Source organism: Cyprinus carpio, chromosome B19, assembly GCF_018340385.1.
Source record: "Cyprinus carpio isolate SPL01 chromosome B19, ASM1834038v1, whole genome shotgun sequence".
NCBI classification, from domain to species: Eukaryota; Metazoa; Chordata; class Actinopteri; order Cypriniformes; family Cyprinidae; genus Cyprinus; species Cyprinus carpio.
The window spans coordinates 17913315-18057493 of NC_056615.1; the positions used below are offsets into that span (position 1 = coordinate 17913315).

The following is a 144179-nucleotide window of genomic DNA, read 5'->3' on the forward strand; positions in this document are numbered from 1 at the left end:
CAAGATGGAACACGAGAAAAAAAAAGATGGCTAGATAACATTTAACATGCCACGAGTTGCACTAATTTAATGAGCATGAAGTCTAATGCCTGCACCGATTTGTTGATTTCTTCTTGAATAATACAAGAACAAATCGTTTACAAATTGTTAAATCAGGTTACATATATACATATGTGTTATGTTGTTGTTTTTAATTGTTGGTCAATGTAAACATCCCTTCTGTCTAGCAAAACAGTTTATACCCCTTGAGAGAGAAAAAAATTTTTTTGGAGAAAGAACAAATTCTTAGGATGTAGGCTGAGCAAGGAACTAACACTGTTTTTTTATGTTGACGTTTAGGGCTTTGTTTTTTTTTTTCTCTCTCTCATGTTGCCTTTTGACAGGAAAAAAAAAAGAGAAAAGTTTTTCAGTAGAAAAAAAAATTGATATTTTCTCTCACTGTGATTTTTTTTTTTTTTATTAGTACTTAGGCTCAGGAAAAATTCAACACATTTTTTCCACCCTGAATTTTCCCTTCACAATGTGGTTCTGGGCTTCCATGGAAAATAGCAACTTGCATTTGTTTTCTTTCTTTTTTTTTTTTTTTTGCCTTTTCATAAATTACCCCATTTTGTCCAAGGAACCAATAACAACGTCAGATCTAAACAATTCTAAAATGTATTATTCTTAGTGAAAGTATTAATCTAACATTAAAAAACACAAAAAGCACCTTGTTAATAATAATAGTTATCAAGTTGTTTGTTTGCCCTGAATGTTTACAGGCTCCATCATTTCAGTGAATGCATGTGTATGAATATGAATGTGCTGTTTGACAAAATATAAAACATAAAACTTGGCACCATAACACATCTGACATCAATGTTTGTGTCTGTAATATCAAATTAACAGTTTCTTGACTTGTTTTCCCTTTATACTCCTGTTGCACAACAATTCTACTTCATCTCACCATTTATCATCTACTAACCTTTATTGTGCTGCTGTGTGCTTTTGTTTCTGTTTTTAACCTGCCTCCCAATTTATGTCTTGTTCATCCACAAGACTCTCACTCATTACCAATCAGTGTCACGGTCAACTCGCATGTGTGATAAATTTGCCATTTGTTTAGTTGTACATCAGTCAGTGTTGAAGCTTGCACTGATGTTAAGGTGTGTAGGCCGTGCCCAGGTGAGGGCTGGATGAGCCGGACAGCACTCCCGGAAGGGAACGCGTGCTAATGGGGCTGTAGCTGGGTTCGGAGCTGCGTCTGGGGCAGAGCTGGGACAGAGGCCTCCCCTGTACAGATCTGCCAGGAGGCCGGCGCATCACGGGGGACTTTTTAGGGGATTTGGGGAGCTTGTAGAGAAAGACGTTGTAGTGCAGTGGGGGGCTTGTCTCGGGGAGCATTTTTGCCTCTTTGGGGAGAAGCAACTCTAAGTCGATGGTCACACCACCCTGGACACATACACACATACAAAGGCACAGGTACAAGTACACAAGCATAACAACACAAACAGGAATAAAAAAAAAATCACATATAACACAATTACACAGACAAACACATGGTAAACCCATACATAAAGAAAAAGCATAAAGAATTTAACAAATAAAATGCATAAATTGATAACAACACCCTCACAGCACTAAAAATTATTTAAAGTAAAAATGAATAGAGGAAACTATTAGGCCATTGTTTTGTGAGCATTATCGAGTGATTTGAGTGTTGAGACACACTCTGAGCGGCGAATGAAGTGGGCATGAGCGAGTAATCAGCTTGCAGGAATTGATCTCGTATTATCAAGCTGAATTAAACAAAGGATTGTACTTCACTTGTGCCCTGTATTAAGCAGAGGGGCGCTTAATCTTTCCAAACCTTTGTAATACCTTATTTTGTGGCTCATTTCCAACTGTCAAATTTTCTAGACTGGGTGCGAGGTAGTTTCTATCTAGTCTGCATATAATTGCTATGCAAAAATCTGGCATTAGTCACCAAATTCAATTTTAATGTCTAATTGTTGTATCAGAGATTAAGTTCTTAGATTAGATTCAAAAGCCCAGCTTTTCAAACCTCAGGTGTGATGTATATGTGGGAAACTTTGGTACTAGCCTGATCTTTTTTTTTTTGCAATTTATGGACAGTTCTTTTGAAAGTCTCTTATGCTCACCAAGGCTGCATTTCTTAGATCAAAAATACAGTACAAAGGGTAATATTGTGAAATATTAGTACGATTTAAAATAACTGATTTTCCATTTTAATACATTTTGAAAATAAATTTAGCTGAATTTTCTTAAGTGTCACAAGATCTTTCAAAAATAATACTAATATGTGGATTTGATGAACTTAAAACAGTTGTGTTGCATCCAGTATAGTGGAAACCATTACACATTTTCAGCCCTCTTTTATGAATGGCAAGTTCAAAAGAACAGTATGTATTTGAAATACAATGTGTAAAATCTTTTCAATTTAATGCATTCTTGCTGAATATTCTTTTTTTTTTTTTCAAATAAATCTTACAGACCCCAATTTTTTTTTTTTTAACAGTATTGCTTTTTTTTTAATGAAAAAATAATTTCGTAAAATATAATCAATTATAAAAATATAAATACAATTAATTTTAACGAGAGGAAAATCGTCACATAAGAACAGTGACATGTTTTACATTTAGTTATGTTATGTAGATTTTTTAAGCCATATTTTTTAAACTTTCTTTGCCAACTCTCAGCCAGACTGGACAGCAAATGTTAAATATCATGAAAAGTATTCACGTTTTGTTATACAAACCCACATATGTAAAGTCAGGACAGTCTTACAATTAAGCATTGACATGAAGGTGAAATGTCCAGTATGATTAGCAGTACCTGAGGAATGCTAAAGCCATGCACAGATGCAAAGCAAGAGTGAGGAGGAGCAGTGAAAGTGAAAAGGAGTCAAAACAGGAGTGGTGGAGTTCAGGAATACACTGGCACTCAATTTGGTACTGGTAAAATGTTTTATTCCAAACAAACTGGCTTTATTTATTTTCATTTGCTTTCTCAAAAAAAAAAAAAAAAAAAAAAATACACAATTAGAAATGAATTAGTTTCAAGACACAATGAGCATTAAAACTGTATGATACTGAATATAAATATTAAACCAAGCAGTATTTGTATATATATTCAGATATACGCACTGAATAAGTCAACAAACTGACAAATCTCAGAATATTTTTTTTTTACACCGTTTAAATAGCTATGTTATTTCCCACTGAAGGTTTTTTTTTTTTTTTTTTTTTTTTTTACTACAGAACACCAATGCATGCTGACTGAGTAAGGCAGGACAGACAGGAGTTCAGCAGGCGACAGCGGTGAAGACTGAAGGTCAAAGGTTGAAAACCTGGCGGCTAAACCTTTGGGTTGTGGGGTGAAGTGTTTCATAGCGTAGCGTGACTTAGCGGAACACAGTATAACAAAGCTTGACATAACACGATGCAGCGTGACATCAGCAGGGACAGCAAGCAAGGACAAGGTAAATGTGGCAACGCCGATGTGCTGGTAAGGTTCTCAAGCGGCAGGAACTCCACCGTGTGATGACAGAGTACAAACATAAGTTAGCATGCTAATTCAGTGCTTTGTTTGTGTTTTGAAGCCCACATTGAGCCATCTTGAGGTGAATGCAAGGAAGAGTGCCATGTCAATGTTTAGTCCACTACTTAGGGTATTTTAGTAATTTCAAGGTGTCAAATGTGGGTCTTGCTATAGTCATAGCGCCAGCTTGTGGCAAAAGGGTATTACTACACGTTGTTCATGTTCTGCATTAAGTTTACCTCCTCCGCATTTTCTTCTGTGGCGGCCTTTTCGTTTTCCAGTTTTGGCGTGAGCGAGTTCTGGTTGTTCAAAGACTCGTTTTCTTTAGAGGGACATTTGCATGGATCTTCTTTGCAAGTGCAATCCTGCGGAGCAACACACATACACACAAGATGACAATGAGGGGAAAAAAATAACAAAATGTTTCACTCCACCCTTTTACACCTGGCATTAACATCTCAAATGTGTCTCCGGTGACCACTTCCAATGCAATCACACACATAAAGCTATCAATGCATAACAGACATATGGATTATTTCTTATAGCTATGGTTCATTTTGGAGCTTGACAGCCCCCTAATGACTGAATGGAACAGAATGAGGGTGAGTAAATTATAAAATATTTAGGTGAGCCTTTATTTTTAGTGCAATTATGCATTATGCCAGTCTGTGACTTAAACTGTCTGTTTGGAAATTTTGAAGAAAAAAAAAATTATAATCAATTATGAAAAGTCAAACTATCTCAGTTTTGACTGTCAGTTTTGACTTTTGAGCTCATAATAAAGTCTTGGTATCTCATAATTCACTTGGTATGTCTTGACATTTGGCAAAATTTTGACTTCATTATTGACAAAGACAATAATGAGATCAAAACTCTAAATTGACATACTATCTCAAGATTGATTTAATAAGTCAGTTTTGACTTTTCAATTCATAATACTGACCTGGTCAATTATGAAAGATTCAGAATTATGCCAAATGTCAAGACTGACATACCAAATGAATTATGAGATCAAAAGTCAAAATTGACATTCAAAGTCAATTATGAGATAGTATGTCAGTTTTATCTTTAGACACATTTGACATCATAATTCTCTTGTAATGACATCATTGTTATGAGATCAAAGGCCAAAAGTAAATTCTGAAATATTTTTCCTGTCATAACTTAAATGGGATGTTATATATGAATATTGAGTGCATTTCCAAGATGCACTGAATGCGGTTTACACCTCAAGCTGCTTGTTGGATCACCGGATGTTAATACCAGATGTAAACAAGGCACCATAAACAAAACTGTTCATGAAGTGAGTGCATGGATCTGGATTCAGTTTTTACTTCAAAGCTGAGTGGAGTAAAAGGTAAACTTCAGAGCATAAACTGATCCACAATCAGGAATTTCAAGGGATATCGGTGGTTTTTACTATTTCGCAAGAGTCATCAACACACTATAAGCATAATGGTTACATAAACATCTCACATTTACATCTCACATTTCACTGCTGGTTATATATGCTCTATATAATTGTGTATGTGACAAATAAAAATCTTGAATCTTGAATCTTGAATAAACTATAATATGGGACTAACAGTAAACCTTGCTTATTCAGAAGGCATTAAGCAGTGCTTGTTAAAATGGTGTTTTCAACAGAATGTTCACTGCTGTGAACTAATGCTTGTCATTACAACAAGTTGCTTAAAAGCAAAGCTTTTTTTTGTACAACTTGCTACCTGTGATATCCCTTTTTGGAACCACAAAGGCAATGATTGTACATGCCATGGGGAGGAATAAAAAGAAGACTATTCATGCTGCTGAAATCAGACGTGTAAATACTCATTCTCAAGAGAGAGAAGATGAAAAATGTCAAATAAATTCTCCCCGGAGGCAGTAAGACAAGTAAACAACTCACAAGTAAACAAAGTCACCTAGGGATATTTTCATAGCTCTTTCGTCTATGTTCTGTCATCAATCATCTCTCATTTCTTGCCTCATCTCAGTCAAGCTGTCATACTGTTTTAATCATAAAAGAGTCTCTTCCACTATGAGCTCACTGGGGGAATGGACCGGCGGAGTTGAACGAGGTGAAGAAATTTCATTTCTGGAGGCAATACGACCCCCACACAATCAAAAGATCATCAGAAACTAGGTTTGAGTTTCACCTCAGAATAAACAAATGGCCTAAATCAAAGTGCAGGAGAACATGATCTGACAAGTTCAAGGTAACAGGTGAATATAGCAGTAAGACCACTGTTAAGACCTCTTTTAAAGATCAGATGTTACATGCACAACTGAAGGAATAGGTTGGAGTCTGTCTGAATGGAACATTAATTCATGATAATCTACTCTGAAAGATGACCCCCAGATGGGAGCACAGAGAAACTATCTTTTTTTATACAAAGTTTAAATGTTTATCTCTTTTTTTTCATCCATCTGTTCATATGCTGTCAATGTCATGATATCAAAAGGCAGTTATTTTTGTAAATCACTATTGAGATTGATTAGGGATGCTTCAATATTAAGTTTCATTTAGTAACACGTAAGTATAGGGACCAATTCTCACTTTTAACTAGTTGCTTATTAGCATGCCCATCATAACATATTGGCTGTTTACTAGTACTTACAATGCATATATTCTGCATGACCATATTCTACATCTCTAATCCTACCCAAAACTTAACAACTACTTTACTAACTATTAATAAACAGCAAATTAGGAGTTTGAGGCAAAAGTAGTTAATGGTTTGTTAATAGCAACAATTAGACCTTAAAATACAGTGACCTTAAATTTCAATAAGCTGTTATCCAGCTTTTAATTCCAGTCACTTTAATATTTATTCTAAATAAAATTTAAAATAGCATACTACATACTCATTTTAAATCATTTTAAAAACTACACATGAATTCAGGCATCACAAAGGATTTATTTAATAATTTCAAATTATATATATGTGTGTGTGTGTGTGTGTGTGTGTATACACACACATACATGTATATGTATATATGTTATATCGTGCATCAGTGTCTCATATGATATATATGATCATTTTGAATATTTATCTCAAAATGTACAGTATAAAAAAGGGAGATATTATAGATTAGAGACTTTTTAAAGGTTATATTTACCAATTCATATTATTAAAATATTTGTGTTTTTAAACGTTAACTTTATTAAGATTAACTGGGTTTAGATGATGGCAAAGTTAATCTACATGTAACAGAGGAAATGCACAATTAGATATTTGATATCAGACAATGCAAATAAATAATATATTACTCAATAATAAAAATACTACCACCAATAAATTATATAGTATCAATATTTCATCTATCCTTAGAATTATAAATAGAATATGTTAAACATAATTTCTACAAGGTCACTGTGTTGTTAGTGCTTTGAATGATGGGAGGAGATTAACATCTGACAGTGACACACTACGTTCACTAGCAGGATGTTAAATTGCATGAATCACACTAATAAGTCACAATAGAAACTATGGTGAGGAAGCGTCCATTTTAATCCGCTAAATCTATTTTTGCTTGTCTATGTCATTTCATAGGAAGTAACGGCTCAAGATGTGTTTTAACCATGATAGCGGACTTTTAAGGTGAGTAATAATGAAGCTACAGGATTAAAGTGTTTTATTTGAATCAGCAGGGTATCAAAGCTCACTGGGAGGAGGTCAGATTGAGTCCTCTTACCTCGCTGCAGGGATCTTCTTTAGGTTTATATTCCCACGTGTATCTGCTCATGGTTTTCTAAGGAGCGGGGTGGCGAGAGAGGATTACTCTACTGACACACTTCTTGTATATCGTTATATCATGCCCTCTTAATTAACTGACACATCAGCAGATATTGATTATATTCTTTGTACCTTGTAAAATTAGGACTGAAACCATTGGAAAATCATTGCACTGACTGCCCAACCACTCTACACAACTGCTAATATGATCAGTAGGTTTGGAAAATCCAGTTTCTCCAACGCTTCATGCAGCCTGTAGTACTTCACATGACCTTAGGTGGCACATGCGAGTCAATGACAGACATTAAAGGAAAGAGTGAGGGATGAAGAGGGTGGTGTTTCTATTTCTCATCTTAATGATAAAAAAAGAGTGGAAAAGAGAGAATTCCAAGACAATAAGCATACCGCCTAAACCGAAAGAGAAAGGGAGCACTTTATACCTTCAGTACTCATGCACAGGAAAACAGAGGGGAAGAGAGGAGAGGAAAAGTTACCTGACACATAATGTTATCATAGTAAGCCAAAGCACGGGCATGGGGGAGGTTAGTCGGGGTGTCACACAGTTTCCTTACATTTGCCTGAGAGCCCTCTGCGACGGTGGACAGCGAGAAGTTATCGATGTGCTGCTCCGACTTTGGGCGGAACTTACTGAAAGACAGAGAGAGACCAACAGAAAATCATTTCAATAAAACAGAATAATGAAAAAACATCATCTGAATTTGAAAAATTATAAGTTTTCTTGTCACTAATAATAAACATTATTTAGAGAAAACAGTTTGAATATGAATTGCACATATTCGTACTTATTAGACATCTACGATTATTATTGTCGATGATTAGACAATAATAAAAGTGAAATCACACCATAAATTCAGTGTCTTGCCTGCACTAAAGACAGTGATGTGTGAGCACTACTGACTCGGTCTTCACTCCTATTGGTTGCTGCTTCCGAAAGTTGATATACATAGTCTACATTAAAGGGATAGTTCACCCAAAAATCAAAATTATGTCATTAATGACTCACCCTCATGTCGTTCCAAACCCGTGAGACCTCCGTTCATCTTCGGAACACAGTTTAAGATATTTTAGATTTAGTCCGAGAGCTTTCTGTCCCTCCATTGAGAATGTATGTACGGTATACATCCGGTTCGCGGACGAATCACTCGATGTAACCGGATCTTCTTGAACCAGTTCACCAAATCGAACTGAATCGTTTGAAACGGTTCGCGTCAACAATAAGCATTAATCCACAAATGACTTAAGCTGTTAACTTTTTTAACATGGCTGACACTCCCTCTGAGTTCAAATAAATCAATATCCCGGAGTAATTCATTTACTCAAACAGTACACTGACTGAACTGATGACCGAGCCAGATAACGAACGAAACATTGACTCGTTCTCGAGTCAAGAACCGGATTGCATCGGTTTTCGGATCACCGGTAGTGATGGGAAGTTCTGTTCTTCTCCGCGAACCGGTTCTTTCGGACAGTTTGATTCAATAAACCGGTTGCCGAAAACGGTTCACCAGTTCCTTTTGCGCTCGACGTAATGACTTCATTGGCGATGATTGCCCTTGATTCAAGCCTTCGGTTTACCCGCGCTCATAACATTAGCACAGAATCAGTTCAGAATCAATCACCAAAAGAACCAGTTCAGTTCAGACGCGCTGTGAGTCAGTCTGCCTCACGCATGCGCAGTATCATCAGCTCCTCGGTTCTCGAATCGGACGCGTCCGACAGAAACGGTTCTTGACTCGAGAACGAGTCAATGTTTCGTTCATTATCTGGCTCGGTTCAGTCAGTGTACTGTTTGAGTAAATGAATTACTCCGGGATATTGGTTTATTTGAACTCAGAGGGAGTGTCAGCCCATGTTAAAAAAGTTAACAGCTTAAGTCATTTGTGGATTAATGCTTATTGTTGACGCGAACCGTTTCAAACGATTCAGTTCGATTTGGTGAACTGGTTCAAGAAGATCCGGTTACATCGAGTGATTCGTTCGCGAACCGGATGTGCTGTGAACGCGCTCATAACAGACCCGGGAGAGAAGTCAATGCTGAATAAAGTCGTAGTTTTTGATATTTTTGGACCAAAATGTATTTTCGATGCTTCAAAAAATTCTAACGGACCTTCTGATGTCACATGGACTACTTTGAAGATGTTTTTATTAACTTTCTGGACGTGGACAGTATACCGTACATACATTCTCAATGTAGGGACAGAAAGCTCTCGGACTAAATCTAAAATATCTTATACTGTGTTCCGAAGATGAACGGAGGTCTCACGGGTTTGGAACGACATGAGGGTGAGTCATTAATGACATAATTTTGATTTTTGGGTGAACTATCCCTTTAAGTCTACAGAAAGCTCTCTTGCATAAAGTTAAAAATCTGCTGCACTGGACATGCCCACATCTTGTCACCATTGGTCATCTGGCCGGAAATCGCCAACTCACTTTGTCACTTTGTCACTGCATGTCGCTGACAGTGTGAAGGAGGCTTTGTGCTCACCAAAACTGCATTTATTTGATCAAAAACAATAAAAATACAGGGAAATTGTGAAATATGACAACAATTAAAGAAAAGTTTTCTATCTTAATATATTTTAAAATATAATTTATTCATGTGATAGGAAAGCTCAACATTGTCACATGATCTTTCAGAAAAATATCATTGAAATAGAAAGTGGCTTGGACATTATTACTCTATTTGATGTAGCGGATTAAAAGCTCAAGTTGTTTCTGTTACAAGCACACATGCACACAGTTACCTGCAGCAGATGGCCCTGATGGGCAGTTAAAACTCAACCTTAATCACTTTACACTGTTGCATCTTGTCTTCATTACTATGCTCGGCCCCACTTTATATTAGGTGGCTTTAACTACTATGTACTTACATTTAAATTAATTATTTGATACAATGCATTTATTGTGTACATACATGTTTTACACTGTACTTATATTTTAAAAAAATACCTGCATGAAATTTCATCTGTAATTAATTTCTGTAATTACATTTATAATTACACTGTTGACCTATCCCTTACACCTTAAACCTACCCATACCACCAGACCTATCCCTAACATTTTGCAATTCAATATGAACATAATAAGTACATTGTACTTATTTTTTAATGTAAGTACAGAGTAGTTAAGGCCACCTGATATAAAGTGGGACCCTATGCTCCTTTCATATTCTCCTTTTTCTTCCACTCCTCTGCTCTCCATCTCAGCCCTCTCTTGGACTGTGTTTAAATGCCTTTGGCTGCACGGTATATAGGTCAATCTCTCGTGTAGCACTGTCAGATTGGCCTACTTTTAGCAAAGAAGGGTGACATCATTGTGTTCAAAGCCCATTTTAACACTGTCCATTTTATTGTACTCCAGTGTGTATGTGCAACAGTGCATTCAACTGATATTTAAACCATCAGATCTTAAACTAAGACTCTAAGAAGTGTGTTTACATGCAAATGTTACCTGTTCTTGGAAAGTCGTCTGTTTTCAGTCTTAAGCACGTGCATCCTCTTGGAGAAAAAGACAACAATCATGAAGAGGAGGAGCAACATGATGGCAGCTCCGCCCACTGCTATACACATCACTTGGAAATCTGAAATGACCGACTCGCACCTGGAGCCTTTGTTCCAGATATACTCTTGAATGTTACACCTACAAACAACAAAGAGAGGGGTGTTAGAAAAGAGGCAGTTGAGCAACATTCAAAACTGGAATAAATAATAATTCACTTCTGTGATCATTCAATGACAGATGTTGTATAAGCAGGATTTGGGACAATGCAGTCTATATGAACACAGAAGGCAATCTTTCGGAAATAACCAAAGAACTTTCAAATGCAAAAGAAATTGAATGGAAATGCAAAACATTAGGTACTAGACTGGTTTAGATAATTTTATTATACAAAACTTGATTTTTCATTGATCAGGAGACATAAGTACTATTATGGCTTACAGATTTCTCCTAAAATTCATTAGAAAAAGTCACCTAGGTGTATATAGCAAATTTCCTATTAAAATCTTGGGTTTAAGTTAAATTTAAAAATCTTGAATTAGTTTGGAATAAAATCTGAGATTAGTTTGTAACTATAGAGAGAAATCTCATTTAATATTTTTTTCCTACCTGTAAGGGAAACTATTGGCAACAGAACAATTAATGTAGAAAAAATAAGTCTAAAGGGGAGTTTGTGTGTTAATGCAAATGACAATTAAGATGCGGTTTTACGGTATGTGATATTTTACAGACATTGATACAAACTAGCCATTACAAACACATCTGTGTGAAGATGAAAGAAAGTGAGAAACACTATAGTGTGTTGTTCAGTTTAAGTGTTTTGTGTGGCCTGTTGACCCATTTATCATTACTATGATTCTACTGCAAGGTTACAGCAGAGCTTACAGCTGCATGGCTGGACAGATGGCCCTGTCAAGGACGTGCATGTGCTACTCTATTAGTGTCGGTCCCACAGAGAACAAAGCACCCGAGCTGTGCTCAGTTCACAACTTCTAAAAATAGATTTACAAATTCTCTCATTTACCAGTGAGGTACTCGATATCTCATTGAAGATGCTGGATCTATTATTTTTCAATTTTGTAATGTATTTTAGCCCATATGGTTTGTTAAATTACAGCTGTGCTGATATTGCTTTTATACAACAGTTTAATAAACAAGAAGTTACTACTAAGTTACTTATATTTTAGACAAAATGTTGCAAGTTACATTTTTGTTGGCGGAGCAAAAACAATAGTTTCAAATGAAGCCAAAGCAAATCCCATTAATCTAACAGACATGCCATATGATGCTGGGCAAGCACAAACCATAAATATATACTTACACTCTGCAGCCTATGGGTACATTTTGTAGTGAGTGAAAGGCCAATCAATAGTGCACATGCAGGAAATCATTGCTCACTGTGCATGTAGGCCAAGTTTACTATTCAGCCTAAAAAGATCAATCTGAAACATAGTTTTATGCTCTATTACTAACTACCCATCCATTTAGAGTAAAACATTGGATGCGCTACACAGAAACGCATTCACTATCAGAAAATGTACCCATTGCCCCCCCCCCCCACCCCCACCACAAACCTTACGTTCATCTAATAGTTCACTCTTTACATGCCCTACAAATGGAAATCTTGACTTTTCTAATAGCATTGACCCGTTAATGTAGACAACACCCTGTCATGCCTTCTCTCAGCGATCGACAAGTTAGCCCTGCGGTGTGTGCCACACACCAAAATCCAGTGCCTGACTGAAAGTTACTTTTACATTCTGTAATGGAGCTGGACTGAATGGGGTTTTGCTTTTTTATTAAAAAAAATAAAAAAATAAAAAATAAAAATATCACTAAAAAGGACAAAAATAAAATAAAATAGATAAGTAAATGTTAAAATAAATACAAATATTTGACTATAGCAAGATTACAAAGTCAAACTATTCTTTTCTGTGGGATAATGAGCACTGATCAATTATAATAAGGCAGGAAAGAAATAGTCCATGCTGATTTCATTCTGACTTTAAAGCTGTGGATAAGAGTGTCAGTATCGAGTGTAGAGCGAGTAATCATCTGCTCAGATAGACAGCTTAACACATCACATCATCTAGCCTTGAGGCTTCACTGCACACAAATAAGATTCTCAGAACCCCACTATTATGGTCCAAAGCACCACCTTGAGGCAGGGTCTTTAGCTCTTAAACTGAAACACACACATTCACATATCTGGGCCCTAACCCAAATCCCTTTGAGCAAATGTTTAATAAAGTTCTGCACTGGCCTCTGAGCAGAGTTGTGACAGTAGTGGATGCTGGTTTAGTAGTGATGATGCCAAGCCATGATGACAGGCTTGGAGTGTGGAACTGAAATTACAGCAGTTGTTTGTGAGACAAATGCTAAACATTCTAAACATGCACACAGGAATTCAACCCATCATCTATTAAAGCAATCTTCTGATTATTACCATGTGTCAAACTGAATAAATTTCTTAAAAAAAAAAAAAAACAATGTGTATGTCAATCTCCATTACTGAAATTAGTTACAAATGTGCAAAATGCATTTACAGTTCTTTGGTGTTTTGTAAAAGCATTTGTAATTAATAATGGTTTATGTACAGTATATAGCCTCATATTTCTTACATTTTATATTCTAAAGCTGCTTCGCAAATAGTTAAATAGTTTAACATTTAAACAATGTTAAAAACTGTTCATGGTTCTGGCATTGCACACTGGATAACTATTAGGAACTTAAAAATCTGCCTAATAGTAATAAGGTATGGCATTTTTTTTTTAAAACCTTGTAGCTATAAAATTGCTTTTTGAAACTGGCTTTTGAAGGCACCAGGCAAGTGTTACTGAAGGACACTGATGGAAAAAACTGGGTCATTCTGTTCTACCCAACTGCACAACACACACTGGATTAAGCATATTGAAGGCAACAGCTAATGATCATTGATATTTCTAGCAGATGGAGGGAAAATAATAAATTGAGTAAGTGCACTGTTGGCATAGTTTTGTCACCAAACATTTCTACAGCAAGATGTCTTCATGTTCTTGTAGCAGCAACTAACACAATGGCTGAAGAACTGAAACGGTCCCACTTTATATTAGGTGGCCTTAATTACAATGTAATTACATTTTAATTAATCATTTACAATGCACTTATTGTGTACATACATGTTTTTACATTGTAATTATATTTTTTAAAAATACCTGCATGTAATTACATCTATAATTAGTTTCTGTAATTACATTTATAGTTACACTGTTGACCCATCCCTTACATTTTAACCAATCCTTAAACCTACCCATACCACCAAACCTGTCCCTAACCTTACCCCATCCCACCTCAAAGCAGCAAAAGTGTTTTGCAATATAATATAAACTAAGTAAGTACATTGTACTTATATTTTGATATAAGTACATAGCAGTTAAGGCCATCTAATATAAAGTGGGACCACTTAAACAATAATTTATATATTATATAATTATTTGTTTTATATATGGTAGAGAGTTTTTTTACATTAGCCATTTAAATAAAGTCCAAAAAGCTTTCCTATAAACCCAATGGCAACTGCTGCACAGTGTAAAATTGTGTGTGTGACCTGGTTAGCATGAGGTTGGCCCAGTTTCAAGATCATTGAGGGTAGGCCGTTTACTACTATTCCCAAGAGATGTCTTCAATTTAGACTCAATCCCTCTTCAATCCCAACATTTGATGTAAATCATAATCCGGCACCATGAACAGATGCAAGAACATGACTGAAGGATTGAGTTACATCTTCAAACTCATTATTTACGTTTGATCAGATGCCACTGATGCTTTTCGCATTCCTTACACATTATAAAAAACAGCTCATCAGCCAATCAGATTCCATCCGACATTCAAGAGTTCAAGTATTTAAAGCTGCAGATGACATAATTACGGTGCATGCTTATAAAAACAGAACACTGTTTTGCATTGTTGAGGATGCTTATATACTTATCATTACAGTTATCATTTTTGGTGTGAATGGGCCTTAACAAATGTATGTGTGCATCTTACCGGCAAAAAGCTCCAATACCGTCAACCACATAGCACTGTCCTCCATTGAAGCAGTAACTGGGGAAGATGTCGCATGACGAGATACATGTGCCATTATAACGCACAAATCCATAGATACAACCAGAGTTGAGCACATCTGATGCTCCAGGTGAAGCTTCTCCAGATCCATCAACAGAGGTAATAACTCTAGTGTTGGAGGGAACTGCGCTGGCTACGAGAGGAACATTTTCATCTTCCATGTCAGGTGGCGTTGGTTGGCTTTCCTCTAGGTAAACTTCAGTGGGCGAATAGTCAGGTGACAGATAATCATAAAAATCAGAAAGGGTCCAGGAAGTTGGATCTCCACCCTGGAGCTCCTGAACCCAAGCAGGAGGATCAAGAACATGCTGTTGGTGAGAAGGATTGTAAAAATTCACCGTGATAACTTCTTCTGGTTGGGAAGAGGTGGACTCAGGAGGAGGACTCGTGACAGGATCTAACAACGTCCCATCTGCTTGTAGTCTCTCGCTCTTCCAGCGCGGGGCGCTGTCCTTGATTCTCTCCTCGCTAAAATCCAGCTGGGACAGGCCACGTGTCTGGGGTTCAGCCAGTGTGGGCAGCCAGGCAGCCATGCCATCTATCGTCAGATCAATGAGACGTTCCTTTTCGGCTGAATCAACAGTACTGGTTGAGGTTTCTCCACTGCTCCCTGACTCTTCTCCAGCTCGTGGTTTTCGAGAGTGAACTTGGGCCTGCGCAATAGGTGTGGCTTCACCAGGAAGTGCAGGCTTAAGCCCCACCCCATTCAGTTCTGAGGAATTAGTGCCAGTAGAATTGGAGATAAATGAACTGCCTGGAAAACAAACAAATATTAATAAAAGTTAGTCACAAACTCTTTTTTTTATTTATTTCTCTGTATAAGAACACCTTCACAAGCACTCACTGCTATACTGCACGAAGCTAGTTGACTTCATCACAAAAAAAGTCTTTCTCTTTATTCCTTCTCTTTCTAGCTTGTACTTATTTGAACAATGTCTAAAACTTGGTATTACAAGCACTCCCTGTGTCTGTTTGCCTCTTTACGTCGAATCGCTTTATGTATCCCCCAATTGTAAATTGCTTTGGATAAAAGTGTCTGCAAAATGACTAAATGTAAATGTAAATGTACTAAAAACTCAGCAACTCATGCAGAGAGAGAACAAAAGACATAATTTGTAGCCTACTCTGTATCACACAAACCCAGACAAATCTGCTTAATTTTACACTGCTGTGCGCGAGGCCCCAGATTTCTTTCCAAAGCGGCTTGTGGTAGCTGGATTAGCAGCTCTGATTTACTAATGTATCCCCCCCGAGCCCGGGCTTGGATTGGGATTCAGATTAGGATTAAGGGCTGTAGGTTGAGACTTGCATTGGTCAGTCTGGATGGGTAAGCTTTAATGTACAAAGATAAACACACAATGGGGAATTCCTCTTTAGCTCTGGAAAATCTCACTGACCTAATTGATTATCATTTACTGATACTGTAAACCTATCTAATGCAATCTACCTCAAATATGAACACATGTGGAAATAACTTTTTATTTCAGTCCCTGATTGTCTAATATTATTTCATGAAGTATATACACTACTGCTCAAAACGTTAGGTCAGTATTTAATAAGATTTAAAAGAAGTCTCTAAAAGAAGTCTACATTTATTTGATCAGAAATAAAGTAAAAATAGTAATATTGTAAATAGTATTAATATTAAAATAAAACTGCCTTCCATTTTAATATATTTATTCTGAACGGTATTGCATTTAAAACAGAAACACAAAAATAGTATATGTATATATAAAAAGTGTTTGTGCCCAACTGGCAAATAAAGCCCACTTTGATTCTGCTCGAGCATTTAAATTAAAACGGTATAAGCAGATCTGAGGAACATTTACAGTCAATTGTTACAGATTGTCTTTTAGCAATCTACTTGCAGTCAAAAGTATTTGACTGACAGTGTGAAATTCTGTTTCCATGGGCATTCTTGGTTTAATTCCTCTTTATTGTAAATTAATTCCAAGTCACACATCAACCCCTAACACACACTCACTCACGCACGCACACACACACACACACACACACAGTTGCCAAGAAGCAATGTAAAGGGGCTGCCATTTTGGAACATCTCAAAAGCCATGTAAAACAGAGACCCTTCTGTCCTCTCCACTTGATTCACTTCCTCTCTTTCTCCCATTCATTTATTCACACAATCCCCCCTGAGAGGGTAACAGAGATGGCAGTGGGTGCATAAATTATTTCTCACATACTTCATGTGATGATCTAGTTTTCCAGCACTAAAGTTTAATTTCAAACTAACAGTTGGCTCCTTTTACTTTTATTTTGAAATTTTTAAAAGCTAAATGCTACACTGGACTGATGAGAATAAAACACAGTCACCCCTCAAAGACAGAGCAAGAGAGAGGCTACAAGAGGAAAATAGTTGTTTTGATTTGCATAACTCCTTGCGAAGGGGTCAACTGACAGAAAAAAAAGGTTGGGGGAAAGTCTCGTTGAAAGAAAAATAACACAAAACACATGCTATAATGGAGTGAAGATGAGAAAATGTGACAGTGAGAGTGTGTTTCTCCTTCCGCCTATTTGAAGACCAGTGCCAAAGTCTTTGAGAAGGGTTTCTGTCACCTATTTAGTAAGCAAGTCAAGACTGCAAGACAGAGGGGGATAGTGAGAAAAAAGGGGGGGTAAGACGATCAAGAGTGAGAAAGAAATAGGGAAGAGAATTATTTTCTCATGACCTCACCAGTGAGACATGCAAATTTGTAAGAGTTTGTGAAAGTATGCTGTCTTCATTCTCTCACTGTGCTCATGGCCTCTATTTACAATCAATACTACATAAAATATGAATCAAATCAGAATACAAATAAATGATGGTCAAGGAAGACCAATCTAAACATCAAACTTCAGTGCTTTAGTACTGTAAAGCAACACTGTACTGTGGAATATCTTAATATTCTCTCTTCACCTTCATTAAAAAAACAGCACACACTCTTCCTCTGTCTCTGGTTGACATTATTTGCTTATGTAACACTCTTGAGGGGAGAAAAAAGACTTGTTGCAGAGCATGGAAAATAGCAAATTTCAACTCATCCTCTCTTCTCTCATCCCTTGTACTATCTTTCTCTCCCTCAATCTCTGATGACCCAAACAGACCTGTAATCTGAGGGACTATTTGAGGTTACATGTCAAGATGCTCCATAAAAATATCCATGTACATGGAAAATGCATTAACAATAGAATTACAATGGCAGAAAGGGTTATATGGAATTATGAATAGAGAACAAAAATAAATATTTAGAAGAATGTTTGTCAATAAAACACAAATCCAAAACAAGACTGGATCCCACTGCCTTTCTTTGAGTGCATAAAAGGCATTTTAAAATATATTCTTTTGTGTTTAACAGAAGATTTCTAGGTGAACAAATCCTTTCCACTTAATCTTCAAAATGTGTTAAACAGAGCTGATTAGTCCATTCTTATTGGTAGTTGAAACCGTAATTAAATTAGCCAAAGTATTTAAAATCAGCACAAAAAGACAAATCATCGATTTTCAAAATGCATTTTATTGATCTTTGTATGAACAATTTATCCATCACAGTTTCAATTTACTGTTTTTTTTTTTTTTACCTCATAACTTTTAATGTCTGATGTCACATGGACTATTTTAAAAATGTCCTTTCTACCTTTCTGGGCCTTGAACTTGGTAGTTGTGTTGCTATCTATGCAGGGTCAGAAAGCTCTTGGATTTCATCAATAATATCTTAATTAGTGTTCTGAAGATGAATGAAGGTATTACAGGTTTGGAACGACATGAGGATGAGTAATTAATGACAGAATTTTCGTTTTTGGGTGAACTAACCCTTTAAACTTTTCTTACAATTGGCTGCAAGCTTGAAATCAGATCTGCCTCCATCCAATCAACAACCAATGGATAAAAATCCTGATCTATATTTTTGATAATCCATTTTGGATGTACATCACCATACAGAAAAAAGGATCTGTCACTTTTTTCCATTTCATTGCAATTTTAAAATGCATGGGGCAGAGACTGCGCAGAACTTTGTGAATGACGGGCGTTTCCAATTTCTGTATGCGCAGATGCCATGTAGGCCTGCCAATTTCTTCTACTATGCAGCCAATGCTCTTTATGTAAGAGACAACTTAACACTGAACTCACCTCACCTTAATTTCAAATCTGATGACTTGGTATCCTAAAGGCAAGTGTCATTCTAAGCTCTGCTGAATAAAATCCACACTGGCACCCATGTGTTTAGTTATAAATAGTACTGTGATGCTGCTTGGCAGGGGAGCTGGCAAGGACATCCTTGGCATCAGGGATGGGGTGTAGCTTCACAGCAGTATCAGTGCAAAGCCGAACAGACATATAGAGATGCCAGACCTGGTGGATTAACACTGCCAACTCCATGCCCCACCCCAACCCATGCTTCTGTTGTACAGCATGACCCATTAATAGTTATGCCACCTAAATTAAATATTCGGGCCAAAAACTGCACTCAATGTGTTGAGAATGTATCAAATAAATGAAATGTTACTTCGGGCACATGCATGAGCCAATACTGAGCGTTTGAGCAGATTACAGATAAAAACAAAACAATTCCAGTTCACTCTAATCTCGATTTAAGAGGGAAAGCCAATTGTTCGTTTCACCAATCATAAACAATATGGCTTTAAGGTTTATTGTAGCATTTTTTTTTTATTAATGATATTCAAAGAATGAAAAAGTTAAAGTATGATAACTAGAACTATAAAGTTTTCTTTTTTTTCTTTTTTTTTTTAATCTATGAGCCCACACCACAACTACAATAACAACAACGTTGAAAACACTTTCAGAGCCAGTCAGAATCCACCTGACTTTAAAGAGCTTGAGCATTTAGAGCATCAGATAACATATGCAGCACACGTTTATAATAAACAGAACGTTATCATCCATTGGTGTGGATGCCAATTTCATACTGATCATTTTTTACACCTGTTTTAATAGCTTTTAATAAATAATAATTTTAGCTATTCACATTAACACACACATTAATAGTTTACATGTAAAATATAGAACAAATATATAATCACTTTCATGTGGACATGCACATTTTAATGACTGACTTTCAAATAATGGCTGCAAAGACAAAAACATTCTGATTAATACTGGTGTATGCATGTTGTCATATGTGGATTTCTCGAATTATAATTTTGTCTTAATCAGGTTAATGCTTTTGCATTACTGGTTTATAATCAGAATGTCCAAATTCCAGTTGATGCAAATATATTTTAGTTCATGTACACATGGTCAATGTGGTCAATTGGTCTCCTTGTGTGTCTAGAAACATCACTGAGTTTAACAAGTACAAAACTGGATCAACAGCAATATGATTCATTTAACTGTAATGTTTTATTGCACAGACGCTGAAAGCCAGCAAGTATCCAACAGGTTGTGTAGTTCCATAAGTTTCCAACAGTGTAGGCAGCTCTAGTGTCAGCGTCTGGCAGGATAAATACTGTTGGCCCTCACTGGGAGCTCCATACGGGCAGGCTAGGCGAGCGCTAACACTAGCTCGTTGATGCTAATGCTCATTGACAGTCTCTGCTGTTATGAGACTGCAGTGGCAGATGGCTCTCTTGTGCCATGCATGGAAAGGATCTAAGCAAGTTTAGTGAGAAAGTGCCCGAAAGAAATGATCTAAGGCTGGTTTTAGACGTTTTAAAATAAACATCAAGACAGACATGGTTCAAAGAATCTGTGCACATTTTTGTGAATGCATCCTGTTTGTTGCTTTTTATTTCTCTCTCTCGCTCTCCTAAGGTTGGGGATGTGAGTGCCAGGTCTTGGCAAAAACAACAAAGAAGAGTAACAGCATGCCCACAAATTTCAGCCAGGCACAAGCAATGCATGTTCAGTTATGGTAACGATTGTCCTTAGTTTAAGATAACAACAAAAGAAACACCAAATATAAATAAAAGAGGGAATAATAGCAACTGGCAACAATACACAACACATTTTTTATTAATGTTTTAAATACTTTATTTGTGAGAAGTACTGTAATAGGATTACAGAATCAAGCTGAAAGAAATAAATCTGTAAAATAAACAGATTTACACTTAAGCAAGTTTAAATTTGTTTCATATTCATCAATTTTACAATTAATTATTTTATTATTAAATATGCAGTGTCTTTGCAGCATGTTATTTAAATGCAATCGTGTAATATCATACTTATCGGCCACCTCAATATCGGCATCAACCATCAAAAAAAAAAAAAAATAAATAAAAAAAATAAATCCATATCAGTCGACCACTACTTTAACCCTGTAAGGCCCACTGTTGTAATATTACAACATCAGTTTTAGCTTGACTAAAATATGTATGCTCATGTTTTTTTCTTTCTCTAAGACCACATTTACACAACTAATGGGTCCTATTCTTCAGCCTTGCAATGCTATTGGATGCTAGATTTTAAAAATAGGCCTATTTACCTGGCCATAACACAATCTGCGAACTTCACTTGAAGCACATCACCTTGTTTTACTGGACTGGATAAATCTACATTCAAGTAAGTAAAATGCCTAAAATGTTTTTTTTCTCTGTGATTATTAAAATGTGTAGATCATGTAGATATTAAGGTATTGTTGAATGCATTGATCATTTTAGATTTTGAGCTTATGTCATGTCAGTGCTGTTATTTAGCAACATTTGGTTAAAGGGGTACCACCTGTACACCTTGCATCTGTTCCATGTGAAAAAAAAAACTAATAGAAACATACCATTTTTGATCTTTCACAAGTTTTACATGTCTTTTCTGTCACCATTTTGAGATTCAATCAATATTTTATGATTATTAATTGATAAGATCAAGTTGAAGAATAAATTATCCCTTAAACGTCCTGTGTTGATGAAAGATGCATGTCACTGAAGAGTCAGTAATGCAATAACACATAGACTTTGGGAAGTCTGTCAAGAGGTCAGATGTTCAGCTAAGTGCAAACGTTTAAAGCTTCTAATGCAAATGATAATTTCCTGCTTTACTCAAATTAGTTAGGCCAAGGCAACAGCAGTGTGATGCAGGTCAACCACGCAGACGTGACAGTTTGGTACTCGCAGCAAAGCCAGTTGACCTAGACTTCAGCTTCAGGTTTATATGTAAATATGCAAATAAGGTGAAGAAAATAAGGCTGTGTGTAAAACATTTTCTCTCATTTTTAAAACTTCAATACTTCTGAAATTGAAACGACTCGAGCTTCCTCAAGTAATTGTGCTAACGATTTAGTACATAAAGTTCATTCACATGTAAACACCTGTTTTTATACAGTCTATGGTAAACACCCATTTATCGCTAGATCCAATAGTGAATATATTAAGTTTTATTACATTGTTGTATCAAATTTGCACAATTTATAGCCTACCCTAAAAAGCTCCAACAGGTCACAGAAAAAAAAACTACGAAGGTCTCTGTTAAATGCAGGAAAGGCAGGCATTTAGAAAGATTGTATAATAATACTCACCACCATTCACACAGAAAGGAGCGATGTGAAGAAGCAGGACGCTGGACAACACCACTGACTCCCAGCCTGCTGGAAACAACGTGCGCATGGAGCTCATCATGACACAAACTGTCTTCCAAATCACTTCAAATGAACCAGGTGGATCTTCTATTTAAGATATAGTCATACGGAAGAAATCTGAGAGAATCCGAGCAATAATCCTGGACATAAATCTCTTAGATTGAATGCGTTACGAAGCGCAATGCTTCATGCCAACTTCGGATGTTGGTTGAGATTCAGGCCACCCTTTAGTGTCGCTAGGGACCCGTCATCTCTTGTCCAACTCCAACAAGATGCCAAGACAGTTAAATGTGTCTCATTAGTAATGAGAGCCGGTATCAGGCGTCCACTGAGGAAGCGGAGAGATTCGGTGCCACAGACTACAGTCCGCCAGCGCGAGTTTTTATAAGCCAGTCGAACTCACGGTTGATGTGAAGTCGTCTGCGCATGCGCCTCGTTATCGACACTGAAGAAGTCAATCAGCTCAGGGGTAAATATTTAACATTTACGGTCCCTTAATACACTTAAATTCACTTAAATATAAAATATTGACATAGAAATGGTTTCACTGTAAAAATGTAACTGTGCTCTTTGAATTAAGGTACAAAACTGATGCAGGCGGCTCCCCCGAACAAAGCGTCTGAAATTGGGTCACCAATAGACTCCAGTCCAAACATAAGCAACCACTGTGTAGAGGGGAGTGACACTTCATAGTTTCTTGTAAAAACAGTGCGATCTGTGGAAATTATCCTTGGTCTAAGAGGAAATTAGTATTTTTTAACCAGTGTTATTTAGAATTATAACTTGTATTTATGAATATGTAGGATTTATTTTAATATTTATAGTTTGCATATTAAGTTTTATTAATTCTGTAATTTTCTTTTAGTTTTATTATAGTATAAGTAAAATTATAGCATTAATAAATATTGTAAAATAGCTTTTAATTTATGTTTTCAGTTGTGATTTTAGGTTTTAGTAATTTTGTGCTGATGGAAAATGACTTTATCATCTGTTCTAGAAGCTTCTTCTGTGTCTATATTCATGCTCATGTTGATACGAAGTGTCAAAACAAGTGTCAGACAAGAAATGTTTTTTCTGTTAGGCAGGGGTCCCATAAAAGGGAATGCAAGCAATATGCATCACAATTGGTTAATAAGAGAACATCGTGGTATAGTTTAGAATATAAAAGATAGGGACTAAGGGTTATTCTGTCACACACTCTGCAGATGCTCTGTGTGACTGTTTGACCTTCTCGTAAGAATAACTTGTTTCTTTGATACAGTTGCTTTCAGAGCCCTTATTCCTCACCATATACGTTTTTTAATTTTTTTTCTCATTTCCCCTTTTTTTTTTAAAATATAGCTTTAATTTTGTTTCAGTTTTAGTCATTTTAGTACTTTCACAAACCTACTTCAGTGAGTTGCCAGGGTACCATTTCTATAACAATTCAGCCTAAAACTATAATTATTTATTCACCTTTATTTTGCTGCAAACTTGTGACTCTTTCTTAAGTCGAACACATAGGACACTATTTAAAAATCTTGCTGCTTCTTTCCATACAATAAGTGTTTTTGCTGAAAATCTTCCCCTGCAGTCTGTATAGCCCGCAAATCTCATTTATGAGCTCCACAGCTCCCTTCTCCATTTACTCTCACGTATGGAAAAGAGCTTTTCCCAAACCTTGTGCACTAGAGTGACCTGTGATCTAAGAGTTACTTTCAAAAATTAAAGCTGTTAACAATACATCTGGAACAGATCAAGTAATGGCGCAGCCCAGTTTTCTTCATAGTTAAGAACAGTTGACCGCTGAAATACCCCACATATCAAATGAAATGCATCAGAGAATAAGCTACTAAATTAAAAATACAAAAGTAATAGAAAACCTTCTAAAGTAAACTCTTCAATAGATGAGCTCACTCAAGAAGTTATAACTTCATATAAAAGATTTATTCTTACTAAAACAAATGTTTTAGTACTTGGTGGCAATACAAAAACAGATGTACAAACATTAAGTACAGACAGATATGGCAACGAAAAGCCTCAAATCTGAACCTTATATGCCAGCATCAATGTTTAAAAATATTAAATATACACAGAAGAAGTGCTATTGTAAAGGTGAATGTGGATAATGATGTGACCATGTCCTTCATGTCATCTAACTGAGTTTGGGTCTTAAGTCGTTGAAGACGTTACATGGGTGCGGCCCCATCGCCTGTGAGGACAGTGGAGTTTGGTCTGAGTTGGAAAAAAAATAAAAAGCAGCCGGATTCAAAAGGTTTTGAACACTGCACCGGAGTTGATCAGCATTTGAGTTGAGGCATGTGTTACTCACACATGCCATTGGGAGCTCCAGAGTGCCGAGCACCCACGATCTGTCCAGGACCAGCACTGCCCACCGAATGACCTAAGGAGGACACAGAAACCAGTGTTATTAAGACTAATATGAGTGTGCATGAGACAAAAGCACTGACTGTGATTTACAGGAGAGTGTACCGTGGTGAAGAGGGTTGTATGCTGTACTACTGCTGCTCTGTGTAGCTCCTGTTGGTTGCTGCTGTTCTACATTCTGCCGTGCCTTCATCTCGGCATATTTCACCTGCTCCAGGTGGAAGTTCTGCCTCTCCGACAATAACTGCTGCCTCTGCTGCTCCAGCTACAACAGACAGATATCAAATGAAGTTCAAACACCCTGAAATCTTCATTTTAAAAAAGCAGTCAGCAGGATCTTTCTTGGTGTAAATAAAAAGACAAAATGAAACCATAGAGGTTTGGAACACCATGAGGGTGAGATAATGATAACACTTAAATTTTTTGGTGAACTATCCCTTTAAGAGATTACGCAAAACTCTATTAATTTCCAGAAATAAATCGATGGCAATTAAGATGCATGTCGACAAACACTCTTGCACTGAAAAATAATTTAGTGTGCTCTCAAAAGTTTCTTGGAGTGATGCCAGGTCTTGTTTGAACAAGGCACTCTAACTCACGGCCTCTTTTTCTCGATCCATAATGGTCTCCAGCTCTTCAAAGTGTCTCAGTTTGATCTCCAACTTTTTCATCTGAGTCTCAACCAGCAGAGCCACCAGAGATTTGATTTTCCTCTCTTCTACTGCAGCCAAGTGCTAGAGGGACATAAGAGGAAGAAGTGGAGTGAGTTCAGATGAATCACTATTTTTGTCACTATTAATGGTCACAGGAGCGGCTGCAAGGAAAGAGGTTTGACATCCACCTTTGCTTTGGTAGCTGCAGAGGCCAGTGCTGCAGCAGCAGCTGTGGAGATGTTTCCCTCCACCAGCTCAAGCTCCACCCTCCTCTTCATCACCTCCCCGTCCCCTTGGGTGAGGCCCATGTCAAAACTCTCCTCTGGAAAGATGAAGAAATACAGTAGGGATTGCATGACTATTTTTTTTCCTTGTTGTATAGAAAATAGTATACTTTGTGAGAAACAAAAATTATATAAGCATATAAACTACTGTTCAAAATATTTGGGGACAGTAATAAAAAAATAAAAAATTAGCATTACAGTTGTTTTCAACAATGTTAATATGAAATGTTTCTTGAGCACCAAATCCAAATATTAGAATTCTGAAGGATCATGCGACACTGAAGGCTGGAGTAAAGGCTGCTTAAAATTCATCATGAATACATTATGTTTGAAAAAATATCTAAAAATAGAAAAGTCATTTTAAATTGTAATAATAATTCACAATATTACTGTTTTACTGTAATATTTCTTAAATGCCGCCTTGGTGAGAATAAGAGACTTTTTGTTGCTAAAGTCACTGTCATAAATGATTTAGTTCACTTATAACATGCTTGGTGAAAGGTAAGTGCTACGGCCGGGTTAAACTTTTTGTAATCACATATATAGGTTTTTATACAAAAGCTAAAGGCACGGTGCATGGAGAAAATGCTAGGTAATCTGGGCATCACATGCATACAGAAAATGTGCACATTATGCATAACAAATTCCTTTCAAACATAGTCTGAATAGTACAGTAGTATACTATTTTGCCCACAGCTTTGGTTTACCTGAGCTGTCACACCAAGTGAAACTAACAATAAATATTTCACAATATAGCAGCACTGTGTTAAATCAATGTGAATCAATGCAGAAGATTTAATATGCAGAGAATCTGATCCTCTGACCTGCTGTGCTCTCTTCTCCCCTCTCTCCTTCACTCTCTTCTTTCTCCTCGTTCTTCACACGCTCTGCCAAGATGCTGTCACTCTCAAGCTACAACAGAAAGTACAGACTCAGTGGCAATCACACTTTGCTTGTTAAGATATGTGAATGAAGGTCATAAAATATCACAATGGATGATTATGTGTGTCTGAAGAAGGTTCTCATACCTTTTCATGCTGCTCATATTCAGTGTTCATCGTTTCTATACCACTCCCATCTAAAAAAAGAACTATGTGTTAATCATAATCCCAATATTTATCATAAACGTTATTATATAAAATTAGGTGTACAAAGGCCATATAAGACATTGATTAAATGACATTCAACATTATGAAACTTTTCTTTCACTAACTGCCCTCCTCTGGATGTTTCAAGTATGACCATTCAAATTATTCTTCAATGAATCTTAATACAGTGTTAACACACATGCCTATACAACAGTTTGGGTCAGTAAGCCTTTTTTAATGTTTATGAAAAAAATCATTGCATGCTAACCAAGGCTGTATTTATTGGGTTGAAAAATACAGTAAAAAACAGGAATATTGTGAAATATTACGAAAATGTACAATAAATTATCTCCTTTAATATATTTTACATGATCCTTAAAAAAAAAATCAATCTAATATGCTGATTTTGGTTGTCTGGTGAATATGCTTGTGGAAAGTGTGATTAGTATAATTTTTTTTCAGGATTCTTGATATATAGGAAGTTCAAAAGAACAGCATTTATTTGGAATAGAAATCTCTTGTAACATTTATACATGTCTTTATAATGAATCAACTTACTATAATGACTCAACTTACTGTATTAATTTCTTTGAAAAACAAAAAACTAATGTCAGGTAATTTGTTAAGCTAGGGGTTTTGTTTGTTAAGCTACTTTTTGTGCGCAAAAAAAAAAAAAATGCCGTTGTGAAGATTAAGTTTGAACCACTGGTGTCACATGGACTATTTTAATGATGACTTTGCAGCGTTTCTGTGCCTTGATCATGGTAAAACCCTTGCTGTCTATGGAGGGTCAGAGAGCTCTTGGATTTCATCAAGAATTTCTTAATTTGCATTCTGAAGAGGTCTTACAGGTTTGGAACGACATGAGGGTGAGTAATTAATGACAATTTTCATTTTTGGGTGAACTATCCCTTTAACATGCATTTAAAAAGTGAATTCAAAGGGAAAGTTTTTTTTTTTTTTTATCTTGCGACTACATAAATCCATTCAAAAAACATCACATATACAAAAAAGTGAGATGAGTACCAGTATTTTCTGAATGGTCAGGATCAAGTTCCGCAATGCTGCCCGTTTGGAGTGTGAAGGCCGGATCTAAATTATGCCGGAGTCGCTGTGTTTTGTGAAAGCTGGCACTGAATATCTCTGGTGGGGCCTCTTCTCTTGCTCTTGAGAATTCCTCTGAAAGACAGTTCAAACATTACATACATATTTTCTCATACTACACAAATCTTCAAATCAGCACACATACACTAACTCTTACCTAAAGCTGCCTTGGCGGCTGCAGAGGCCACTCGGGGGTCGACCACAGATGCAAGAAAAGCAACAGTGCTCATTACAGGGTTCCCTGACTGGCTGAAAGGGACAGGCTGATAGGCCAGAGGACCCATTGAGGCTTCAGAGTTCTCTAGGTATGGGTCCTCTATGGGCAACCGTAAGAAGTGAAGAATACAGTCGTCCTGTGTGCGACTGCCCACATGCTCTGACACCTTATTCCAGTCATCTTTATACATCTCCAAAGCCTGAAAAGAGAGACATGGAATACAAAAACAACAAATAATCATACCTACTTTCAGGCCAAGAACCCTTAGGGATAGAGAGATGGAGCAGGTACTCCATATTGCATACTGTATAAAATTAGGTGCTGCATTTTAAACCATTTTAAATCATTATTGCATAAAATGTACATCATTATTGTGATATACGTACAGAACCATATACTTTTCATTTTCTACACTATGTTTTATATTTACTATTTTTACATTTTCATCTAAAAATTCAATTCAAATACAAATTACAATACAAAATACATTTTAATGTAGGCTAGACAATTTAAAAAAATTAAAATGTAAAAAATGTAGCTGGATTCTCAACATTTATTTTGAGGCAAAAAAGTGTCATCATTATTGTTTGCTTGAGATAAATAAAAAAATAATAACTGCCAACCCCTGCAGTACCACTGCTGAAGGCTCCTGAGTACTAAAGCTTTCAAAATCTTGTTGACTGTTTGATTGGCTTACCTCCAAAAGTAAGAGTGTTTCCTGTTCTGTCCATTCTCTCCCTGCACTAGCGCCTTTACTCTAAAAGATAAAAGAAAGAAAGAAAAAAAAAAATCCAAGCACACAGTTTTCAGGTAGTTGATCTCAACATACAAATAGATTCTAAAATGTTTTGGTAAAACACTGCTCAAATGATGAATGCGTCAAACACTGTTTGTGGTTTTTACCTTTGGATGTTTCTTAGCATAAATATCAGTCCGCAGACCAAAGTTCTGCAGGTCAGATGGTTTTTCTCTCAATTTTTCTGGGAAATGCAACATATGCTGAGAAGCTGAAACTTCAAACACACACAAAAAAATCAAATTAATTAAAATATTTTATAATGATCGCTGAAATGTATAATTTTTCCAGGCAACTGACTGTTTTCAACTCAAATCAATATTTTATGTACCTTTATTTGACACTGTAAATAGGCAAGAAATGAAAGAGAAAAGGCCCAGTCTTCTGACATGAACAGCTGACTGTAATCTAATAACTGATCATTTAAAGCACGATTTGGTGTTTGGCAATGTAATGTCAACGCACTTCTGCATTACCTGTAAGGGTCTGTGCTGTAGTGGGACGAGTCCAGACGGTGTGTCTGTAAGAACATTAAAGTGTGGTGTTGGGGGTGGTCCCATGGGGAGGGGTCGACTTTCTGCATCTACCTGGTAGTTGATCAACCCCCACTGCTCCAAAAATGAATGAACCCTAAAATGCACATAAGCCGGTTTATAAATGACTTACAAATTATTTATGAACCGGTGTCAAATTAAGTGGGTACAAGTGAATATACACACCTTATAAGTGCACACACATCTCCTGTCAGGTTTCGTCTACAGGAGGTTGAGCTCAAATACTCCTGAGGGTTCAGCCGGTATGTATCAATCATAAAGTTGCGGTATGCAAGATATCTACAAACAAGATATGAACATGTTTATGTAGAGTTCAAGGATGATGAACCTGATACAAATAGTATTTTCATAAGCAACTAATTACACCCATTGAAGAACTCAGGCAGAGCTCGTCTCTCAATCTGATGAATACTAATGCACAAAACAAAAAAGCACTATTATTCCTCATAAAAATGATGAGTAAGAATAGTAAATGCCCACTTATGTTCAGAATGCCATCTGATGAAACTAATGAACCATACAAAACAAGACACTTAAACCACCAATTCCTCATAAAAATGATGAGTAAGAATAGTAAATGCCCACTTATGTTCAGACCACTATGCCTCAATTCTGACATCTATGTACCACAAAGCTGAGAATGTGAGTTGGCGTAATCTGGACACTTAAACCCTCACCAGTTGTAGTCGAACCAGGAGGCATAGGTGGGCACAATGATGTGATGCGTTTGCTCTGTGGCACTCTCCTCCCCCTCCATCCCACGGCCGAACTCCCTCTGCTCCTCCTCATCCTACACACACAATGGGTCAGAACTTAAATATTTAAAGCACATGGTAGATATTGTGAGCTGAGTTCCTTTAAACTAGGACTTGACTATAACTGGGTTCTGGATGTAGATTTTGTATTAGCTGGACAGAAGAAACCATGACAGAAAGGGATGAAACTTTTTTTGTTCACTATAAGAATAGAATTTAGAACAATGTTGCAGTATTCTGTCCTTTTGCTCTTTTCTGAAGGCATTCTTGGAAGGTTTTGGTCATGCACTTGGTATAAAGGTTTTGGGATGTAAAACATAAATTTTTGTTTAGCTAGACTGACTTACTCGGACACCAGAAAGCAGGTCTTCTTCCTGGTCATCTGAGAAAAACACATAGATATTCAAGATTATTACTGAAATACAAACAGATCATGATTCACTGAATAGTAACACAAACAAACTTACCTAAATCAGTCATAATCCCTCCTTTGACTGGAGTGTTTTCACTGTCTTTTTTCAGGTTCACTGTAGCCAATGATAATAAAAATAAATAATGTGTAACACTCCCAACATAAGCACTTAACACAGAAGAAAAAAAAAGAAACTTACCATTTTTAGGTAGAATGACCTCTTCCATGTTAGGGACAGGTGTGGGATCTTCCATGTCTTTAGTGAGGTCCTCCTCTGGCTCCGCTTCCTCTGGTTGACCACGCCTCTTATACACACCTAAGCTATTGGATTACACAAAATGAAATACATTAACAAGAAGCAAATGCAATTTTGTCTCAATCTACAAAGAATTTGATACACTCTTTCAGAGAAAAAAGCTACAGTGATTTCCAACATTAACCTTTCCTGCACTGGTAACAAAAAATGTCACATAACAGTGACCAAAAAAGTAGATTTAACCTTTTCTTTCCTCCTTTCTTCTTAGGCTCAGAAGAAGGTGGAGATGGGGAGCGTCGCCGCTTCTTTCCAGGTTTCTGTTCTTGTGAAAGAGAGAAAAATACAAAAAAAAATAAAAACAAAACTCCCTATCAACAGCAAATACAAACACATTTTTATGAACTGTTTTTTCAAAAATGCATGAAATTAGATAAACATACCTCTGTGCTTTGGTAGATACGCCGCCTGAAACTCATACTATTCCCATTCTCATCAATCTCATAATCTTCCTCATTCATCCACTCATTATATGTGTCTGTGTCAAGAACCCATTTAGCATTAACCTGAGAAAAGAAACATTTAAGTAGATATTCTTACTTTATATCACTTCAAATAAAAGCTCATCTCAATATTTAAAATTTCTAATCATTGGAACCCAACACAACAGATAAAACAACATGGAAAGATGTGTGTGGAACTCAGTGTATCAATACTAAAATGATTTTTTCACCTTCCGGCACCTGTCTGGATTGGGAGGTTCCTCTACTTCTCCAGCTACATCACTTGCTGATATAAGTGAGTCATAACTGAAAAAATAAAGTATAAAATCATATATTGTATACAGAGCGAAATGTAGCATTTACTAATCCAAACATTTAGAGCACATGTGCAAATGTGGGTGTGATGTATTCTCTACCTGTCTGGACACATGCCCCAATGCACCATCACTTGTCGATCCAATCGCATTACTGGTCTAAGCCACTCTTGGAAAAGACCAAACAGTGAACATTTAACACACAGATGTGAACTTTTCCACAAATATACAAGAGGAGCGGACTGAAAAGATACACAAAATTAAAACACACCTTCATCTGCTGTGGAGGGGGATGGGTATATTTGGTGGGAGGCTTGGGACTTCTCCTCTGTCACTGTGCCCTGAAAATGCAAGCAAAAAAGTTCTGTATATACAAATCGATAATGCATATATAGGGATGTAGACAAGCAATCAACTAGGTTTTATTTTCCACTAATTAATTTTACTTTACAGAAAGCCCGATTATTAACAGGTTTTCACAATAAATATGGAGGAAAAGGGTTTTCAGTTTTTTTAATTGTGTTTTTATTAATGCATATACTTTATTTATTCTAAATATTTATGCTAAATAAAAAGCATTGGATGAAATTAGCTCAGAAAGACTTTTTAATGTGTTTGAGTACTTGACTACAAAATTCCTCTAAATGCCCATCTGAAGTGTCTAGTGTGTATTGGATACATTTCCCCATTTCTTTGGTTCTTTTATTATGCCACTGACCTGGTGTCGCACAACAATGTCTTTGAGTTTAAGAGCTTGCTTCTGCTCAAGATCAGGAGACAGGTACACCACAGGTCTGCTTAATAAGTTATTCTAGCACAAACAAAACACAGGTCAGATACTGCATCACTCATACACATGCTCAAGATCTTTGTCTTCACAAAAGATCTAAGCGCAAATACCTGTGTCAGAGCTTTCTCCACAGATAAGAACATTTCCACATTGCGATCCATTCTGGATGGGTTCTGAAGATCAAAGCGTCTCCTTTAATTAAAAATAAAAAAATCACAGAGTTTCACATTTACTCTAAGCGGCAGGCAGTATGATGACCAAAATCTTACATCATGGTATAAGCAACTTTAATATCATTAGATTGTATTTAAAATCATTCATATATACACTACCGTTTAAAAGCTTGAGGTCAGTAAGGTTTTTTTTTAATTCAGCAATGATGCATTAAAGGGGTCATATGATGCGATTTCAAATTTTCCTTTCTCTTTGGAGTGTTACAAGCTCTTGGTGAATAAAGAAGATCTTTGAAGTTGCAAAGACTAAAGTCTCAAATCCAAAGAGATATTCTTTATAAAAGTTAACACTCGTCCACGTCCCCCTGAAACGGCTCGTTCTAACATGCCCCCACATCTCTACGTCAGTATGTGGGAAGATTTGCATAATGCGGCCAGATGTTCACGCAAAGAAAGAAGGCGTAACTTTTATTCTCATTGAAGTATTGTTGTTGCTGCTGCCGCCATGTCGTATAGACGCTGTGTGTTTCACTGTGAAAGTGAAACTACTTTGTTTGGCCTTCCAAAAGAGGACGAGATCCGCTTCATCATGCCTGGAGCTGATCCGTGCTGGTCGCTGAGGAAATACATCAACTTTGCACTGTGGATCGCTGAATCGGCTTTCACTGGGGACGAAGCAGCGTCCAGCCCCTGCTCACTCAAGGCCGCGGTGTGTGACGCTGTTTCGTTGAGAAAGTGAAACTACTTTGTTTTTGCCTTCCAAAAGAAAACACGACTAGAAATCATGCTTATATCACATTTATAATGGGTTTTATGTTTATGTCTCATCGCTCCGGCCTGACAAGTCATCACAATATGTTAAGAGGCGTAACATTTCCGTCACACGCTTGAGGCATTCGGCCAAACACAATGCGCTGGACAGCTGGCCAATCACAGCACACCTCGCTTTTCAGAGAGATGAGCCTTGTAAAAATCGTCACGTTTCAGAAGGCGGGGCATAGAGGAGAAACAATAATGTACATTATGTAGAAAACGTTGTTTTTTTTACCTTAAACCGCATAAACACATTTCATTACACCAAATACACCAAATAATGTTTTTTTTAGCAGCATCATATGACCCCTTTAAATTGATCAAAAGTGGCAGCAAAGACATTTACAATGCTACAAAAGATTTGCTGTTCTTTAGAAATTTAATTTCCACAAAAATATTGAGCAGCAAATCTCTTTTCAACATTGATAATAAGAAATGTTTCTTGAGCAAAAAAAAAAATCGGCATATTAGAATGATTTCTGAAGAATCATGTGACACTGAAAACTGGAGTGATGACTGCTGAAAATTCAGCTTTGTCATCACAGGATAAAATATAACACCACTAGAAAAAGTTATTTGAAATTATAATTATATTGTAGTAATATTTAACAATATTACCATTCTTACTGAATTTTTGATCAAATAAACACAGCCTTAGTGACTTTCAAAGCCATAGCAAAAATCTTTTGACCTGCAAGTTTACATTCACTTTAGACACGACTGGTATCCGATATGCATTTACATTAATTCCTGCCCATCAGTGATCACTTTACTATGCACATGGTAAGCCCTTAGGTTTTGAATGGCCATGCTATTAAAATTATTTATACAATTCACATCAAGAAGACATTATTAAGTCATGGACAACATAACTTTGAATGGTAAAGTATATATAAATTTGATAGACATAAACTCAAAACTTACACAACCAATTAATGATAGGTAAACAAAAAATGGCATGTAGCATTATTTAGCATTAATACTAACCAGCCCTGTTCTGTCTTGAACTTGTACACTGATCCCAGAATATGGCAGAGAGCACCGCCTGGCCTTAGGTCCTGAAAACACTTTGCCTGTGGACAAAGAAACAAGGATCAAACGACTGATGACTCATAATTCTGCAAAACTAGGTTTCATGCTACGACTGATCTGGGTGTTGTGGGGTTAACTATCTCCTTGACTCCATCAAAAAGGCAAGAAATGGAAAGATATGTACTTAAATCTACAGGAATAGAGAGAGGTGATCATGCATGGTTTGCCAGAGAAAGAAGTGGAAAAGCAGCTACTCACTGGGAGTTTTGTAAAGCTTGGGTTATTTGCTCGACGGCCAAATGAATCTTCCTGAAACTGCAGCAGTTGGATGACCAGCCCAGACAGAGACTTGCTGGAGGGAGCATCAGTCTGTACATACTTAAGGGGAAGAAAAAAAAATTATTTTTAAAGTTGCACAACAAATTGCAAAGAGGCCTATACCCTTAGAGTGTTTAATAGCTTTCGCTACAATAGATTTAGCTATATACTGTACTGGTACTATTGAATGGTTTTCTCATTCAAACAGTTTAAGACTTTAAATGCACCAATGTTTATGTTACCTACACAGTGGGTAGTGAACAGGGATGGCATGGCACTGAGAAGGGGGTGTGTCAGTCAGGTCGTGTAAACAAACACCTTTGACCACAAACCTGTTTCTGCAAACTTACAGCTGCTAGCATGCTGCTAACATAAACAATTACTTACACCGCCTCGTATGGAAACTACAAATACTGACTCAAAAAGTGGAGTTGTGTGGTTAAAGTTATGTTTATATCAAACGTTACCGCTAAAATGAACACAGAATGAAGGTTGTCACTTCTGTCCTGTCATTTAGGTTGAGACCGTGTTCTGTGGAGTTAGCTGTTCATTTCTATATTATACGAGGCGAGGCAAACAGACCAAATACTACCACATAAAAGAGATTTTTGCAGTTTGATACGATAATAAGAATCACACAATCACAAAAATATCAAGTCAACCAGAGCTGACTGTAAAGAAATTTAAAAGAAGCTTCCAGGAACCACATCATATGTGGGGTCCCCGGCTATTTAGCTCGCGAACCTTTTTATAATGCTTTCCAATCCAGATGCGAACCGTCTCCAACTGAGAGATTATTTCCGGGCTTTCCCAGAATTTACAGCACGGTCCACCGTCCATTCTTCGGCTCAATGAAGCGCTACAACCGGCTTGACTCGTCGTACATCCAGCAGCGGAGCCCAGCGCTTGTGTAGCCATTGTTACATGCTAATTAGCCTTCGCTACCCCAGAATGACTGCAGACTCCACAGCGCCTCTAGCGGTGAAGCCAAAAAAGGCGCCAACGGCATACTACACACAGTACATACTGCATACTGCATACTGACCATTATTTTGTCAGATTAGTACATAAAGTAGAAGAAAACAATAAACCAAAAATCTGTTGGATATTTAAGTTTAGGATGGCAAAACATTAGTTCAGCAGTCATACTCAACTTTCAACATCGCCACTAAATTTTAACGCTGAAATTAAACGATATGAATTAATCATATGGCCATAGGGGCTGGGAGGTGAATCAATTAAATATATATATATATATATATATATATATATATATATATATATATATATATATATATACACACAATATTTTTATTCATATTTCTTTTTAATTGCTTAATTACTGTTTTCTTCATAATTTTGTATGTTTGCTTCATAATTGCTTTAAAAAGGTCCATAATAGAACAAATCATGTTTTTTTTGTCCTCGTTGTTAAGAATGTCGAAATGCAGTTGCCCTTGAACACTAATTTTTCATCCCAGACTTTCAGACAAGTGCTGTGTCCTTAACTCAAATGCTAAACGGATTAAGAGCGTTATATCTTTAAATCTATCGTTATTTTCAATACCACGCGCAATTAAGCTCAACCCAGGGCATGTGACAAACGAAAAATGTGAATTAGTTTTTGAAATACCCCTAATTCTTTATCGAAGGTTGGGCCAGTGAATGGCGCATGCTCAGTGCGAACAGGGAGTGTTGGAGACAGCCAACAGTGCAGGGAAAGGCAAGACGGGTGAAAAGAGAAGCCCGTCTTCCTTTCGAAAAGGAAAAAAATACGTTACCGGAGCTTCGTTGTATGTCCTCGTTTCACACCCGGCCATGCCAACGACACAGCGATGTATTATTACTGCAATCGGAATAAAATGAGCGCTAGTGCAGCCGGGCCTGGAGTGGAGAGTTGCGGGGCCGGGTGTCCGCATAGCGCCAGCCGCTGCTGCGGGGGAGGAGGCTGCGGTGAGCCCGTCAGCGGTGACGGAAGCTCGGCCGCTGCGGCTACAGCCACCAGCGCTGCCCCAGTGCGGAGCTCAGACAGGGAGAGCAGCGTAGCCGAGGCCCAGGCGTTCCGCGAATGGGACGATGCCTCCTCCGGCGATGCGGATCTGGCCCAGAAAATGAACGAGGGGGGATTTTTTACGAACGGCGCTGCCGATATCACACGGGAGGGAGACGAATGCGCGGATTCGGGGGAATACGGCGGAGGACGCGGGCGTTTCTGTAGACAAAGCACTGGAGCGGGCGAGGACAACACCATTAATATTGATCACGAAGGAGCTGGTTTGCTGCATTTCACGAGCGCTACGACAAGAAGGCACGAGCGCAGAGCGAGCGCGAAACTGCCGCCGGTGCGCACCGCGAGAGTCCGACGCGGACACACAGCGCACGCCGAGACCGAGATGATGACAGCCGTTGCAAGGTGTGGCCACGGGAATCCCGAGCCCGCGGTCATCAAGCGCCGGGGATGCAGTTTCACCCGAGCCACCAAGAAGGTGTGTTTCTTGGACGCCGCGGCCCGCGTTGGTTCCAATGGTGAAGCTCACGGGAAGGGCTCCGCGAGCACTGCCGAGACTTTCAGGCGCACTTCCTTACGGCGTATCCACAGTGCAAACACGACCGGGGCCCAAAAAATGAATTTCGCAGCGTGCCCGCCTGATGAAAGTGCCCAGCTGCCACCATGCAGGACACCGAAGGGGCGCGTCAGACTTTACAGGGTGCGCTCCTTTCTTTCCAGCTCTGCCAACCATAACAACGGGGTCAGCAGAAACGGGCCCCCTCACAATAACCTCCCACCGCAACCATCCTTCCAAGACGAGCCTGACTTTCGTGATTGCGTAAAAAAGCCCCTGTGTGCCCTCTCCATCACTTCTTCTCAGTCTGAGAGTGGGCCTCCTGACAGGACAGAGCCAGAGCCACATAAGTGTGACCGTACAGGTGTGGGCATTGATGAACAGGGGACTGAGGGCCCCAGCACGGAGCAAATAGAGGCGGTGAGGGGTGAAGCCAAACGCAGGCAGGCAGAGCTGGAGGGTCGGACCGACCACCTCTGGAGGCGCCTGCAGGCCGTACAAGTGAAGCAGGTGGAGAGGCATGTCACGCAGCAGCTGCATGGCCTATACAGGAGCCTGGGGTTGAGCTGCACCAGAAGGCCCAGTGCTGCATCCAGAAACTCGGCCGAGCTGAGCAGGCTGGCGTGCAGCTGCAGCGAGATCCTCCGGTCTGCAGAGAGCACCCTGGACTCGGACCACACAGCCAGCAGCTCTGGCGGTGACAGCGACAGTGAGGAAGATGAGGGATTGGAGAGAGGGGGTCGTCGCTTTAGACCGCTGCCAATAAAATCAATGTAAGCTTTTCACACTATATGCTTAACCCCAGGTTAAGATCTCTTAACCCTGAGTTAAGGAATGTTTTTCTCCTTAATGAGATGCCAAAGATAAAAAAAAAAAAGCCCAGGTACAAGATGGAACAAGATAACCGAGGGTTGAAGGGATAGTTCAGCCAAAAAATGAACATTGTGCTCATTTACTCACCCTCATGTCCTTCCAAACCTGTATGACTTACTTTCTTCTGTGACGAAAGAATATATTTTAAAGAATGTTTATACCCAAACAGGTTTGGTTCCCATTGGCTTCTACTGTATAGAACAAAATACTCAAAGTCAATGGGAACTGAAACTGTATGGTTCTAAACATTCTTCAAAATAAATTCTTTTTTGTTCACAGAAAAAATAAATGCATACAGAAACACGATGAGAGTGAGTAAATTGTCAAATTTCATTGGGGGTGGGGGAATATTGCTTTAAAAATGACCCTTTTATAGCAGTTTAAAATGTTAAGTGCTCAGCCTGCTGAAGCTTCATTCTCAATTCTTTTAGGACCTTTAAATCGGTCCACTAGGGTTGAATAAACCATATACTTTTTCTCTTAAAAATAAAGGTTCTTTATTGGCATTTATGGTTCCATGAAGATACTTTAACTTCCATGGAAACTTACCAATGCACAAAAGATTCTTTATAGTGTAAAGGGTTCTTAGGATTATTAATTGATCTTCATAATAAGGAGAAGCGTGGATATTTTAAGAACTAGTCACTGAAAGGTTCTTTGGGGAGCCTGAAATGGTTCTGTGGCACCACATCAGAAACACCCTTTTAGAACTTTTTTTTTTTAAGAGTCATGAATGCATGTTGAATTGGACAAAAATGTCATTAATGTAATATGTGAAAAAAAAAAAAAATCTTTATATTTACATCACATTGTTTTATGCATATACTCAGTATTTAGTTTCTTCTCTTTCAGTGTCACTGGGAAAGAATGGCAGTGGGCGGAGAGCAGGGCGTGGCTTGGCAGCAGGTGGGTGTGGCTGCAGACTCAAGTATCGGAGCTTGAGTATCGGATCCGTGCGCTCACAGAGCTTTACACACATCTTCGACAGGGAAAGGTATTCTGCGTGTCCATGTGTGTATTTTCAGGGTATTATGGGTGGATGGTTTCATCTGTATCTTTTATGTTTCGTCCAGGTGCAGTCCACTTACTCTGTCCCTGACACGCCCCTCAGAGCATCAAACCCCTCCCCCGCATCACACAACTGCAAGTAAGTGGATGATTTAGCTTGCATGCAAACACAAACTGGTCAATTTTTGGATTTGACATTTAATGTACTATTGCACTACCCCCTAGGATGTCCTCTGCTGGTGATCTTAACAGGAAGTGGCAGACAGAAGACACCACCGCTCCGCAAACAGTGCCCTGTCCACCTTCTTCTGCCGCACGGGTTCGACCGCTACTTCGGCAGCGGCATCACAGACTCGTTCACCTGGAAGATTGCACAGTGCTGGGGTCAAAGGTGAAAGTCTCAGAGTTGACCTTGCTGCTTCTTTTCTGTAATGCAGAGTAACTTTTTTATTATTATTGGCTGCTCTTCATGTTTAATTATGCCTTGAAGGGAGGATTAAATAAAAATCAGGAATCACAATAATGAGTTTGTGAATTTATGTGTCCCTCTCAGGCGGTTTCGTTACAGTGCTGGTGTGAGCCACCAGCTGTGTGTGTGTTATGTGGTGGTGCTCCTCCTCGCTCCCCGTCAGAGAAGGAGAAAGGTCTGTGGATGCGTCAGACCTGGCTCGATATGTCCGTTCACCCTTTCCTCTCAATGCCATCAGGTGAGATTTGTATATTCTCTCTGTATAATCTCAAGATTATTTGTTTTCTTTGTAAGCACATAATTGTGTATATTTAGCTTGTATTTCAACAGTACAAACTGTACAAGGCTGTTTAAATGTTCCTTTTATGTTGATGTCCTTGAAAGTAACCTTGAAAGTTATCCCCCTGTGTGGCTTTCACATTACAATGGTGCGGAAATTTGTCAAATTATTTTTTTTAATTTATATATTGAATATAATACATTTATTGAGTATGTTTATTTATTCAAAAATGCATTTATTTGTATTATAAATATATAATATAAAAACAATGCAAAATAATAAATATATATATATATATATATATATATATATATATATATATAAGTAAATATATAACTATAATTTTACTTTAATATAATTATATAATTAGATTATATATATATATATATATATATATATATATATATATATATATATAAATATAAATGTGGCTTTGTAAGTGTCCTTATACTTTTTGGGGCCACTGTGGATGAAATGTGTGGAAAATATTCATTACAGTCACATTTACTTTTTACCTTAATGCTTTGAATTTCCTCTACTGCAGATTCACCCCTTGCACTGCATTGTGGGATACGCCCGCTGGCCGGGCACCATTCTCATAATTCACTACAGTGGACAGACATGTCATCGGCGTCCTCTTGGCCGGGGAGGCGGGGCCAGGGACGAGTTGGGAGAGTGAGGAGGAGACTAGTTTGTCCTCGTCCTCCCAATACACTGCCTCCTTTATTTAACACACCTGGTGGGTGAAATATATATTGTCTATTATATTAGCACACACACATAAACAGAGTATATACTGTATTACACAACCATTTAAATATTTGGGGTTAGTAAGATATTTTTTAATTGTTTTAAAAAAGTAAATACTTTCATTCAGAGTAAAGACATTTATAGTGTTACAATTATGAATGCTGTTCTTCTGAACTTCCTGTTCATCCGAGAATCATCCAAGAATTTGTCGAAACAGCCTTGTTGAGCATGAGAGACACTTCAAAAAGATAATTATTTTTACCATTTTCAAAAATGTAAAAAAATTGCTTTTGTAGGTGGTTCTGGGTGCAGAAGCCAGAGGGGTGTGATTATTCCCAGTTATCTTCATCCACGAGCTCCAGATTTGCCAATTCTTCCGGCAACACCCCTAACAACAGACACACCCACTCAGGTACATCTGGTTAAAAAAAGCAGAATGTCAGCAGCTCACAATTCTATATGTTGTGGATTCCTCTTAAATCTCTCTCTTGTTCCTCAGCCTTTGAGAAGGAGAAGAGCAGAAAGCTCATTTGACATCGACAACCTGGTGATGCCTTTGGGCCTGGCTGGACTAGGAGCACGAGTACAAAGACTACAATACAAGGAAATTATCACACCAAGGTACGAATAATGCACCCTGACCCCCAAAACCACTACACCGAATATGCACTCACTCATAAATATTACAAGAAGAATGAGCGAACATAACGAACATTTAGCTTTGATGAGTCGGACTTCCTGTGGTCCTTCTGTCAGATTGGTTTCAGCTTTGGTTTCAAGTAATTTCCCATTAATTATTCAAACACAGTGCCAAGTATCCACTGTTTCCTTGTGTCCCATCGTTTATAAAGTACTACAGGTACATTCCAAACTGGAGCCAGTCTGGCAACATCAACATACAGTGTATTTACATTATATTATAAGGAAGCTTAAAAAGTGACAACAGTGTACTAGCACACTGCTATGGGTTTCCTGTAGTGATACTGATAACTTGAGAGCAGGATCACTGATGGCTTTATATATAAGAATACCAGATGTACACAACTGCTGAGAGCAAATTACTAAATTAACTATTATTGTACACTGCATACTTAAAATTCAGTAATACATTTTAAAACATTTTTTTGTTCTTTGTTGACGTGGCATTTAGAAGATTTGGTACGTGTGAGAATGAGAAACTGTCATGTCTGTTAATTGGCCAAGCCAGCAGGTTTTTGGCTGATGCTGATAGTCTTAAACTGTTGGCTGATATATTAGTCTAGCATGTCATTGTGTGTCCTATGCCATTTGTTTAGTTGGAGGGAGCTGGACTCTCTCTCGGGGGTCTCTAGAAACCAGGAAGGGGCATATGCCCTGTCGTTCAATTACAATAACATACAGCACCAGCCCAATGGGGAAGGACTGGACATTGAGGAGGAGGAGGTGTGTATACCTTTTTTTTTTTTTTTTTTTATTAAGACACATGGTATTTTGTCTATTGATTTTCTCGACCATTCAATGCATAGGTGGAGGATCTCTCTGACGCTGTGTTTCTGAGCCGCCATGCAGTGTGTGAGAGCAGAGAGAGGAGTCGGTGGGGGAGCTGGGCTCGCAGACATCGCCGGGGCAGGTGAGAGAAATCTGTGTGTGAAATAGTGGCATATGTGATGGAGAACATTTAAACGGGTGTCAGAATAATGTTTTTCAACAACAGGGATCGATTTGTAATTAAAAATTTCCAAATGCTGCTTATTTGTAACATATGTGTTAGAGCTGGCTTAGCTTTTAGGGCACATTTCCCAACATATTAAGCCATAAGGGCTTATAAGGATGATAAAAATTCAGAAAATAAATAAAATATAAAATGACATAAAAGAAAACAACAAAGAATACAAAATAAAATATAAAAATAACATTTAAATAAATGAATATTTAAATAGAATTAATGCATTTTATTCAACAAAGATGCATTAAATTGATTTGGCAGTAAAGATGTATAATATTACAAAATAATTTTATTTTAAATAAATGCTGTTCTTTTGAACTTTCTATTCAAAGAATCCTTAAAAATTAAGGAGGCTGCTGAAATTCAGCTTTGCCATCACATGAATACATTATATTTTAAAATATATCAAAACAGAAAATGGTTATTTTAAAAATAAACAATAATATTTCATAATATTACTGTTTTACTGTATTTTTGATCAAATACATGCAGCCTTGGTGTGCAATCTTTCAGGTACCATAATAAAATCTTACAGACCCCAAATTTCTGCATTAGAAGTTAGTAGTAGATTGTATTTATGGTTAATATCACATCACGACTTTTACATAAAATAACATGTTGACAAATAACTTATACATGTACTTTTTTCAACATGTAGGTTAAAATTGACATGTATAAAGGATAGCTTGGTACTGAAGCTTACACATACGCACCTATTTCATGCACTCTCTCGATTAATATGTGGCCATAAAACAGTGGGTAGTTTTAAAATAGTTTTAGTGAAGTATAGCATGTCAAACTGCAGGACGCTGCTTGAAATTTCATTCTCTGCTTGACTTCCTCTCTCAGATCTTCTTCCTCCTTCCATGGGGATGGGAAGAGCTCCAGGGGATTGGAGCAGACACCTGGCTCTCCAGATTCCAGGCAAAGTCATTTTGCAGAAGGAGACGGCTCGCCACGCAGCCCCTTCTGTACTGGAGCAGACGATCCCTTCAGCCAGGCTGAGGATGAACAGCAGGTGTGTGTGTGAGAGGAAGAGGACTTCACATTCTGTTCAACTTCATTATTGCTGTAACCATGGCAATTATTTAGTTGGAAGAACATCCTGTAGTTCAAAAAGTCTGCAGTTTTCTATTTCTCCATGAATCATTAAATCTTGAGTCTTCTTTTGGGGGTTGTTTGTAAATCCTGAAAGATATATATACTTAATATTCTTTACATTGTGAGAGAATAGGAACGCATATAATAAACCCCGGTGTTTTAGAGTTTAATAACTTCAGTGAATCATCATCTTCTACATTTGCAGGCTGTGCTGCCATGGGAACGCCGGTCGTTCCCCTTGCAGGAGTCAGAACTTAAGTGGCTGCAGGAGGAGGAAGAGGCGGAGCCCGACGAGGACCCGTGCACCTCCAGCGGCCGCAGCCAAAGCACGGACTCGGGCATCTCTGTGGGCAGCCTGGAACTCTCCCCGAGGACCCCTCAACCCCCTCAGCAGCACTCAGGCACAGAGCGAGCCACCCCTCACACACTGTCCTGCACACCAGCCACCCCGACAACAGTCTCTACAGCTCAGGATTCTCCCAAACTTCCTCTTTCCTTATACTCATCCTCTCCGTTATCATAGCGCATCATTTGTCCAGCCGTTTTTCTGCTCTAATACAAAAACAAAACCACATGTCCCAATGCCACTGACCCTGTCAACCTATTTATCTAACCATGAGCACCTTGTGTCCTCGTTCCCTGAACCCTCTGGAGCCTTACATAAACACAGAGCCTATTATTTATAATCATTTGCCCAATAACAAGTGCATCTCCACTAACAGCCCAGTTTCCCCAGTGAGCATCTCTGGTCCTTCCTTATACATCCTTTCAACTCTTCTTCATCAGCCTGCCCCCGATACAGCTGCCGTTCAATCTGACGCTACTGTAATGAACAGATGGTGTCTGTTTTTCCGTTGTTTATTCATTTTTTGGACCTGTCTAAAGCTTTTTCTCCAGCTATGTCAGTCAGTCATTTTGCTTTTTAGTTAAATTATTGTGTTTAAAGCTCTATGCTGTTTTCACAGATCAAGATGTTACGCCAACAAAGGGCGAGCCCAAATTAAAAGCTCTTGGTTATTGATCTCCATACAAAGGCACTACATATTACCCTTATTTTCTGTGATTTAGTTACCTTATTCATGTGTTGTATTGTATGTATTCCGCAGAGATGTATGCATACTGCCGAAGAATCATAGCATTTAAAGTCTGTTACATGCTCTCTGGACGCTACCTGTGTCTTTCCTCCTTCCTTTTGAACACAAGAAGTATATTTTGATTTCCATATTACATGCTATGTGTGTGCGTGTTTGTGTATATTATGTTAAAGGAAGAGTGGTAGTTCTTGTGTTGATCAGAGAGTATGTATGTGTGTGTGATTTAGACAGGTCTGCTGTACTGCTGCATTAGGGGGTAGCGTTGGTGAATAAAAACATCATTTTGTAGAAACACAACAAAACATGAGAAGATAGAAGTAAATGGAAGTTCTATTTGAAGCGCACATGATGCTCTCAAAGCAATGACGTAATAAAAGGAATAAACACATAAATGAGAACTACTTTTGCTTGATGCTTATTTACTTTACTCATTTATTATTTATGTCGCTGTATCAAAGCACATTTCAGCCACATAACACAAAAATCATGCTTTGGTAAATCATAATTATGAGATAAAAAGTTGACGTAAGTTTTTCATTTTTTCATGCTTAAATTTTAGTGATAATTTAATACTTTTTATGTCAGTTTTGACTTTTATCTCAGTTATGATTTAGTAGCCTATGCATAATTATGATTGATCAAAAAGCTTTTTTTCCTTACCTGTCGAAAATGTACTTTCATATTCCTGCCTAATTTGTCCTAAAGGGATAGTATTATTTCATCATTCCTCTGTAATACGCAAAGACCTTGGCGCCTTCATAGATTGAAAGAGGTTGTTGATTTTAAACGGCAAGTCACAAAAGTAACGTTAAAGTATACTTTTATTCATATAAGTAGTGGACAAAGCATTTAAAGGAATGTTTTACTTGTCAGAGGATCTTTTTTAATCCTACCCCAACATATTAAATTCCTGTATAAACTTTATAAACTGGTTTGTTATCCTTTCATACATTATAAGGGTTAAGCAATTACAAATAAAAGCTCTTTACAGTGTTAATAGAGCCACAGAGGCAGTTTTGATATTACACAGAGGGACAAGAGCGCCCTCTCAGCGGCGGTCATTGAGAATATCCATTGCAATAGCTGGAGCTGAAGCACTAAAACAGTCTGTCACGCCCAAACAACGAATCACGAGGTGGACCCAGAGGAAGAGGAAGCAAATATACCGCTTATAACATACTGGTGAGTAAGTAAGAGATGTTTGTTTAAAATTAACTACTGGAAAAACAAACCACAACAACAAAAACCCTCATGTGCTATTTAGATATTACACTGGTGCTTGTTTTATAAAATAGACAGCACTGTAACTGTTTATGTATAACTTGTGCAGACAGACACTGCCTCTTATGCAGCCACTCCGAAATATATAGACAGATAAATATCTGAATATCTCTGAACACATCAAGTGAAAGCGTATCCATTAAAAATAAATACAATATTGGCGTGAACCTCTCCAAACGTACTGAAAGCATATTATTTGACAAGGTTAAGCATGTTACAAAAACATATGGTAATTGTTGCAAAGCGTTAATTTTTCAAAAGTTACTTGCAGTGAATTAGAGACAAAAAATTACTTGATAATGGGTTGAAACTTAAAATGTCTTAAGTACATCATAACCAAAAATAAATAGTTTTACAATGTAAATGCACATTTATTGACATCCAGATCGTTAGTATACACTGTATTTTTATGAAATTATCTCAAAATAACAACCATCAATAAATTAAAAAAACCACCTTTTTTCATTATAGAGTCGTGTGAAAAAGAAAGGATACTCCATTGAGTTTCTGTATCAGCAGGACATAAAAAATCATCTGGTTCTTGGCAGGTCTTAGAATTTGGAAAATAAAACCTCAGATGAACAACAACACATGGCATATCACACTCTGTCATTATTTATTTAACAAAAATAAAGCCAATATGGAAAAGCCATGGGTGACAAACTAAGGACACCCTATGATTCAGTTGCTTGTAGATCCACTTTTAGCAGCAATAACTTGAAGTAATCATTTTTTATATGACTTTATCAGTCTCTCACATTCACATTCTCACGTTCTGGAAGAGTTTTGGCCCACTCTTCTTTGCAACGTTGCTCCAGTTTATTGAGGTTTGTGGATATTTTTTTATGCACAGCTCTCGCCACAGCATTTCAGTCTGGGTGAGGTCTGGACTTTGACTGGGCTATTGCAACACATTGATTCTTTTCTTTTTCAGCTGTTTTGTTATAGAATTGCTGGTGTGCTTGGGATCATTGTCCGGTTGCATGACCCAGTTTTGGCAATAGGTTTATATCTGATTTCATAGTCGACCCAATGACTGTGAGGTGCCCAGGTCCTGTGGCTACAATACAAGCCCAAAATCATCAGGCCTCCACCAGCATGTGTAACTTTTGGTATGAGGTGTTTATGCTGAAATGCTCTTCCGGCCAAACATCTGCACTTTGGTCTCGTCTATTCAAGGGACAGTGTTCTAGAAGTCTTATGGTTTGCTCAGATGCAAGACCAGCAAACTGCCAAAACTCTTATAGAGGTGCTCACACTTGCTGATGATCAGTTAATCAAAGGTATTTGATCAGCAGTGCCGGACCTTACCCTCTTTATTCTTATGCATTCTGGCCTAGTTTTTGTTAAATAAATGAAACGGTGTGATATGTCATGTGTAGTTGTCCATTCTGAGGTTTTCTTTTCCAAATTTTAAGACCAGATTATTTTTATTATGTCCTGATACAGAAAACCATGGAATTCAATAGGGTGTTCTTTCTTTTTCATATGACTGTATATATATTTTTTATAATAGACCAAATTCAGGTAAATATGTCTACATTCTGCAATATTAGGGACTGTAGGCCAAAGGACACATTACCAGACATTAGCTGAAGTAGGTCACATGTAATCAAGTGATAAAATAGTAATGTTCATGCAGACTATGCCAAAATATCTGAATCCATATGCCAGAAATTTGTATTCCGGTCTCTATCAGATCCTGTCAGAAGGTATTTGTTTTGTCTGATACCCAAAACCAGTTACTAAAAATGTATTGTTTGCGTGGTACACAAAACTGTAGCTACTAACTAAATGTCTTCTGTCAGCCTGAGAGGGAAGCAGAAAACGAAGTAATGATTATAAAAATTGAGCAGGGTCTGGTGAATCTTGGGTTACATATGTTTCAATGCTTAGACTTTGTCTGGACTTCATCTGACCAGCACGAAGTTTTAAATCATTGGAAAATTACTGCTTTACAACATAATCATGTGGCATTAAAAACCTTGAAATGGAAACATTCTCTCATCTCTAACTGTTGAAGACAAATGTCCCTTAAAACCACATAATCATCAGACTAAACAACAATGAAAACACTAAAAGAGCAGGGAAAATAATCTTTAGAATCTTTAGATCCTTCAGTATGGGGCGGAATGCATCAAAATTCATTTTATTGGTTCATTAAATTTTTAGCAAAAACAAGCAATAACATTTGCTGTTTTCCTTGCAGCATTTCTGTGGCATCATGGGGGTTAACGGACTTACAAGTTTTGTGGAAGGAAATCGTCAGTTCTTCACAGATATGAGACTGCGAGACTGCCGCCTTGTGATTGATGGGTGTAGTTTGTATTTTCAATTATATTTCAACTCTGGGTTGGATCAAGCACGGGGTGGAGACTACGAGACGTTTGTGGTAAGGGTTCAACAGTTTTTTGCAGCACTTTCAGAATGTGCTGTGCAGCCGTTTGTTGTGCTAGATGGCGGTATGGACCAGACCGACAAGAAGTTCAAGACACTACAGGAAAGAGCCCAAAGCAAAATCCGAAAGGCTCACGCTCTTTCCCGAGGTTCTAACGGTTCTGTTCTCCCTCTGCTTGCACGTGAAGTCTTCATACAGGTCCTTTCAGAGCTTGGCGTACTTTTAGTTCAATGTATTTCCGAAGCTGATTTTGAAATTGCCTCTCTTGCGAAACACTGGGGTTGTCCAGTTCTGACCAACGACAGTGACTTCTACATCTTCGACCTCAAAGGTGGCTACTTACCTTTTTCATTCTTCCAATGGAATAACATCCGCGGTAAGGCCATGGAACGCTACATCCCTGCACGCAATTTCACCGTGGACCGCTTCTGCTCGCATCTCAATGGCATGAACAAGCAGCTCCTCCCTCTATTTGCTGTTGTCATCGGGAACGACTACACACCTGCTAAACTAACTGAGATTTTCTTCAGCCGTGTGGAGCTTGAAAGAGTACCATCTGGTCGGATGTATGGATGTAGTTCCAGTCCTCGAATCGAGGGCTTTTTGCTCTGGCTGTCTCAGTTTACCAGCCCAGCAGATGCTCTGGAGGAAGTCCTGGAGATTTTGGGTGAACAACGGAAAGGAAACTTACGTACGCAGCTCTCCGCAGGAATGCAGGACTACCAGCTTCCTCAGAGAAGCAGTTTGGCTCAATACTTCTCAAGTCCCCAACCAGCACTTCCAGATGCCCATGGGCTCCCAGCAGCACTGGTTTCTCAACCCGAATGGCTTTTAAGGATGGTTGCATCAGGTAAGCTGTCGTCCTTTGTCTTGGATGTGCTTGTACACCAGAAGGTTCTGTTAGTTGCTCAGGTGGAGAATAGTAACCTGCCTAGCAGTCATACAACCTCATTGAGCATCCGAAAAACTATCTACAGCCTTCTGCTTGTAAAGGCAAGTCAGGATAGTCAGACACCACAGGGAGTCAACCAGAGAGGAAGATCTCAGGGTAAAGGAGGACAACAGTCTGGCATCCCATGTGTTGATGAATATGACAGACAAGAATTGAATCTCAAGAAAAACACAGTGGAGGCTCACCGACCCAGCTGTGTGCCACAGCTTGATCTCGCAGCAATTGACAAGGTGAGAAACGATTCCTGCATGTAAATATTGTCTACATATATATTCCTCCAATTACCACTTGTTTTTTTTTTATTTAAGGCACCTACACAAATTAGGCTGCAAGTGTTGTTGGGAACACTTGGTGTGATGGACCATGTTTTACAGCCATTACCTCCTCACCTTTGCCTTCCAGTGTGTGTGACGTATTTCTGGATGAATAACTGTAAACCAAAGCCCAGTCAGCCTCTAATGCAGGCCATATTGTTGGGACTGGTGTACGGAGAACTCAACTGGAGAAGGGCCCATCTTAATGGTATCTCTGACCCCTTTTTTACTCATCATCTGTTGCAGGTGTTTGGTTTGCCACACAGAAAAAAATCAATTGAGAAACTGACCTAAATTTTAGAAAAAACTATTATGATATGAATGAACTTCACTTGCTTAACTTGACGTCTTCAGTTTTCAGAGCTTTAATCACCTTCAGTCATATTGTTTTGCTTTCTCTGTCATACAGACCCAGTATTTCGCAGCAAACCTTCTGCTTCTGTATGTCAGCGATTATCTCATCTGAGGGTCAATCCAGGACAAAGGAGGGGCCTAGATCTGGATGTGGCCCATTTGCTCAGCCAATGGCAGTCCTGTATGTGGGCAGCGATGTTCCTGAACCAGTTGCTGTGTTTCCCGTTACCTGAACCTCAATGTGCCGGGTAGGGTATGGCCATAAAATGATTCCAGTGAAATATTTCGTAGTTCTCATCTTATTCTCATCTCATTCTCTGCTTTGAACAAATTATCACCTCCTTCATTTATCACAGTATATGGGGGGGAAATACAGTAAAAATCATATTTTTATGTAATATCTTTAGCAAAATCAACCATATATATCTCAACTATATATATATATATATACTATATATAGATATATATATATATATATATAGATAATATATATATATATATATATATATATATAATATATATTATTCCGGAAACGTGCATGTCACATTCTTTAACGATTCTCTCTTGGCCATTTTAAAAGCGGCCAAGTTCCCAGACCTTCTGCCATCAGTCTGAAGGTCGGGCTACACGAGACTAATATATATATATATATATATATATATATATATATATATATATATATATATATATATATATATATATATATATATTTGATTATATATAATATATTTATTAGATTATATGAGCATCCGCTTTATATATCTGATTTAACTTGATCAGCACCCTCTTTGTTTATCAGGTTTACTAGGACTGCACAGAATTGATATGTGTTTTAAGTATATTATGTATATTTGTTATATCATATTATATTGCTCTCTGTGTTTCTCAAAGGGTTTTCAGTGGTACTCTGCTGCATGGTCTTGAGGCTGCAATAAGAGGGGGTCACCAGTGTGAGGCTCTGCTTGCAGGGGACGCTGTTGCTTGGCAGCTCTACTCCATCCTGCTAGAGGCATTGACAGGTCCTGCAGTATCAGCAACAGCAAGCAGGGGTCGAGCAGGGGGGCAGAGACAGGCTCAGCAAAGAGGGAGGGGCCAGGGGGGGAGAGGACGGGGCAATGAAAGGAGAGGGAGGGGCAATAGGGGAGGAAGGAGGGGCAACAGTAGCAGAGGAACGACGTCTTCAGACATTGCTGTTCACAACAGGTTTGCACTGTTGACCTCTGATGACTCTCAGCAGTGGTGGCCTTGAAATGGCAGCAGGAAATGATAGATTAGATTTGAAAGGTTAGTTCAGGAGAGGAGAATTAAGAATTTCAGAGATAGTTATGATTTTAACTATGTTCTTATGTGGCCTTTCACTTTATAATGTGGCTGTGGATGTGTCACTTCTCAGATGAGAGTAGCTTTTACCGACTTCATTTCAGGAAACACAAATTGTTTTATTTACTATGAAAATGTTTTACTATGAGAGCTGTTGTATATGCACTAGGTTAATATGCAATGAATCTGTTTTGCAGCTACATCATGAAAATGGTCTGTTTAATGTAGACTTTTATACTATTTAATTGAATGAACTTTTATGAAAAAGAATGTAGAATTTGTATATTATCTTGGGACCAATATTTTGTTGCCCCACTCCCTTTTTATAAAATATTTAATTGTGTGTAGTGTAATTTGCTAATATCATTTTTTAATAGGATCTGATTCCTTTTTTCTAATTAGGTAAAGCTTGATTATTGTGCCAAAGAGATGACAGCCAATGGTGTAGTCGTGACTGAATACAAAACTTCAGTGATATTCTGTTTCAAAACAGCATATAATCTGGGTTCCCCGCTGTTGCTCTCTGGAATTAACTGCAGACTGAAATTAAGTGGCAAATCATCAAGTGCAGTTTTACTGGAAAGTGTTATTGTGCTCTAGTAGATGTCAATCAAGGCACATCCTTACAAGAAACTTGTTTTAAGTTTCATATCTCTTGGCAGAAGTGAGTATTTTAGTGGGTAACTTATCATATATTGAAAGTAATGCTTATATTTCAGAGTATTTGTTTCTGAAATGTCTAATTGCGCTTAACCATGAAACGTTCTGTTGATGACTAAACAAGTTAAATAGTTACACACATTAACATTAACATGGCAAAACCAGAATACAAGCCAATTTTAATCTTGAGATGTTGAATGTAATGACTTCGCTCTTTGTCCTGGCATTTTAAGAATTGAATATGAATTATAATTCCTCTCTGAAAAAGAAGAAAAAAAAAAGAGATTATTATGTTCAAATGTGTTTGTATAACTTTAATAAATGTATTTGAAAATCAATTAAATTTGGGCTATATTCAGTAACATTTTGTATTTAATTTTTTTAGTTGTATTGCATATTTAATATATCACAGTAACTATAAGGTTTCAACAGTGATAATAATAAGTAATGCTTCTTGAGCAGCAAATCAACAGAATGATTTCTTAAGGATCATGTGACACTGCAGACTGGAGAAATCGAATTTGATGTTAAAAATTCAACTTTACAAGAATAAATTACATTTTAAAATATAAATTTAATAATATTTCACAATATTCCTGATTTTTCAGTATTTGTGAACAAATAAATGCAGCCTGTAGTGGACACAGACAAAACATTGTGCTAATGAGTTTACTTAGTTTTCTAGACACAATTTACAAATCAAGTGACCTGCGCCCTAATAAAATTCGGAAATTTTTTCACAATGAATTTTTAGACTGTGATGATCTTATGATTGATAGCTGCACCATTTTGTACAGTTTGTACCATTTTAAACAGTCGTTCTTGTCCTGAATTATATCTGTCAGTTCGTTGGCGTGTGGTATTAAGGGTATAGTGGTAGTATACGGGGGTCTAATCTTGGCATGAGGGGCTGGAGAGGGCGGATCAGATGTCAGATCCCTGACTGTTATAGCAGTCGCGCCTGGAGATTCCCGCAGACTCCGTGGGGAGCATTCTTACGACTTAATAACACAGCCACACTGACAGACAGCAGAAAATAGGGTGTGTGTGTGAGAAAACGAGAGAGCTGCTGGCATTTCAAACTGGATGGGAGAGGGCTCGAGCACAGGGGGCGGGCACCGGCTCAGATCTGTGTATTTTTGACACACTCACATAGGAACATGGCCATGAGCAGGATTGGGATACAGCTGCAGTTTCTGCTGCACTCGGTGTCAGCCTACCTTTCGCCGTACAATCTGGAAAATGTCCTCCCGATTCCTACAGGTATGAGAGCGCGAGCGCGTGAGGGAATATCAGTTTGTGATAATGAGAGCGTGTGGATTTTTGCGTACGTATGCAGCTTTTCATATAACTATACCGAGACACACAGATAGATGGATATACAGGTCAATGTATTACATATATTTCATATATATATATATATATATATATATATATATTATATATATATATATATATATATATATATATATATATATTTGAAATATATGTAATATATATATTAAAATTTCAATCGTATGTTACTCTTTACATTATATTTTACATGCAGTATAGGGCCCATACATTTTATATTATTTTCTCGATTTTTACAGATTTTTTTTTTAATTAATCATTTTCAGTTATATTATCAGCATAACAATTTGAATGAAAACTTGTGCAAAATCTGTAAATGTAAATTAACTTGTTGATAAGTGACCTAGAAACTGTGCAATTAAATGTCTTTATTCATTAAACTTCATAATATTTCTTACCCCACTGTTTATTTTGGACATTATTACATATATTTTATATGCATATTTGTATGCATGTATCTTTTATATAATGTATGCATGTATCTTTAATATGCAGGTGTGGATTTAGTTGCACATTGGGATTAAAAATGACCTTATTAAAAATACATAACATATTGAATGCTTGTTATTTCTATGTTTACATTGTCTGTGCTGTCGTGACATTTATAAAATGTATGCTTGGTAATTCATACAGTTAGCGTAGATCAGCTTGTGATTAGTTCATGTTCTATATTTCATCTTAAAGGTGTTGCATTATTTAAGTGATATTAAGTCTTGTTCAGATCTTATGTTGAATTCTATAGGCTATGTTGTCATTCATCCATACGTATCCATTCTCTACATGTATTTTTCATATAGTTTTTTAAAGCATTTCAGCTAAACTACTGTGTTTCTCCACAAGTATTTTTGCCAGTAAGATTATTGATTATTATTAATGTCTCTCTGTCTCGTCTGGTTGGTTTTGTGGTTTATTCTTTTAGGCCGGGATCCAAATGATATCTTGAAAAGATTTGACCCTTGTTGTCTGCTGACCCCGCCTCCCCCTCCTTTGTTCCCGCCCCCTCCTGGTGTCTGGAAAAGAGAGCCTGTGAGTGCCATAACATTAGTGTACATAATTCTAACAGCAGGAAATGACAGCATGTCTGTTAATCCACCATTTAACTGACCTTGCCTAGACCTTGCCTAGTCGTGTGGAGGGGACAAGAGTAAGAGAGGAGGATGGGGAGCAGGTGAAGGAATTCTGTGTGGTGGGACCACCAGGACCTCCTGGACCTATTGGACCACAGGTAAGGCACACAAAGAGTTAATGAAGTCCCTCCCCAGACAACTAAGTGAGATGGAGAACAAAATATATGAATGCATAGGTTTTACTTTGTTTTAGGGTCACATTGGCATCCCAGGGATGGAGGGACCCAAAGGAGACAAGGTAAGATGGTTTAACATCTGGTTACGAAGAATCAGGTGCTTATGGGTCTGTTCATTTTGAAGTCTTTTATAAAACTGAACTGTTCTTTTTTTCACTTTAGGGTGACATCGGAAGACCAGGGTCAAAGGTCAGATTCTCATCTTTGATCTTCTAAAGTATTTGTTCATTATTGTGCACCAAATGCATGCATAACTGTAATGATGGAAAGTCAGGGATGGCTTCCAGACTTCATAGAGCACATGGAGCAGAAATCTTGGTTCACACATCTTTTTTCATATCATTTCTGTCATATAAAATATCTCTGTGTATGACAAGGCAGGTTGCATTTTGCAGACCAGTATGCTGTTTATGACTTGCTCTCTTGGTGCATTTAATAGTGTTATAGGGTGTCAGGCCATGTGCTGTTTCATTGGCTGCAGTGCACTGCAGTTCTGCCCTGTAATATTACTTAGCGCTGAACTCAGACATTAATCTCAGTCCTGCACTGCTGCTCTCAGTCAAAACACACACAGCTATTTAATTGCACTGAACTCTTAAGCACCTCAAGCAAAAAGAGATTGAAGCACAGGACGTTTTACTGGAGACTGCAAACATAATTTTCTAAATCAGATTTTTTTTTTTTTTTGATTTCAATTAAAAATGTAAAAAAAAAAAAAAAAAAAAAAAAAACATTTACTTGAGAGCCACAACTGCATAAAATTAAACACTTATTATCAGAGAAAATATCTCTATCAGAGAAAAATGTTTGTGGAATAAATTCATTTTCATTTTATTTTTGTTTATTGTTGCCAATTTTTTTGTTAGGGAAATGTGAAAGGAAAATACAATTAATTCAAGATGGGCTCAGTAAGATTTTTTTTAAATTAGTCTCTTATAGTCACTAGTATTATAATATTAATAGCTAATATTATCTTCCAATAAATGTAGCTCTTTGGTAAACACTTATGTATTTTATTATAATGCAGGTGTTGCCTTTTAATGAATTGTTACTTATTTGTGTCTGTTACACTGATTTTACCATGATTTTACCTTGGGTATAGGCTTTTTTCTGCGCTTTACCTGTGATAAATTGCACAGCCTCTCATAGCTTATTACTTTATCTTACACGATTTTACCTCTCAAATTATATATACATGTATATACACACACACACACACGTATATATATATATATATATATATATATATATATATATATATATTATATATATATATATATATATATATATAGTATTTTATATAGTTATTTTAAAAAGTACAGATAGGGACTAGAAATAGATTCTAGTCTTAAATGCAAAAGAAGGAGAGTGTTTGAGCAAAGAACCTGGAACACACTCAAAAAGAGGCAGAAGGATTAGATGTATTAAAGGAATGAAGAGGACTGCTGAGAGGCAGGGATGCTGAGTTGGTGCTTTGTCTTTGATTAAAGCTGCTCTGTACACTCAGCACTTCAGCTGCACTGCCAGATCTGGCTGGGTTGTGTTTGAGGTGGGTGTATAAAAGCAATATTTCTTCTCCCTGTTATTGTAGGGTCATAATGGGCATCTGGGTCTGCCTGGGAAACCAGGTTCTTCAGGGCTGCCCGGCCCAGAGGGACCTAAGGTGGGTGAGTTTTACTACCGCTTACCATCTGATCCATGTAGTCCCGCCACATACTGCACTAACATAATTAAAGGGATAGTTCACCCAAAAATGAAATTCTGTCATAATTACTCACCCTCATGTCATTCCAAACCCGTAAGACCTTTAGACAAAAGGGAACTGGAGCGCTGCTGGTATCCCTTGTATCCTCTGGTGCTCATGGAAGGGTAAACTGTTCATGAAAAAGAATTTGGAAAAAATCCAGGTCCAGGCACTCAGTAGGATGCAAAAGTTGAAAAGCCTTTATTATTTAAAAGGGCTAAAGCATAAAACACCAATGCGTATCGGCCCACTGGCCTTCTGACACCCTGATGAAGGCCAGTGGGCCAGTATGCGTTGGTGTTTTATGCTATAGCCCTTTTAAATAATAAAGGCTTTTCAACTTTTGCACCCGTAAGACCTTTGTTCATCTTCAGGACACAAATTAAAATATCTGGATGAAATCTGAGAGCTTTTTGTCCTTGCATAGACAGCAATGTCATTCCCACATTCAAGTCTCAGAAAAGTAGTAAAGACATTGTTAAAATTTATTTTACTTAATTAATGACAGAATTTTCATTTTTGGGTGAACTATCCCTATAAGCTGACAAGACATCTGTTATCACTGTATCAAGTGTCTGGTCTTCATCGTTATTGTTACTATAACAAAGTAAATGCCAAGCCTGAGATCCAGTGTCCCTCTTGACTGATGCCTCTTCCATCAAGAGAAATGGACCCAAATGGATCTAAAAATAGCTCATTAGAGCCTATTTGACTGTTTATATATGACCTCATTGGCAGGGAGAGAAAGGAGACCCAGGGCTGATGGGAAGGCCAGGAATGAGGGGATCACCTGGACCTAAAGTGAGTCACGTTCTCCAGGTGTAACTGGAGTTGAAGTAATGTTGTGCCTTCATTTTTATTTCCTAAATAACATTTTATGTCTTCTCTTAATGAGAATAGGTTGATAATAATTGTCTTCTCTGTTCAATTAGGGTTTGCCAGGCCATAAGGGTGAGAAGGTACTGTATGTTTGTTAAAATCAGCCTAAATGTTTCTTTCCCTTTGTAAAGTTATGGGACTGAACTTTATATTACATAACTCACTGTACATAATGTTATGGTTTCAGGGAGCACGGGGGGATTCTGGACCTGCAGGTCCAAAAGGAGACAAGGTTAGAGACTAGAAATCGGTTTCTAGACATTTGGGTTCCTTATTAATGGTGTTTCCCCTAGAAAAAGCAACATGCTAAAATTCTTGGAAAACGCTATCAACCTCCTACACAGAAAACCCTAGTAGCAACATGCTTAAAATGAATGAATTGAATATGTAGAATTGAAATGTAGGCACTCAATCATATTCACTTGTGTATCTGGTCTGCTCACTTTAGGGAGCAAATGGACTGTCTGGGATGCTGGGACAGAAGGTATGATGTGACATTTTAACCATTAAAATCGATATCATGCATGTAACGCTAATATGTTTTGGATGTCACTGATCTGACTCGCTCCTTCTCTCTGAACCTCCCCCTCGTCACTCCCCCAGGGTGAAATGGGACCCAAGGGTGAACCTGGCATCCCAGGGAAACGTGGCCCTACAGGCCGACCAGGCAAGAGAGGCAAACAGGTGAGGACACGCAGTATTCTGCTCTACATCAGAGCTCCAGTCTGTTTTGATACTGAGACCTTAAGTCTCTAAGTGATGATAAGGGAGTGGATTATTGGCAGAAGAAGCTGTGGGCATATTTAAAACCCGCATACTCACACGGTTAACCTGTTCGCCCAGTCAGGGGGTCAGTCTGTGGCTGAGTGTGTGTGTGTGTGTGTGTGCCATTTCGTAAGTAACCTAAGGAGCTGAAAATCTCACCGTGCTGGTAGCTGGATTTGGACCAGCAGGGCCTCTGATGTTGGGTCCAGCCCTGCTGTTCATGTTTCAAGCTCTTGTATTACACTGCGGATAGGCACTTCCTGGGAATGTCTTAACTAACTGCTGGGAAATACCAGGACTGTTACTGTAGGCTGTACCCAGCAAAGATTCCTACTATCAATCAGCTCAGCGGTGTGACACATACACATTTAAGGTTCCTTAGATCACTGCACAGGCATCGGACTTGAATGACATTTCAGCACCTACAACTAGTTTGATGCATTGAATTTGTATATATATATATATAAACACAACTGTGTAAAAGTTTGGGGTCAGTAATATTTTTTAATACTTTCATTCAGCAAAGATGGCTTGAATTGATCAAAAGTGACTTTAAGGACATTTATTATTGTTACAAAAGAATTCTATTTCAAATGCCAATTCAAAAAATCCTGAATAAAAATATAACAGTTTACACAAAAAATTGTAAACAGCACAACTATTTTATATTAATTACAAGAAATGCTTTTTGAGCACTAAATCAGCATATTATAATGGTTTCTGAAGGATCATGTGACACTGAAGACTAGAGTAATGACTGCTGAAAACTCAGCTTTGCCGTCACAGGAAAAATACTGTTTAAAATGTTTTAAATACCTTTATAATAATATTACACAATAGTACTATTACTGCAATTTTGATCAAATAAATGCAGCCTTGGTGAGCATAAGAACATAAACTTTTATCTGTACTGTATATGTATATAAACTTTATACATGTTAATATTGATGAGGTTTTATTGGTGTAGATAAGTCAATGGGTTTAGTTCAATTATTTATGCATTCTGGCATAGGGGCCTGATGGAGACAGAGGTTTTACAGGGCCAGTGGGTCCCACTGGTCCACCTGGACCCAGGGGCCACCCAGGACCTCCAGGGGTACCTGCATCAGGTGAGATAACATATATGCAGACTATTTATTTCTGAATCACCTATGAGGATGTGTGCAGATCTGAAGGTTTTGAACGTTCTGGTCTTTTAAGCAGAGTTTTTGATAAGTCGGCCAGTGCATTTCTGTTCTAGCTTAACAGCGATGTCTAATAAAATCGAAATGCTTTTGTTTGTTGGTATGTCATGATGATCAGGGCTGTTTGTAGTTGGCGAAAAAGGTGAGAAGGGATTGCCCGGTCCTCCTGGAGTCTGCCACTGCAGCTTGCCTTCTCTCAGTCCACCCAGTGCCCAGTTACAACACCGTAACAAATATGACAAAGTTCCAGCGGTAAGACACACACTCTCAATGCTGAGGACTTCCCAATTACTTATATAGATTATATATGATAATGTGAATGTTACTTCTGTAATGATATTCAGTAAGAAACTTGATTTGATCTATTTGCACTACATACCAGAATGGATCACTAAACTAAACTAAATACAAGTTAGCAAAGTTAGTAAAAGGTAAATGATAAATAGCAAATGTAAAATAATTGAATGTAAATAATAAAGAGACCATGCCCCATTCCACTGCCTGCTGTTTTCATTGTGCGGAACTCTAGATGATTTTAGGTTTTATTATTATTCTGGGTAACCCAGTCAACAAGCCAAATTTGACATAAAATCAAATTGAATTTGTGTGTTTATAATGGAATCAATAAGCCTGTTTGTTCAGTGTTTATATCTGCTTCTTGATCAGTTTGTGTTTCCCGGTCAGATATTCGTTGTGGGCAGTGAGGAAGAGCTAAAAGGTCTCCAGGAAGATAACGCACTTGCTTTCAGGAAGGATCTGAGGTCTCTTTACTTCAGAGATGAAAATGGATGGAAGCCCATTCAGGTACAGCGTCATTTTGAATACACTGCTATGGAACATGTAGCCATACTAGTATTTTGGGAACAAGAGCATGTTATTTGTATTTTAGCTGATGCCGTTCCAGGCGACTGAGAGGATGAGGGAAGGGAATGGAGTCTGTGGTGATGGAGAGGTGCAGGAACTCAACGGGGAAGAATGCGACGACGGAAACAAGGTTGTTACGGATGACTGCGTAGGTGAGTCACATGATCACAGAGACAACCACATTCTGAATATATGAAAATGCCAAAACAAAATTAATTATTGGTAAATTTATCGTGTTTTGAGGAATATTCAGATTTATACAGAAAATCAGGACATTTTCTTGGATTAGTCTGTTGGTCATTCATTAGTCTTATCAGTCCTCTTTCTCTTCACTCTTCACTCACTCCACCTCTGTCTCTTTCCCGTTCTTTATCTCTGTCTCTGTGTGTAGGCTGTAAAAAGGCATACTGCGGCGATGGATATCGTAATGAGGGTGTAGAGGAGTGTGACGGGAAAGACTTTGGCTACCAGACCTGCAAATCATATCTGCCTGGGTAAGCACACCACACCACAACCACACTGACACACATTCATGTGCATATTTAAAATGGTTGGATTTGGGTAGACTTTTTTGTAATCAACAGCAATGTGAAGCTGAACTTTATTATTATTATTGTTTAATTATTTTATATTTAATTATTATTATTTTAATATGTAATTATATTGAATTGTAATATTAAAAAAAAAAAAACACGTAATCTTTTTGCCTTCACTAATTTATTTTACTTGGCCCTGGGTGTAACTATAAAAAAATTAAAAGTACAAATATTTCTTAAATAATACGATATATCATAATATTTAATAACAGCAGTATGCATGTCAATTATAGAAAAGCAAAATCCTTTTAAAATAGTTTAAGATGGAGTACGGCATATCACGTAGTGTAATTTTAATTATTTATTTTTTTAATGATTTTTATTTAAATGTTTGATAATAATTTATTTAATTTTTATTTAAATTTATTTTTTATAATAATTTTAATTTTTTATATAATGTTTAATATCTTTTTATAACATATATTTTTAATAACACTTTATCTTTTTGCATTCACTAATTTATTTTACATGGTCCAGGGTGTAACTATAAAATTAAAAGTACAAATATGTCTAATAACAGCAGTATGCATATCAATTATAGAAAAGCAAAATCCTTTTAAAATAGTTTTAGATGGAGTACAGCCTGTCATGCCACGGGACATGTCAGCCTCCAAAAAGTATTTAATGTCAACACCCAATATGATGGATGTTTAAGGTCTCTCTGATCTTTTTGTACAAATAGCACCTTTGGGCAGCTCAGGTGCACAGACTCCTGTTTCATCGACTCAACCGGCTGTAAATACAGGACCTGAGGCCTACAGAAGTCACACATTCACACTGACACACACACAGATATGAGGGAGAGCCTGCTGAGATCAAAAGTATTAAGCAGATGATCTGAGAGGATTTGGCTGTTTCTGTCTTCATCGCCTCCCTCACACTCCAGACACATGCACGTTATAAGGTTCAACTCAGCGGGTATGGTACTATTTGTAGTACTGCTTGTTGGTGCTGCTAGTATGTTTTGAATGGCAGCTGAGCTTGTGGATGAATGTTTTAGGAGTTGTGTAATGAAAAGACATTATGATTTAAATGAATGTATAATATGTTAATATATAACTTATTTATTTGTTTGGTATTGCAAATGCATGATTAGGTCTTTGCATGTTTCTGTATGTGTATTATGATCTTGTTCCCAAGAGACAAAGCAATATTTTGCTGGAATGTGCCTTGTAAAGCATGTACTCTAAAAACAGGTATTTATTGTATTTTAAAATATTTTTATTTATTGAACCAAACTTTTATGAAAACACAGCTAATAATTCTCTGCTTGATTATTTATTACAGAAACAAGTATGTTGTAATGTTTATTTGGGTTAAATGATGATGAGAGCAATAAATTGCAAGCATGTCCAGTGGGTGGCACTGTTTCCCAGTGTCTCACATGTGTCCTTCCTCTTGATTCAGAGCTTTAAAGGGATACTCCACCCTAAAATGAAAATTTTGTCGTTATTCACTTACCCCTATGTCGTTCCAAACCCGTAAAAGCGTCATTCATCTTCGGAACACAATTTAAGATATTTTGGATTAAAACCGGGAGGCCTGTGACTGTCCCATAGACTGCCAAGTAAATAACACTGTCAAGGTCCAGAAAAGTATGAAAGACATCGTCAGAATACTCCATCTGCCATCAGTGGTTCAACCGTAACATTATGAAGCGACGAGAATACCTTTTGTAAGTGAACAAAACAAAAATAACGACTTTATTCAACAATTCCTTTGTCAACAGTCTCCTCTGTGTCTCTCCATATCACCGTATGCTGTGTATGCTCTTCTGCATCAGCCGCGCCACAAGGATGCGCTGTTTTCTTTCAAATCAAAGCTAAATTAACATAGAAACAGCGCTTCCTTGTGGTGCGGTATTCTCGTCGCTTCATAATGTTACAGTTGAATCACTGATGGCAGATGGACTATTGATATCTTTCATACTTTTCTGGACCTTGACACTGTTATTTATTTGGCAGTCTATGGGACAGTCACAGGCCTCCCAGTTTTCATCCAAAATATCTTAAATTGTGTTCCTAAGACGAACGAAGCTTTTATGGGTTTGGAATGACATGGAGGTAAGTGATTAATGACAAAATTTTCATTTTGGGGTTTAATATCCCTTTAATACAGCATTTCATACTGGCACAGATTTCAAATACAGATAGATTTAAAAATGAATCATAGAATGAGGAAAAACAAAGAATATTTTTTCTTTTGGTCTATTAGAAAGTCTTGATTTGATGAGTTAGATGAAGAGTTAGTAACAAAGGGCTCCAGCAGCCAGAAGAATCAAAAACAGGAAATTATTGTCTAATAAACTCTCTTGTTAGTTTTAGAAATGTAACTTAATTTACTTTTCCATTTATAGTTTCATCCATTTCACCCATTTATTCTGTTCACCTTAAGCCTGAAACATGGCTTCACTCTTACTGGTTAACTTTCTTCCCTTTTACAAAAACTGAAACAGTAATGCCTGCAAGACTTCTCTAATCTGTATGCACAGATTTTCCTTTTTCCATATTTTGTTAAGCCATGTTTTAATCAACATTTATTTCTCATTTTATTCTGTTAGTAGTCTAATAATTTGCCCTTTTAGTCCATTCAGGGTATGTTAAAAGCTGAAAGGATAATTAATAAAAGCCTTGTATGGTATGTTAAGCAAAATTATTAGGCATAATATATTTGTTCCAGAAACATATTAAATGTTAAAACACTTATTATTGACAAGAAAATGTATTATATAGGTAAACACTTTTGATAAGAATCAGGGGTTTTAACATGGCTGCAGCTAAAATAAGGAAACTCTTTCTTGAAATGTGGATGACAAAAAAAAAAAAAAAAAAAAAAAATTTACATCAAACTAGAATGTTTTCACAGATAATGCAGTTGTGATTGATAAAGTGTTGCTTGAGTGAGTTGATTTGACCTACAGATTTGGCTGCTGTTCTTCACTGACGATGAGGATGAGGCTTAAAATATGTCCTGCAAAAGGTTAGCACCAAACTTCATATTGTCCCATTTCATCTTAAATGAGTCCTCATGGCAGGAGGTTGTGGGTTGACTGTGAAAACAAAACAGGAAGAGTTCGTTTTCAATAAGACAGGTAATTCCAGAGTTAGTTTCAGTGTTTCCTTGTTTTTAAATTAAACCAGTCAACTGAGGAATTGATAAAACTATTTATTTTCAGTTTTGTATGCACAATTGTTTCATCTTGGATCTGATAATAACTGGATCCTGAAACAAACTGTTTACACTGAAACAGAGACTTGTAGACAGTATACACCACCATTCAAATGTTTGCGGTTGGTAAGATGCTTTCAGTCTGTATTACCAAGTCACCAAGTCTGTATTATTAAAAAACAAATTATAATTATATTAATTATTAATAAAAAGTTTGGAATAAAGTTCATCACTGTGTGAGCATCATAAGACTATATACTTAAAAAGGTGTTAATATGCAGATTTTTTGCTTTAAAATCAAACACATTGATACCAAATATACAGGTGCTGGTCATATAATTAGAATATCATCAAAAAGTTGATTTATTTCACTAATTCCATTCAAAAAGTGAAACTTGTATATTATATTCATTCATTACACACAGACTGATATATTTCAAATGTTAATTTCATTTAATTTTGATGATTATAACTGACAACTAAGGAAAATCCCTAATGCAGTATCTCAGAAAATTAGAATACTGTGAAAAGGTTCAATATTGAAGACACCTGGTGCCACACTCTAATCAGCTAATTAACTCAAAACACCTGCAAAGGCCTTTAAAATGGTCTCTCAGTCTAGTTCTGTAGGTTACACAATCATGGGGAAGACTGCTGACTTGACAGTTGTCCAAAACACGACCACTGACACCTTGCACAAGGAGGACAAGACACAAAAGGTCATTGCAAAAGAGGCTGGCTGTTCACAGAGCTCTGTGTCCAAGCACATTAATAGAGAGGCAAAGGGAAGGAAAATATGTGGTAGAAAAAAAAGTGTACAAGCAATAGGGATAACAGCACCCTGGAGAGGATTGTGAAACAAAACCCATTCAAAAATGTGGGGGAGATTCACAAAGAGTGGACTGCAGTTGGAGTCAGTGCTTCAAGAACCACTACGCACAGACATATGCAAGACATGGGTTTCAGCTGTCGCATTCCTTGTGTCAAGCCACTCTTGAACAACAGACAGAGTCAGAAGCGTCTCGCTTCAAAAAGGACTGGACTGCTGCTGAGTGGTCCAAAGTTATGTCCTCTGATGAAAGTAAACTTTGCATTTCTTTTGGAAATCGGGGTCCCAGAGTCTGGAGGAAGAGAGGAGAGGCACACAATCCACGTTGCTTGAGGTCCAGTGTAAAGTTTCCACAGTCAGTGATGGTTTGCGGTGTCATGTCATCTGCTGTGTTGGTCCACTGTGTTTTCTTAGGTCCAAGGTCAACGCAGCCGTATACCAGGAAGTTTTAGTGCACTTCATGCTTCCTGCTGCTGACCTAACTTTATGGAGATGCAAATTTCATTTTCCAACAGGACTTGGCACCTGCACACAGTGCCAAAGCTTCCAGTACCTGGTTTAAGGACCATGGTATCCCTGTTCTTAATTGGCCAGCAAACTTGCCTGACCTTAACCCCATAGAAAATCTATGGGGTATTGTGAAGAGGAAGATGCGATATGCCAGACCCAAGAATGCAGAAGAGCTGAAGGCCACTATCAGAGCAACCTGGGCTCTCATAACACATGAGCAGTGCCACAGACTGATCGACTCCATGCCACGCCGCATTGCTGCAGTAATTCAGGCAAAAGGAGCCCCAACTAAATATTGAGTGCTGTACATGCTCATACTTTTCATGTTCACACTTTTCAGCTGGCCAAGATTTCTAAAAATCCTTTCCTTGTATTGGTCTTAAGTAATATTCTAATTTTCTGAGATACTGAATTTGGGATTTTCCTTAGTTGTCAGTTATTATCATCAAAATTAAAAGAAATAAACATTTGAAATATATCAGTCTGTGTTTAATGAATGAATATAATATACAAGTTTCACTTTTTGAATGGAATTAGTGAAATAATTCAACTTTTTGATGATATTCTAATTATATGACCAGCACCTGTATTCAGGAATTGTTATGAAAACTTCCCTCATCCTATTATCACTTGCTTTTTTGCCACTCTAATTTTAGGCTACTTTATACATGTAGCCAATATTAGAATTGTATAAATATTTTTAAAAATAAATAAAACAAATAAGATCATCTGCCTCAAGCCTGTCTAAATGAACAGAGGCAACATTGAGAGCACTGTCACTGAACAGAAACTTCACCTTTCCTCACATACGCTCTCACATACAAAGAGGTTGTTGTACCTCTGTTTTCCTTGCTGGGGTAGGTACGTGGGAAGGGCCTGAACTCTTCAGGAGGGGGGAAGTCCTCAATAGGATGGAAGTGAAATTTCGATTCAAAGTCATCTGGAAAGAAGACAAAGAAAGGGAAAAAAATTCTATGTTAAATTGAAGTGTTTGTATATGTGCAATCACAAACATACAAATACACATGCAGAAAATCACATTGTCACAGCAGTTCATTTCTAGTGTAACTGCTTGTTGTTGTTCATCACATGGTAATAATAGCCCATTTAGACCTTTAGCTTCATCACCAATGACAGCCTGCAGTCTCACCTAAGCTGTGCAGGTGTCCGTTGCGTACTAAGCTGGGCGGAGCTGACAGTGGGAGAGGAGGAGGGGGTGGGATCCTACTGGAGAGTTCAGTGTTAGGAGACCGAGCAGGAGGAGCAGGGGGTGGAGCCATCCTTGGAGCACCTGTCAATCCAAAAATCTTAATAAATGACTGACTAGTTCATCTCATATGAGTTTTTCTTATAATATTTATACATAATATTTACCATTCAAAAGTACTTTATAACACTTATAAAGTCCCATTAGTTAATATTAACTAAGATTAATCAATGCTTCTGAAGTATTTTTCAACGTTAGTTTATTTTAACTCATGTAGTTAACTCATGTTAGCAGATGTAATCTTGTATTATTGTACAGTAATTGCACTTTTAAAAAAATATTCAGCAAGGATGCATTAAATTGATCAGAAGTGACAGTTAAGACATTTATAATGTTACAAATACTTCTATTTAAGTAAATACTGTTCTTTTAAACTTTCTATTCATCTGTGAATCCTTATTTTTTTAAAAAAAACACATTCCACATAAATATTAAGCAGTACAACTGTCTTCAACATTAATAATAATATTTCTTGCAGCAGCAAATCAGCATGTTAGAATGATTTCTGAAGGATTATGTGACACTGAAGACTGGATTAATGGCTGCTGAAAAATCAGCTTTGCCATCACAGGAATAAACTAGATTTTCAAAATATATTAACATTTTAATATATAATAGTCATATACCTGCAAAACGTGGCACTGCAGGGGGTCGTCTACTGGGGGCGGTACAGGGGTAAGACGGTGGCAAAGGTGGTACGCTGGGCCTGTATGTGGGTGAAGGCATGGGAGGTACTTTCTGAGGTAGCGGAGGTGGTGCTGCGGAGGGGTGGCTGCATGCAAATGAAGCAGGAAGAGGAGGAGGAGGTGGGGGAGGAGGCCCTAAAGGACTGTCCTTCATTTCTAATGGCTCCGGAGAAGGGGGCGGAGGGAAGAAGACTCCAGATGATCTGTTAGAGAGTGAGGACGGAGGTGGTGGAGGAGGAGGTGGAGGGTAGAAGACCCCAGATGACCTATCAGGGAGAGAGGATGGAGGGACTGATGGAGGAGGTGGAGGGGGTGGAGGATAAAAGACCCCAGATGACCTGTCAGGTAGTGAGGACAGAGGGATTGATGGAGGCGGTGGAGGAGGCAGAGGGTAGAAGACCCCAGACGATCTGTCAGGATGGGAGAACGCAGGGACAGAGGGAGGCAGTGGAGGAGGTGGAGTCGTAGGCATGGGAATGGAGTGTGATTGGACGGGTAACCAAGTGGGTTTGGCTGTTTGAGGAGGAGGGGGTGGGGGCAGGCAGGTGGGGAGAGGAGGGTGTCTGTTATTGGGCCGCTCCTGAGGAGGAGGAGGAGGTGGAGGGGCAAAGGAAGGAGTAGAGGACAGTTTGAAAGAAGGATGTGAAGTTTGGCTTGGGGAGGGAGGGGCTGTGTATGAGGAAATAGGCCGAGTTTTAGAAAGTGAGGAGGCTCTTTCCAAAGGTTTGTGGGAGGGGGAAAGATCAGGGGCGCTTCCTCTGAACCCGTCTCCCTGTGATGGAGGGTTCCAGAGAGGCTGCTTCAGGCTGGCGGTGGAGCCGGAGCGAGACACTGAAACACAAACAAGCCATATCAGAAAGTCATTCAAAAATGGTCCAGCACTGAAAAAAATACAAAGCATAAGAATAACCAGATCTGACTTCAATACCCGGGTTGTGATGTGGCTGCTTGTCTCTTTGTCCGACTGGTTTGAGTACAGGAAATCCCCCAGCAAATAGTCCACCCAGAGTTGGACCCACTGCAGATGGAGCAGATCCTGCTGTGTTTGTAGAGTTTCCAGGAGCAACATTTCTTCCAGTGTCATCCACACGGTTCACTTTAGGTTCTGCAAATACACACATTATCATTATGCTTACTGTGATTTCACAAAGTAGATCATGTTCCTGGAACACTCTGCAATACACCAATCAGAATTTAGGGTTAGATTTAGTCTTAAGGCTAAAGTTTTTTTTTTTTTTTTTTTTGTTATAAACCTAAAATTTTAATCTGATTTTATGGTTAGCATTAATGTAAAAATATGACTACAGTATATATTATACATATACAGTCAGGTCCGGACTTTATACACCACTACAATGGATTTGAAATAAAACAATCAAGATGCAACTGAAGTGCAGACTTTAAAGGGATACTCCACCCCAAAATGAAAAATTAGTCATTAATCACTTACCCCCATGTCATTCCAAACCTGTCAAAGCTCTGTTTGTCTTTGGAACACAATTTATGATATTTTGGATGAAAACCAGGAGGCCTGTGACTGTCCCATAGACTTCCAAGTAAATAACAGTGTCAAGGTCCATAAAAGGTCTCCTCTGTGTCTCTCCATATCACTGTATGTTGCGTATGCTCTTCTGTATCATCCGCGCCACAAGGATGTGCTGTTTCTATGTGTATTTAGCTTTGATTTGAAAAAAAATCCTTGTGGCGTGGCTGATGCAGAAGAGCATATGGTGATATGGAGAGACACAGAGGAGACTGCTGACAAAGGAATTTTTGAATAAAGTCGCTATTTTTGTTTTCTTCGCTTACAAAAAGTGTTCCCGTCGCTTCATATAACCCAGATTGCACGTCTGATGGCAGATGGAGTATTCTGACGACGACTTTCATACCTTTTATGGACCTTGACACTGTTATTTACTTGTCTATGGGACAGTCACAGGCCTCCCGGTTTTCATCCAAAATATCTTAGATTGTCTTCCGAAGATGAATGGATCTTTTACGGGTTTGAAAACGACATGGGGGTAAGTGATTAATGACAAAATTTTCATTTTGGGGTGGAGTATCCCTTTAAGCTTTAATTTAAGGGGTTGAACAAAAATATTACATAAAATGCTTAGGAATTACAACCATTTTTATATACAGCCCCCCCCCCCATTTTCAGTTAAAATGTAATTAGACAAATAAATGTAATAATAAATAAAATGTTAATTTTTAATATTTTGTTGAGAATCCTTTGCAGGCAATGACTGCCTTTAGTCTGCAACTCATGGGCATCACCAGATACTGGGTTTCCTCCTTTGTGATGCTTTACCAGACCTTTACTGGAGCTGACTTCAGTTGTTGTTTGTTTTTTGGGTCTTTCTGCCTTTAGTTTTGTCTTCAGCAAGTGAAATGAATGCTCAGTCGGGTTGAAGGATTTAAGTTATAAACTATATTTGCAAACTAAAATACATTTTCAATACCTAGTTTTCGTCTTAATAGCTCCTGTTATAAAAATATCATTTTCCAGGACCAGCAAAATATAATGCCCAAGAGCATCCTACTTTCAATCACATAAGGCAAGCAGACCTCAAGACAAAGAGTGATGTATAAACAGGAAATGTAAACTGAAGTGAGACAATAACTTTTTAATGAACATGGCATGTCCTGAGCACAGAGAATACTGCTGTCCGTAGTAATAATGAGGAAGATGAGGAGCATTGTCACCCCACACTTTCTGTGTGATCCTCACTCCAGCACTTCTTGAGGTCTTGGCCCTTTATCTGCCGCAGTGCATTTCCATATACAGATAGAAAGCCTATGTGTCTTAGTGTGCACATGAGTGCTTTGAAGTGTGAGAACCCAATGGCTATGGACCTCGAGTTCAAATATAGCTCTGCCAATAATAAGTCCATACAACTTATCAGTCATTCAGACTTTCTCTGACGGCTGGTTTTCTCCTCATACTTATTCTTTTGTACTGTTTCTCAAACTCCTTCAGTTTCATTTTCACGAGAGAGTAATGTAATACAGGTTCTCATGCTGACACGACACTCTCATTCTCAATAAACAATCGTTGAAAATGCAATGCTTGTAGCTCTGGTTACATTAATCAACAACATTCCATTGTTGCCATCATACAGCAGATACAAATTTCGGTGCCAAATCAGATAATCAGGACATGAACCTGAAATAGTATCACTTTAGTATACATATTTCCCAAGCTTGCAAACAGATAGATTGTTGCTAGGTGACTCATTTCACCTGATCAGTGTTAAAGAATTGAGTTTACTTTATTAAATTTAATTTTGACTTACTGTCAAGGAATGGTGTGCTTCGGTCATTGACCTGTGTGACCTTTTTCAGCCTCGTCCCCTTCTGAATGTCAGAAAGGAGTGCACTGCGACCTCCACCCTCAGAACGCTGGATTTTAGGAGGGTCTGTCCGTGACTAAAAGAAAGAGTGAAAAATTGCAACTTTCTTAATGATATGCAGTTCTAATGAGTTTCACTGTGCCATTAGTTTTCTCCAGTATGGTTTTTACTGCAGTATCTATGATATACCAAAACAAAACTCAAACTGGCCAAAAAATTGGTCTAATCTAATTAGGCACTGAATTCTAAAATGACTTCATGGTATGGACATTTTTAAACACCTACTTTTGTGTTTTACAGAAGAAAAAAAAAGTCATACAGGTTTAAAATGGTGAGTTAATGATTCATAATGTTCATTACAGGGTAAACTATCCCTTTAATGTTGGTTTTAAATGTTTTCAAAGATGTCATTTGTGTGCACATGCATTCAAACAGAAAGCCAAATCTGAACATGTGACACCTGTGCTGTATATGCCTCTGAGTGTAATTTTATCTCTAATTAATAATGCACATCTAACCAGGTGGTTGCCAGGAGGAACTGCTTGACGGAAACAAAGAGAAAGAGACAGAGAGAGAAAGCAACAGACAGATGGCAAAAAAGAGCCATTATACACACATTCTGATGAACTATATTATAATAATAGCTATCTGTGAATGTGTGTGTGCACGGATCTCACTTGTGCAGGAGGTGCAGGAGGTGGAGGTGGGGCTGGTGGAGCTGGGGGAGGTGGAGGAGGAGGGACAGGCATTGCTTAGGAACCTGAAAAAACAGTCACATATTAAAACACAGACAGTGGGACACTTGCCCTCTGTATTGTACTATATGCACTATTTGACCTTGAGTGCATTATTTGACCTCTCAGGCAGATATTTAAATTATTATAATTAAACAAATTTAATAGATAAGATAAGAGCTATTAATAAAGATCTTTATAAAGATAAGAGATATTTAAATTTATATTATAATTAAACTAAATTAATAGTTAAATTATAGGTATTTGTATTAATATAAAATTAAATTATATTAAATGAAGATCTTACTAAAGATAAGAAATATTTTAATTTATATTATAATTAAACTAAATTAAAAGTTAAATTATAGGTATTTGTATTAATATAAAATTAAATTATATTAAATGAAGATCTTACTAAAGATAAGAAATATTTTAATTTATATTATAATTAAACTAAATTAATAGTTTAATTATAGCTATTTGCATTAATAAATATAAATTAAATGATATTGTATTAAATAAAGATTTTAATAAAGATAAGAGATATTTAAATTTATATTATAATTAAACTAAATTAATAGTTAAATTATAGGTATTTGCATTAATAAATATAAAATTAAATTATATTAAATGAAGATCTTACTAAAGATAAGAAATATTTAAATGTATATTATAATTAAACTTAATTAATAGTTTAATTATAGGTATTTGCATTAATAAATATAAAATTAAATTATATTAAATTAAATAAAGATCTTAATAAAGATAAGAGATATTTAAATGTATATTATAATTAAACTAAATTAATAGTTTAATTATAGGTATTTGCATTAATAAATAATAAATTAAAGTATACTGAATTAAATTAATAAGCCCACACATAATATTTAGATATAGACTTGATTTACATTTCTAAATTCAGGTTTTATTTATAACATACGAAAATTAAACTAGCTGTAAATGTATTTTGTAAATGCTGACTTACATTTAGAGCTCCAGCTAAACAAAAGTGTTAAAGAACACCAAGAACTTTTCAGCACTTCACTGTGGTTTCAACATGACAAAGCGATCTCCCCACACCCCTCTCTCTCTCCAAAAGTCTACAGTACATGTTTCTCTTGGCAGGAAGCTTGTCCATCACAAGATGCACCCAACAGGAACCCTCCCTTCTCTTTAAGGAAAACCAATCTCCTGCTTCCACAATGGCCAGTGAGAGGTTCCAAAGATCATCTTTTGAAGAAACTGCATTTAACTCTGAACTAGGGCCATCTCTAACATATAAAACCCTGAACTTGGCTTTTAAAAGGAACAGGCATACAAATGATCTCAGATCAGAGTAAAGTGGCAACCTTATCAAGAGCTGGAGGCCTCCAGAGATAACAATGGAGTCTGTTGTTTGAGATGTAGAGCTGCTCAACTTCTGGCAATCCCAGCAGCCAATCCGAGCTATTGTGTGAGGAAGAGAAACCCGCTAAATACAGCTGAGAAATGCAGAAGGAATTTAGTTAATATGTTAATTATTAGGAATTTTTATTCTTGCCAAAATAGAGAAACATTGTGTTATTGTGGAATTGCTCCATGGAGGAAAAGGACAAATGGACCAGTTCAAGCATTAGGAAATTCTAATGTAAAATTAATTTCACATTTGTAGATTATTAAACCAATAAAAAACCCAACATTGTTCAAGAGTCACATTAAGAATTCAACTATTCATCCTTTGGCCTCTTTCATGATATGACTGTCCAAGATCCTGTGGGTTATATTTCATCCAGCAGCATAGCTCTTAACAACTCTCTGTCCTTCCCTTGAGTCCCATTAACAGCTTTCCCATGGAGATGTTGACACACAATGTTGTGCTGGTCCACTCATGTGGAAACATATTTATCCACCTGTAGAGACATGCTGTATAATATCTGGCTGATGCTAATTATAACATGTGTGAATGATTTGTATTCTGCTTAAAAATATATCTTTAGATATATATATATATATATATATATATATATATATATATATTATATAGTATAATATATATATATATATATATATATTAATTCATTTCACGTTATAACATTAGATTTAATAACATGCTAAGTACAGTGTGAGAGAGTTAAAATTATTACATTATTATTTAAATGAATAATTCATATGAAAATAAATAGGTTTGTATACTTAAAGGCACAGATGACCCAAAAATGTAAATTCTGTCATCACTTATTCACCCTCGTTTCTTTACAAACCTGTATGAATTTCTTGCTTCTGTGGAGAATAAAAGAAGATATTTTGAGAAAAGATTTTGAAAAAAAGATTTCTATGTACAACTGAACATGACTGGTCAAAACTGTTTGGCTGTTGTTCAAATATCTTCTTTTATGTTCCACACAAGAAAGAAAGTCATGTGTTTGGACCGACACAAGCGGGAATACACGACGACAAAACTGTCATTATTGGGTGAACTGTCCCTTTAAATGTCAACGTACAACACTCTAACCATTAAAAATCCAGATACTGAACTGTGTCATTCGAAAAGTTCTGAAATATAACCAGACTGTTCACATTTAATTCTGGTTACTGTTAGTGCTGTTCGTCAATGACACTCACCAACAGAGCAGCTGAGAACACAAACCAATGTCATATGTTAAACATAGCGGTAGTGGTTCAGTGATATCATGCAAAGCCTGGTTTACTGTAATGTAGTTTTCAAAGGCTACTTTACCTTAGCGGGTTGGAAAGCTGAAGTTTCGTGCGTTTTCTGCTCATCCGGGGGACAGACGCAGGGAAGTTGTCAGAGGACAGTCGGTGCGCGAGGCTGGGTCCGCCTTTGACCCACGAGATAAAGTTACTGACCACGAGCTCGTGTTATAATTAGGAAGACGCCGAGGGTTTCACGATGACGCGTCTAATTTTACGTAAAATACGTGACATATAAAAATGTAATTTAAAAAAAATAACTTAAAGAAAGCTTTAGAAATATGTCCTCTCCACTCGGTAAAAAATATATATAATCAACTAGAAATGTCTCATTTATAACACTTGGTGACACATTGTCCAAATGCTGTGCTTTTTTTGGAATTTATGTGTGAACTGAACCGGACTACAGCCCTCGCACCCTGTGGTCCGCCTGTTGCGTCTATAATGCACGCGCAACGAGAGCGCGTGCAAACGACAACACTACACTGTAAAAAAAAGTCTGTAGTTTTTACAAAATAATTTTGGCAGCTGTGGTTGCCAGAATACTTTTGTAAAAAATACAGAAAAACTGTAAACACAATTACGGCCAAAAACTGTAAATTTTACAGTACACTGTAAAAAAAAAGTCTGTAGTTTTTACAAAATAATTTTGGCAGCTGTGGTTGCCAGAATACTTTTGTAAAAAATACAGAAAAACTGTAAACACAATTACGGCCAAAAACTGTAAATTTTACAGTACACTGTAAAAAAAAGTCTGTAGTTTTTACAAAATAATTTTGGCAGCTGTGGTTGCCAGAATACTTTTGTAAAAAAAATACAGAAAAACTGTAAAACACAATTACGGCCAAAAACTGTAAATTTTACAGTATAAAACTGTTATTTACAAACAAGAAAATTTGAATGTAAACCAGTAAATTCAAACAACGCACACTGCTATTAAAATCTGTTTTGTACCTTTAACATACTGACAACCACCATAATAATGCAGGTGGTAAAAGAGGAAAGCCACATGAAGAATCGGAGTTCATCACAAGTAGCTTCGCCACAAGCAGAAGTTTATATTAATATATAGAAGGTGCACAAAGTCATTCATGCAAACACAAAACACCATCATGGTGACACACTATACTTAAACAATTCAATAAACTTTCATTAAAACAGCAGAAGATGTAACATAAAGACCAAATGTTACAACTGATAACAAAAAAACTATTAAAAAACATGATATTTAAACAAAAATACTTTCAAATGTGGAGCGTCACACAGGGAATTCTGGGAATATCAGTTTACAGTTTTTGACTGTAAATTATACATTGATTTGTTCTTTTTTATTTTCTAAAAACTGTAAAATTAACAGCATTTTACTGTAAAATTACATGAAATGTCTGGTTAGATCTTTTACAGTTTTTCCCTGTATATAGTACAGGAACTTACTGTTTACCTATTAACACTTTTTTTTGTAGCGTTTTTACAAAATTGTACAGTTAAAATGACACTTATTTTTTACAGTGTACAATATGCTACAAACAAATAGCCTAAATTATAAAAACAATATTATTATAATTGTAGCCATATTTTTATATATATAGATGGGCAACCTCTCAGGTTCACAATTATTTTTATTTTTTTGTGGAAAAAAATGTATTACCTCAATTTGCATCGTTTCATCAATCATGCTAAAATTAGTGCTACAGCATAAACTTGTAAAGTGAATACATACTTTATTTGTATTTTTAAAAACAACAGACTAAAACTTTAGTTTTTACAATATTTGCATGTCAAATTAACAAAATTGTTTTGTTATGAGTATTACAGTATTTCTCTGTTTTTGATACCAATAATTTGTAATTTTAACAAATAATTTTGATTACAATCACATATTGTTATTGTAAATATAACAAAATATTATGTTTAATAGTTTACAAAATTCCACTGTGAATTAAACAAAAAAAAATATGTTTTGGGGTTTACAATACTTTTCTGTATGGATTTTACATAGTTTTTCTGTAAATTTCACGGTCATTTTTTACAGTGTAGGGATGGGCGATGCCACTTATTTTGTTTTCGATACGATACCGATACATTTAATGTCCGGTATCGTCGTTGGTAATGGTCAGTATCGATACGATACTTCTAAACTGAACTTTTAAATTATAAAATGCATTAAATTATTAAATTACTAAGAGTACAGTGGGTAATAATACCTACTTAAATGTATATTTGAAATGCATTTTAACATTCAATACGCCTTAATTGCAACTTATTAGATTATATTTTTGTTTACACATAGTTAAAATATGTTTACTGTAGTTGTAACAATGGAAATCTACAAATACTTACTATGGTCACTTTAGGAAAACCATGTTTTTTTCTGTATTGTCTTGGGATGCCGTTCCCAAAAACATCAATGCTTTCTTATTATAGGCTGCTTTGGGGAAACGCAGCTCTGTTTAAATGCACTGTCAGAACTGAGTGAACACTCTGTAATTGATTGAATCTGCCTTGCAACATTTGCGTGTACCCGTTTTTATACAGTCTATGGTGTGTTCAGATGAGCAGGAAAATCCCTCCCAATTATTTGCTAACATTGGTTATTCGTCCAATTTAATGCATATTGTACGCATTATTTTTTGTTAAATAAACAAAATCACTGGTAAATAAATTCACCTTAGTATCCAAATTTTTTTATTTGAGTATCGATACTCGCACCGCAGTACGGTGGGAGGTTGTCCTGACCATGAGCCTGATTGTTTCATATTTTATATTATTCACGCACCCAAGAGTGTTTATTAAAATGCATGTAAAAGTATGTCAAATTTCTGTAATGAAAATAAAACTAAAAGCTAAGGCTTTTATTAGTTGTTTAACATCATCTAGTTTTTTGTGCTTCAGGTGGCTGTACTCTTTGATGCGCGCGACCAGATCGCTCTCTAGTGGTAGTATTTAACAACGATTCTTTTGTGTGTGTGCAGAGTAGAGAGGCATGGCTAATTAAAGATGACCTCCAAACTAGATTTAATCAGAAATGGGGTCAAGATAGTATCTGAATATTTCATTGAGTGAAAATAAAATCAGCTACTGATAAAAACTATCAAGTGTGTCAAACAACAATAAAATGCGTTGAATTCAATGTGAACAGTGCAGTGATGACTCTACAAGCTTTGATTGTATAATATCTGGTTTGTAAGTCCATGCAAATGATCTAATATTTTCCATACTATTAGGGAAAGACAGTGTAGTCATTCTGGTTTTGTCTTGTCTTCTTAGAGTAAGGAATGTTGTGATACAGGGTTGATGAGGTTAAAGATGAATGCCTCAGGCGAGGTGACGAGCATTAGCACACACTGATGGAGTTTTAAATACTGTAACTCTTATAATGACCTATTGCTGTCTGTTTACCCCACCCATAACAAACACTCACATACACATTCAGGGGCAACAACTCAGCACATGCACAAATGAATGCTTTAGATGGAAAATCATCTGTTTATTTAAAATATGATATAGTAACACTTCCTTCCCAAGCTAAATTTAGCAAACTTATGCACAAGAGTACAGTATATTCCATTTTTCTCCTGATTGCACTGAAACCTTGTCTAAATCTTCATTATAGACACAAATCTTAAATCGGTCTCTGCATCACTAGATCTGAAGCTACAGAGGACTGTTTCTCTAACAACCAGCTTCACTCATAATAACAGTTTAAATATCATAGTTTGATCACAGTTTTTTTAACCGAATTATCAGGGTCCATTCTAATTTAGGATGACTGAATAGTAACCAAGTTCAACTCTTGTCTTCAATAATATACTCATATAACTACTGTAAACACTGTTTGCTAAACTAAAAGCTTATAGTTTAGTTATATTGCTTCTCTTGACTCTGTTAACTAAACATTATAATAATAGAATCTTTGGTTTGTCTAATGAAAATGTAGCACTACTGTTTTGCAGTGGGAGAATGAATCGCTGCTATCAAGGTGTCCTGGATTCAATAAAGAAAACACAAGAAAATGCATGGCTTTGATTTCTGACATGTCGGATGCATGACTATCATGGCATATACAGTGATAATTGGATTGTGGACGGATAGGACCACCACCCTAACCCCTTTAAAAATATGTGGCATGCATGCACAAGCATTAAAAACAAGTCATGATAAGGCTGTGCTTGCAGCACAATGATTAAATATTTGCTGCTAAATCCTTCTAATGTACAGTCCTTCATAAAATATTGCAATAAAACCACAAAACAGTGCAAATTATGTATGACAAATCTCAAAAAAAATTAAGTTGTATCCTTCACAAAAATGATTCTGCTGAATAACCAATAACCCTGCTGGCAAAAAAAAAAAAAACATCTTATGGTTTGCTTAATAACTAACCCAGACTGGCCAGCTGGTCACAGAACATACATACATACATACATACATACATACATACATATACATACATACATACACATACATACACACACACACACACACACACATATATATATATATACATACATATATTATATATATATATATATATATATATATATATATATATATATCGTCAGATGTAGCTCAGGTTATGGGACAAATTCTAAGCATTTGCACTCACATACACACCTGTCCTATTACATATAAATATATAACTTATATAGACAGATATTGTTCTGATAGTGTTCAGCCAGCTGGTCTTCCAGCTACTGTAAGTGCCCAAAACCCCTTTAAAAACTTTAAAGACTAGCCTGACTAGACTAAGAAACAAGTGTTTTTTTTTTTTTTAAGACTATTTATTAATTTTCCAGAAGGGAAATGTCATTATTTCCAGCATTGGAAAATAAATCTTCTGTGATATGGATAACTTACTACAAAAGGCTATCCTACTAACTTCATACAAGTGCATTCATGAGTGCATCAAATTGAGTTCAACAGTGTCAGAATGGAGGTAGTGCCGTATTTAGTGCTCTACCAAACCGCGGTGTCAATCAGCGCGTTGACTGGACGTCGGCTGATTTCCCATCATCTCCGTGGTTCTGTGGAAGACTGACGCGCGTCTTCTGTTTCACCTTGAAGCGTCCGGAGCGGGAAACGGTGAGATTGCGGCGATTGGAGCTCTCGTTGAATGTTGGCTGAACAGCGGAGTCGTCATATGTTTCGTCGCTCGGTAAGTAGCTGCCCTCTTCTTTCGCTGGACGTGTCGGTGAAGTGACCCGTTGGTCCGGCTCAGCGGGATACTGTGTGGACCCTGCTGAAACCTGATTACGGAGGTCCTGCTCCAGTGTCGCCGCCGATTCTCTGGCTGCCTTTCTCCTCTTGCCCACGAAAGACCTCCACCAGGGAGCTGTTTTCTCAGTCATTGTTAAAACTAAACAGACAATAAATAAATAAATAAATAAATACGACCAAATTACTACTTCAACATTAAAACTGGAAGAACTATGTTGTGTCTATTTTTAGGTGTACCTACCATTTAATTGTTATCAATACACCCACGCTTAATTATGACGCTATGACGTAAGAACAACAATAGACACAACATCTATTCAAGAATAACAACAACACAGTGTAATCTGAGATGGATCTGTAATAGATTAGGTTTAATATAGGCTACATTAGGAAATAGGCTATATCTCTACCCTTCACTAGATACATTAATGTTATAAAAATGGATTTGCTTATAGAAATCAAATACAAGTAAGATCCAAGATGGAGAAATCTTTTAAAAATCTAACTTAAAACAAGTGTCAAGTTCTTAGAAATGTAGGCTAGCCAAAACTTTGTATTTGTGGTTTCATACATTATGAATGTAGCCATTCCAAATCTCAGATTTATAGACCATGCCATGAGAGTTACATCTATATTTTACTTTTCTGAAAAAATAAATAAATAAATAACTTTCAGAATTTCTTTCTCGTATAGCTATTATTTTACCTTATAGGGTAGTGGTCTAAAAGGGTCCTCCCTGTTTTATGATTTTGTCACATGACAACAAAATGGCTTCATGGATGTTGATTACACCATTGATATTAAAATTGCTTTACATATTTTTAAAGAAATACCCTAATAATAATAATAAATCATTATAAAATATGATTCAAAACTATGTGTTTATCATTTTTGTTGTTGCTGTTGTTTTTAAATCTCAGTTACACCACCTGACATTTTTCTACACTCATACAAAATATCAAAATGACTTTCGATTAAGAAACTGTAAGAACGCTAACATGTGTAGCATATTAAAGTCATATTCTGTATGAATGCCATTTTAAACCTAGGCCTATTTTCGAATAACTTCATTCGTATGACACAAATGAGCTTCACGTCATACAAGACAAACAACCTAGGATATTGTCCTGTGATGCAGAACAGGTTTTCAGCGCCATAAGCTCCAGAGAGTCTTTTACAGGTGATGATTCATGCCACAACAACGAACCTGATCATCAGCCTGAGCGACTCACCTGCACAAAATGATGAGAACAAGATAAACGCAGCCCGAGGTTCCTCTAAATGAAAGGTGTGCTGAGACAACAGAGACGCTGGATCCTCAGAAGAAATCACGGTGCGTGAAAATCATCTTTCACTACCGCGTACCCGAAGACTTCAATAACTGAGACGCAGTTTTGCGCATAACTCGACTGAATAGATATCCTAGTCTGTGAGAAAACGTAACATTATCCTTTGCCCAACATCACCTGGAGGAGGTTCTGAATATGCCACGCAAAATTTGAACTTACGTGAAAGACTTTATAGAGTCGTCGCAGTTTACAAGAGTACCTGAGATTCCACCTCCGAAACTACCATGAGCGCACCTGTCCTGTCTTCTGATTGGTCGGAAGACCTAGGGGTAGGTCACGTGAGGAGAATTCAGGTAATTCTACTATGGAGGTAGGTTGGGCTTGCGGTTGCCCTGGGAACGAACCTCGAGTCGCTTTTTCTTCGGTGAAACTTTTTTCTTTTTTTTTCAAGGTGGGGAGCATTCTTGTGTGATCTAAACAAACGAGCCCAACCCTCCACTACTATGTCTACGTCTACAGATAGACTGAACATCGACATTAATCGAGGCTGTAGCTAAAACCATTTCATATTGGACAAAGTCAGCTTCTCACAGAAGAGTAGTGTTCCCACTTCACCAAACAGTGCAGTGCCGGTCTTAAATGTTGCAGAAATGACAATGGAAACATTATTCTAGACTGTCATTCTTAAAGCCCCACATGAATATAGAATGCAGTGTGTAGGCTATGCCCAGAACAGTGGCTTGTGTTATGTTTGACTCCACTTTACAGTGAATACAGTGACATCTGTGGTGTGAAGTTATATTTCAGTCTGGTCGACTGCGTTAGAAAGCATATTTAAACAAAGAGCTGAACAATCCGAGCCCTCTGTGTTACGCATATCACTTTGATCAGTATAGATTACATTTCTAGGCAGTCTCAGGGTACTGGCATTGTTGGAGGGAATCCCTTGAGGTCTTGCAACATTCTGTCACTCCCAGCTTGACCTTAAGTCAGAGTTTAGAGATAAACGAAATGTGGACTGATGCCAGTTTCTACTGTACTACTGGCCAACAATGTTCCCGTACTTTCACTGCACGCATGCTGATATACTGTGAACCATCAAGATTTACACAATTTTTTTATTTGTTTGAAGCATCTCTTTCAGTCTCCTTCAGTTTGGGTCTTCCTCTCTCTTTCATAAAGACAATCACAGGTACACATTAAATATAAATCATAATTGTTTCTGAAAGATAATCCTATGTTTGAGCATACAATTAATACATTTCCACAGTGACATTTTGATATAATTTACAGTAATAGCTGCTTTAATATATAGACTAATATAGAAGCTTTAAGATAAAATAAAAATGAATATCAAATTGCAGTATTATTACTAAAATGGTAGATTTGAAACTGGAAATCTGCTTGCTTACCTGTTGCAATTGCAACTGGATGTGTGTAGAAAACTCTCAAGGCTTATATACACATATTCATTTGAATAGATATATATCTAAAGATGGAAAATTATAATTACGACAAACTTATAGTCCCCAAGTTTCACAAACAAGGCTTAAGGCTAGTCCAAGACTAAAATGCACGTTTTAGCAATCTCAACTGAAAATAACTTGCACTGACATATCCTAAATTATGTCAGTGTCTCAAGATGCACACCAGTAATATTCATTTCTAAGGCATTTTTATAAAAGCTTCTTAAATATCCTGTTTGAAAAGACTGAGCAGAGGCTCTTTGCTGGGTGGCCTGCAGGATCATCCTGGGGTCATCTGAAAGACAGATGGAAATCTCCTGGTTTCAGAGGAAGACTGGATGGGTCAGAGGGGGAATGGTCAGGAATGCCTCTCTTGTTATAGTTTCTATGCACCAGCAAAATCCACAGGAAGTTAAGGCCAGGAATGCCATCTGAAATAGTCTCTGCTCCAGATGGTACCGGGTACAGTGAGGAATGTCACTCATAAGAGTTTCTCAATTTTTGAGTGCATATGTGAAACAAAGAGAAAGCATGAGAGTGAGAATGAGAAAGAGGAAATATCCAGGAATGTGGTTTCCGTAGTATCATTCAACAATAGGTTGAAGAGAGGCTGTACAGGAAGAGTTCATGAAATGTCTATGTAACTAGCCCTGCTGCATACTTGGGGGACTCCCTCTCTTCCACAGGGATCGAAACCACACATACTGCACATACTAGCCACATTATATTCAATTAACATGCACTGCACACCAGGTAAATAAAGAGTTGGGCAAAGCTACATATTTCTAGCAAGTGTTGGGAAGGTTACTTTGAAAATGTAGTAGGTTACGGATTACAAGTTCCCCTTTTTATAATGTAATAAGTAGTAGAACTATTTCAATTACTTTATTAAAGTAATGTAACTGATTACATTTGATTACTTTTCTAAATTTACATTTCTGAATTACTTCTACATTTTTCTAAACTGTTAATCATTTTCAAGCATTTAAAGCAGATAGGGTTAACTTTACATTAGTACTCAACACTGATTACTGTCAGACTTTTAAAATCCTTCATCACTTGAATTAAGATTATAATCATTTATTTAAAGCACAGCCACCACAAAATCAGACTTTAACACCTCTTTTTACTTTGAGATTTTTTACTTTACTTTTTGCTTTTAGTTTTGACTTTCGTTTTGAGGTTAAATACAGATTTAAAATCATAAGATATACTTTGATAGCTATGATACTGTTTTTGAAATTAAATCTTAGCTATGACAGGAAACACTTACACTTTTTTTGAGCAATATTAATTTATCTTATGAACACACACATAAACTGTGCATACATTACTTGTATTTGAATAGGGGTAAAACATTTACTCGAGAGCGACATGCCAGTCTTTCAGTATTGAGGTAACCTAGAGCCGAAATACAAACAAACCCACTGAATGACTTCACTAAATCATTTCACTCTCTGTATCCATATATAGTTCGATTAATCTATCTATCTATCTATCTATCTATCTATCTATCTATCTATCTATCTATCTATCTATCTATCTATCTATCTATCTATCTATAACAACTGCTGCTTTGATATTTTGTTTGTAATGCAATAAAATGTACAAAAAGTACAAAGGAGTGTATGAAGTGTGTGTGTGTGTGTGCTTATTTCTTAGTATATACTTTTTCAAACATGCACCATGCAGTGCTGTCCTGCAGATGTTCTGGCCTGCATAATCCATTGCTTACAGGTGCATCATTCAATGTTTGCTTCTAGGTGTTTTATTTCAAATGGACATCAAAACAAAAAGGTCTTGGCTGAAATATGATTAGTATGTAATCTCTCTCTTTCTGTGTGACCACTCCCTCTCTCTGCCTTTTCTCTCTTTCTCTTTGAGCATGAGAGAGTAAGAGAGGACAGAGAAAAACAGCCTGTCAGACTGGTAGAGTGGGTCTTCTCATTCAGAAACACCAATTTATCTCACTGTACAATGTGCTTACTCTGTTAATGTTTGTGTGCGTGCGTGTGTCCATACGTGTGTGCATGAGTCATCTGTATTTTTGCATGTTCATGCGCTAATGTGCAGTTGTTATTTATACCTTGTGTCTAAAAATGAATGAGAGTTGGATACAAAAGTTGGATCCAAAATGTTACAAATCTAATGTTTTTTTTTTAAACAAAAATGTAAGGACATAAAATGAACATGAAATATTTAAAATTCTGTCATGAATCAAATAAGCAGATTTGTGAAACTCATCATGTCAAACCTTTGTACAGATAATCAGATGTTTGTGCACACAATGAAGCACATGAAGCTCTTTGGATAATTTTAAATCTTGGTGGAGAACATGGTCATCGGGTTTTGAACAGATACTAATCCTGTATTTTCTAATATTATTAGAAAATACGGGATTAGTTTCCACTGTTATGCTGATGATACTCAACTATATACAAACCCAATTCCAAAAAAGTTGGGATACTGTACAAATTGTGAGTAAAAAAGGAATGGAATAATTTACAAATCTCATAAACTTATATTTTATTCACAATAGAATATAGATAACATATCAAATGTTGAAAGTGAGACATTTTGAAATGTCATGCCAAATATTGGCTCATTTTGGATTTCATGAAAGCTACACATTCCAAAAAAGTTGGGACAGGTAGCAATAAGAGGCCGGAAAAGTTAAATTTACATATAAGGAACAGCTGGAGGACCAGTTTGCAACTTATTAGGTCAATTGGCAACATGACTGGGGATAAAAAGAGCCTCTCAGAGTGACAGTGTCTCTCAGAAGTCAAGAAGGTCAGAGGATCACCAATTCCCCCAATGCTGCGGCGAAAAATAGTGGAGCAATATCAGAAAGGAGTTTCTCCGAGAAAAATTGCAAAGAGTTATAATCATCTACAGTGTATAATATCATCCAAAGATTCAGAGAATCTGGAACAATCTCTGTGCATAAGGGTCAAGGCAGGAAAACCATACTGGATGCCCCTGATCTTCGGGCCCTTAGACATCACTGCATCACATACAGGAATGCTACTGTAATGGAAATCACAACATGGGCTCAGGAATACTTCCAGAAAACATTGTCGGTGAACACAATACACCGTGCCATTGCCGGCTAAAACTCTATAGGTCAAAAAAGAAGCCATATCTAAACATGATCCAGAAGTGCAGGCGTTTTCTCTGGGCCAAGGCTCATTTAAAATGGACTGTGGCAAACTGTTCTGTGGTCAGATGGATCAAAATTTGAAGTTCTTTTTGGAAAACTGGGATGCCATGTCATCCGGACTAAAGAGGACAAGGACAACCCAAGTTGTTATCAGCGCTCAGTTCATAAGCCTGCATCTCTGATGGTATGGGGTTGCATGAGTGCGTGTGGCATGGGCAGCTTACACATCTGGAAAGGCACCATCAATGCTGAAAGGTTTGATGTTCTAGAACAAGTTCAAGTTCTAGAACATCATATGCTCCCATCCAGATGTTTGTCTTCAGGGAAGACCTTGCATTTTCCAACATGACAATGCCAGACCACATACTGCATCAATTACAACATCATGGCTGCGTAGAAGAAGGATCCGGGTACTGAAATGGCCAGTCTGCAGTCCAGATCTTTCACCCATAGAAAACATTTGGTGCATCATAAAGAGGAAGATGTGACAAAGAAGACCTAAGACAGTTGAGCAACTAGAAGCCTGTATTAGACAAGAATGGGACAACATTCCTATTCCTAAACTTGAGCAACTTGTCTCCTCAGTCCCCAGACGTTTGCAGACTGTTATAAAAAAAAAAAAGGAATGCCACACAGTGGTAAACATGGCCTTGTCCCAACTTTTTTGAGATGTGTTGATGCCATGAAATTTAAAATCAACTTATTTTGATATGTCATCTATGTTGTATTCTGAATAAAATATAGAAATTGAAACTTCCACATAATTGTATTCTGTTTTTATTGACAATTTTTACAGTGGCCCAACTTTTTTGGAATCGAGTTTGTATCTCAACAAGACCAGATGAAACTTCTAAATTATCTAAGCTAACAGAGTGTGTTAAAAATGTAAAAAATTGGATGGCCAATAATTTTCTTCTATTAAATTCGGATAAGACAGAGATATTACTTATTGGACCAAAAAACATTAAACAGAATCTCGTAGATTACAATTTGCAATTAGACGGATGTACTGTTACTTCCTCCACAGTCAGATATCTGGGTGTTATATTAGACAGCAACTTGTCTTTTGAAAATCATATTTCCCATGTTACAAAAACAGCATTCTTCCATCTTAGAAACATTGCCAAGCTACGAAACATGTTACCTGTTTCTGATGCAGAAAAGCTAGTTCATGCATTCATGACCTCTAGACTGGACTATTGTAATGCACTGCTAGGTGGTTGTCCTGCATCTTCAATAAACAAGCTACAGGTAATCCAAAATGCAGCGGCTACAGTCCTTACCAGGTCAAGAAAATATGATCATATTACCCCAATCTTACAGTCTTTGCACTGGCTACCTATTAAGTTCTGTATCAGTTACTAAATATTAATACTTACTTATAAGACCCTTAATGGTTTAGCTCCTGCGTACCTAACTAGTCTTCTACCACGCTACAATCCATCACGCCCCCTAAGGTCACAAAACGCTGGACTTTTAGTAGTACCTAGGATAGCAAAGTCCACTAAAGGAGGTAGAGCTTTTTCGCATTTGGCTCCCAAACTCTGGAATAGCCTTCCTGATAATGTTCAGGGTTCAGACAATCTTTCTCTGTTTAAATCTATATTAAAACACATCTCTTCGGCCAAGCATTCAAATAATGTGTCTCATAATTTTGGACTGCAGTTATATCTGATCAAATGTGCATTATTATTCTTTAGCTTGGGTTAAACTAATTAATTTTACTTGGCTGGAACAGCATCTACGCTAATTATGTCTCTAATTGTTTCTCTGTTTTGCCTAGGATTTACACAAGCTCCAGTCTGGATCCAGAACACCTGAGAAGAGATGATGCCAACCCCTCAGAGGACCTCAGATGATGCTAACCCAGAGACAACATACAGAACTACCACATTTTGCTATAAGTTTGATTGGATAATTGCTGTTAATAGTGTTAATCCTCTGTTTGTTTACGTCTTTTATTGATTTTTCCAAACATTTCTGCTGTATGCACATAAACTGACGGTCACCACTGATACTACTAAATATTGTAGAAACTTAATTTTCTGTAAAGTTGCTTTGCATTGATTTGTATTGTAAAAAGCGCTATACAGATAAACTTGAATTGAATTGAATTGGTGGAGTACATGCAGCCTGAGTGCTGATGTTATTAAAGTACATTCTGAAATGAAAAATTATCACTTAAACTTAGCATTTGGCTCAAAATTTAAATGCTGATCATATCACTTGTAATGGAAAAAACACAAAACACAGCTGCTATTGTTCAAATGAATAACAGTTGAGTTGATGAGGCAAAAGCATCATCGGCAGCTGTTTATTAACATTTTTTATTCTTACAGAACCTCAAAGATGATTATAATGTTGCTTTGTCAAAGTGCAGCCAATCTAAATGTGTACAATACTACAAAACAACCACATTTACTTTTGCACAGGCCAAAGAAACAACAACATCTTGAAGCTTGTGCTCTTTTTGATTTTTATCAGCATTATTTAAAACCTCAGATTTATTATAGTTAGTCTTGCGTGCGTATGTGTGTTATCTAGAAAGAGTAAAGAGATGAAAGAAATAATTTGGTACAGCGCAATGATGTGGAACATCAAACTCACAAGAGTTGCCTACATTCCTCTCTCTCTCGCACACACTCAGTTTCTTCCCCCCCCCCCACATCTCTCTCTCGGTGTAAAGGTTTTAATTTTTTCCAGATGTAACCCTTTTTGCTGGTAACACTCAGGAGAACAACTGATACTTCTCTCCAAACCATCTGTGGCTGACCATTACAAGGTTGATGGTTTGTTTCCGCGCCTTACAAACGTTAGTCCTACAGTATTTGCATAAAACAAAAACAGCGGTAAAGTGTTTAATACTGTCATGAAACCTAATATTAAATGACTGTGACCAGTAGGTGCTCTTACGGTTACTGCTGTTTCACTGTTCACCAACCACTGTGACATGAGAGACATAAGTGTGTGTTTTAGCAGCCACAGTTCACAGCCACTGAGACCACTTATAATTGGGGCAAAACTCTGGGAAAAAGTTGTGTAGTTCCAGCATTAGGTAAATAAATGGTAGTGCCATGTTTAATTGTTGACAGGAATGAAAATGAGGCTGTGAGGGATAGAAGCAAAGTCCCTTTAAAGCAAGTCATGTGACTCTGGGCCATCTTTGAAATGCATCTGGGTCATGCCAGTGCAGCTCCAATCTTTGAATGGGGAAACATCAAATTCTCCAAAACTGTTCATCAAGCTTTCAATAAAATTTCATATTTGAAATCACCAATGAAGTCTGACAACAACTGTATCATAAATATTGTTTCTTTTGTTCAAATAGTTTTAAAAAGCTTATTTTTCAAGTCCACATGAAATCAAAATGTACAATATTTATTTTGTTAGCGCACATTGTTAGTCCTAAAGTGAACAATTGATCTGTGCAAGTTAATCCACTCAAAAAAATAAAATAAATAAAAAATAGTTTGTCTTGGTCATCTCCAATCAAAATCTGAACATTTGCTTCTGCTCTGGAATGGTGTTCCTTCCAAAGCCACTAGAAGGCAAGCCTGCAACCTTTAGCCAAAAAAGCGTAACAGCTAATGCTAATGCTTTGGCAGTACGTGGGAAAGGACACCAGAGGCCATTTTTTAAAAAAGATGTCAATGGAGGAGAGGCTTCACTATGCTGAATAAACAGCTTTTTAGGGGAAACAGCTCATCATTTAATGAATCGACATCTTATCTGCTAATCTTCAACATGTTTTACACTAAACAATACTTTTGGATTGAACGATTTTTAGAGTTCACCACAAAAACATGCCATTTTATAAGAGAATTCACTGACTTTTTGCAGTTGGGATTCAGTTTAGGGCACTTCTTATTCATCCCTATGGTATGCGTAAATGCGACTGAGTGTCGTACAACTCTGAATGAAATTCAATGACGTCAATGCTGTAATGTGATTGGTTATTAAGGCACACATGATCCAAGTTAGCCATTACGCTTTCTCCAATAGTAAGTAATACAGACCCTCTCATCTCCCGGCAGCCATATCACCCTGTAACACAAGACTGGGTATCCACCCTTACCAAAAATTAGTATACTTCAAGTTCATTTTATTAAGTATACTCAAGTAAAGTTCAAGTATATTTTTAAGTATACTTTATGTAGCAAATATACAAATATCAGTGTTCTAGTAGTATACTTGTAAGTGTACTGTTTCACTACTTCTTGGGACTAAATTGGCCCACTTTCTAGTATATATAAAATTTTAAGTATACTTTAAGTATAACAGTAGCAAACTTTGAGTACACAACTAGTTTACCTCTATGTTTGTAGTTTCTACTGCAATTATACTAAAAGTGAACTTATAAGGTATACTGATAGTTTACTAATTAAATACTTTGTACACTTTGAAGTATAGTCTTAGTAAACTACTAGTTTAGTAGTTTTATACTGCAAGTATAATAAGTTTTCTTTAAGTGAACTTTACATCATACTTTATGTATACTACTATGTCCCTATTTAGGTTTTAATTTGTATATATTTTGTTATATGAGTATCTGAACATACAAAAACATCCAAAGAAAGAACAGGGTATCTGCTTGTAAACAAAAACATTTTATTCTAGCTTCATGCATTCTTTTTTAAACACTTTAATGTGGGTAAGTTTCATAAAAAAATAAAGAAATAACATTTTGAACAAAAAGCTGAAAGAAAAACTATGAATTGGATTCAGAATGATAATCAAAACATAGATGGAGTTGATCAACACCCCAAAACTTGACTGTAATTATTACCTCTTCATCGGTCGACATTTTATTCCATAACGTTACAGATTTGATGCTGTTTCATATCAGATGATCGTGTTAGATGTGTTAGTATCTGTAGTTTCTTCTTCTTCACATGTGTTTTTTTTGGAAATTCTGTACAGAAGATGTGTACTAGCGCCCTCTACCGTATAACAATGGGATTCTAGGAGAACAAGTATAGTTCAAATATATTAAGACTTTTTGTTAGTATAAGTCAAGTATACTTAAATGGCATTTTAAGTATATTTCTGAGGAGTACATAAAGCCCATTTCTGAGAAATACATAAAATGTAAACTAAAAGCATACTTTCTTATTTTTAGTTTAAAAGAAGTATACTAATAGCACACTTGTATAAACTTATTTTTCGTAAGGGCACTGAAGCTAAGCGGGGCTGAGCCTGGTCAGTACCTGGGTGGGAGACCTTTTGGTTGTTTCTAACGTATAGCCTATGACTTTTGGTTTGTTTATTTGTTTGTGGAACACAAATTAGGATCATTAAAAAAAATATATTTTTTGTCCATAATGAAAGTCAATGGATTCACATTTTTAGGACCCCACCGACTTTCCTTGTAGAGTCAAAAATAGTTCAACATTCTTTTTTTGTCATTCTTTTTGTCATACACTTGTGAAGATGCATGAGGGTGAGTAAATTATGGGATGGATTATGATTTTTAAATGAACTATCACTTTAGGGATCAACTGCCATGGTGTTAAACGATTCAGATGCACACATACACTCTCACAGTATAGGCATTATAGTGAAATAAGTGTTTTTTCCTGTTTTACTTTCGCAGCAGGTTGTCAGTACCAATAAGATCTGTGCATTGACTCCTAGATGTAAACAGACTTATACTGTGTAAAGGGCAGTAGAGAGTTAAAGTCTGTGCAGCAGATCTAGGTTAAAGAACTTAATGACCCAACCAGCTGTTGCTCATGTCAAGCCCTCAAATCTCTCTTTTCCTTTTCTCCCCCTTTTTCTCTTGTTCTCACGAATACTGATACAGAGATATACACAGTTGCAAAAGCTAAAAATCCTGAAGACAGACAGGAATGTAAAATAATTCACACTTTCATTTATCACAATGAATAAGCGAATGAGAACAACAAATGCCCATATACATTTTATCATTTTGCCTTTGGTGTTTTAGGTGAATGAATGACGCTAAATGAATGATGTGTTTTTATGGAAAGCTGTTGTTCATCAATAAGGCAGCATGTGTTTCTAATAGGCAACCTCCCTGCTTTCTCAGAGAGGGTGATCGTTACTAAGAGACATGTACCCTCATGAGAGAGACTAAGAATGGTTGTGTTTGAAGGCGTGTCTGCATATATGTTTGTGCTGTGTGTTGTAGCGACACTATGCAAATTAAACATACAGAGATACAAAAAAGATGATGTCAGAAGATGTGTCTAAGCTAACAATTTAGGTTCTGGGAAGGTTAGTTTATGGTTTATAAAACCTAAAAATAGCCATTAAAGAACATTATTTGAAGGTTCTTATTAGGTTGTCACACAAAAGCTCCCTGCAACATTTGGAGAATGTTAGAAGATGGTTAAAACAACCTGAAACGAACATTCATTAGGAGTTTGTTTCCAAAAGAAATAATCAAGATTGAACAATGTGCTAACATTAGGGGAACGCTCAATTTTTGCCTGAGTTTACACACATGGGAATGCTGCTGTTTTTTGTACAAGTGTGTGACTGTGCACATATTATTGATTATTTTACAGTAGGCATGTTGATGCTATTTTTCATTTAGAGACTTGGCTCATGAAAACCATGTGCATCAATCTCTGGCAACAGGCACTTTATTACACATCCTGCCATTTTTCATTCTCCATCTGTCTCTTTCTTTTTTCTGATAGTCTCTTTTCCCTGGGTCCTTTTTACTATTTTCTCCTCCTGGTCTCTCTTTTCCATATCTTTTATGCTCTTTCCATTCCTTGCTGTTGGTTGTGCAATTTTTGAAGCTAATGGCACAAGATTTCTTTCTCTTTCTCCACTCATTTAACTCTTTGTCTTTTCAATCGCATGCTTTTTATTATTTCCTGAAGTCAGATGTGTAGTGATATTATTTTCTCCCACAAGCGCATTTTGTGTACACACAACAGTTTTCTTCATCATGGCTTAGCGTGTGTCAGCCGACAAATTCATATGAGGACTAGACAGGAAATGACCCCCCGGGTGTGGGGGTTCCTCATTGGAAACACACACATGCAAACACATAACAGTGTGCAGAGAAGATGTTTCTTCTTGCATTTTTCTCTTTCTGTTTCTTTCAAGACATTGCCATTCTGGCTTATAACTCATAACACCAAATGTGCCAATCAGATCAGTGCTAACCTATATTTTCTTTGCCAAGTTTATTATGTTTCTTTGTTTTTTTTTTTAGATCTAATCATCAGTCAAAATAATTATCAACACTTTTCACTTCAGCCCTCCTCCACGATGAATGTTTTGAGCTAAAAGGAAATATGAAACATCTGGACTTTTCACTTAGTTGAGTGGACGTTATTTACTATGTTCTTGTTGGATTTAGAAAAGTAATGAAAAACTGAATTATTCCACTGTAACTTTTATTTGACATAAAATTTCTTTGCAAATACATCACACTTGTAAATTCTAGGCTTTTGCAATTGAGTGAAGTCTACCCCCCAAGCACCCAAGAGAACTCGCTCCTCAATCCTTTCCTAAATGTGGTCAGTCTAGTCCAGCCTCCACTTTGAAAAACAAGGTCATTCTAGCCCCCACGTTGTTTTGTGGTGTGCACATATACTATGCATTATGGTAATACTGTGTAAAAACTGATCTTAAAAGAAAAACAAAAAATCTTCAGTGGCCCTCCTTCACAAAACTTACCATCCAGCACAGTTTTATCATAGAATGCAAAATGTTTCGATACAAACATTTCAGTCAAATTTAATTTATGCAACATTTCAAACCCCAAGGGGGGAAATCAGCCCACGGCAACAGTTTAAAAGCAGTCCAATTCCATGGAAAAAAACACGGAACTGACAACCCTACATCCAACTCGAGCTGCAGGAGTCAGATTTGACTGATCACTGGTTGAGAGGAGAGATGGCTGACAGATCATGCTGGAGGATTTGCCGCTCGACAGATCCTGAGCTCATTGACAAATATCTGATCTTTTACACGAAAGTAAAAGTAAACAGTGAGCGCCCATTCAAAAGAGATTTAATTACTCTGCATATCGATAGTGGATCCCTGATATGCAAAAATTATATGCAATGTTAGAATGTTTGTTGGAGCACTGGACACAAAAATCATGGGAGCGGGTGAATGGTCATAAATACAGCAGGAGCGGGATTAAGACAACAGTTCCTCGCAGGGCTCTTTTATACAAAACCGCACACAATGAATGGTGACTGTAGAGAGCTAAAGCTAAATCCCAGAAATTTTAGGTGATTTAGAAAACATGGCTGGATGCATTTTTTAAGATCCAAAAAGAGGACATGTCCGGGAAAAAGAGGACATATGGTCACCCTATTGTTTGTACAACCTGTTTCATCTGTAAAATCTCCCTGTTTCCACAGACCACTTTCACTTCAGCTTGACAGTACACCTCCTCAGAGTGTCACAATGTCAGGACTGTCTGATATATAATTTCAAAATAAAAGCCCTCCAAAAACTATATGACCAGTTTTGTCTTTGGTTTTGGATAACTCTAAAAAGGAAACTCCCTGTTTTTGCTTCTAAAAGTTTGTTAAAGTCTGGGTAAACAAACCATTGCCAGAATAGTTTTCTTGATTTGTAATGCTGCAGTAGGAAATGATAATTTGGAAACAGGCGGTAAATGTAATATCAATTGCATTTATATTTCTCCCCATATCCTAATTCTTCTACAAAAAGTATTTAAAGAGTCTTTAATGCAACATAAGGACTCGTTAAAATGAATCTGAACCAGAATCTGTATATCAGATTCATACACGAGTGTGTAGCCATGTTGTTTAGTAGGCTAACTGTAATGTCCACATCTGGAGGAGAGAGGGGCGGGCTGCTGAACTCGAAGATGACTATGGCGTGTGTGTGTGTGTGTGTGTAATGTGCAACAGATGACTTCTTGGGGGATGAGAGGGTCTGACGGAGGCAAATCTTTCCTCGGCTGGAGCCACATCAGCTCGCAACGGATGTGCATGGATATATCAATACAGCTAATATTCACTATGCATTCGTCTTATAGCTAATCTAAATGTCTGTATCCTGGCGGCAATGCATCTGTAAAGCTTCAATTCCTGGCGAGGAAAAACTTGGCGAACCTGGACTGAAACAAAGGAATGTTTTGAGTGGCTTGCTATTTGCTCATCATTGGAATGGCATACTTGCGCTATAATTTTCTTTTGTTTGCCAGTGGAGCGCTTTTATTTTTCGCGCCTGGTTGGGCCATTTGCCCCGGGCCATGCGAGTGCCAGCACGCGCAGCATATCCTCTGCGCAAATCGCGGTCTGCGCGCGGTCCCCAAAGCGCCGCAGGTGGAGCGCGCAGGGGACGTGCTGGTTCTCGGTCTCGCGGGAAACTTCATTCACAACCTCAGCGCGTTCGACTTCATGCGCTATGGGAACCTCATCAGGCTAAATCTCCAGTTTAACCAAATAAGGAATATACATCCTAAAGCATTCGAGAAACTCTCCATGCTGGAGGAGCTTTATCTGGGCAACAACTTAATCTCGACAATACAACCTGGGACTCTACAGTCTCTGAAAAAACTCACAATATTATATAGCAATAACAACGAAATCAAGGACGTTGTTTCCGAAGCTTTCAGCCATTTAAACAGTTTAGTCAAACTGAGACTTGATGGAAATTTAATTGAGTTTTTAAAAGAATCCGTCTTCAAAGGACTGACAAATTTAATGTTCCTGCAATTAGAATCGAACCAGCTTCGCCATATTGATCGCAATGCGTTCGCGCGGCTCAGCAAACTGCAGTTTTTAAACCTATCAGATAATAAACAAACAGAACTGCGCGATATTTTCTTGTTTTCCCATCTCAAGTCACTAACAACTCTTCTAATCGCAGGCAACCAAATAAAGCACATTGGAAATCACATCTTTCAGAACTTGAAAAAGCTAACAAAACTTTCTTTGAGCCACAACAAGATATCAAAGCTGGACAACGAGGCTCTCAATGGTCTCGCGCGAGTGAAAGAGTTCAAGATTGACAGGAACGAGCTGACAGAGATCCCTGCTGGGCTGCTAGACCCGCTGGAGCGCATCGAGAACCTGGACTTCAGTGACAATCACATATCTCGCGTGGACGCCGGTGCTTTCGAAAACCTTTCACATCTAAAAATCTTAAAATTGAAAAACAACCGTCTTGTGAATCTCTCCGGTGGAATTTTCGCCACAAACGGCGTTTTGTTTCACGTAGAACTGAATGGGAATAACTGGACTTGCGACTGCCGGATGGAGAAGCTTAGAAGTTGGATGACGCATGCGCATTCTCAGGGAAAGCTGTTGACCGTGTTTGTGCGCTGCCTTCACCCCCCAGTGCTGGCGGGAAAATACTTGGACTATGTCAGCAACTCCCAGTTGGAAAATATAAGTGGTTATTGCGAGTCAGAACCTCAGCCAATGGAGAGCCGTGGAGCAGTAGTTGAGTCACCGGTTCTCAAGGAGGAAAGAGAGAAGCGAGAAGGTGAAAAACATGGAGATGTAGGTGTCCAAGGGGATGAGGGGGAGCAAGGGCTTGTGACAACAGTAGACAGAAAGAAGAGGAGGAAACTTTTCAGCTCAAGGCCAAGACACACAGCTGGGAAAACAGGGAATGGCTCCTTATCTGATTTTCCAACGACAACAGCCACGTTCTTGACAGGCCACAACCACAGCACCTTTGCTTGGGCTCCACAGGAGCAGTTCAACCTGCCCTTACAAGACAGAGCCAAGCATCATGACTCAAAGACTGATGTGATCACGGATGCATGTCAATTCAACCATCACTCCATCCTGAACGTTAGCGTGGAAGATGTCACTTCCAGTACAGCCACAGTCCGCTGGAGCACAATTCCTGACGTTGGACTAGTTCATGGGAAGGAACTTATCTTTCGGGTTTTATTTGACCGTTTCGGCCATGCTTTCCGCTTCCCACGCTATGTTTACACAGATGGATCAGACCGGGCAGTGACCCTCCAAGAGCTCCGCCCAGACTCCACCTACATCACCTGTGTGGAGAGCGTTGTGGGTGGAGCTTTGTGCCAGGTTGCCCCCAGAGATCACTGCACTGGATTTGTCACACTTTTGCCCTCGGTGACAAGTGAAGTCAACCTACAGCTTGTCACAATAGCAGCCCTGGCAGCCAATGCACTGCTCCTCCTTCTGGTGGGCGGAGTCTGGCTGGGGCGTGTGTTGAAAAGGCGGATCAGAAGCAGGAAGTCATCCACTCATGCACATGTACGTCACATGTACTCAACCAGACATCCATTTCGCTCTACTGTGGCCGCTACCTGTGTCTCTTCTGAATTCAGCGGTTACCAGAGTGGCAGACAACTGGCTGAGGAAGGTGACCTCATCCAATTTCCCGGGGACCGCTTCTTTGACAACAGCCATGCGCGAAGAGATGATGATGTCATAATGCTTAGATACTCAGACTGAAGGGCAGTTTGTGTATGTGTGAAAAGAAGACAATTTTGGCCAAAAAATTATTCTGGCCACAAATGCATAACCACTGAAACTGCAAAAAAAAAAAATCGTTTCTTTTTCATTTTTTCATTTCTTTTGATTGATTGTCTAGGCCTCAGCTGCTGGTTGGCAGAATTGCTTGGTTTTGAAATGAATGTCTTTGTAGATAACATATTACTTATTTACCCTATACAGATATACTGCAGTATTCCAGGCATGTATATCAATCTGTGAGGTACAGCACAGGAAAAGTCTTTTGATACATTTTATACATTTCACTTCCATGATTGTTTTTTTTTTTTTTTTTAAATAAATACGTAGTCTTTATAAGTAATTGTGTAATGGTTTCCATGTTTTGTCTTTATAATTAATTCAATTTCGACATTCAAAATTCTACAATAGACCTTAGTAGGTTTAGACGCCATATTGAATTTAACACAGATGAAAACAAGGCTTTGAGGGAGAGAGTTTATATTAATGATAGCACATAATGTATAAAAGTCATAGACCATATAATTGAGTACATGCAATCTGGATTACATAATCAAATTTCCAAAAAGTAAGTACTTGTAATTAGACTATAGTATGTTTTAAAATAATCATAATCAGATTACAGTTACTTTTTTATGGGTTGCATGACTACATATTCACACAATTGAAGTAAATTATTTATAATTTATTGATTCACCCCAGTTCTTTTTTCATTTAAATTTTCTTTTCTAAATGAACCTACCATTTATATGCATAAGACTTATAATTATGCAAGTTACTAAACAAATTGAAATTCTGTGTCTTCATCATATGCAGTGACGTTCACTAATTTTTAATATCAGAAGTCTGGACAAAAAAAAAAAAAAAAAAAAAAATTCAAATATGAAAAACTTTGATCATGCAATGTCATGTTTTCATGTTTATTAATGTTTGTCCATAGAGATCCCCAAGGTTTGACATTTTTATGATTTCATTGATTATTAGCTTTTCATGAAAACCCTACAGTTTTGTTTTGTTTTTCGCAAAAAACCCTGCTGTACACAGTGATCACATTAATGTCTAAGTGATAAATGAGTTAGATCAAAAGTCATAAAGTATGAAGTTAAAAATAACAAAAAGTAATCAGAGTACATTACTTAATTTGTGTAATCCAGATAATGTTACAAACTTGAACTGTTACAAAAAGTAATCTACCCGACACTGTTGATAAACAACGGTACAGTCCAATGAACACACTGTAGGCTACTTCTATCCCTCACAGCCTAGTTTTCATTCCTGTTAAAAAAAAAATGGCGCTGCCCAGAATAAGGTCTATACCAGACTGCTGCTAAACTGAATCTCACCATAAGATGGCGCAATAAACGTTAATAAAAGTTTTCACAAGATTAAACTGAAACACTGTATAACCACATTTCTGCAGTCATTTATTTCAAATTATCACCTTGTAGTACATGCAGCCAACCCTTATAATAATCCAGCAAAACCATAATACACTAAAGGCAGCAGTTGTATCACAGCTTTGTAATTAACATGAACCATGAATAAAGAGATCAGGATACAGATATTAAGTGCTTTTAATTAAAAATGGCCACAAATTTGTACAAAAATAGATAAATATTAAACAAACAAAAAACTGTACGTGCATGAACCAGTTTAAACCTGCAGAGTGTACAAACATTCTTTTTTTTCCACATGTCCAGATTCATAATTCCATTTAACACAGAATGCATAACCATATAAATTCTTTACCTAAGCAATTTTTATTAGAGATGGTACACATGCTTGCATGTCATTTCCAGGAAATGTCAGTATTGACATTTTGATTGTCACTGAGCCAGTTAGTGTGAAATGATTGCTATGCTGTATTGTTTTAGGAGAATACTGTAAGATATTCAGAGTGCCATGAGTGCGATTAGTAATGCATGATTCCTTTACTATCATTCCTATACATGATTCTGATGTTGGCTCGGTCTATATAAAATGAGCTGCATGTTATTCTATAAATCCAAAATTCACATGTGACACTCTTAAGTACTTTCGTAGGTAATGTGATACCTGATAATTCACCAAGAGGCCTCTAACAATATTTACAGCGAAGACAAACATGTAACAATCAGCTTTAGCTGCATCATCATACATTTATAAAACTAGAGAATCCTATTTACAATTACAAATTTACAACTGCCCTGATTCAATGAATTTCACACGGCCTTGCCATTAGTTTCAGGATTTAGCGCACACAGCTGTCACTGAAGCTATCAAAGCGTTTACACTGAAAGTGGCCAAAAACAAAACAAAACACACATATACACACAAATGTGCACACATACTCTAGGAGTAAAATTAGATAAGTGTCCCTGAGAAAGATCAACTATAAAAAAGCACGAGGAAGAGTGTGAGAAGACAGAAAGAGAGGTACAAAGAGGGTGAGAGACAGGTTTGAGAATAAGAAAACTAAATTTAGTGAGGGTAAAAGACAGTTTGTTTTCCAGCACTGTAATAAATCACAGTGAGGTAAAATAAAACTGATTACCTGAGATGTCAAGGGCCAGAAATATAAACAGACTTTTAATTTAATTATTCTGTTCAGACATTTCAAACATATATGTAATTCATACATTCCTTTTAATCATAAATCCAAGTTGAAAACATTTTGCTGTTCAGTTTTGCTTTTGCACTGATGGGTACCTGCTCGGTCATAGGTGCCCTGAACATATGGCTCTAAAGAAGGGTTGTATTTTGTGTTCTCATCAGTTTCTGTCCATGTAGAAGCATGTTATAGTTGTGTGTTGTTAGTGGGGTGTGAGTGTGGGGGGAGGTGAGTGTGTGGTAAAGTTGAATTTGATGTTGAGATGCTGTTGTGTTGGATGGCATGTTGCTGGACAGGACTTCCTGTTGGACTACCTACTCCACATAAACATAAATAAGAAAGAAATCCATCAATTTTCAAAATATATATAATAATACACACATTTTAAGTAATAAAACACACAATATAAACAAAAATATTGCCATTAAAAAATTTGGGGCTAGTGAAATGTTTATTTTTTTTTACTTTTACACCAAGGCTGCATTTACTTGATCAAAATATTGTAAAAAAAAAAAAAAAAATTTTAAAACTATTTTCTATTCAATGTAATTTAATGTATTTTAAATGCATAATGTACTTTAATGTATTTTACTGTAATGCATCCAGACTTTATATTTTTAATAATCTTTAGTTAAAATTAACAATTTTAATTAATATTTTTAAATTTTTAATAAAAACTTTACAATTTCATTTAAATATATAATTTGGGGTTCCTAATTGTCATGGAAATAATTGTGACCAAAATTATAGTGACCAAAAAATATCCATCTCTAATAAGCAATTATATAATTTTTATTTACTATTATTATGGGGTGAAATATGACTCAGACATGTTCTTCACAGGTTTTAATGAAACTCAACCTCAATACATTAGTATTTGTGAGAAAGCAAGAGAGAATAAAAAAAAGTTTCATACTTACTCTGTGTTTCTCTCTGTCTCACAGAGACAGGACAGTCTTTATGTGCAAGAAGAATTTGCTTCAGTTGAGTCACTTCTGTCCTGAGTGATGTCACCTCATTCTGTGAGAAAACATATATATATGTATATAAGCAAAGCAGCAAATGCATGAATCTACAGTACCATGAACTTTCAGTTGTGTTTAATACTTCAAGGTAAGTATATGCACAATGTGTTCATGTGTAAATGTACCTGCAGCTGTAAGTTAGTGTGTGTAAGTTCCTCTGCCTTCCTCTCCAGCGACGTCACCCAGACCTTTCTCTTCTGTCTGCACCGTGTGGCGGCAGCTCTGTTTCTCTCCAGAAACTTCCGTCTGCGCTCATCTGGGTCTTCCCCTGCTGTCCGTCGGCGTCTGGCTGTGGACGGCTGTGGAGGAGATTGTGGGCAGGGGGTCTGTTTTGGTGTGGACGACATCTATAAAACACAAACATTATGTTAAATATTACAAAAGATTAATTAGAAACTATAAAAATCAGAGTTTGGCCTAGACCTGTGTTGGTATCGGCTGATGTGAAAGGGGAGGGGCGGTCTGGTGGGTGGAGCCAGGATGCAAATGAGCAGGTGGAGAATGGTGAGCGTGGCTGTGATGTGATTGGTCTTGGCTTTGATGTTGATGTGCGAGTCTTTGCGGTGATTGGCTGTGGCAGTGCGGCTGGTATGCGTGATGACGAGATGCGGATTGTAAATGTGACAATGGGTGCTGCTGTGATGACATCATCTCCATCATGTGGCAAAGAGGATTCTGACTGCCATTGGAAACCGCAGGTTGGCTGTGGGCTGGCATGACCTTTGACCTCTGAAGGATTAGAGATGGGGAGAGATGGGTCAGAATGGCTCCTGGGGTCACTGTCAACGTCACTGTCACATAACACTGTGGATATTTCATGCTATTTCAAAAGGAAATGCCCAAAGTGAGATTTGCTTTGCCAACTTCTACATGCAACCATGTGTTTTTAATTTATACATCTAAGGTTTCCTGTGTGTGGTGATTGTTTGCGATGGTAAGATTACTTGGCACTTTTAAGTTTTTCAAAACAAAGAGAATCTACAAAGACGCCTTTGAAAAGTCAGATGATAACCAGGTCAAGCCGAAGCCCGTGAAATTCAATCCCCTTCCACTTTCTGAAGAGAATCAGTGCATGAGTGTGTGTGTGTGTGTGTGTCTGTGTTAATTCCGCTTTTTTAACAGGCAACATTGCATGTGTCTGAATTAGATAACTCGGTCAAGATGTCTACATTAGTTACAAAGCACTGTGGCATTATAACCCCTGTCTGACTTGTATGTTTCTATAGAGACATCAAAATCCTGTAGCCATAGAGTCAAATCATTAGTATGGGGCTGTACCTGAAGGGAGGAGCATGAGCCAGAGGGGGCGGGGCCTGGTATGCCAATCATACTAGAGTTCATTGACAACTGTGCCTCCATCTGTCATTTTAATAAAATATGAAATTATCATAATGATGTAATAAGAAACAGAGGTATTGTTTCGATTAATATTTTACTGTTCTGATTGGGTTTGAACTGCTTTCGGTTTACTTACATTCACAGCTGATGTCCCAGGCAAAGCATTTGTCTGTCTGCTGTGCAGACAGCTGGGTGCAGATCTGTAATGTCAGAGGGATTCACATTAGCAGAGAACAAAAGATTAAAAGCTCCCACTTTATTATAGTGGCCTTAACTACTACGTACTTACATCATAAAATAAGTACAATGTACTTATTGTGTTCGTATCATAAAATACTTCTGCTACTATTGAGGTGGGATACGGGTAAGATTAGGGACAGGTTTGGTGGTATGGTCAGGTTTAAGGGTGGGTTAATGTGTAAGGGATGGGTCAACAGTGTATATAATTGTAATTATACATAGAGCTGCTACAAAATGTGAAAAAATGTATTCTGACAGCTTTACATTAGTAAATTCTGTGTAGAGATGCAATGCTGCATGACAGACCAGAATATTTGGGGTCTCAGAGGTATATGGTTAAATGCTGTGTTGCAACAAATCTTTTTGACTTTTTTTTCTACAGTGAAAACATTCTGTACCCACCAACCACCCCCCCCCCAAAAAAAAGCTGTGTAAAAGGACTTTTTTCATTTAAAATCATGACTTTTAATGGGAAAATAAGAATATGGGGTATTTTGGTAATGATATACGGTAATACTCACTGTTTATTTGAAGTGGAGTATGTGGCAGTGCATTGAGACTGAGGCTGTGAGCTGTGTGTGTGGAGCTGGTTCTGGTTGAGATGAGCCAGAGCGCACTGCTGCTGTTGCTGAGGTTGAAACTGATGATGTTGACTCTGCTGATGCTGTGTTTCAGTGTGAGCCTGGTTCTGACCTGACGCCTGCGCAGGAAAGTTCTAAAAGCAAGAAAATATTTAGAATTCCGAAAGCATAAATACGCTAAATATTCTAATATTTAGAATATTTAAAAAATATATACTCCTTCTCATTCCTCTGTCTTCTATAGATCCCTCCCTATTTGTGTATATGTATGAAAACTGTCTGATATTTAATACTCTTAATCTGATCATCTGATAATTTGATCTGATAGCTTGATTTTTCTTACTACAATCAACACAAACACACACACACACACACACACACACACACACACACACACACACACACACACACACACACACACACACACACACACACACACACACAAGCAATCAAAGAATCATATGCAAAATATTTACTACTACTTCAAACATCAAAGACTTTATGCAAACTTTTATTCATCTGGACATTTGAGTAAGCTTTTGAAACATGTTTTTCCTCTCACCGGTTTGGTCTCCTCCTCTGCCTGTGACTGGTTAAGCTCCAGGTCAGTAAAGAGGCCCACTTCCTCACAGTCCCGTAAGAAACGAGTCGGAGTTGGAGTCTGATCTGCAGATGAATAAAGAGTACATTTTTATCACAAATGCAAACAGCGTCTCCAGATTCCACACACGAAATAAAATAAAAACACAATGGAATTTTTTGTTAATTAAGGCATGGCAAGTTTATTTATATAGAACATTTCATACACAATGGTAAATCAAAATACTTTGCATAAAATATTAATAAAATAATAATAATAAAATAATCATAACAGGTTTATAAGAAATAACAATAAAAAGTAAAAAAAAAAAAATGGAAAAAAGGCAACAGAAGAATACATAAATAAGATGATACTGTCAGTAGGACACAGCATATATTAATAATTGTAATATTGTTTATTTTATTTTATATATTTTATATATTATATTATAAATATGTTATTTATATATATTATCTTATAAATATACTACATATTTTATTATAAATAATACATTGATTAATATTAGATTTATCTATACATATTTGGAACATCTGCTTTTTTGATGTCTGTTAAAAAATGAAATAAAATAAAGTTACTTGGTTAAAGTTACTGGTTACTAAATAGTTTAGTATAAAGCAAAAAAAATAAAAAATAAATAAAAGATTAAAGCTTAAGCAAATGTGTATCTATCTATACATCTATCTATACTGTAGAACATAGACTAAACACATGGAAACTAAGGAGGCGTAGGAAATTTCTCAAGGTCAAGGAACAAAAACTTCAGATCAGTAGATCAATATCAAGTAACCTCCAGGCATTCTAAACAAATGTAGAAAAACTAACCCTCATCTCAATGTCATGAGCAGAACTTTTACTGAAGTAATCTGCTGGCATGCTCAAAAATGTTAAAAATTAACCCTGTGTCATAAACATGAGCCTGATTTTGCTCTTGTTGTTTTGGTCATTTAGGGGTAGTCTAAACGGAACTGCTTTTTCTAGGCTACTATGAAAGGGGTCAGAAGGTAAAGTCCTCCTTTTGTTTTTTATGTAAATGTTTCTGTCGCTACAATGATGGCTTGCAGACCCCGGAGGTCAAGGGTCAGGCTGATGTTTATATGTCAGACATTGGGTTTCCAGGGTAACAGACATTGTTTAAATGATAAATTATAGGAGATGGAGAGCATGACCTACCATGACACACATTTGCTTTTCACAGGCTCTTATATTACTGACCCACATGCTGTAGACTGATACTCTTTAGTTACATAAGATATTAAAACCGTAAGATCTTAAAACAGTTATTAAAACACATAAGATATTAAAACAGTGTTGATGATAAAACATTACCCTTTGTCTGTAATTATGTGTGAAAACACCCTTACCTGAAAGCACACTGTCACACTTAATAGAAGGGAATTTAAGGGTCATCTCATGTTTGTGTCTGTGAATAATTAGGTGATCTTCTCTTTGGAAGCGCTATGAGAACAAGAAACATGGCAGGCCATGACAATGCTGAAACAGCACAGCTCGTGGCATCTTTGAAATCCCCTATTTGTTCCAAAATTAATAATAATTTTTCAAAAGTAATTAATTATGAAGTGTTAATAATCAATTTAACAATCTAATTGATGGCTAAAACTTGTGACAGCATACATAAAACACATAGATGTAGATCTGAATGATATGACAACAACTATCCGCAAACTGGACATCTGTTACTTACCTGTGAGCATCCAGGAGCAGCGCACACATATGGCCTGTCCTGATCAACATTCATCACTGAGATCTAAAAAACCTAAACATACATATACACACACATGCACACAGACATACAAACACATGCACACAAGGGAGATGACATTATAAAGTGCTCATGACAAATAGACAACAAACAGATATAAATGACACCTATAGACAAATATAGTGTCAAGTACGAATTAATTATTTTAATTTCCTAGTCAAGTTCTATCTATCTATCTATCTATCTATCTATCTATCTATCTACAGTATCTATCTATAGATAACTACAACATAAACCTTTATGCAAATAAAGAGACAGAGACAAATTGACAGACAGACAGACAGACAGACAGACAGACCAATAGATAGATAGATAGATAGATAGATAGATAGATAGATAGATAGATAGATAGATAGATAGATAGATAGATCTATGACACCAAATTAATATAGGTTTAAAAATTAATAACCTATTTGAATATCTCTCAGTTCTCTTTATGTTGCCCACATTTCCCTGTTTTGAGTTCTCTTCTGTGTTCTCTGTATATGATAGTCATATGATACATCATAGTCGCGCCTTATAAAAAAACTCTACTACTTGCGCGAACATTCCTCTAGTCATGACATCATCATTTAGTTCAGCCGGGGCAGGATTTGAATTGGCAAGACGGGTCTACGGTGCTAATGCCAACCGTCTAACCGGCCTGCAGAATGACGTAATGGCGAAACCGGAGGACTCACGCGGTGTCACGAATTTTACAAACCCAAACAACAAGATCAAACATCCTGCCTAGGGGCAATTGCAATATGTCATATTTTGGCAAAGGGGGAAAAAAATAGGGAGGTTGTCTGAATCACTTTGGAGTATGTGTTACGACAGATATCATACAGGGTGTATATGGAAAAAAATATATATAAATGCAAATACTTTCTCCCTCAAAACACGCGCAGGTGTGCGATATAACATATGTAAAATTCAATAGACTTTCAACCGCTAACGTTAACGTTACCTGCAAAACTGCTATTCCGCTAAAACGCGTTGACAAGTTTGTTGACAATCTTCACTAAAAATGTACAGACATCCATTTTTTTAACAGAGAGTCATAGCCTTTTTTAATCTAATACTTATTTTATCTGCTTGTTTGGTGGAGTCACACCCCCTTAAACAGACATTCAGACAGTTTACGAACATTTCAATGGAAACCGGCACTTTGACAGATACCAATAACAACAGCAACAAAAATCCCAAAACACTGTACAAGACACATGTTCCGTTTGTGTATTGAACTAAGTGTGAAATTATATTCACAAGCGCAAGTGTAAAACAGTAATACTAACTTACCTAAACGCACGCAGACTGAGACTAGCAACGCTCCTCGCGCTGGGACGAAGCACGCTGAAGTGAAACGCGATTACAATATGATCTATTTACAGAAGCATTACATCACCTCGCGGTGACGTCACGTGGGATTCCTGAACTTCTAAATCATTGCGGTCCGCTTTTTAAAGAGAGGGGGGCTTTCAGACCGCGCGCACCCGCCCACCGGAGGATGTAGCGGGCGTCCGATGCGGACATTGGTGCGTTGAGGGGAAAATAAGGAAGAGGGAGGCGCCTCGCTCTGTACGTGCTGCGCCAACAGCTGTCTGGAGCGTTGCGCGGGACGGTCCCGGTTAGCGAATGGTGTGCGATGACAGAGAGAAGAGAGAAAAAGGGCATGTACAAGCGTGTTAGCTTTTGGTTTAAAACGTTTAATTACCTTCCTGTTTTTTTTTTTTTTTTTTTTTTTTTTTTTAAGTGGTCAACAATATAAACAGCATGCCTTTTCCTTCTTTTTCTATATGGTTACAGTGTAGGCTACCTGGAAAATACAGTCAGAGTCAAAAATTAGAGATTATTTACTGTGAATCAGACAGTTATTTATTCAAAACTGGGGTTCTTTTAATAAAGCAATGATAGGCTATAACTTAAAAATTATACAGCCAAAATATGGTAGTTGTATCTGTATCAAGACAATTATAGAGCTTTGACATAGATGTCAACTTTTAGAAGGGTAAAATAAAATAAACAGCTCTCATGTGACTCTTTACATATATTGTCATTTTCAAAAAAATCAAAAATTTTATTTAGCCTGACATTAAAAATGCATCAACTACACTTTTTATAACCTAATAAGCATAAACTGTCTCTTTGGTTGGTGTGATGGAAATGTTCAAATGTCAGTGTGATGGATTCCAGTGCACTTTGCATAATCAAGGCAATAGAGAAAGACTCTTTGTGAATTCTAAGGAAATTTTCTAGTAAACAAATGTTTCTGACTTATGCTATAGTCAAACTGGCTACCAGAATGCTTCATAAACAAAAATGTCAAGCCATAAAGTGACACCATCTGTCAGAGATGTTTTATATGATGACATTAACCATAATGAGGAAAAACAGGTGCCAAGATTTTTAAGCTTTTCATTCAGTATAGCCTAAATAATATATCTTGCTATATATCTTGTTTCCTCACGACACGTTTTCGAAGTTTAATAGTGTCTAACCACATTGTGTTAAACTACTGAAAACAGATGTCATGATTTCAAATATATGACAGAATGTGGATACATTCAGATTATTGTAAAACTAAGGGGTGTGTCTGATGTTCAGAACAGCATGGTCCTTTTGTGGTAAGCACTAGGGAAAGAGTAAAAGAAAAAGGCAGAACAAGTGGGAGGGAGAGAAAGAGAGCGTGATTCATTAGTGTGCTCTAACTCAGAATGCTAGTAGCTGTTTCCTCAGCAACACCACAAAACAGGAAGTGATGATGTCACATCAAACTCCAGCCTTAGCTGACTCCTACGTCTATGAGTATGAATCATTCACACACAGAGACAATGCAGCAGAGGACATGCACCCACAAGTCTCATATGACATCATCCCTGATATAATTCACCTTAAAAAGGAACTGTGTCAAGTTCATCTGTTGTTTCACCATTTAAAGAAATTGGCAAATTTAGCTAATTAACAAAACATAAAAAATATAATTTACCTTGATGCACAGTTTAACAGATTTACAAAAGAGGAACAGCAGCAGTTCATTCAGTTCAGATAAGAATAATAAACTAAAATGAAATGTTGACTCTAATATCAGAGCAATATGTGGTTATTCTTTTAATGTTTTTCAAAGTTGTGGACATTTTTGGTTGTTTGTGAATGAATATATGTGCATGTGTCTAGCAGGTCACACATCTGTTTGTTATTTTTCACATGATCCTTTGTAATATTTCAGTGTCTCAAGGTAGATTTCAAAGATTTACTGCACATGAGTGATACTGTATTGCATCACTCAAAAATTTGGAACTAGATGAATCCTGAACCCTTTGATATTGTTCAGTCATGTTGTTTGACCTGGCATGACCTCCTCACAGTTTAGCATCTGGTAACGGCTGCTTAGGTCTATCTTGTTTGAGGCAGATGGTTGCATTTACTAACGTCTGGCTGGTTTTACATTATAACATTATATGGTACGTCCCAAACAGTTGTCTGTGGGTTATGAGCTTTTTCAGTACAATTTGATTCTCGGGAATTGGTTGTTTATGTACTGCATTAGCACAAAATTATAAAGCTGAAGAGAAAATAATGTATTTCAAGAGAAAATGTTTATGCAAGTTTATTTGTTTGAAAACAGTGGCATGGAAAATATTTGGTCATTTAGTCTCTCACTTATTTACATAGGCCAACGGCGGAGTACATTTATAACAGGGAGATTTAACGGTTGATTAACAAGTGATGGTCAGCACACGGTCACTGTCACTAGCTGATCAAAGGGACATTCCTCCTGCTCTTTGTGAACACAGCGCCTTACATGGATGCTTGTGTCACACCTGACAGATTCCCGGTCTTGTCAAAATTTTAAAGAGGTGGGAGGTCGACATTTTTCTTTAGTGAAAAAATTCCTTTTAGGTCTAATATGATACATTATAAAGGAGTCACATGAAATTCTGCTATTGTGTAGTTGTATTCAAATATTCATGTTTACTAAGTATTTGTTTTAATTATACATTCTTTTTTACAGCTGAAAAAAATGTGCTGAAACAGTTGAGAGGGTGGTCATACATTTACATTTATCCAAAATCAGATCTGAGTGTTTTATGACATATTATGCTGCAAAAGTGTCACAGAAGTTGGATACATTCATATTTAAGCACATTTATGCCACTCCTGTATATACATACTACATACACACACTCAGATATGTGTGTATATGTACACAGAGGTGGCATAAATGTACTTATGCAGGAATTACAATCACTAAACAAATCCTGTTGTTTTTACAATTGTACGTGCTAAATTAGGCCATGCTGCTAGTAAAATCAGTTTTATACTTTTACTGTCGAACGGGTGGTAAAGAGAAAGACACATGATTAATCAAAGTTCATCACAATAGCTTTTCTACAAGCTTTGGTAAATACTATTTAGAAGGTACACAATGTTGTAGTACAAATAAACATGAATTAAACAACATGAATTGTAACATAGAAATTTAATACCATTAAATGCAAACTGTCCCACAAGGAATTCTGCGAATGTCTATTGTTCTTTTTCATAAACTGTACTTTTAATAGACTTTTACAGTAAATTTACACAAAATATATTAGATCTACTACAGTTTATAGACCATTAACCAATGAACAGGTCTTTTACAGTTACAATTAACAGCACTTTTCTTCTGAAATCATCTTTTATTTATTTTTTTACAAAAACAAAATGTTTTAAAATGAATGTATATTATACATGAAATGAATGCAAGTATGAAATTATATAAAAAAAATTTTTAAATACATATAAAATATATGCTCTTACAACAATTTACTCAATTTACACATACATGGTGTGAAATTAAGGACTAATACATTACTATTGAATAGTATGAAAAGCTTTTTACAAAAGGACTTGGTTTATAAACACTTGGAAGAGTCACAGAGCCAGTAGCCTTTCTGTGGTGGCCTAATAATGATCATTTTAGTGTATTAGGTAAAAAGTTAATCGTTTTTGCATTCAGAGGCAGTGGGACTAATAAACCTCACACTTTTAAAGCCTAGCTGGCAGGGTAGCAAAAGGTGCACTGAAATAATCAATAATACAGTTGCTTATGTGGGCCCTCTCAGTCAAGAATTCCTCGTCTTTCTCCGCTCAGGTGAACAGCAGCATGTTTGTTTCGCCGGTCCCTCCTCCTCCTCTTGCTCCTCCGTCATGCTGCTTTGCCCCCCATCCCCCTCCTATTGGCTGGCAGCCGTCTAAACAGCTCCAGCTGCAATCACCACCACCGCTGCTGCTGCAACGAGCTGCCGGCTATTTGATCACCCCCATCCCGCACAGCCTCTTCCTTCGCCGGTCTGCAAGCTCACGGACCTCTGCCAACACATCCATTATGACGGGCGTCGCGGCTGCCTCCTTCTTCTCCAACGTTTGCCGGTTTGGCGGTTGCGGGCTGCATTTCGAGTCCCTGGGCGAGCTCATCGTTCACATCGAAGATAACCACATCGGTGAGTGGCGCTCCGGTTTCGGCCTGCCGTCCCGCTAAGCAGCTGCTCTCAAGCGCCGAGAAGGCGCGTCTCTGCGCCGCGCATTTGGCTGGTTTCTATGCAGTGACGCGCTAATTCACTTGTTCGAACTCGCAGCAAATTTAATAGCATTAGCATTGACTCGGTTTATTTAAGAGGTGATAGATAGTCATAAGCAGGTTTCAGCGACGGGTGCACGGGTTCGTGCACGGTTACCAGACGCTGCTCTGTTTAGATCTAGGCCTGTATGTACTTGTGGCAAGCCGTATTAACATGTATTGCTTGAAGAAACTAATACCCAATTTTGTTGTTAGCAGTGTTAGTAGTTTTAGATTAATGAATAAAAGTTTCATTTTCTCTATATTACAGTATAATTTCTAGTTCTCGGCATTATATGTAACGTACTAGTAGTACTTATTCCAATAGAGAATGTTTAGACATTACATAATAGCACATAGTAACTAATATATTTTTCTGTGTTCTAGTACTAATTGAATAGACACTATTACATATTTATTAACACTGTATTCTTATAGAATAGTTGCTAGTAGTAGTGGAAAACATACCAGTAACAAATGGAATACATATGAATATTGAATATTTGAATAAATGGAATATGAACATTTAACCACAGATTCTCATTGAATGCAATGGCAATGTTTTGGCATTTGTTACCAGTAACAGTCACCATATGGATTATTAGAAACAACAAGTCATTATTGGAATACAGAACTATGTAAATATATATAATAAAAAAAAACAAATGAATAAACATACTAGTAACAAAACTGCATTCTAATGAATAGAGCTTAATCATATTATATTTAACGAAAATGAGAGGGATAAACTTACAGTGTATAAAGTGTAAATTATAATATACAGTGTATATTATTTCTTTATACAGTGTATAAAGGTTTGACGCTATCTCACGACCAATTCGTACTAATTCGTGGCCTAGTGGTTAGAGAGTTTGACTCCTAACCCTACGGTTGTGGGTTCGAGTCTTGGGCTGACAATACCACAACTGAGGTGCCCTTGAGCAAGGCACCGAACCCCCAACTGCTCCCCGGGCGCTGCAGCATAAATGGCTGCCCACTGCTCCGGGTGTGTGTTTACAGTGTGTGTGTGCACTTTGGATGGGTTAAATGCAGAGCACAAATTCTGAGTATTGGTCACCATACTTGGCTGTATGTCACGTCACTTTTTATTTTTTTTTAATTTGTATGAATTCATACGACCTCACTCGTCGAACCTCACTCGTACGATTTTGTACGATTTGTCTAAACCCCAGTGATGGGTAGGTTTAAGGGCGGGGCTAGGTGTAGGTCATTCGTACAAATTCATACGAATTGTGCAACTCGTAAAATACGTACGATTTAGCGACCTTGTAAAATATGTACGAATTGCCATGAGATCAGGATGAAAAGTTTATATCACATAATTGTCAAAGGTCACAGCTGGTTATAAAGTAGTTTTTTTTTTCAATGTTTTTTTTTTTTTGTCACCTGAACAATTTGTATATACAGTTCAAGCCATTAAACGGGTTGTACTTCTGTCCCTCACAACCTCATTTTCATTCCTGTCAAAAATTAAACAAGGCGCTATACTGACTAAGGACTAAATGTAAAAATGGCTTGCCATGTCTACCGTAATTAGCGCTCGCTGTAGAGAGCCATTGTTTACACTAGTGTTGTGGATTCAAGCTGTCTGTCAAGTCCACAGGAATGAATCTCTGTTTAGGTGTTTAACAGTTACTTCAAGATTAGCATACCTAACTTACCTTTTCAAATTAACCCCATGTTAGAGAATCACTATATGAAGCCAAATTAACTGTATTCAGCGAAATCTCTTGTTATTTTTCATTTCTTTTTTCCGCAATCATTTATTAAATGCATTTTGGTTTAAGAGGTGTGCACACTGTAAAACGTTGTACACTGTAAAAAATCCATCCCAATAAAATGGAAAACTTTAATTTAAGTGGTGCAAATTTAAAGTTTAGTGATTCATTGCACTTTTCATTCCACCTTGAATTTAATTACTACTAAAGAAAAATGAAGTTTAAACTGAATTGAATTACTGATGAAGAAAAACAACTGAAAACTCAAGACATATTGATAGAACATTATGGTGAAAACATTATTACAGTATACAATTTTTGCTTGTACAGTATTGACCTTACTCTGACTGGTTGTGTGAACTAAATAAAATATTTGTATGCACTGCTGATCTGTAATGGAAATTAATGAATGTTTATAACTGATATGTAGTGCTTTGCTCTGCTGCTCATATCTATTCTGATGGCAGTCCTTCACTCAGATTCTCTTAATAGTGACTGCAGCTTTCACAGTGGAAGGCATCTGTCAGAATGAAACACACCTGCACCCCAGTCTGTGTGTCAGTCACTGTAGCCTCATAAAGATCAGCTAGCCGGATTTCCATCAGGAGTCACAGATCTGACTATTGGGGTTAGGGATTTGACCACAGAGCTCTTGTTTTAATGAGCACAACAATAAAAGACCCCCTAAGCCCTCCACACAGATCATTAATACTACTAATCAATAATAATCCTACTGAGTGTAGACCCCATGCAGTGGCTTGGTTTGGCAGTTTGCCAGCCATGAAGATGATTGTTCAAATTTATAGGGTAAATTAAAGAGTTAGAACTAGTTTGTTCTGCACTATTAGTGTTTTCAATGGGTGATTCATGTTAAAACTTGACAGGGACAACCTATATTTTAGACAACTGGCCTATAGAGCAGGATACAGACTTTGTCTACATCTCCTGAATTACATCCCACGATTGTCTCCAACTCTTCCTCTTTTTCATCGCTTTAGGAAATCATACACATTTGTAACAAATGAAGTATTGGTGATGGCAGGTCATTGTTTAGGCAATAGTTAATGGTAAAATGCTTACAAACCAATTTAAAACAAGGTTCTTTGAAAATAGCTGTACAATGAATGGCCTTGAATGACTTTTGACCTTAAGTGTAATCTCAGAGGCCATGATGCTGTATTTAGTTTAGTCTTAGCAGTAAAAGCTATTTAGACCCATTTTGTATAATATATCAGAACTATATTAGGGTTAGCCATATCATGAAATATTATTATTGTGCATTTATCAGTTATCAGTTATTAATCATTTAGATCATACCTTTCACTAATATGTTTGAGGTAAGCTATTTGAGAGTTAGATGAGAGAACATTTTTGTCATCAAAGTCATTTAAGTGATATTAGGCAAACAGACAGGTTTACTCAATTGAGGTTACACAATTACTTCCATAATATAGTGCGTTATTACATTGTAACAAACAACGTAATTTCAGACGTCATGTTGGTGTTAGGTCAGTTTTTTTATTTTTTTTATTTATCCTTTATTTAACCAGGAGAAGCCCATTGAGATTAAAAATCGTAAGCTGTTAGTGTCTAAGTGATTTAACTAATAACTTCAGCCTGGAAGATGAAAAAAATTGAAAAAAAAAAAAAAAAATTAAAAAAAATAAAAAAAAAAAAAAAAAAAAATAATCGAAACAGTTTGAAAGCCAATTATGCACTTACAATGAAATCTCAATTAAAAACATTGACATGTGAGGGAGGCCAACTCAAAACATCTCATTCTTAACTTAAAAACACTCAAAGGAATCAATTTACTAAGTTTTAAGTTGTTCTGCAGCAAATTCCATGTAAAGGGAGCAGAATAAACAAAGGCCTTTTTACCCAGCTCAGTACTGACATGTGGGACAGAAAACAAGACAACAGCCTGAGAACGGAGAGAGTAATGAGGGTTTCTTTGTTACACTTAATGTTTTCTTGCAGTTAAATTTTGCAATGTTGTCACTTGCTCATCTTATTTAACTTCCATATGATGTTGTTTGTGTATTGTATGCTGATTCTTTCATTTATTTTATTTTTTATATTCAAAGATACTTCATCTGAATGCAAATGGCGTATATGCCATTTCTTCAGTTATCAAATAAACTTATTATTAGATGCCTTATCCTGCTTGTCTTAATTGTTCTTTAGATTAATCAGGTTATATTTGTGGGCTACAGTTTGCATGCAGTCAGCTTTGCGAGTGAATATAAAGTTACATGCACTTATGTAACGCTGCCTCCTTGTGGTAAAATTGTGGGGTTTTTACCACTTGACTCCGTGGACAGACGTTTGCAGACTGTCATAAGCTCTGGGCAAATTTACATTCTGTAATCAAATAGTACCAAGAAAGAGCTGTCATGTTGCCCTGTATTGAAGACTAGATTAGCCTATATATTTTGACATAGGCTAGCTGAATAAAATAAGATGTTCGATTGAGAGATAGGTATCGCAGGTATTCGAACTTAGTCAAAACACAGCTGTGCGTCTTTATATTCGTCAGGATGAATGTGAGAAAGAGATACATGCAAACAACGACTAAAAGGAAAGTTCATTGGATATATCTGTTTATAGTTGCCTAGGCCGAAAGGAATTTTGCATGATGTCATACCCTCCCGGGACAGTCGGTCCTCCGGGTATTCGGACCTGTATTTAGGTAAGTTGTTGTTTAGTGTTGTGGCAGTGGACATTTGTTCAGACATGCCCGTTTCATTTCCTGTCTATTGTATTTGCATGTTGTAGGTAACAAATGACATCATTTTAAACATGTGAAAGCCAAGTTACTCTGTTATTACGGCCTTTGTTTGTTGTAGACTCTTATCGTCTACGTGTTGCGTCACTGTAAATACAACTAAATTAAACTTAGGTGAAATATCTAAAAAGGTTTTAGTAAAACACTGAAAGGGGAAAGTAACAAAACATCAGCCGTAATGGTTTTAATTGTCACCGTTAGCGTAAACACCGCTCCTAAACCAAAGCGAAACAATAACTCAGCGCTGTGTGGATCTCTCTTCAGACATTTTTTGTTCTCTCGCTAACCTAGCATACATCATATGTTGTTGTTTTATTAATTTAACCTTAAAAATAAAACTACAAGGCATTCGGAGTACTAGATGGGCTCCTTGAACGCGTTTCTTTCAGTGACCAGAAGATGTCAGGCTTGTTACACAATATCCTTTTGCTCTAGTCGGGAAGGGAAGTGCTAGATGACTTAAGATGTAAACCAAAAAATATTGACAGGCTTTGTAAATATTCATGTTTTATTCTTTTGAGGCCAAAATTGTCTAGTGTACCCAATAAAACAGTTCTCATTTATAGCTTTGAGGTTTTGTTGATATCGTTAATAAATAATCATGGCATATTCATGATTAATGATCTGTTGCATTTATATTACTCAGTATTGTTACTGTTTTTGATCTGCAGAGTGATATTATGTTGAACATTTAAACAGGCTAGTTCTTCATAATTTTCTGAACGTATGCAATTATTATTATTATTATTGGACTTCTAAGAATAGTTGCAATAATAGTTGATGAAATGTGACAAACTAATTTCAATTTTTTTTAGAAGTTAATTCTGTTTAGCTCTGTTTAGATCATTATGATTTAATTGTGTGTGTGTGTGTGTGTGTGTGTGTGTGTGTGTGTTTATAAGAGAGAGAGTTGCATTAAATGACTCGTCAGGCTTTTTTATGAGGCAATTAGTGAGATCCAGTGGAAAATTCATTATACCAGCTTTCCTAGTCCCACCCAAAAACCCAGTGTGTGTTTGCCTGTATGTGCTGGTGTGCATAATTTGTGCATTTGTGTGTGTGAATGCTTAAGTTTTTGTTTCCCTTTTCGTGTGTGCTCGTCCTTGAGCTTGCGTGTGTTTGTGTGTACATACGGAAGTGTTTGGAGCGATGTATCGTGCTGAGCTCTGAGAAGTGTAATTAGAGCCTCGTTTAGAGTTCTCTCCATCCCCTCCTTCCTGCCTGTCTTCCCCTCCCCCCCTTTCCCTCCATCCGGAGACCTGCTGCTCTCCAGCACATTAAAACACTCCCCTGCTTTTTAATTAGCCGTCTGGAAAACAAACACAGCATTCCTGCATTGCTGCTCCAAGCCAGGCTCCTCTGACTTATGCACAGACTCACACTAACAGGGGCACACACATTACTTTCTGATAGTTTTTGTGCTGTATTCCACCACAGGGTGGCACATTTGCTCTTCTGGTGGTTTCAGAGCCCTCTTAAAAAGTTTCCAATTATTCCAAAATGTTCTTACAGGGATGCATATCTGTCTAGTTTAGATCCACCTGATCCCAAATCAGTGTGTAGGACAGCAGTAAATAGCCCATTGAGGTTTGATAGGCAGAGGATTTAATGATATGGCTGTGAATAAAAGGCATGTTTATGGGAGAAAGTTCTTTAATGTCCTCACAGAGGGCCCAGTATTATTAGCCCTACATAAAGATTTCACAGGGATTTAATACTGGTCATGGCCTATTAAAATGCAATATTACTGCTACTGCTTAGGACAAGTGGTGCTTTCAACTCTACTTCCTGCTGCCATAAGGATGGTTGTTGTTTGTACTGAATTATGACGGTTGTTATTGGAAGTTTATGATTTTGCTAAATGTGAAAATTAACTCTGGGGCGTTCAGTTTAAGAGGCACTGAATGTTAAATGTTCGTGTGTGTGTGTTTCTTTCTGCTTGTGTATTTCCTTGCTGCTTTTCCTGTGGAAAGACCTTATGTGCCTCCATTTTCTAGGTGAAGGGAAATCATAAAATTGGAAAACATTAACTCTGCCCTCCCTTCACTGTTCTGCACCTGGCACACGTAATTATACTTCACCCCTACACACATAATACTAGAATTAAGTTGCTGAGATTTAAAGGAATAATTCTGTCAGCATTTTCTCACCCTCATGTTCTTCAAGACCTGCATGACTTACTTTCTGTCGTGGAACACAAAAGAAGATATTAATAGTAAAGAACTGTTCTTTTTCATATAGTGCATTGAAAGTGAACCAAGACTTTGTGACACTATTGTGCAAAAATCATATGGACTACTTTTTATTATTTTTTATAATGCTTTATATTATTCAGATTTTGAAAACCCTGGGATCCTCATCCTCTTTCATTGTGATGAAAAAGAGTAGCATAAACATTCTTCAGAATGGCTTTTTTAATGTTGCATGAAAGAAAGAAAGTCATAGTTTGAAACTATATGAGGGTGAGTAAACTATGACAACTATTTAATGTCTCTTTATTTTAGCTCTCTAAACTGTGGAATCCTGTTTTCACCACATAATGAAAAATAATAAAAAGGTAATCATGACCTTTTATTAGACAATTTGGAATGTCAGAATTAGATATAAAGAGATGTAATCAAAAAAAAAAAAAAGATTTGTTTTCTTGCAATTTACAGTTTACCTCTTGCAGTTTGCAGTTTTAAGAAGTCAGGAAGAAGTCAGAATTGTGAGATTAGAAGTCACAATTACTTTCTTATTTTTTTATTCCGTGTCAGAAACAGGCATCCATACTAAACTCTTAATTTTCAACAAGCTGAATATAAATTTTTGATGTTTTGCTAGGATCTCATTAATTGTAGATAACTCCAGAAAGGTTCATTTGTGACTCGTATTTGTGTAAAGTTATGGGATTGTATTATAAATATAAACTATAAGAAAAAAAAATGCATAAATGCTGGTGTGCAGGTAAAATAAAAAAAACTCAAGTTTAAAATTATGTTAAACCTAAGCTTGAAAATGCTTTTGATAGTCTACAGATAAGTATTTCCTGTTTGTGGTATTGTATTTGAATCATTTAGTTGAATTAGTTTTCATTTGTTTTTAATTTCACAGTTGCTTTAAAACAAAGTATTTTTAAGCTTGAAAGTGCACACCAGCAGCTAAAATGATTTGGAAACACTAATAAACCACTGAAGACCACCTCAGTGGACCACCTGAGATACACAAAAGTGTTTGTGTGAGGATGTGTGTCCTTTTTATGAGGTGAGGAAGGCCTAATCCATGCAGTGCACTCACCAGAAAGCACTCTGATGAGATTAAGGCAGAAGCAGACACAGGTAGCGCTCTAGACTGGTTTCATTAAAAGTCATCAAGGAAACGTAGCGTTCTCTGTGCTGTTTTTACGACTCATTTGTGTTTTGGGATTCAAGTCATGCTATTACAGATTGTGTGAAATGTGACAGAGTGCCAAAGATTTGTATTCACATGCAAGATCTGGCAAGTTCTACATAGCAATAAGTGAGCTTGTAGACATTTCTCCATGTTCAAGGAGAATAATGGTTAAGCGAACATGGTGGAATGCTTTTAATGGCTTGGAGTAAGACCTCATTTAGGCATATGGGACCTATTATATACACTGCCTGTTATACACAAATATAACTGCACACACGCATGCAATGCGACCCATTTGAATGCAAAAAAAAAAAAACTGCTTTTCTTTTTCTACTTTCTCCACATGGTCATTGAAAATAATCCTGCAGAATGTGCCAGCTTCACACACGCGCACACACACACACACACACACACACACACACACACACACACACACACACACACTTTTCTCTTTGTGAGGTCTTCTGTGCACCATTTATGTTTTAATGAGCTCTAAGCAGCAATTAACATCCTACAATTCACACACACTTTCTCAAGCACATACAGTGTGGTAAACAATGTCTTCCTTAACTAACATTTCAAATGTATATAATTAAGATAAATCCTGATGCTGTCATCAGATGGGACTCTTTGCCACATGAGGGCAGTCTCAGGCCATGATTGAGACTATAACCGGACACACACACACACACACACACACACACACACACACACACACACACACACACACACACACACACACACACACACACACACACACAGTTGGTAGAGGAACGTTTGAAGCATTGCCTAGTGGCTTCAGGCAATGGAAGCTGCCTGCTGTCACAAGTAGAATGGAAAAAGTGTGGTAGTGTGGTGGTGTGGTGGTTGGGTTGGGCCTGCAGGGCATTAGGGGTGCTTGTTTGACAAACGTACAGTAAGCACAAAATAATGTTTCAAGCTGCTGCTTTGTCTGTGAGCACCCATGTAATATAGCAGACACAGCCATTGCTTTGATCTATATGTGCACATATTTATCTTCAGCTTTATCCTGTGTTTTGCAGTCTAATGCAATTGTGTTTTCTCTATTCCTCTCTCAGACACAGATCCCAGAGTTCTGGAGAGGCAGGAGCTGCAGCAGCCCACATATGTTGCTCTGAGCTACATTAATAGGTATGTTGAAATATGTATATACTAATTTGTGTAATAAAAATATGAATAAATGTATTTCAAATCATTCAATGTTTGGGGTCAGTAAGATTTAAAAAAAAAAAGTTAATTTCGTTTAGCAAAGATGCATAAAAATGTGACTGAAGATTTGTAATGCTAAAAAATATTCAAATAAATAATTTTCTTTTGAACTCTCTATTTATCAAATAATCCTGAAAAAAAGTATCATAGTTTCCACAAAATTTAGCAGCATGACTGTTCTTAACACTGATGATAATAAGAAATGTTTCTTGAGCATCATTCAGGATCATGTGACACGAAAGACTGAAGTAATGGCTGCTGAAAATTCAGCTTTGCCATCAAAGGAATAAATGCTAATCTTTGGATTTTTCTATTCATCAAAGAATCCATTTTTTTTTTTTTTAAGCAACTCTTTTAAATATTGCTAATAATAAAAAAACATGTTTCTTGAACAGCAAATCAGCATATTAGAATGATTACATATAAGGATGAATCATATGAGAATGCTTTAAATTGATGATAAAGACATTTATAATGTTACAAAAGATTTCTATTTTAGATAAAAAATAGATAGTTTTTTGAGCAGCAAATCAGAATATTAAAATGATTTCTGAAGGATCATGTGACTGGAGTAACAATGCTAAAAATTCAGCTTTGAAATCACAGGAATAAATTACATTTTAAAATATATTCAAATAGAAAACAGTTATTTGAAATAGTAAAAATATTTCAAAATTGTTCTGTTTTTCTGTACTTTGGATCAAATAAATGCAGGCTTGGTGAGGAGAAGAGACTTCTTTAAAAATCATTAAAAATCTTACTGTTCAAAAACTTTTGACTGGTCGTGTAAACGTTTTAAACTAAAGTGCAATGGGAAATTTCTGTAACAATGGTATACACTTGGGAGGTCAGTACAGAAGGTTGACAATAGTATTTGACACATATTTTAGTTATCCATTTCCAATTGTAGCTTTTTCCGTTTTGTCATTCCAAGAACAATAGTCCTCAGGTGCATCATTACCTGCACATCAATCTATTAACATTGCATTTTGTTTGTTTTTTCTTCAGGTTCATGACTGAAGCAGCACGCAGAGAGCAAGAAACTCAGAAGAAGAAGGTCCAACCTAAAATTGCTATATCAGTCACCGGAGGTGTATCGCGTAACAGTACGGCCACACCTCCTCGGCATAGCAACGGCAGCCTAACTCCACCCGTCACCCCTCCAATCACACCCTCATCCTCCTTCCGCAGCAGCACACCCACAGGTGAATGGAGCTTGTGTGTGTGATACCACACACTTTAGATTTAGATATTTAAAAACTATTATTAGAAATATTTCTAACTCATTAGGTGTGTTTGTAATACTGCTGCGGCTGCTGATTTCTAATGTCTTTTAATTTGTTATGTCTGAAATTTTCAAATTTATTATATTAACCTATAAATTATGGTTTGTTGCATTTGCTATCAGCGAGTTAGTTCCCCTTAAACCTAAAGCCACACTAATTGAATGTGTGTGTGTGTGTGTGTGTGTGCTGAAAAGTTTCAATTGGTTTAAATCCAAGCTTGGGTGATGTCCATTTCCTGTTTGTTTCATACTGTGCTTGTCTTTTAATGAACATTAAAATAACACTGTCATTATGTCAGTGTATGTTATGTGTTAAGAAATATGCAAAGAGTCAGAAACATAAATAACCGACTGCCGGTTAGTTTTAGTTGAATTCAGTTTCTTTCAGAAATATTAAATCTAACCTGAACTGTGGGAAAAAAACACATTATGCTCCTAATGAAGAAACACTGGATAATTGGAGTAAAGGGCACATTTGCTTTCTCAGTTCTCATTAGTTCTTTCATCAGCTAATATATGAAGCAAATAAATGACTAATTAAAGAGTTTAACTTTATTGGTGTGCCTCAGGCAGTGAGTGTGATGAGGAGGAGGTGGAGTATGAAGACTCTGACAGCGACGAGTCCTGGACTACAGAAAGTGCCATCAGCTCAGAGTCCATCCTCAGCTCCATGTGCATGAATGGGGGCGATGAGAAACCCTTCGCATGCCCTGTTCCAGGATGCAAGAAAAGATACAAGGTACTGCACTCACAACTGAAAATATATATTTTTTTTAATATATGAAATAAGTATTTTTGTGGTATAAGTTATTTAATGTTTTTATATATATTTCTTATAATAAAAATTAATAATAGCATATAACTGCAGTATCATCTACAAATAAAATGCAGAAAAACAAAAACTGTGGTGGGTCACATTATAAGTAATATAGATGATTGCTTCCTGTCAAAGTAGGGAAGACCTGCAGGGGATTGTAATAAATGGTTTTTATTTCTAGAAGTGCTTTCGACTTTCCCTCATTCCTGCTTTTACTTCTCTCTTCTCTTTTAGAATGTGAATGGTATTAAGTACCATGCTAAAAACGGGCACAGGACGCAGATCCGTGTGAGAAAGCCCTTCAAGTGTCGCTGTGGGAAAAGCTATAAAACCTCTCAAGGCCTTAGACATCACACCATAAACTTCCACCCACCTCTGTGATACACACACCATCATTTTCAAGTTTACCTAGTCATCCTTTCATTTACATTTCTGGATCATATGTAAACTGGGATCAAATGCTAATTTCATTATTATTATTATTACTTTTTTCACTTTATGTATGTGATTTTATATATATACATGTAGATATACTTGAACATTTGCACATTCCACGTATATCATTTCTTTATTGCTTTTCAAGATATTCTTTATTTTCTTTTTTGTATTTAGGTGACACAGTCACTGATAAATGAAAATGACTGTGCTGAAGATTAGGACACGACATAAACATTTGTTTCTGATTTTAAAGACTATTCAGAGAAAATGGTTTAAAATCAGAAGAGTTAAGAAATTCTAGATAATTTCTTTTTGTTCATCAAACCTACTGAGTGAAAACTACAGAAGGTATGTTGAAACGTGTATATATGAAATTATATAAAGACACATTTATATATATTAGTAGCTAAGTTGTATTATCCAAACATTTTATTTTCCATTATATATTTTGCAGAACATTTATATTATGTTTTATACAAGAACTTTATCTCATCTTTATGGACTTCTTTTGTTAATTACATTTCATATTTTTATTTGCTCTGTAGAGAAGCAGTCTTTTATTGTCTGAATTGGAAGGACATTGATCTCAGGTCACAATACAGCTGCCAACTTTCAGACTAACATACCAGTAAACAGGAAAAACTCACTTCCACTCACGTCGTTCCAGAACATTCCACACAGAATATCAAAACGGCTGACGTTACACAGTGTAAAGTTACCTTTCCAGATTTTTTTGCATGCGGCTGGAATGCAGGCAGCACCTTAGGTGTGAAATTGAATTCTCTGCATGTGGCCTTCTCCAGACGACTGCAAGCGGTCACATGGTTTCTGTCTAGTTGCATTTGAGTTCTGAGCAATATTTGACATAATGATCCCTGAATGAAAACACACTATTGTTGAAGCCAACAATAATCGCATTTAAAATGCGCAACACATCAGCTTAAAGAAAGACAAAGACGGGCAGATTTCTTCAGCCCTGTTCCCCTGCTGTTATACCAGCAGTGCAGAAGTGCCAAGTTATTCTTACCCAACAGAAAAAAAACAAAACATGGATGATCTGCCAAACACACAACGGGTCACATCTGGCTATCCGTTTGGTGCCTGTTAGCGGAGGAGCCTTAAAGAGGACCTAAACTTCTCTTTGTGTACTCAGCCTTGCAGTATTTTTTGTCAGTTTTAGCTCGTACATTCTTGATTTCGGTTGTTGCTGTTGTTTTTTTTTTTTTACACGTTTGGGACTGTCCTCGTGGTTGTGTTTGTGTAAACGTATTTGTTAGCCCTCTGCTTGCCTTGTATTGTAGGCTACGGCTTGCTAGCATGACACGACCGCTTAGCTGCTCTGCTGTCTCTTGGCTTGTAGTCTTACTGTTACAATCTTTGTTGTCAAAAGTATTATATCATTACTTTATATTGTTCCTGCTAGTATTACAGTTCGATAGTGCCAGATGCATAGCTACGCCTGATTATATTTTCTCAACTTTAATTCTTGAACGATTTTTGCATCGGTCCTGTTGTCGGCCAAATAAAGCATACCACGGTTTACAAAAAATGTCTTTAGCAACTGCTAAGAGCTTAAACCTTTGGTGCAAAGAAGGACCAAGTAAGCTTTCATATCCACTAGTCTGTTTTTCTTGGTTAGGGTCGGTCAAATGAAACAACATGGACCAAAAATGGCACTGCCAAATCTCCGGATATGAAGCTTGGAAAAATAAGGTGCTGTTCACGGTACAATGATGGTATCAGATTGTGTTTCCATGGTTCTTTGTGAAATGTACACCATGGTATTTATATGGCATTTTGTGGTACATGTCCAAAAACATGGTAACACGTGGTACTTTTTTGTTAGCGGTGCCAAGATGGGACACAGAAATTCAATATGGACGAATTGTTCCATATTTTCCATATATTTGGACCAGGTTCTGTATTTAAACACTAATATCTTGCCATGATTTCTTGAGAAAAAAAGAGGCTTGAGGTTGAATGAATAGGTAGTTACTGTAATTTCGATGCCAAAAACTGGAGCTAGGGAATGAAGTATTGGATGCCTATTTGTGAGTGACTCATTGTAGATGACTCACTGTCCTGTTATTTTCCAATTCATCCGGTGTCATGTTTGTTTGTATGTGTGTGTATTTTTGGACGCTGTACCAGTAACCACATTTGTACCTCTCTTTGGCTACAGAGTCATTTGGTCTCAGCATTGACACGCAAACTAGAACCTGTTAAACATGATTTTATTGGATAAGATCCATGTGATTCCTCACACCTACAATGTAGTAATGTGACTGAGATGCATTTATTTTGGAGGGAGTTTGCTATACTATATAGTGAATGTATCGTATTGCAAGTCTTTTGTAAAGTGCTTTTGAAATTATATTTTCGTACTGTATGTTTTTGTGGAAAATGTTTTGTGGAACCGAGGCAATTTGTATGTGAGATGACGTATCGTGTGTGTGTTTGTGTGAGTGAATGAGAGACTCTTTTGAGACGTCTTTATCCTCAAGCTGCAATGTAAACTTTAGGACAATGGTACAAAAATAAAGAAAAGCAAACAAGCGTGTTGCCTGTTTCTGTTGATGTAATATTGTTGTGTAATGACTTGCTGATACAAGGACAAATGTTCAGATGAATGAACTTGAGCTGTAGCATTCTTTATTAATAAACATACACTTGATACACACAAACACACAGCAACCCTAAGTTTAACTTCCTGGCACACTTACAGTGTGAAGCATCAGCTTTGTTGGATAAATGGATTTCAAGCAGGAATGTGTGATGGATACAATGCTGAAACTGAATGTATTAAGTCATGTTTGAACCAATGATGCACTGAAAAGTCGCTGCCAAATCCACAGCCATAGTTTTAGCCCTCTGGCTCTCTGAATTGAGTCGCTTGGTTATTTTAGCTGAGCTTCAAGAAATAGTTCACTTTAAAACAAACGTTTTGTCATCATTATCACATGGAATAAGAACATTTAATGGTAATTGGATTATTGAAAAGAGCTACTAGTAGAATAAAAGGAGACTATAGCTTTCAAGCTTCCTAAATGAATTGGTTGAGCCACTAAACTAAACAATTCATTCACAAATTGGACTGATCAGTCAGTATGGAAGCTTATTTCTGCCATGGGATAAAAATAAAACAAAACAAAAATATTTTCTCACAAATGAACTCAAAACTGTGGCAGAAACAGGCTTCCATAATTCAGTTCATTCGCTCAACTTAAACAGTTTTAAACCACTTTTTATGATATTTTTTATAGTGCTTTTACATCTTTTCTGAAGCTTAAAAGCTCTGGTCCATATTTATTGTAATACAATTTAAAGCACAACCAGCATTTAGTTTCACAGAAGAATGTTAAATGGTTTTAGAACAAAATGAGGGTGATTAAATGGTGACAGAATGTCCAATTTTAGGTGAACTATCCCTTTAAATTAGTGTATTTAGTGACTGTGTTTCACACAGAAAGCATTCAAGAGTAAAGCATTTAATTTAAGAGTAATTTTGAGTGATTTGGGTTTATTAATTATGGTAATTTCCTTTTGGCAAAATAAACATATACATCATTGCATCATTGGTCCTTTAAAATAAATTTACATTTTCATAAACAACAACCTAAAGCTCTCATTTTAAAGCGCAATCAGTAGTACACAAAATTTTAAACTAAAAAAAGTGCTTTTAATTTTTTTTTCTTACATATCTATTACACCTGAAGACCATTATTACAGTATTATGTCCCTTAGAAGTTTAAATATCTGAATTAATGTTTGTCTATGTGCAAATCAAATACAGTCCTCCTGGCATGAGTGCAGCGGTTACGACAAAGTGACAACATCAGCGTGTTTCGAACAAAACACTGAAGCCCCTGAATCACCTGAGGCGTTTTATATTGAACTGAAAGCAAATAAATATTTTTTCTTCTCTAATCAAAGTTGTCAAAGTTCAGAACATTGTCATCAAAGTGTGTGTGCACATGCTTTTCGTAGAGATGCTGCTGGCAGTCCAGAGGAAACTGCTCGCTGCAGACGGGACATACCCTCCAGTGAGACTCCACGTGTCGTTCAAAACGGCTTTGCTCAAACTGTGGCGGGAAGATCACCTCACACAGGGGACACCGCTTATGAACATCAGGTCTGGGTGGGGAAGAAAGAGAGAGAGTGTTTTAATCTACAACTATTGGAGGTGTTTGAAAGAAAGTTTGCTTATTGCTTACGGTGTAATACATAATATGCAGTGCCTACTACAAGTTTACAATGGAAACTATGACAAAGTAAACATTTTAAACAGCAGTATGCATATGTCAGTCTCACTACTGTTTAGTCAGCAAGTGATTATTAAGTATCTAAGCAAAAATTTTTTTTTTTTTTTTTTTTTTAATTACATTCTGTCAGTTGTCACTTTGGAAATGGAAAATCAATTCCAGGGCTATGTTTCAAAAGCTTACTGGTTATCAGGGTTATTATTAGTAACTAAAACTAAAACCGTCATAAGAACATTTCCAATACTTGAAATAAAATAAATATTAACTGAAATAAAATACAAAAAAAAAAAAAAAAAAAAAAACCCAGCTAGATTCCAAAGCAACATGTTTCGTTTTCATTTAGTTTAATCTGAAGTACTAAAAAAATAAAACAAATCAAAACCACTTAAAAACTATATAGACTCTATTTAAAACATAATAAAAAAAATAAAAATTAAAAAAAACTTAAATTACTAAAACTTTAGCTAACATTAAAATGAAAACAGAAAATGTAAAAATAAAATACATTTCAAAATATATACAAAAAACTGAACATAGTAAATAAATGATACTAAACACTGCTGCACACTATGCTGTATATACTGTAATATTTACAGTCTAATATTTAGAATAGTTTATAGCATACACTTTGCAACCATATATCAACTGCAAACCTTTATATGTAGAATGCTTCATTGTCATGACCTCACCAAACTACAAATGACATCCAGTTAAGTGTTTACGGTAATATTTTATTTCATTTTTTTAAATAAATGTAAAAAACAAACATTGTTTTGGTATGTCCTCCAAGATTTTTGGCATTCATATCCAACAATGAGTCAAAAATCCCGAAAAAAGATGTATGAAATAAAATGTACACAGACATTTACATTATTGCATCATTGGGCTTCATTTTCTTTTCATTTTTTATAAACAAAAATAAAATAAAATTTTACTTCTAGTCATTTGTCACTTAGGTCTAAAGCATTGCATTGTGGGATACAGTGGTTCACACAGTATGCTTTGTTGTATACCACAGATTTTGGCAAATATACTATTTCTATGCATTCAATGCAAACGGTGTACAGTATACACACTGCAAACAAAGTATGAGTAAGGTAGCATATTTTTCCAAACATTAACCTGGTATCAAAGCAGAAGCTGGTGTGGCTCTCGTTAGATTCCAGGCTCTGATGATCGCAGACTGCAGGGGCCTCACCATCACCTCCCTAAGAAAGACATAAAAACCAAAATGAAACACACACATCATTTCTTCTTGACTGAGACATAACAATACAATGTACTTCAGTGGACACATTTAGCTGTCACCTCTCTATTGAGACATAACAGCTAAGATCTCACACAGACACACACACCCACACTTCTGATGAAAAGCCACGCCTGTCTGCACACAGCCGGCTCCCTGCAAAGGTTAATGGGCTTTTAACGCAGCAAACGAGAAAGGAGGAGAAAGGGGTCAGTGCCGATCTGCACCCTCAAATATCACAGGCCGGCACCCCCAGCCAATTAGCATAGCCCTCGTCAACATCTCTCTCTAACGAGCCTCTAGCCTCGTCACTCTAATCCACTAACGAGCTCAAAAGAGAAAAGCCTTAATTGCCGTTTCATGCAAATTAACCACCTCTGTTTTCACCTATATGAACTGAGGTCTGAGGGTGCGGGGAGTGCAGAGGGCAGTGAGGAAGAGAAGATGAAAAAAGAGTGAATCAAAGAGTTTGAAGTCAAGAGGAAAGGCTGAAAAACAGAAAGAAAGGCTGAGAGAGAGAAAGAAGTAGTGAAGGTTGCTAAAGGGTGACAAAAATACATGGTAATGCCACATATCAGTTTAAAGACTGGCACAATAACACCCAGTTATTAGCTGTGAAACTTAGAAAAATAAAGCTGACGAGTCACTTAAACTAGCTTTATGGGTACTTTATATTAGGTGTCTTTAACTATAATGTACTTACATCAAAAATAATGAACTGTTTGGTACGATGTAGTTATTGTGTTTATGCTGCATTGTAAATCACGGTAGCACTTTATTTTACAATATTTACAATGTCACAAAACTGAGTAATAACTAAGCACTAACCCTGAACATACCCCTAAACGTTAACCCATGTAGTTACCTTCCTTACATTACCCAGCACTTTCTTAGGCAAGTACACTGTAAGGACATGTAAGTGCACGTGCTGTAAATTAAAGCACAACCCAAATCACTTTTGCTGCTGTTGAGTTGGGATAGGGTTAAAGTTTGGTGGTCTGGTTAGGTTTAAGGTAGGTTAAGGTGTAGGTGTAGGGTTGACAGTGTAATTATAGATGTAACTACAGATATACAATACAAATGTAATTACAGGAAGATATTTTTAACGGTGAGTACAATGTAAAAACATGATCTACACAATAAGTGAATTCATTTAAATGTAAGTACAAAGTAGTTAAAGACGCTTAATATAAGGAAGGTAGATTTTATGATAACTTTATGGAGCTTTTGTCCTATTTGAAAAAAAAAAAAAAATTGTCACCTTCATGTCTAACCTGTATGACTTTCTTTCCTCTAAGAAACAGAAAATAAGATATTTTGAATAATGTGCCAGTTGCTCTTTTCAATGCATTTACAATGAACAGTAATTTAAGTTGTAAAGCTTCAAAACAGATGCAAATTCCCCACAAATGTATCACAAAAATATGTCTGAACTCTGAAGCTGTATTGTACTGTTTTTTCATGCTTATATCTCCCACCTTTCACAAATGACACAATGCTAGAGACAACTGTCAAATCTTGCGAAACAAAAATGAAATTGGTCAGATCATTAAAGAGAAAGGAATAGTGAATTTTTGTGAATTATTCAAATAATAGCTATTTTAAAGATAATGCTAAATGATACATTCATAAATTATTAAAACAAAACTGCAATAAAAAGATATAATCTTTTGTTTGCCTAAATGTTATGTGACCATTAACCAACATCAGAGAACCATCAACATGCCGATGTGTTGTTAAGCTATTAAAATGCAGTATAATATCATTAAAAACACATTTCTGCTTTGGTGTTAATAAAGAGGAACTTTAAATGAAAAAGCTTTAATGAAAAAAAAAAACATCTGCTAAATGTCACTGTAGCATCAGACAGGATGTGTTTTAACAATGTACTGCAGATAAGCAACAGCTTTAAAAATTACACTGTCCAGATTAAAATGCACTCTTCCAATACTATCCATCAAGCACTACTTATAGCATGGTGAAGTTACATTAAAACAGACCATGCCTATTATACATCTATGTAGCTGCCAAAGAAATATACACAGTAGAAGTTGTTGTTGTGGAGTTTTCAAAATATTTCCACTGCTCTGTCTTTGTGTACAGCGGGTTTCCTTACGTTAGGCCGCTCTTCAGCGGGATTCTCCAGGCCATCGGGGGGGCTGAGACTGCGTGATGGCTGACTGCAGACCACAGGACCACCCCACGGCGGTGGAGCCAAAGGAGGGGGCCGGCAGGTTTGTTCTGGGGATAATGCCCCATCTGCTCCATCTAAGCAAGAACAATTCAGGAAGCTCTGAATAGGGCTGCCACATCACAAAACTTTTAGTAGTTACATATGAGTTTCAATGTTCCCGATACTCTACCAATTTTGACACGACAGCAAAACAAATATATTACACTTATTCATATAAAAATGCATACTACATTTTTTAATATATAAAAATATTTACAATCACAAATTTGGGGGTCAGAGATTTTTTAAATTATTACTTTTATTCAGCAACTATGCATTAAATTGTTTAAAAGTGACAGCAGAAACTTGTTTCACATTACAACAGATTTCTATTTCAAACAAATGCTGTTTTTTGTTGTAAACTTTCTGTTCATCAACAAATTAATTGTATATACTGTATGTAATTATTAAGCAGCAAAACTGTTTTCAATATTGATAAAAGAGAAATGTTTCTTAAGCATCAAATCAGCATATTAGAGTGATTTCTGATGGGTCATGTGACACTGACTGCTGAAAATTCAGCAGGAATAAATTACATTTAATATATATATTAAAATAAAAACCACTGTGATGCATGCAATAATATTTCACAATTGTACTGTTCTATGGTATTTATGACACAACAAATTTAGCCTTGGTAAGAGACTTCTTTAAAAAACAACAAAAATCCTACTGACTAAATTGGTATTGTTTGAATAATTATAAATGATAAATAATTAAGTAAACACTTTTTTAATCACTTTTATTACTCTAGTATAAAACAAATTCAACCATAAACAGGTCATTATAGACAATCTACATTTTTCAAATAATCTAGTAGTTTTTTTTTTTTTTTTTAACTATACTTATAAGTATACTATACTATACTAATAAAAATTCATAATAAAACAATTAAAGAAGACAAAAGCGTGCACCCACCCCGGGTCTCTTGCTCTAAATAGGGGTTTCCGTACTGCAGTTCAGCTGGTTGTTGGGGCACCAGTGGAGGTGAAGGAGGGTCTTGTGTATACGGCAGTGGGTATCGCAGAATCATTGGCTCTGACCTCCGACTCGCTGCTGCCTCCACTCTGTTCATACACTGCCGCAACTCCTGCAAGAAAAACAAACAATCAACAAAATATATGATCACAAAGTGAGTTCCAAACATACCAGACAGGAAACCCTTATTTATCGCTTACATGAGTAAAAGTAGCTAATATAAATATTGTCACTGAAATTGCAAAAGATAAAGGACAAACCTGGCTTGATGCTTAAATTACAGCACTGCAATAATCTCATAATCAATGTTACAAAAGATACACTACAAAAACCTGAATTAAACTTTGGCCAACAAGCTTCAACCAAAGAAACTGAAATCTTGAGTACTATATTACCAGTCTTTAAATAGCACTGACACAGTGTATAATTCTCCTCTTTTTCTTGTTCTTTCTTTCTTTCTCCTTTGACCTCATATCCAAGAGCCATGATTAGAGGAATTATTCGCACATTTAACATTTAACACAAGTGCTGATGGGTAATCAGGAAGCCGAATGTGGCATTTAGCCGTGACTCTTGGTGCTCAAACATTCACACTCTGCCTGATTTCAGCGTCTTACCTGCTAAGAATCGAATTAAGGTATTTAATATTTAAAGATTCTCATGAACATTTAGAAGATCAAGCTAATAATACCAGATTTAGAAGATATAGCTGCTTTTTGGATCTTTGGACAAAGAACAAAGAACACAATACTTGAGTATATATCAACAAACTGTTTATAGGAACAATAGGAACTATAAGAACAGGTTTATACTATAAATGCTCTTACCTTTTCCAGTTTCTCTTTCTCCCTGGTGACCACCACAAGACTCTCCCTCAGAGCAGACACCTCTCTGTCCTTCTCTGCCACTTGAGTCTATCAAGGAATTCATACAATTTATTTTGAGTGGCATCTGGACACATGTTTTCTAACTGCTCTAAAAACACCACTTGAAAGTGAAGTGTGTGATTCTAAACCACTAAAGGCACGGAACAAAGTTGTGAGTTGCAAGTCCTATAATATTTAAAAACCGATTAGGAGTGGCTATAGATTATTAAGCAAGCATATATAGGCTATTAAGCAATCTTAATTCTGGACTTGGAGTGTTTCTCAAGAATGTGACATTTTTTGACCCAAAAAATTGAATACATTTTCCATTAATTTCTAAATGACTTGTTTCAAATTAGAAACACTACAAAGTTAATGGTTCAAAAGTTCAATTTAAAAATCTTGAATGGTCATAAAGGCAGCATTTATTTAATCAGAAATACAGTTAAAACAGACATACTGACAATTATTATTACAATTTTTAAATAACAATTTAACATAATATTTAAATAATTTTGAAAATGTAATTTATTCCTGTGATGCCAAAAGCTGAATTTTCAGCATCATTACTCCAGTCTTCAGTGTCACATGATCCATCAGAAATCATTCCAATATGCTGATTTGGTGCTTAATATTAATATTATTATTTTAATAATATTAAATATTATAAATTCGTATTTTTGTGGTCTGCTGATCTCCTCTTTCTCTCTTTCTGAGTTATCATTGTGTCAATGCTTGTTTGGGTTTGAAGTTCAGTTGAAATGGGTTTACTACGATCTTACCCTCCTCTCCAGCAAACAGTCATAAAGCATTTGGCGAGAGCGTGTGCATGCGTTTAAACACGCTGTAAATAAAAGACTTTCCTTTTGATGGTGTCTCCAGCTTTGTCTAAATACTCAGACAAGAAGAGTCCTTTACGACCTCCTTTCCACTTGGCCAGCTCTGTCCTTAATGACTGCTGTGTTCACACACCCTCACAAGACTGACGGAAATGTGATACCTCAGTGAACTGGACCTAAAAATCAACCCGTGGAAGTTCAACTGTGTTTGTTTGCATGCTTGTGTGTGCTGACATCTTATGCAAATGAATGTGTGAGTATCTGTGGCTGGCTCTTTCCTGTGATGTTGACCCTCACACTGAACCTGAATCATGTATGTACATGTGTGTGTATGTGTGTTTACATACTTTAAACCGCTGCTCCTCACTGGCTAGCAGGAGCTTCAGGTTTTCATTGATGGTGCACTGTTCTCTCCATTTCTCCTCCATGCAGGCAAGCTCAGCTTCGACTGACACACTGCACTCCTCTTCCTCCTCATCCTCGTCCTCCTCCTCTTCATCATCGTCATCTTCCTCCTCTTCTTCTTTTTTCTCTTCCTTCCTCTCCAGTCCAGGTCTGCCTTCAGTTCCCATTCTCTCGGCATCTCTTTGTGTCACAGGTTTGATCTCAGCAGGATATTGATCTTTCAAATGTGAGAAGTTAATGCATAAGTATTTGGTCACAATATTATAGAGCATATAAAAACATTAGTCATGAAACTGCTGTGCGACGTGACACAAAAACTGATAATAATAATTACCAATGCTGCACTTATTTGATCAAATATACAGTAAAAAGTGTAATATTGTGAAATACTATTCAAATTTAAATTAAGTGTTTAGTATTTAATAATATATGTTTAATATATTACATATATATATTTTTAATTTAATTTAAATTTAATATATTACTCCATTGCTAGAGTCTTTAGTGTCACATGATCATTCAGAAATTATTACAATAGCTGATTGATGCTCAAGAAACATTTCTTATTATTATCAGTGAAAACAGTTGTGCTGCTTAATTGTGGAAAAGTAAAAAAGTAAAAAAAAAAAAATATATATATATAATTTTTTTATATAATTGTCATTTATTTGAAGCATTAATTTCCTCCAAAAAGGGTTTATTACTCATTTTTATTTATTTAATAATTTTTAAATAAATTTTTTATTTTTTTATTTTATTTTTAAAGAAACTAGTTTGACGATGTGTGTTGGAGTTTAAATGTATTTGGATTCATTTGTCTCCTTGCCAGTACCTGTGGGAGGCGTCTCTGCATCTGGTGTGTGTAACTCCTGTGTGGTCTCTGTAGAGGCATCATTCCTGTTACAGTCCTAAAACATATGTCATATTTTAAGATTTCACACAAAAATATAGGACTTTACTTATAAACCTCAACCAACATGCATAAAAACAAAATGTATGATTGCTTGACATCTTATGTACATAATTAAGTGTATCATTGCAAGAGTTGCATTTTTTTGTAAAATGTACAGCTGGGTAAAGCCATAATTTCAGTTACTCACCCCCTGCTGCGTCTCTTGCTGCTGGGTCAGTTTGGTGACTTGTCTTCGCAAACGTTGGCACTCTCTGTATTTCTCTTTGTAGTGCTCTGCAGCCATATTCAGACGCAGCTTTAGTTCCTCGACCTCCTTTTGTAGCTCCGCCTCCAACTCTGAAACCACACCCACACCAGCCCTGCCCTGAAATTAAAAAAAATATATAAATAAAATAAAATAAGAACACAAGAAAGAGTGTTATCTCACAGTTCACACTGTGTCTAAACATTGCGTCTAAACCATGTGTTCTTCATATTGTTATTAACAGATCTTCACAATCAAATAAACATAAGGGACAGTTAGTTGTGGTTACCACTTCCTTTGATGCCTGGCTTCTCATCCTGTCAAGCTGATTCTGAGCATGTCTGCATTCTTCCTGGGCTTCAACTAAACGAGCTCGTAGGTCTTCTGTCTCCTGACGGGCACGGTACAGCTCAGCCATGGTGCGATCTCGCCCGCCGAAGGCATCACGTAACTCAGAACCCAACATAGCGGCCTGCTGCCGCGTGGCCTGGAGCTGCTCCTCAGCTTGACGCAACTGCTCTTTCAGACCCTGGAGATGCACACAATGCATTAGGGAAGACAAAGTATGATTTATGTAAACAAGCACTATGTAGTGCATATACTCACCAAGGCTGCATTTATTTGATCAAAAATACTGTAGTTCCTCAAAAACTATTTGAATATGGTGATTCAGCGCACAATTATTTTAAGTGCTCAATTATTAATAATGGTTCTTATTATTATCAATGTTGAAAACAGTTTTGCTGTTTAATAATTTTGTGGAAATCTGATTCTTTGATTAATAGAAAGAACAACATATATTTGAAATATAATATATTCAAAAGAACAACATATATTTGAAACGTAAATCCTTCGTAAAACAAACTTTGTCACTTCTGATCAATTTAGACTCTAAATTTTAGAGCATCCATGCAGCATAGAAGTTTTACATTTTTTTAATATCTTTCTTATCCCAAACATTTAAATATTAGGTTTTTTTTTTAAATGGTTATCACAAAAATATTAAGCAGCAAAAACTGTTTTCAACATTATAATAATAAGAAATATTTCTATATTAGAATAATTTCTGAAAGATCGTGACTATGAAGACTGGAGTAAAATTCAGCTGTGCTATTACAGAAATAAATTACATTTGAAAATATATTAAAATAGTTATTTTAAACTGCAATAATTTTTACTGTATTTTTCTTCAAATAAATACCTTTGGTGAGCATTAGAACCTTCTTTTGAAAACATGAAAAAAAAAAAAATCATACTTATTCCAGAATTTTGACCGGTAGTAAATATATTTAATATATTTGTATTTATTCTTTAAATAAACATCTATTACGGCATCAGCGGGGTGTGTGTCTCTCTCTGTGCGTAGCCTGTGCAGTTCCTCCTGGTACTGTGCGATGGTGACCTCTCTGTTTAGCTCCATTGCCTTCAGCATCTGCAGCTCTGCACTGAGTTTAGTGTTTTCCAGCTCGGCACTGCGCACGTGAGACTGTAAGCATGAACACACAACATGGATCAATGCACGTCCCATGACTGATCGATGCATATGATCACAGTTTATCACCTGTAGATACTACACGCACGCACTTTGTAAAGCTCCCTCTCGTCTCTCTCATTCTTCAGTTGAGTTTGTAGACAGTCCTTCTCAGAAATCACCTTCTGCAGCCTGTCTCTTAAACTGAACGACACAAAAAAACAAAATACACCATATAAATCCTCAACTATAAATCTGCATTCTCTTTCTGAGAGTCCAAGTCAAAATCTAATTCAGACTGGAAAATCTAAATGTAAAAGGGAAACATTATGGCCTATATACTGAATATATAGGCCTATATATTTTAAAATTCTTTGTAGGTCACTAATCATATAATCAAATTTGATCAGATGTTTTTGCCTCCATTGAAACACAAGATGCTCAATGGATTGTGTCAAAAATATGAGAACATGATCATCAGGTTTTACACAAACCTGCAGACCATGAGTGCTGCACTCAAATAAAATGCTAATACTTTGGGAAAAAAATTGTTATGCTGATAAAATAATTAAATCAAATTAAAAATAATAATAATAATAATTAAATTCAAATAAATAAACAATAAAAGCATTTTAAATTAATTGTCTCAGACTTTTGGACCCTACTTTAGATATGTAAATAATATAATTATATTCATGTCAGGTAATGTGTGTTCGGGCCTTACCAGTCCAGTTCAGTCTCTTTCAGAACAGCTTTTTGTGTGATTTCCAGCAGGTCCTGTTCAAGTTGTCTCACTCTGGCTTGAGCCTCCTCCTTCTCCTCATGCAAGCCTTTCTGCAGCTCCTGCAATTGGACATCAAATGCTATCAATCACACCACCCAGCCAATCAAAACACTCCAAGCATTTTATCCAATAGCAAAAATCTATCAAAAGGGAACTAACCAATTATTATTATTTATATTTATATATATATATATATATATATATATATATATATATATATATATATATATATATATATATATATATATATATATATATATATATATATATAATCATATATAAGCAATTAAAATATTTAAGTTTAGAGGTTAAACAAGTTCTTCTAACACACATCATATAGATTAAAAAAATATATACAGATTTAGAAATTATTAGAAATTTATAAGGATTGTTACTAGACAGAAAATGAAATAACAGAGCAATTCATTGGGAATAACAGAGACTTCACAGACTCTTTTGATAATGTGGCAGTCTACAGGAGGCTTAACTGAAAGAGAAAATAATTATCAAAAGTCTTTTTCTCTCTCTTCAGCCAGTTCATGGCTGAAGTTAATTTCCCAGTCGTATGATGTCAGCAGGAAAAGAGGGGGCTTCGATTTCACTTTTGTTGCGGCGGCTCATATTTAACACTCGTCATCAGTAAATCACAGTAACATCTGGTTCTGAAAGCAGGCATACACGCCTTGTCCTCTGGCTAATCTGGTGACTCGTGGTGTTTTACGGCCGATGATGTTTCGGAATTGCAGCACAGGCAAATAAAATGTGAGGTCGTAAAATTAGCAGCCACAAAATATATACTTATGTTCTCACGATAAAGAGGAAGTCTATTTTCATATGTAAGTTCTGACAGTTTAACAGACACACGCACACTTATGGCATATGAAAGGTTTTGTGTGACTGGAGTGTGAGAGAGAATTATAAAAGTGTTAATGTTTTATTTGTGGTGTTCTTTGTCCTTTGTGACACTCATAATTCACACTTACAGACCTCAACAGGGTCTCCAGAAGAAACACCAGGGGGCGCTGAAAGACCAGCAAACCAACTCAATCACATCCTGCTGTTTTCTGGGCCCTTTAAGAGTTTAATGTGCTTGTTGTGCAGTCAAACATCAACACCACATCAGAGCCAAACGGAATCTGCAAAGAGTTTTTTATTTATTTTTTATGCTGAGGGGAAAATTACATTTTGTGAAATGGATTTTACATGGTAAAATGTGGTACATGGATGAAATTAGCTGGCCATATTAAATAAACAATGCAAGGGGTGGGGATGACCACAATATTCTTTGGTATTGATGGTGTTTACATTGTTTTATTTATTTTCTTATTTTTATGCCATCTAGCACTCTTTTAAGGGTAAGAAAATTTTGAAAAGTCAGTTATAGGTGATAGTTAGGTAAATACATTTAAAATAATATCTAAAAAGGGATACAAGATATAGACCAACTAACTGCACTGGTATACTACTGTTCAAATGTTTGGGGTAAGATTTTTTTAAAGAAATTAACACACACTTCTTAAAATAAACAAACAAAAAAAATATTAAGCAGAATATAAACATTTCTTAAGCAGCAAATCAGCATATTAGAATTATTTCTGAAGGATCATGTGACTCTAAGGATGGAAGTAATGGAAGAAAATGACAAATTACGTTTTAAAATATATTAAAATACAAAATTGGGTAACACTTCATTTTAAGGTGTCCTTGTTACATATGTTACAAGTACTTACTATTGTAATAGTAATAGTTACCCTAAGACAAACCCTAATCATAAACCTAACCATATAGTAAGTACATGCAGTTCATTAATATTACTCAGTACTTAAATGTATAATTACTCTGTAACAAGGACACATAATAAAGTATAACCAAAAATTGTAATAATATTTCACAATATTGTATAGTGTATATAGCCTACATCAGAGTACCATGGTATTACCATCTGATATCGGAATAATGATAATACCGTCACATTACTGTATTTTGTAAAATCAAATGAACAGGAATGACAAAAGGTTCAGAAAACGCAGATTAAAAATTTTAAATAAAGGAGATATTAATAGGAAATAAAGAATCAGGGCTATCAACATTAACCAACAAAAATGAAAAACATTAATGCATTTAATTAACTTGACATTATAACTATCCCCTATAACTATTATAACACACCCCTCTTTAAACCCCACCCTCGAATGAGATATCAGCCAATCGAATGTTTGCAAACTGCTTAGATATGAAATGATTGACAAGACTGTTTCTGATAAACAATAAAAAAGCTGCCTATTTCAAACTTTTTTTATGCTTTTTACAGAGCATAAGGCTGTTACAAAGACAGGCAGGACACATTTTCAGTTATATGTATCAGGCAGTAGTGACGTTTTATGTGTGGTATCTTTAAAAAAAAAAAAGAAATCACATACAGCACCTTTAAATATAATCAAAATTAGCAGACGAAAAAGAGAGAGAAAATCGCGTGACTGGCTGCTGTTGACTCAGTGACTGGGCAGGTCTCCTCCTTTCTATTGAGTGGTTTTGGTGGACCTTAACTCCTGGCTGCGTGCACACGTTTGACGTCACGTCTACCCTCTGTGGTCGACATGGCACCGCCGTGATAACAGATGCCCAAGTAAACTTTTCTCTGTCTCACTCTCCTTCTTTCTCTGTTTCTCAAACTCCCAGTTCTTTCACTCCAAGTAAATCATCCTCAGCACAGTCAGAATTAAGTATGGATAAATCACATGACTTTATGGGGAAGGTCAGTAATGCACACAGAGACACACACACGGCCATTATCTGATAAGATAAAGTGCTCTGTGGGAGTAAGTTCACCGTCAGTCAAACAGAAAAGCGTTTTACACTTGGAGACAGAAAGTCTTAAAGCACCAATGTGCACATACACACACAGAAGAGCGCTTTGATGTGCAGATAACTTGAACTTGTGATCTCTGGTGTGTGTTACATGCTGTTTAAACACTGTGTGTGTGTGTAAGCCATCTTTGCTGCTTCATTGGTTGGTCACTTTTATGTGCGAGTGTGTATTTAGTACCTGGTTCTGTTGTCTCTGTCTCTCCTGTAGCTGATCTCTCTCCTGTGTGAGAAGGCGTAGTGCTTTCTGCAGTTCTTTGCACTCCTGTTGAACTTCCTCTACACGCTGCTGCTCATACACACATATAAAGATAATAAGCCAAAAAAATAAGACACAAGCTTTGTTCCAAAACCTAGTGAGATGCCTTGCTTCCAACATGGACAGCTGCCTTCTAAGACAGCATCTTACCATAATGGAAGCTCATAAGCTGATCTGTCTGTCTGTCTGTCTGTGTCTATCTATCTATCTATCTCTTTTCCTTTTTTCCCCCCCGGGATTGTTACAATACATCATTGCAAACAATACATGCAATTTTACTTTATAATTTGGATAAAACAGGTTATATCAAGAGACAGCATGATTAGGTTGCCTATGTTTGGTATCAAGAATGCACCGTGATGCCTTAGGTTTTGGAACAAAGCAGGGATTTGTTTTCTTGTTTGTGTGATTTGCATACCTCAAGTAGTCCAGTCTTTGTCGTCACAACCAGTATGTCTGAGTTCCCATCATCTTCCATGGTCAGTAGCTCCTCCCCTGTGGGTGTGGCCGGGCGGAATTGGAATGGTGTGCTCGCACCTCTGATTTCACCCGTGTGTGTGACATAGCAGAACTGATAAAACTCACCATCACTACGGGGAACATAATATCCTAGGAAACAGCATGTAGAGTATTTGATTACAGGTTTCATCTTTATCAGATGTATTGTCTTATACTATAACTTACAATAGAAAGGTCATCTGCAAACAAAATAAAGCAAAAACAAAATGGCCTACAGAATTAAACAAAACAAAGCAAAGCAAAGCAAAGCAAAACAAAACAAAACAAAACAAAACAAAACAAAACAAAGCAAAACAAAGCAAAACAAAACAAAACAAAACAAAACAAAACAAAAACAAAACATCAAAGATAAAGTCTGCATGAACTTTCAAAAGTTCTGAAATCAAAAATGATGACTCTTTGATGACCATTTTTAATCATCCAATCAAACAAAACAAAACAAAACATGATGACATTAAATAAAAAAAATATTTGGTCTTACTGTGCAAAAAGCTAAAAACAATTAACACAATAACAATAATAACACCCAATTTCACTGTCCAAATAAAGAATGATGGATAAAAGCAAGTTTAACCATCCAATCAATTCCTGAAAAATAAAATAATGTCACGCCGTTCACTTTTCTCCTTTTTCACTACATCAAATTACAGAATAAATATAAAATAGGTTGCGTAGGGCAATACATGTTGACTTTGTGTGTGTTTGTATACCCTGAAAGATGATGGTTCGGTGAACAGTGGATCCCTCAGTGTAGTTTTCAGGCATGGGAGACCAGAGAAACGTGTAGTAGTCTCTCGCACTGCTCCAGCCCACCTAACACACACACACGCACACACGCACACACACACACATACATACATAAAAACAGCAAACAAGAAGTGAGTCAGAACTAAAACTTTTGTGACCAGACCAATGAAGGCCTTTGAAAACAGTTACAAGTAAAACATATAAAACACAGACTAGTTCATTTTGACCAAAACGATACAAGCAAAACTATATAAACAAAGAGACTACATAAAATGTTTAAGGATCACCCAGTCAAAACAGATGGAAAGAAAGTCAGAAAGAAGAAACATTACTTTCTAACAATACATTAAACCTGTGGGAGATCTAAAGTCTTATTACTTTGTCTCATATCGATTTCACAGGTTATAAATATCACAATAAGCTCAAGGAGGAATGGAAACACTTAGCCTCCTTTCTGAACTTCTTAGCCAGAAAAGGGGGCACAGTGTGTGTGTGTGTGTGTGTGTAGGGTTGGAAAAGGAGGCGTAATGGAAAAAAAGGACCAGGAAAAAGGTGAAAATTTTACACATGCTTCAAAGGCGGCTAAAAATTGTGTGGTTACTCTTAAAAGTGTGCATGTGAATTTTATCATTTCTGCCTTTGGAGCACGTATAAAATTTTCACCTCCATAACCACCCATATTTGTTTGTGTGTGCAAATGAGTGATTGCATGGTTTTATGAAGTTTTAAATGAAATATGATGGAAAATGAAGAAAAAAATGTAGTCCACAATCATAAACATGTCACATACGATAACTTCTTACAGTTACAAACAAGACACACACACTATCAGCAATTTGTCATTGTGATTTTCACAGCACTATCTGACATTTACTTTGATTACAATATATCACATCTGTAATCTCTTTTTTTACGGAAAGTATTCTGCTTTCATCTGGAACACAGTCATCTGTGAAGAAATCACCTATTAATTACAGAGAAGAGAAGTAAAGAGGAGAGCAAGAGGAAAGAAAAAGAGAGAATGCATCCGAGTGTGTTTCAAACAAGCCATGACCGATAAATGATAAATTAAATAATAAGAGGGCTGACGTAACTATAAATCAGGTGTATAAGAACATGTTCGGCATGTGGGTGACAACTTAATTATATAGTACTTGAGTACACCAAGTGTGTGTGTGTGTGTCTGTGCATAAACTACTGAGTGTGTATATGCATGATTACACAGCATTTTTTGCATTGCTGAAAGGTAGCCTAATTTCAACATGCTTCAACATACTCCTTCATAAGAGCACTATATTCGTTCACCCTGCAAATTTAAAAAAGTTTTTCTTTTTTTTGTTTTTTTTACACACAAGGATACTGCATATACAAATAAAAAGCTAAAGCTAAATATATATAGAACTTTACATATAAAGAGATAAAATACTGTACACGTATTTATATATAATTAATGTAATTTAATATGAAAATATCAATTTAATTTAAAACTGAAATTTTGCACATTAAATAAAAAGGAACATTGCAAGTACAAATTAAAAAGAATTTTACAACTAAGCAGATAAAATACAGTTATTTATATATAATTATTAACATTTAATATAAAAATTTAAATTAAGTTTTGCATGTATTGTAATTTTAGCTGAGTAAAAATAGAAACAACAAAAACCTCTGCACACAGAAAATTGAAGACATTGTTCAACAATTATGCAACTCGCTGCTTTCTAAAAGGAGCAGTACTTTCTCAAAACCACCAGAGGGAGCCTGTGGTTCTCTAAGTAATATAAAGCACATGATAAGGTGTGTGTACTGAGTGTGTGTGAATGCCTGAGGACTAATTCCCATATTACCTCATTAATAATTTGAATATGAGTCCATAGATATTGTCAGAACATATCCAACCATATAAGACAACTCTTATCCAGTTATGCATTACACTTAGCAGCTAATATCTGTTATTATACTCCATCTTATTAAAGATACAAGGATGAAAGGAGAAAATACTAAAGCAAAAGCATAAATAAGGATTCATTTGTCGTGGGAAACGCCCACAGCATCCAGCACAACAGACCATGCAATCAAGCACACAGACACACCGCAACTCTATTCCCCCGTAAACTAACCATCAAAACAACAGCGATATTGAGCGGATTAAACATCTTTTTTCCAATCCACATTTTCCCCTGCAACCCACCACTCTAAATGCTGGAAAGATCTGGTTGATTTGAAGTGCCTTTTATACCAGTCATAAACTGTCACTGTATCTTAACAAGACGTAAAGTTTCCGTGTGCTCATTTCCTCTTGATTAAGTGCAAGATTAAATTTCGAGATGAAAGAAGGGCGAGAGAAAAAAAGTGAGTTTAAATCGGGTGGCTAGAATTTTCTTACAAAAAGCATTTCTGTGTATGAAAACCTAAATATTGACCAGATGTTAGTGAAATATGTAAAGTGTACCAACCTTAAAGATGCCAACCCAGTCTTTGGGATGTGGGGTGATGAAGGGGGTGAGTGTGTAATGACATTCAAGCGCTGCCTGCGGGAGGAAGCTTTTCCCAACATTCTGGAAGATGACATGGGCGAAGTTAGACGTCTCCATGACAACACTTCCTCCTCCACCAGCAGATGTTCCCGTATTACAGGCTGACAACATCATAAGCGCTCAAGGAAAGCCTGCGATTGGTCTACCTGAAACAAAAAGGAATGAAAATTACAAAGTTTAACTGACACAGTTTCTCTTTCATAATATAGGCAAAGGATATTGTTCAGTCAAAAATTGCAAAATAAACCCTAACATGGACTTGTATCACCCTGAAATAGTTTTTTATTACCCTGCATTATTACTTAGCTCCTTACTAAATAAATAAAAGGACTTGAAATGGTGATTTGAATCATTCTTTTAGAGACCTCGGAGAGCCATAACACAAGCGTAGCTATTGGTTTTACAGAATAAAAAGTAATAAAGGAAGTATTATTGAAGCATTTCAATATGCTTACATAACATCTTACAATATAAGTCTCACCTTATTCATTATAATTCCAGAGAAGATCACCAAAGTTCATAATCTTTATATTTATTTATTAATGCTACTTTTGAAAGTGATGCAGAAAAAAAATACAAATAAATAAATTTACACTGAAAATTGCATAAAGGTGTTTAAGCAACACAAAATTTGCAATAAACTATAGGTCATTCTACTGCATTAAAATGTTATTTAGATGCTTAAATATTTCCGAGCTGCCATACATTTTGGTTTAAGCCCATGTGCAGCTGCATGAGGAAGACCTGCCCTATTCCAGCCGGATGGGGCGATGCCGAGTAGGCCTGTATGTATGGCACTGCTGATGCTGCTGTCATCCCTGTTCAGGCCTTTACCGTCAATGACAGCTCGATTCAATACAGCAAATAACATATCCACACTGAACTCATTATATGATGGTGTAAAACATAACATTCCTTGTTAATCATACTAAAGCATGTCTGCTTAAACCGAAAGCGACTTTCTAGATATATTTCACTTGCATCATGTCGCTAACTAACAAGTCGCTGCGGATTTTAATGGTAGTTACAAGTACACTAAATGATGTAGCATTTTTCAATACATGGATGTTATTTATTATACGACGTAAATTACTGGCGGTGGCCTTAGAGGATGAGTTGATGAGTTTTATTAATTCTACTGCAA

At 36.7% G+C, this 144179-nt stretch overlaps 11 protein-coding genes across 17 annotated transcripts in view; 5 read left to right on the forward strand and 6 right to left on the reverse strand.

The window, feature by feature from the left end:
• Positions 1–435: 435 nt before the first annotated feature.
• Positions 436–22821, reverse strand: cspg5b (chondroitin sulfate proteoglycan 5b). 3 transcript variants are annotated; one of them, XM_019124794.2, is made up of 7 exons: positions 22367–22821; positions 14826–15657; positions 10752–10940; positions 7850–7925; positions 7237–7293; positions 3780–3905; positions 436–1431 (listed from the first exon to the last, which is right to left on the reverse strand). In XM_019124794.2, the coding sequence occupies exons 1-7, from the start codon at positions 22464–22466 to the stop codon at positions 1141–1143; spliced, it is 1671 nt and encodes a 556-aa protein (XP_018980339.1). In that variant the 5' UTR covers positions 22467–22821; the 3' UTR covers positions 436–1140. The 3 variants fall into 3 exon arrangements, with proteins under 3 accessions (XP_018980339.1, XP_018980338.1, XP_018980340.1); XM_019124793.2 differs by lacking the exon at positions 7237–7293 and having other exon boundaries at positions 7772–7925; XM_019124795.2 differs by lacking the exon at positions 7237–7293 and having other exon boundaries at positions 22367–22818.
• A 1512-nt stretch (positions 22822–24333) lies between these two features.
• On the reverse strand, positions 24334–35944 carry LOC109111805 (SWI/SNF complex subunit SMARCC1-like). The gene is given in 27 exon segments (XM_042744717.1): positions 24334–24640; positions 24738–24809; positions 24899–25058; positions 25393–25527; positions 25635–25768; positions 26555–26642; positions 26759–26808; positions 27845–27997; positions 28080–28338; positions 28837–28896; positions 29043–29153; positions 29412–29565; positions 29655–29900; positions 30167–30279; positions 30592–30626; positions 30712–30771; positions 30856–30977; positions 31156–31229; positions 31353–31475; positions 31643–31718; positions 31829–31898; positions 31998–32067; positions 32445–32537; positions 32627–32708; positions 34490–34575; positions 34793–34912; positions 35597–35944. Coding segments are annotated over 27 exon segments (3000 nt in total). The 5' UTR covers positions 35771–35944; the 3' UTR covers positions 24334–24560.
• Positions 35945–36366: 422 nt separating this feature from the next.
• LOC109111799 (KAT8 regulatory NSL complex subunit 1-like) lies at positions 36367–45094 on the forward strand. The gene is made up of 12 exons (XM_042744716.1): positions 36367–38189; positions 39142–39283; positions 39363–39436; positions 39523–39688; positions 39851–40004; positions 40591–40785; positions 41093–41208; positions 41296–41417; positions 42092–42218; positions 42302–42405; positions 43351–43519; positions 43808–45094. Exons 1-12 carry the CDS (start codon positions 36688–36690, stop codon positions 44123–44125), a joined length of 3189 nt encoding a protein of 1062 aa, XP_042600650.1. The 5' UTR covers positions 36367–36687; the 3' UTR covers positions 44126–45094.
• A 719-nt stretch (positions 45095–45813) lies between these two features.
• Positions 45814–52333, forward strand: LOC109112326 (protein asteroid homolog 1-like). The gene is made up of 5 exons (XM_042745097.1): positions 45814–45878; positions 48187–49557; positions 49636–49849; positions 50051–50243; positions 50887–52333. The coding sequence occupies exons 2-5, from the start codon at positions 48202–48204 to the stop codon at positions 51242–51244; spliced, it is 2121 nt and encodes a 706-aa protein (XP_042601031.1). The 5' UTR covers positions 45814–45878; positions 48187–48201; the 3' UTR covers positions 51245–52333.
• A 127-nt stretch (positions 52334–52460) lies between these two features.
• wu:fc38h03 (acetylcholinesterase collagenic tail peptide) lies at positions 52461–62033 on the forward strand. Its single transcript, XM_042745098.1, has 17 exons — positions 52461–53238; positions 54248–54354; positions 54443–54553; positions 54649–54693; positions 54794–54820; positions 56223–56294; positions 57114–57176; positions 57308–57334; positions 57442–57486; positions 57703–57738; positions 57858–57938; positions 59032–59128; positions 59322–59455; positions 59888–60007; positions 60093–60219; positions 60459–60561; positions 61346–62033. The coding sequence occupies exons 1-17, from the start codon at positions 53136–53138 to the stop codon at positions 61413–61415; spliced, it is 1368 nt and encodes a 455-aa protein (XP_042601032.1). The 5' UTR covers positions 52461–53135; the 3' UTR covers positions 61416–62033.
• A 677-nt stretch (positions 62034–62710) lies between these two features.
• Positions 62711–74342, reverse strand: LOC109076119 (WAS/WASL-interacting protein family member 3-like). Of its 3 annotated transcripts, none has more exons than XM_042745417.1 (9): positions 73927–74333; positions 72560–72656; positions 71154–71236; positions 70420–70552; positions 68052–68228; positions 67064–67954; positions 66321–66461; positions 66009–66110; positions 62711–63712 (listed from the first exon to the last, which is right to left on the reverse strand). In XM_042745417.1, exons 3-9 carry the CDS (start codon positions 71223–71225, stop codon positions 63672–63674), a joined length of 1557 nt encoding a protein of 518 aa, XP_042601351.1. In that variant the 5' UTR covers positions 71226–71236; positions 72560–72656; positions 73927–74333; the 3' UTR covers positions 62711–63671. The 3 variants fall into 3 exon arrangements, with proteins under 3 accessions (XP_042601351.1, XP_042601350.1, XP_042601352.1); XM_042745416.1 differs by having other exon boundaries at positions 72560–72691; XM_042745418.1 differs by lacking the exon at positions 72560–72656 and having other exon boundaries at positions 73927–74342.
• A 4347-nt stretch (positions 74343–78689) lies between these two features.
• Positions 78690–80813, reverse strand: LOC109074140 (proline-rich protein 15-like). The gene is made up of 2 exons (XM_019090181.2): positions 80351–80813; positions 78690–79257 (listed from the first exon to the last, which is right to left on the reverse strand). The coding sequence occupies exon 2, from the start codon at positions 79247–79249 to the stop codon at positions 78878–78880; it is 372 nt and encodes a 123-aa protein (XP_018945726.1). The 5' UTR covers positions 79250–79257; positions 80351–80813; the 3' UTR covers positions 78690–78877.
• A 13075-nt stretch (positions 80814–93888) lies between these two features.
• Positions 93889–96801, forward strand: LOC109074142 (TLR4 interactor with leucine rich repeats). Its single transcript, XM_019090185.2, has one exon. The coding sequence runs from the start codon at positions 94168–94170 to the stop codon at positions 96442–96444; it is 2277 nt and encodes a 758-aa protein (XP_018945730.2). The 5' UTR covers positions 93889–94167; the 3' UTR covers positions 96445–96801.
• Positions 96802–98219: 1418 nt separating this feature from the next.
• LOC109074141 (cyclic AMP-responsive element-binding protein 5-like) lies at positions 98220–106113 on the reverse strand. Its single transcript, XM_042745096.1, has 11 exons — positions 105899–106113; positions 104540–104611; positions 104199–104292; positions 102799–102902; positions 102177–102370; positions 101552–101615; positions 101356–101436; positions 100501–100806; positions 100203–100424; positions 99973–100072; positions 98220–99366 (listed from the first exon to the last, which is right to left on the reverse strand). The coding sequence occupies exons 2-11, from the start codon at positions 104591–104593 to the stop codon at positions 99239–99241; spliced, it is 1347 nt and encodes a 448-aa protein (XP_042601030.1). The 5' UTR covers positions 104594–104611; positions 105899–106113; the 3' UTR covers positions 98220–99238.
• A 3625-nt stretch (positions 106114–109738) lies between these two features.
• LOC109087927 (juxtaposed with another zinc finger protein 1-like) lies at positions 109739–124422 on the forward strand. Of its 2 annotated transcripts, XR_006157401.1 has the most exons (6): positions 109739–110082; positions 119177–119249; positions 120336–120532; positions 121182–121351; positions 121664–122215; positions 122413–124422. XR_006157401.1 is itself a non-coding variant. In XM_042745975.1 (5 exons), exons 1-5 carry the CDS (start codon positions 109746–109748, stop codon positions 121808–121810), a joined length of 924 nt encoding a protein of 307 aa, XP_042601909.1. In that variant the 5' UTR covers positions 109739–109745; the 3' UTR covers positions 121811–124422. The 2 variants fall into 2 exon arrangements, 1 of the variants encoding a protein (XP_042601909.1); XM_042745975.1 differs by having other exon boundaries at positions 121664–124422.
• A 75-nt stretch (positions 124423–124497) lies between these two features.
• LOC109053932 (tax1-binding protein 1 homolog A) overlaps positions 124498–144179 on the reverse strand; it is a 19917-nt gene continuing 235 nt past the window's right edge. For both annotated transcript variants that reach the window (XM_042745974.1, XM_042745973.1), the window contains exons 2-17: positions 142955–143181; positions 140462–140564; positions 139651–139841; positions 139155–139262; positions 136049–136167; positions 135438–135528; positions 135184–135339; positions 134143–134382; positions 133797–133973; positions 133529–133604; positions 132639–132913; positions 131414–131500; positions 130527–130698; positions 129492–129643; positions 127252–127337; positions 124498–126001 (exon numbers count right to left, since the gene is read on the reverse strand). In XM_042745974.1, the coding sequence (XP_042601908.1) occupies positions 125791–126001; positions 127252–127337; positions 129492–129643; positions 130527–130698; positions 131414–131500; positions 132639–132913; positions 133529–133604; positions 133797–133973; positions 134143–134382; positions 135184–135339; positions 135438–135528; positions 136049–136167; positions 139155–139262; positions 139651–139841; positions 140462–140564; positions 142955–143149 (2439 nt within the window). In that variant the 5' untranslated portion in view covers positions 143150–143181 and the 3' untranslated portion in view covers positions 124498–125790. The remainder of the gene's footprint in view (positions 126002–127251; positions 127338–129491; positions 129644–130526; positions 130699–131413; positions 131501–132638; positions 132914–133528; positions 133605–133796; positions 133974–134142; positions 134383–135183; positions 135340–135437; positions 135529–136048; positions 136168–139154; positions 139263–139650; positions 139842–140461; positions 140565–142954; positions 143182–144179) is intronic.

What these genes read in the sequence shown, in the direction of transcription:
- LOC109074140 (XM_019090181.2), bottom strand. Translation starts at nt 79,249, where the DNA reads ATGACTGAGAAAACAGCTCCCTGGTGGAGGTCTTTCGTGGGCAAGAGG.
- LOC109074142 (XM_019090185.2), top strand. Translation starts at nt 94,168, where the DNA reads ATGGCATACTTGCGCTATAATTTTCTTTTGTTTGCCAGTGGAGCGCTT.
- wu:fc38h03 (XM_042745098.1), top strand. Translation starts at nt 53,136, where the DNA reads ATGGCCATGAGCAGGATTGGGATACAGCTGCAGTTTCTGCTGCACTCG. An exon ending in GGGGATCACCTGGACCTAAA is followed by an intron (nt 57,177 to 57,307) that starts GTGAGTCACGTT and finishes CTGTTCAATTAG; the next exon opens with GGTTTGCCAGGCCATAAGGG. An exon ending in CTGGGATGCTGGGACAGAAG is followed by an intron (nt 57,739 to 57,857) that starts GTATGATGTGAC and finishes TCACTCCCCCAG; the next exon opens with GGTGAAATGGGACCCAAGGG.
- LOC109111799 (XM_042744716.1), top strand. Translation starts at nt 36,688, where the DNA reads ATGTATTATTACTGCAATCGGAATAAAATGAGCGCTAGTGCAGCCGGG. An exon ending in TTTCCTCTCAATGCCATCAG is followed by an intron (nt 40,005 to 40,590) that starts GTGAGATTTGTA and finishes CCTCTACTGCAG; the next exon opens with ATTCACCCCTTGCACTGCAT. An exon ending in TGGACATTGAGGAGGAGGAG is followed by an intron (nt 42,219 to 42,301) that starts GTGTGTATACCT and finishes TTCAATGCATAG; the next exon opens with GTGGAGGATCTCTCTGACGC.
- LOC109074141 (XM_042745096.1), bottom strand. Translation starts at nt 104,593, where the DNA reads ATGAATGTTGATCAGGACAGGCCATATGTGTGCGCTGCTCCTGGATGC. An exon ending in ATCAGCCGATACCAACACAG is followed by an intron (nt 100,425 to 100,500) that starts GTCTAGGCCAAA and finishes TGTGTTTTATAG; the next exon opens with ATGTCGTCCACACCAAAACA. An exon ending in ACACTAACTTACAGCTGCAG is followed by an intron (nt 100,073 to 100,202) that starts GTACATTTACAC and finishes GTTTTCTCACAG; the next exon opens with AATGAGGTGACATCACTCAG.
- LOC109087927 (XM_042745975.1), top strand. Translation starts at nt 109,746, where the DNA reads ATGTTTGTTTCGCCGGTCCCTCCTCCTCCTCTTGCTCCTCCGTCATGC. An exon ending in GCTCTGAGCTACATTAATAG is followed by an intron (nt 119,250 to 120,335) that starts GTATGTTGAAAT and finishes TTTTTTCTTCAG; the next exon opens with GTTCATGACTGAAGCAGCAC. An exon ending in CCGCAGCAGCACACCCACAG is followed by an intron (nt 120,533 to 121,181) that starts GTGAATGGAGCT and finishes GGTGTGCCTCAG; the next exon opens with GCAGTGAGTGTGATGAGGAG.
- LOC109076119 (XM_042745418.1), bottom strand. Translation starts at nt 71,225, where the DNA reads ATGCCTGTCCCTCCTCCTCCACCTCCCCCAGCTCCACCAGCCCCACCT. An exon ending in GCAGCCACATCACAACCCGG is followed by an intron (nt 67,955 to 68,051) that starts GTATTGAAGTCA and finishes TTTGTGTTTCAG; the next exon opens with TGTCTCGCTCCGGCTCCACC. An exon ending in CGGACACCTGCACAGCTTAG is followed by an intron (nt 66,111 to 66,320) that starts GTGAGACTGCAG and finishes TCTTCTTTCCAG; the next exon opens with ATGACTTTGAATCGAAATTT.
- cspg5b (XM_019124793.2), bottom strand. Translation starts at nt 22,466, where the DNA reads ATGATGAGCTCCATGCGCACGTTGTTTCCAGCAGGCTGGGAGTCAGTG. An exon ending in GGTATTGGAGCTTTTTGCCG is followed by an intron (nt 10,941 to 14,825) that starts GTAAGATGCACA and finishes TGTTGTTTGTAG; the next exon opens with GTGTAACATTCAAGAGTATA. An exon ending in ATGATAACATTATGTGTCAG is followed by an intron (nt 3,906 to 7,771) that starts GTAACTTTTCCT and finishes GTTGCTCCGCAG; the next exon opens with GATTGCACTTGCAAAGAAGA.
- LOC109112326 (XM_042745097.1), top strand. Translation starts at nt 48,202, where the DNA reads ATGGGGGTTAACGGACTTACAAGTTTTGTGGAAGGAAATCGTCAGTTC. An exon ending in ATCTCGCAGCAATTGACAAG is followed by an intron (nt 49,558 to 49,635) that starts GTGAGAAACGAT and finishes TTTTTATTTAAG; the next exon opens with GCACCTACACAAATTAGGCT. An exon ending in GAGAAGGGCCCATCTTAATG is followed by an intron (nt 49,850 to 50,050) that starts GTATCTCTGACC and finishes TCTGTCATACAG; the next exon opens with ACCCAGTATTTCGCAGCAAA.